The sequence below is a fragment of the Bubalus kerabau genome, chromosome 9 (genome assembly GCF_029407905.1).
Source record: "Bubalus kerabau isolate K-KA32 ecotype Philippines breed swamp buffalo chromosome 9, PCC_UOA_SB_1v2, whole genome shotgun sequence".
NCBI lineage: Eukaryota > Metazoa > Chordata > Mammalia > Artiodactyla > Bovidae > Bubalus > Bubalus kerabau.
In genome coordinates, this window is record NC_073632.1 from 58,325,842 (window position 1) to 58,435,663 (window position 109,822).

Below are 109,822 nucleotides of genomic sequence, written 5' to 3' on the forward strand. Positions count from 1 at the left end.
AGAACTGACCACAGAGAAATGGGAACAAGTGCACCCTGCAACTGAAGACTGCTGCTGCTGCTGCTGCTAAGTCGCTCCAGTCGTGTCCGACTCTGTGCGACCCCAGAGACGGCAGCCCACCAGGCTCCCCCGTCCCTGGGATTCTCCAGGCAAGAACTCCGGAGTGGGTTGCCATTTCCTTCTCCAATGTATGAAAGTGAAAAGTGAAGTTGCTCAGTCGTGTCCAACTCTTAGCGACCCCATGGACTGCAGCCCACCAGGGTCCTCTGTCCATGGGATTTTCCAGGCAAGAGTACTGGAGTGGGGTGCCATTGCCTTCTCCACAACTGAAGATTAACTGTACCTAAAACAACCAAGATGATGCTAGTCAGACCACTGATGACCAATTTGAAGATGACTATTAGAGATGACTGTGCTGTTTCTGCATGTTGCCCTCTCCCACCCCTCCCCCGCCGACTCTGCCTATAAATGCTCTCACCCTCTGCTTATCAGGGGGGAGTCGGCCTTTGGACGGATGTCTGCCACCCTCCCCCCACACAGTTGTCAGCATCTGAAATAAAGCAAACTTTCTTTTCCACCAACCTGGCCTGTTCACTGGCTTTTGAGTGGCGAGTAGCCGGAACCCCCATGCATACCTTTCGGTAACAGCTTTACAATAAAATACAATGTAACGTTATCCAGTAAACTATTTTTTTAAATAATACAGAGATAGTTAAAAAAATAGCATACTAAATTTCATTACGTAAACCCAGCAATAATGCTAACATCACATCCTACTCAACAGCAGGATCTTAAATCTTTTAAGCTATATTTTGAAGCGTGAAGTATAAAATCGTGTGAAAATGTTTTCAGGGACAAAAAAAAAACTTATAAAATATTTTACTCATTTGTTTATGCTCTTTGTGTTGGTTCCTATAAAAAGGTGCCGTGATACCACTAGTCCCTCCAGGACACCCTGGTTTCTCCCTCTTCTCCTCCTAACACCTCACCCCCACCTCACCTTCCACTTGGCTTCCATCAGATTATCTTCTCACAAGGAATATGCATTTCTCACTGTTCTAAATGCTTTTCTTGAGTCTTGATTCATTTTCTTTCCATTTCTGATTCTACTACTCCACTAACCCTTTTATCTGTGTGTCTGGTGTCCAAACTCATCAAGAATGGTGACTTAATGGGTTGGTTAGGAACCATTCAATACGGGGTTCTGTCTCTTTGGGGCAGAGTTTTCAATGCTACTTGTAAGCTAGTGTTCCAGATGATTGATACAGTGTGGTCTGGCTTCACCTGGAAGCTTGTTAGAAATGCAGAATCTCAGACATCTCCCCAGAACTCCTGAGTCAGAATTTGCATGTTAACAAGATCCCCAGTGACTCATATACATGGTAATGTTTGAGAAACAATGACCTAATTGCCCCTTTTGATCACTGTGGCAGATACCCAGATGACACGTATACAAGGTTTGGGAAGCACTGATTGAGTTGTCCCTTGTCATATTGTTATGACCAGGCTGCAGAATTACATGACAGAGGCATAGCACTGACTGTGTAAGGAACTAAGTCTACCTTTCTCAAAAGGTGATAGCGCAACAGGAAGGCATGTTTGAGGCTTTGTAGCCATCGGATTTAGACGTGGTTCAGAAGACTGAGACACAGTTGCTAAGCTGCTGCTAAGTCACTTCAGTCATGTCCGACTCTGTGCAACCCCATAGATGGCAGCCCACCAGGCTCCCCCGTCCCTGGGATTCTCCAGGCAGGAACACTGGAGTGGGGTTGCCATTTCCTTCTCCAATGCATGAAAGTGAAAAGTGAAAGGGAAGTCGCCTAGTCGTGTCCGACTCTTAGCGACCCCCTGGACTGCAGCCTACCAGGCTCCTCTGTCCATGGGATTTTCTAGGCAAGAGTACTGGAGTGGGGTGCCATTGCCTTCTCCGACTGAGACACAGACTAATGTCTTAAAGAAGAAATACCATGGACAGCGCTCGACCACTGGTCCTTGGGATGAGAGTAGGTGGTGGAAAGCCCAAATAAAAGGCAGCTGGTGTGAGACATACTGGGTTTGTCTCACGCTATCATTACTGGGCTCTGGGAATTGAAATGGTTACTTTACCTCTCTGAGCCTCAGTTTTCTCATTTGTAAAACAGGGACGCCAGTACTCATTTAATACATAGTTTTGGCAAGTTACTGAAAAATGTATCATTAGACAAATAGGTGTTCAATAAATGTTAGCCCCTTCCTCTTTTTTTTTTTTTTTTCTTTTTTGTCTTGTAATAACTTAGTAGTTAGTAAAATAGGGTCTTTGAAAAAGTAAAAATAAAAAGATGCCTATAGCTTGGAGTTAATGTCCATAGTTATGATGCCAAGGCTGTCAGAATTGGTACTGGTGGTGGGGGTGTGGAGTAAAGAGTGTGCCCACTCTCGCTGCCAAGGTCTTCATACTGTCTCATTAGCTGAAGGAGCTCTGGAAGGGGAGCTGGAGGACAGATGTGCTCAGATCAGCTCTCTATATCTTCACCCTGCAGTGCAGGGGGTGGGAGGCTGCACAGGCACTTGGGCTTGAGCCTGGGATCTGGCTTCACACAGGGGCCTCTGAGGAGCCCTTGATTGGGAATCAGTCTCCTCAGTTAACCCAGATGTGTTCACTCCCCCTCTGGGTGTTAATTATACTACCACCCTGGGGGCTGAGGCATTGCCCCTGAGACACAGTCTCCCTTCTCTCTTTGACCAGATTGCACCCCTTTGTGGTGCAGCCTTTCCATCTACAGCCCTGTCTGATTTTGCACAAAGTGCTGGCTAAGACTTGCTTCACTGCTGAGACTTTAACTCTAGCGGGTTTTCTTGTTTCTTCAAGCTTTGTTCTACATATTCATGCCAAACTTTTGCTCAACTTAGGTCTGTTGACTTCTTAGATCCTACTCTACCTTCTTTCACCTTTATTTGAGCCTGAATTCCAATACTCTTCTCTTTTCTATGCCATGAATCTAAAAGCTAATTTTAATCTGCATCAGATCATTTAAGATTATATTTTAACTTCTCTTACAGGATTTTATTTTACCTACACTTGCTTTTAGTGGCTTCCCTAGTGGCTTAGTTGGTAAAGAGTCTGCTGTAGGAGACCTGGGTTTGATCCCTGGGTCAGGAAGATCCCCTGGACAAGGAAGTGGCAACCCACTCCTTGCCTGGAGAATTTCATGGACAGAGGAGCCTGGTGGGCTACACTCCATGGGGTCACAAAGAGTGACTAATTTTCACTTTCACACCTGCTTTTAAAGACATTCACCTCAGGGAATTCCCTGGTGGTCCAGTGCTTAGGAATCCACACTTCTACTGCTGAGGGCTCAGGTTCAACCTCTGGTTGGAGAACTAAGATCCCACAACCTATGCGACTCGGCACCCCCCCCCCTCAAAAAAAAAGACATTTACTTCAGAGTAGCTCTGAAAATTTAAACCATATTTGAACCAAAGGCCAGATAATGCTCATAATTATCTGGTACTCCCAGGACCACAGCAGTGGCCAGTGGCCTCCATGAGTGGGAGTGTAGGTCTGCTGACAAGAGCAGCTGTGAGAGTGCAATGCATTCTGTGGATCTCAATATTAAATTTCATCTAGTTTCTAACTTGCTTTCCGGGCACAGGGTTTGCCAGTGTTGATTCTCTCTTTTGCCTTCCATATTCCTCCCTTCAAGGTAATTTACCCCCATCCTTGTGGCTGGACCCAGACACTCAGGCGAATAATTAGGGGGATATTAAATATTGGCCCAACATGTAAAGAGAGCAAAGGCTGAGTGCCACGTGAGAAGGACGCAGAAGAACAATGGAGAATCCCTGATGCCAGAGTTCCTTGTCCCGTCTCTGCACCAGAGCTTTTCTGTCCTGATCCCACTCCTCCCCACTCTGCTTCCTAGGCAACCAGCCTCCTGGTCCTCTCCTAGAATGTGGTCTGGTGACAACTTCTGTCTCTCCAGCAGGCCCTTGACTTCCACTCCTTGCAACCTGTTCATGAAAGGTTCCACCTCCAACCACACATTCTGCTTCTGAGAGGTCACCTAAATGGCTACCTCGGTGATCTGTTCCAGTCCTTCCTGTGCAAGTGTGCCTGGGCCCCAGCCTGGCCAGCCCCTCCCCTTTTCTGGTTGGGACTGACAACACGCCGGGATTTTATTAGCTATATGGCAGCACTCACTTGGAGAAGGCAATGGCAACCCACTCCAGTACTCTTGCGTGGAAAACCCCATGGACGGAGGAGCCTGGTAGGCTGCAGTCCATGGGGTTGCTAGGAGTCGGATTCGACTGAGCGACTTCACTTTCACTTTTCACTTTCATGCATTGGAGAAGGAAATGGCAACCCACTCCAGTGTTCTTGCCTGGGGAATACCAGGGACGGGGGATCCTAGTGGGCTGCTGTCTCTGGGGTCGCACAGAGTCGGACATGACTGAAGCGACTTAGCAGCAGCACTCACTGCCTATTCTAAGTGACTGGCGTGGTATGGGAAGTATCAACAGAAAGGGGGAGTCCCCCTTCACTCCAATCTCCCCTCCCTCATACAAAAGCTTAGATTCCTATATCCATCGTTTCATCTTAAGAGTGATAACCCCCACTACTTGAATTTTTTCAGTTCCTTTTAACAATTTTAAACTATCCATGCACTTGCTAAAATTTGTGTGTACATCCTACACTTCTATGAAGCACGACCCTGTTCTTAGCACGAATGAACTTTTAAAAATAAAGTTAAAGGCAAAAACAGTTGAACACACGCACACACACACGTTTCACAGATTTTCTGCACCAAAAAGGAAAACCACCACTCCCCCCGCCCACTGCCCCTCCCCGGGCCCACCCTGCTCCATCCCTAAGTTCCCTGATAATGATTTCCAAGGGGAAAGACTAGGACTTGGGCTGTGGCTCTCAGAGGGTAAGTCTCTCTAGGGTACACTTTTGCTGTTATTTGTTAAACCAGACATCTCTCCGGGGGCACATGGCCAAGACCCAGGTAACCGTGTACTGTGATAAGAGTGTTTTTATAAGTTCTGCAAAGACACGGCGCTTTCCCGATGGCCAGAACAATGTAATTCGCGACCTGGCCCGGGCCCTGGTCGCCGGCTCGCGCGGGGCGGTGTCTCGGGGGAGCTCCGCGCGGCCCCAGGTGAGTCCTGCGCGCGCCCCGCTCTCGCGCCCGCGGGAGGGGCTGGAGCGGAGGCGGAGGACGGGCCGCGGAGTGCGGGCGGGGGACGGAGATCCAGGCCCGACTGCAGCTTCCTCCGAGCGGAGCCGCATTTCCAGCCACCTCCGCAGCCCTGCCCTCGCGCGCCGAGCCGTTCGCGGCCGTGCCGCCTGGAGGCGCGGAGCCCGCCCGGCGCGCCCAGCCCTGCAGCTCCGGCCGGGGCGGAGGCCGCCGGACCGCGGAGATGCGGGGCGGGGGCAGGGCGCGGGGTAGGTGACTTTATCCCGCCTCTGTTTCCCTGCCCCGGGGAGCAATGACATCACGCGGCCTTCTCCCGGCGCCGACACAAAGAGCGGCGCGGAGAGGCCGCTGCGGGGGGAGCCGGCGGCCGCCGCTGCCGCCCAGGGCCCCCGGGCCCCGCCGGCCAGGCCCGCCGCCCGCGGCCCGAGCCCTCCCTCCTCTGTCGTCGCTGCCGCCTCGGTCACCGCTGCCCGCGCCGCCCGCGCCCCCAGCGCGCCGCTGAGCCCGCGCCCGGCCGCGCCGGCCCCTTCCCATGCGGGCGGCGCGGGCCCTGGGAGGGGCGCCCGCAGCCAGCCGCGCAGCATGCACTGGGGGGTTGGCTTTGCCTCGTCCAGGCCGTGCGTGGTGGATCTGAGCTGGAACCAGAGCGTCTCCTTCTTCGGCTGGTGGGCCGGGTCCGAGGAGCCCTTCTCCTTTTATGGGGACATCATCGCTTTCCCTTTGCAGGATTACGGTGGGATCATGGCAGGGCTGGGCTCCGATCCCTGGTGGAAGAAAACCCTTTACTTGACCGGGGGAGCTTTGCTGGCCGCAGCTGCGTATCTGCTCCACGAACTCCTGGTCATTAGGTGAGCCGGAGAGAGGGCCCCGCGCAGGGGCGCAGAGAGGGGCACCTGGCTAGGGCCGGGCCGGCGTGAGGGGGGACCCGTGCCGGCCCCTTGGTCACGCTGCCCAAATGCCCGAGTCCTGTCCTTCCGTTTCGCCAGAAGACAGTCCGTGGTCACCCGGCCATGAGGGGCAGTTTCGAGTTAACAGGAGAATTAACCTGGTACCGGGAGGGGAAAACACTTGAATCCCTATCGTTTGGTGCTTAAGCAAAAATTCTCTGGGTTGTTATGGAGCATACTAGTATGTTATGAAGATCCTAAGTGCAGTGTGTTTGCGACAATAGAAGTAGGCCCTGTAGAAATACTAAGTTACATTTTTATGAAACGCCCTATTTGTTTATAGATGATCATGCTGGAATATTAACCACTCCTTAAAGGTTAGTTTTTCATTGTCCCTCCCCAAGTGTCACCATCATCAAAAGGCTGAAATTGCACAAGCTCCAGAGAGCTCTGGGTCCCTGTGAGGGATGCATAGCGGAGTGTGCGATTTTGATGCAGCCTTAGCCCGGTTATCTGCTAACCTGGTTAAAGCTAAGCACCATCTTCAGGTTTAAATGCCATTGTTGTGCGAACAGTAGGGGATCTGAGGACTGAACGAGCACATGGGCGTGCACAGGAGTTGCCCAGTGCCGTAAACACTTGCATCTGCTGCCTGCCGCAGAATGTTTACAGGATTGACACGGAAATATCAGAAAATGGAGGCCCCGGCTGTTGGTACATTCAGCCCGACGCCAGATCTTTGAGTAGAATAATACCGTAGGCTCCTGGGACTAGTGGTTTGGCTAATTGGTACAATTTATGGTTAAAATTTCCATGCGTTTTAGACCTCTGTCTCTGGGAGAGGACCAGGAAGAGCAGTTTTCAGTATCTCAAAATGTCCCTCTTGGCCAGTATTTTCAAAAAAGTGAGAAAATGTGTCTGCATGCCTTTTTCCCATGGGGAATCCTACACAATAGGTTTATAAACAAAGACAGTGATAGGTGACCTTTAAGGGGCCTGCAGGGATTCCAGGAGGACGTTGTGACAGCCTAACAGGTATTTGGAAAATTTCTAGTCTTGGAGAGGGGAAATTATTTAGGTCTGGGGAAGTGTATTGGTTTGCATATTTAGCCATAATTGAGAAGTTTTACTTTAAGCTTATCATTGAATTCTCTGACTTAGCACAGTGTCTTGAATATCGTTGAACCAAATTTTAAAAAAATTACATGAATCGTTTCCCTAGATTATTTTATATACTTGCCAGTTTTAGGACTCAATTTCAAGTTAGGTTTCAAGCTATATGAAAAACGAAAACATCTGTGCAAGTAACTAAAATGTCACCCACTTGTTCTGAAATTAGATACCTGTCCAAAGCCTTTTGAGGATCCTGAACCATGTGGCCTCTCACCAGTCTTCCACTCTGAGGATGGAGTGAGGCACAGCTTCAGGGGACTGAGTCTAAAACTTGCTTAAACGACCTTGCAGAAATGGGGAGGCGGGTAGGAGAACTCAGAGTTGACCCTGGGAGCAGGCCATACCGTGGTAGGTGTGGTTGCAACTCTCAAGAGCCCTCTGCCCACTTGGATACTTATTTGAGAAAGTGTTTTTGGTCTTTGGTTTATTCACTTTTGTTTCTTGACAGATGTTTATATTGAGTAGGGAAGCCCTGTTGTAATGCAAATAATAAATAATTGCCCATTTTGAGCCCTTAGTAGCGGGCTTTGCTTAGAAGTGCTTTACCTTCCTGATTGTGTTTAGCCTCCTCCTCTGCCACTACCATTGACTGCTTGATCTCCACTTCATAGATGAGGACATTCCAGCTGAGGGAGGTTAAGCGATTTGTCTGAGAGCACGCAGTAAGAGTAGTGGGATCCAGGTTCAAATCTGAGAATGTGTGTCTCCGGCGCCCACACTGTTACCACTCTCCTAACAAGCACCGATTCGGGAGTAAGTTTTGATGGTAGAAAGAAAGGATAACTGGGGCAGTTCCCAGGGAAGACAAGCCTGTGGAAGCGACCTGAGTTTTTGACAACTGCTAAGGGCACGGAAGGGATAGGGAAAGAAGACCCAGGAAAGTGGGGCACTGAGATTCAGAGGTTACAGGATAGAGTTGATGTGAAATCCGAGTTTCAGTTGTCATTGTAGTTTAGGCAAAAACTCAGAACAGTCTGAAATACATGGGATGGAAAACCCATCTTGCAATGGCTACACTGTCTGAGTTTACTGGCAATCATAGTCTTCACCGCTGTACTTGGATTTCCTGCTGTGTTGACTTAACCATAATCTATGGGTACGTCTCCAGAGTGGGTAGTAAAGTTGACAGGTGAGAATTATTTAGGATGTTTACTTAATGAGTACCGTATAATAACTAAAGCACGTACTTTGGATTTTTCTCATATTTTTCCCATCATGGTATTTTTAAAGGAATATAGTCCCAGTCCTTTACTTTATTCTCTCCTAGTGGAAAGAGACTTGCAGTTCTCCTGAATTCAGTCCAGCATTTGGAAATGTGTTGTTTGTAAATTGTATGATACTGAAATGACTTGTTACCCACACAGCTTGTCTGCACTTTAGGCACAGGGGCTCAGCCTGCCCTAGAAAACTTAGAGAATCAGAGCAGCCCATGGGTCATGTGATCTCTGTAAACTAACAGCCCATCGACAGTACACAGAGGCATGGTCATCTGTGATACCCTTCACCGTGGGAGTAGGGCTAGTCTTGCTGCTCAACAAGTGTTCTCTTGTACAGTCCTTATCATAAGGCCACTTTATGTCTAGAGTACCTGCTCCTTTGATCTCATGTTAGAGAGTTTCCTGATGTTGAGGGAGGGCTCTGGAGCCAGACTGGGTTCAAATTCATTCTGCCTTAAGAGTAAACTTGGTTACCAAGTGTGAAATGGAAGTAATCTGTGAAGTGGGAATAAGAACACTAGCCTTCCTCACAGACGTGATTACATAAGTTAACATGTGACATGCTTAGCAGAATCAGTTAACTGTCAAATCTACAGAGTTCCGCCTTATAGTGAGCATTCGCTAAAAGTTGGCCATCATTAGTTATTATAGGCTTTCATCAGAAAGTTCCAGGCTTGAGTGGTCTGAGTCAAACTGGCTACTTTAATAAAATTAACTGGGAAATTGCCCATTTTGGTGTAGTCGAACTGCTTGTGAGTTTGGGAACTAGAGTTATTAACAATTTGATCTTAAACTGATACTCCTTGGGCAAATTACTTAACCTCTCTGAACTTCAGTTTCCTTGTCTTCTATAAAATATAAGTATGGTATAATATACTAAATTTAGGGACTTCCCTGTTGGTCCAGTGGTTAGGGCTCTGTGCTTCCAATGAAGGGGGCTTGGGTTCAGACCTTGGTCAGGGAACTAAAATCCCACATGCTGTGTGGCGTGGCCAAAATAAATTTTTTCTAAGTACTAAATTTAAGCTATAATGATATTCACTCTATGGTGTTACTGTCAGAATGAAATAATATATATAATGTACACAAAGTCATTGGCATATGCTAGTCGCATCCATTTTTATTATGATAGGGCCCAAGTTAACCATCAGAATTAGGTTGTTCTGGCCAATGGGGCAGGGAATTTTATGTTTATCTTTTCTTCTTTCAGTTCTTTAATTTTTGCCTGGCTGAATTTATATGAACTTACTCTGACTTGAATTACTTGACTGGACAAGATCAGTTAATTGTCAAATCTACAGTTTGCATTTTCTAGAAACATAGTCTAAATGGCTTCTTAACTTTAATATCTGACCTCCCAAACATCTCATCGAAATGAAAAAGTTCATTTTATAGCAAGTATTGTCAAGAGGCAGCAAATATTTTTATTCTTTTGACCAGTATTTTCAAAGTGAGTTGTTTTTAACTCTTTAAGCAGGAATGACACTCACATGCTAAACTTCTCCAAGACTGTTTTCCTGGAGATTCTGCAGGAAAGGGCATCCTTGTATAAAGCTGATATGAAGAGCCTGCCCTTGCTTGCTTGGGGAGAAGGATGTGTGGGATTAAACTGGGAACAGTGTGAGAGAACCTGAGGCTCAGGGAATGCCAAGGAGGAAGAGTGAGGTTTATCTGACTCAGAAATGGTTGGGTAGAGTGAAAGATGGAGGTTGCAAAAGTTTCCGAATATGGTGTATGAGTGGCGCTGTGTGGAATGAGATTTTGTTCCTTAAGGGGATAAGACCATATCTCTTTGAATGAGAATGAAGTCCACGGCTGGTACATAGTGTTTGGTAGCCACCAAAGGTTTACAGATATTGTCTTATTTAGTCCTCACGATGAAGGAGGCAGAATTGGTATGGTCCTCACTTTCCACCTGAGAGTGTAGACGAGGTCTCAGGTGACATAGCTAGTAGGAAGTAGGGATTGCACTTGACCCCACGTGTCCAGAAGTAGAGTCCAGCATTCCTTCTACTACATGGCGGCTGTTGAAAAGCTGTACCAAGAAAGTCCTCTTCACCCAGAGAAGTAGCCAAAGGAAAAGATAGGTGTGTGGATGAGAAAGAAGAAAGGGAAAGGCGGAGGTTCAGGGGTATATGCTGTGTGGTGAAAGTGTGGAGCCTTGAAGGGAGAGAGGAGGAGAGAGCACCCAGAGGGTAGGTTCCTGGGCACTGCGGGTGAAAGGCCAGGGGAGGGCACTAATGGTTTGGAAGAGGGATCAGCAGAGTCAAGTCTCAGGTTCCCTGCAGACTTGAGTCATGGCAGAGCAGATCTGCACTGTTCCTCTGAGGTCCTGTGGGTGAAGAGACTGCTTCAAGGTACAGACTCATAGTCGAGAACATAGGTTCTGACTACACGGTTTAATCCAGGGTCTGCCATTTACTAGCAATGGGACTTTGGGTAAGTTTATCTTCTGTGCCTCAGTTTCCTCATCTACAAAACGTAGATCATAATAGTACTGACCTCATAAGGTTATTGTGAAGATTAAATGAGATAATACCTGTGAAGCCCTTAGAACAATGCCTGATGCACAGTAAGCACAGATTACCTTTTTTTTAATCATCCAGCTTGTCCCTGGCAGGTAGATGTAGCCAGGAGAAGAGGTGGACCTATCCCAGAAAGTACACCTCCCATAGGTTACAGGTGCTAGAGAGAGGGTGACATATAGTTACTCCCCTGAGCCCATGCCGTGAGCCTGTGCCGTCATGGTAACAGCAGCCTTTGTGGGGTTCTCTTGTGTTTTGACCAAGCTTTCCCTCTCAAAGTGCTTCTGGGTGAGGTAAGGCCCTGTGACAAACAGATGTATTTATTCCTTGAGGAGCTGCAGCCTAGCAGGGACCTCTGAGGAACTAAGGGAATCACATGTATAACACACGGATTGTTCTTTTTTTCTGTTTTGGTTTTGACAGGAAACAGCAAGAGATTGACTCCAAAGATGCTATTATTTTGCATCAGTTTGCAAGACCTAACAATGGTGTCCCCAGTTTATCTCCTTTCTGTTTGAAAATGGAAACTTATTTAAGGATGGCTGACTTACCCTATCAGGTACTTCCGTGCAAATATGTTTTATCCTCGTGGCAGCAATATTGGCTGGCAAGGCAGGGTGGTGGGTGATGGGGGGAGGGGAAGTACTTACTCTCACAGTGGGGCAAGGGTTCGCTCTTGGTGCCAGAGGAAGTGGGTATGAAGCAGCGGTACCCAGTTCTTAGTAGATGCTCAGGAAACTTAGTTCCAGTCTTTTGATTTTTATATCCAGTTTAATGAGTGATCTCATTAAATCCAGAAGGGTCTGGATTTTTCTTAGGTCTCAGGCAGGGACCATGTTATTTTTCTCCTGACAAAGAGTATTCTTTGGTTAATAGTGTGGATAGGCCTGCTGGGTGGCTGTAAATAAAGGTGGGCCTGACATGGTTCTTTCCTTTAGGTTTCTATTTATTGAAAAAATTGTATTTATCTCTCATGAATCTTGAGGGCAGAGGATCCAGCAGGCCACCAAGGAGATATTTGTAGATTTTGTGAGTTTTTCGCCTGGAACTTTTCGCATTCTGTTTGGGTGACTGTCAGCGAAACGCTTGCTTATTTCAGCCGTAGAGAGGGAACGGAGGAATGAATGCATTGAAAATATACATGTTTTTCTGAGTAAGGCTGGAACTGTCTCACAGATTTGACAGGTTGTGTTTTCATTGTTGTTCAGTCATATTTTTTAAGATTCCCTTATGTTTTTCTTTTTCGCTTAATTTCTAGCCGTAGGCATCAGGAAAAAACAAACTTCAATTTTGTTATTTTTTTAAAATTTTATGGTCAAAGCAGGTAATCTTTGTGATATTAATTCCTTGGAATTAACTGACACTTTAGCTTAGTGTATGGCTACTTGTTACAAACATTGAGAATAAAGACATCTCTGAGAGTAGAGCTCTTTTTATATACTTGTTTGAGCATGTTTAATATATCATTTAGAACTGTTATATCTGTTTATTTTTTGACTGCCTCCTCTAGCAGTTTCTGGAAGGACTGAGTTAAAATATTCAAGTATATTTTTTGATTTGTCTCTTTCTTGTCATTCTGTCTATTCTGCCTTTAGGTAAGAGTATGTATATATTCAAGGTTATATTGTTTAGGGCCATATGATATGAAAGATTACATCTTTTACTGTTTTCTTTCTTTTTCTGGTATATAGCACCCATCTCTGTCCCTTATGAATTTTTTAACCTTGAGTTATGTATAATCAGATATTCAGATTGAGTCTCCAGCTTATTTGCCTGGAATATCTTTCTTCATCCTCTTTCTCTATTTTTTTTTTTTTTTGTATTTGTCTCTTGTAGGCAATGTATTAGTTATAACCAATTGGAGAGTCCTTAATTGGTGAGTTTAATCCATTTTTACTTGTAATGATTATTTTATTAGGACATATTTCTAACATCTTTAATATTTTTCTCCTCCCTCTACTTTTTTTTTTTTTTTTCATTTCCTGCTGTCTAATAGATAAAATTTTTTTTCTTGTCATTTAAAATAAATCCTATTTTTGTTCTTATGGCAGTTGCTCTTAAGATTCAAATTCATGTTTATTTATCCATACTCACTTCTTGTACATGTCAGAATCTGTGTTTGCCCTCTAATGATACAAGTCTGCTAGTAGGTTCATGTTAGTCTTGGGCTTCTTTCTTTTCAGGGCTCATTCCAGGTGTGTTGCTATTACCTCATGTTTTAATTCTGGAATTCTGGAAATCCTTTCTCTCTTTATAGGCCTTTTCTTGGCTAAGAAAACTTACCAAGTTATTTGACTAGCCTTATTTCCCATATGTCTTATCCTACAAGATTTACTTATGTTTTTCTATAAGTACTTCTTTGATGAATATTTTGAGTGAGCCTTTATGGGGCAAACCTTCAGTGGATTTGCATGCCCCAGAACATCTTTATTATGCTGCACTTTTGATACATCTTTGTCCAAAGTTCTTTCCTTTCGTGCTTTAAAAATATTACTCCATTGTCTTTTTGCATTGATGTTGCTGCTGATAAGTCTGATGTTCATCTGGTTCTCTTTCTTTCTTTTTGGAAGTTTTTAGAACTTGCATTTACACTCGACTCTTTTTTTTTTTTTAATATCTATTTATTTGGCTGCACCATGTCTTAATTGTGGCAGATGAGACCTTTGAGTTGAGGCATGTGGGATCTAGTTCCCTGACCAGTGATCGAACCCCGGCCACCTGCATTGGGAACATGGAGTCTTAGCCACTGGACCACCAGGGAAATCCTTAATCTCAACATTCTGAACTATCATCATTCTCTGGCTTGGTGTGGATTTTTATGTATTTTCTTTGGTCCTTTATGTACGCTTTTCATCTGAAGTCTTTAATCTCTTTTTAATTCTGAGAAACTATCTATGTTCTTCACGTATTTCTTTTTCTTTTTTATTTGTTTGTTTCTCCTTCTTCTTTCCTGTTCCTGATTATCCTGGAATCTGGATCCTGGAATCTCTGCTTTTATTTTCTGTTTCTCTGAACCTATCCTTTATCCTTTATTCTTTTCCTCTTCCTCCTTGGAGAATTCACTTCTCTGAGCTTCCATTGCATCCCTCTATTCTCTTCTCGTAACTATCCTACTATTTATCTCATCCATTGTGTTCAACTTTGCGTTTTTCTTCTTACTATTTCCCCTTGGTTTGTATTACAATCCCTTCCTTTATCCCTTGGAGGATATTTCTTATGCTCATTAATTAAATTAAATTGGTATTTCGCAATCATTCTGCCTTATGTTGTATATATTCGGTGTGCTGCCCTTCTCTTAGTTACTGTACCCCTTAGATGTCTAGTTAATTTGGTTTGAGATCTCCTCTTTCCAGGGACGTTAGCTTCCCTGCCCAGGACTTTGCACTGGGAAAGGTCTAAAGCTTAAGATGCAGGCTGTGTGCCTCTGAAGGAATTTAAGTAAAGTAGGGAGGTGAGCCCCAGGTATCCCCACACCACTGAGATTCCTCCAGTTTGCTGCGTTTCCTTCAGATGATCAAGGTTCAACATTAAGCTCTTACAAAGTAGTAGCATTGGGAGGGGTGGTCTTAGCAGGAAGCAGAGCAGCTGGGAGGTTAGAGAAGAAGTCCCTCAACTAGCCAAGCTTTTGGTTGCCCTGCTAATGATATTACTCCTCCAAGTCCTACCTCCCAGTGGCCTATGCTTTCTGAGCTTGTTTCTCTACAGAGAAGGCATGTGGGGTGGAGGGGGTGTGGCACTGATCTTCCTAAGGCAGGGCTGGGAGAGTTGAATGAAATGCTCAGTTTGGTCACTGGTCCTCTGGGAATATGACACTGAACCTGGATTTCAGGCTGGGAGATCTGGGAGAGCAGAACATCTTGATGCTGGAAAAGATTGAAGGCAGGAGGAGAAGGGGATGACAGAGGATAAGATGGTTGGATGGCATTACCAAGTCGATGGTCATGAGTTTGAGCAAGCTCTGGGAGTCAGTGATGGACAGGGAAGCCTGGCATGCTGCAGTCCATGGGGTCGCAGAGTCAGACATGACTGAGCAACTGAACTGAAGGTGATCCAGGTCTTAGACTCACAGAGGGTCTTTGTGAGTGGAACTGGAATGCAAGGGATGAGTCTGGACAGAGAAACAGGGAGATTATTCAGGATTTTGGAAGCCAGCAATGGAGGAGAAAATAGCAAAGACCACAGGGGTTGAATTAATGTTCAGTTGGATTTGAAAGACCCTTGTTCAGCTCGGTGTAGACAGTCAGTGCTTGAAGGTGTGTGTCACTGAGGGACTCACATTGGAGGGAGAGACTGCTCCCCAGCCGCCGCTTGCCCCTGGTCCCTCATCACTCCCCACCACATCACTGCATTTAGCTGTGACCGCTTCTGGGAATGAGGGCCCAAACCTGAGTTTTCTGCTCTGTGGCCTCTCCTGGCTTTCTATATTTCCTGTGCCCCCCATCCTTGATGAAGTCATCCTGTGGACAGCGGTGTGGCAGCTGCCAGGCTGTGTTACCTTTTCCTTCCCTGGTGGCTCAGACAGTAAAGAATCCGCCTGCAATGCAGGAGACCTGGGTTTGATCCCTGGGTCGGGAAGATCTCTTGGAGAAGGGAATGGCAACCCACTCCAGTATTCTTGCCTGGAGAATCCCATGGACAGAGGAGCCTGGTGGGCTACAGTCTATGGGATCACAAAGAGTTGGACACTAACACTTTTCTTTTAAAAGAATGAAGGTAGATGATACCATTTTTTTAAAATTATTTATTTTTGCCTGCACTGGGTCTTCACTGCTGTACACGGGTTTTCTCTTGTTGTGGCTCCTGGGCTCTAGGGAGCAGGCTCAGTAGCTGTGGTGCATGGGCTTCATTGCTCCATGGCATGTGGGATCTTCCTGGATCGAATCTGTGTCCCTTGCATTGGCAGGAAGATTCTTAACCAGTGGACCACCAGGGAAGTCCTGCCCTTTCCTTGCTTGCCTTCAAGCCCTCAAGCTCTAAGTGCTCTACCAGCAGCCTAACCACCTCTGGTCATGTTTCAGGCTTCTGCTTTTCATTAGTATAGCTGGAGCAGCTGGACACATGCCTAGCTCTGAAGCCTGGAGAAACCTTCAAGAGGGGGACTGCTTACCCCTTCTAAAATTATTATTTCCTGTTAAGTTATATTTTTTATGAAAGGAGTGATATTGGAGTGTTTCTTCTGTGAGGTCTCTATGGAAAATAAATGAAGTGAGTGTTCATCGGGGTGGGTAACAGGAAGATGGTTTTATGATTTAGAAAGGGATGCTCTGATCCCGTCTTGGGGGTGGGGGTGGGGATCCTTTGAGACCTTGTGCGTCCTCAGTGAGGGTTTGTGTTGTTGCTGGTGGTGCCTGGGAAGTACTATTTGGGCCTTTGCTTGGAGGATCAGGAGAGAGGTATTTTGTCATCAATCCAGGGAGCACTACCCTCTGCCCCTTCTTTGCCCTGTGCCTTTTAAAAAAAGATTAAAATGTCATGTTCCTAAGAGCATGACTTTATATTTGAAGCTTTTTTATTTTTTAATCGAAATGAGACAGGGATAAATATTTGATGACCATTAGTAGGAACTCACAAGGGTTTTCTTAAAAAGCCTGATGTATTAGTTGCAGTTGTTAGCTTTTTAAAATAAGAATATAAATATTGGTAGATGAATTTTTTAAACTTCATTTTGTTATAATTATAGATTCATAGGAAGTTACCAAAAAGATGTAAGGAGGTCCTGCAGATATGGTTATTTTTTTTTTCAAAATGAAAACAGCTTTACCATTTGTTTTTCTGATTACATTTGGATGACATGGCCCTTATAAGAATTTTAACAATTTCAACAAAGCATCAGTGGAAAATGAAAATCGATGATATCTTACTAGCTGGAGATTATCATCACAAATACTTCTGAGCATCTTTCCATACTTGTTTTTAGGCATACATACATATATAAAGGGCTTCCCTAGTGGCTCAGATGGTAAAGAATCTGCCTACAATGAGGGAGACCTGAGTTTGATCTCTGGGTCAGGAAGAGCCCCTGGAGAAGGGAATTGCTACCCACTTCAGTATTCTGGCTGGAGAATCCCATGGACAGAAGAGCCTGGTGGGCTACAGTCCACAGCGTCGCAAAGAGTTGGACACGACTGAGTGACTTTCACATAAAGATACCTGAATCATTTGCCAAACTGATTGTATAAGAAGCATGTATTTCACGCAATCCTTCTTTTTAAATCTGAGAAAGAAAAGAGAAGGAAATGGCTCTTTTTGAAACTCTCTGCTCTGGTTCTTAGCCCTAACTTCTAATGTTCTATTTGTTTGCTCTTTTTGTTTGTACACCACCCTCCTGCCCTATACCACCCCACCATGTTTTTGTTTTGGAAATTTTCAGAGCTACAGACAAGTTAAAAGAATAGTATATGAACATCCATATGCCCTTTCCCTAGACTCACCAATTGTTAACATGTTGCCTTCTTTCCTTTACTTCTTTTTATGTATACTTGACTTCTTTTTATGAAAAAAATTTTTAATGCAACATTTGAACATAAGCTGTAAGAATCTCAACACTTCACCCCTCCATACTTTAGGGTGCATCTTCAAAACAGAAAGACATTCTTCTACAAAACTATAGTGTGTAGTTATAAAGGGAAGTACTCAGATTTTTCCTTTCTGTGTAGGGGAAACCAATCCCTCCCTACTGTGTGTTTCTCCCCTTGAGTCTCCTTTGCGACTCACATGAAACACTTCATTTCTGACACTTCTGGCCAAACATGAGGCCCACAGCAGTCAGTCCTCCCTGACACCAGCTGGACGTTGTTATTCAGTTGCTCAGTCGTGTCCGACTCTTTGCGACTTTGCGACCCCGTGGACTGCAACACACGAGGCTTCCCTGTGCATCACCATGTCCTGGAGCTTGCTCAAATTCATGTCCATTGAGTCGGTGATGCCATCCAACTGTCTCATCCTCTGTCGACCCTGCCTTCAGCTGGACAACCTACACTTTAGTTCAATCCTGACGCTACCCAGAGGCAGCATCAGATTCTCTGGGTTAAGTCCCACAAGACTGCCCCCTGCTTTAGATGCTAGTCGCAAGCCCAGATTGTCACCTGTGCTTCTGACCAACCGACTATAGATCAGAGGTTCTAATGACCCCTCCTTAGGTTTGATTACTAGGCTAGAGCAGCTCACAGGACTCAGGGAAACACTTATGTTTACCAACTTACTGAAGGATTTGATAAAGGATACAGATGAACAGCTAAATGAAGAGGGACATGTGGGAGGGTCCTGAGTAGGAACGTCTGTTCTTGCGTATTTGGGAGTATCACCCTCCCAGTTGGATGTGCTCACCAGCCTGGAGGCTCTTCAAGCCCCATACTTAGGGGATTTTGTGGAGGCTTCCTCAAGTAGTGTGCACATGTGTGCTAAGTCATTTCAGTCATGTCTGACTCTTTGTGACCCTGTGGCCCATATGACCCTATGACCCTGTGGCCCGTATGACCCTATGACCCTGTGGCCCATATGACCCTATGACCCTGTGGCCTGTAGCCCACCAGGCTCCTCTGTCCATGGGATTCTCCAGGTAAGAATACTGGAGTGGGTTGCCATGCCCTCCTCCAGGGGATCTTCCTGACCCAGGATTGAACCCGCATCTCTTAACATCTCCTGCATTGGCAGGTGGGTTCTTTATCACTAGTGCCACCTGGGAAGTCCTCCTCAAGTATTTATGACCAGTTAATAACTCCATGTCCAACCCCTCTCTGCTCTCTGGAGGATGGGGGAGGAGGTTGAAAACGGTAAGCTTCTAATTGTGACTTGGTCTTTCTGGTGACCAGTTTATCCAGGAGCCCACTCAGAGTCACTGCCTCAGAACAAAAGGTTTTCCTCATGCTCTGAACACTTAGGGATTTATAAGGATTTTAGGAGCTCTGTGCTGGGAGCCAAGGGCAGAGACTAATGCATTTATTTCTTATTCACAATAATGGATGCATGAATTTTTTTTCAACGAGTTATATAATCCACAAAAGGTGCTCAAATTTAGCTCAAATTTACCCAGTGGGGGACCTTTCAAGATGGTTCCAGAGGTGCTGTGAATGTAATGGATATAAATTTAACTGAAAAGTTTGGGGCACTGTGGCCAGTGTAGCATGTCAAAGTTCCAAGATTGGGATTTCTCTGAAGGTTGCAAGTTCTCCATTTTGAAATGGGGATGGTGATGTCAATACTTCTGATAAAGGCACTCTGTCAAACACATTGTGTGCATTTTCTCATTTAATTTTAGCCACTGCTATTATCCTAATGGGCTGCCCAGGTGGCACTAGTGGTAAAGAACCTGCCTACTAATGCAGGAGGCATAAGAGACGTGGGTTCGATTCCTGGGTTGGGAAGATCCCCTGGAGGAGGACATGGCAACCTACTCCAGTGTTCTTGCCTGGAGAATCACATGGACAGAGGAGCCTGGTGAGCTACAGTCCATAGGGTCGCAAAGAGTCAGACACTACTGAAGCAACTTAGCGTGGCATAGCATATTATCCCAATAATATATAGATGAATCCAGGGGGATTAAGGGAGACCAGGGAGGTTCAAGGTCACACAGTGACTAAATGAGGGCACCAGAGTTTTAAACCCAAAGCCTATGGCTTTCACTGCTGTACTAATAATGTAGCATAAATGTAGATGCATTAATCTCATCTAGGACAGACTTGCAGGTGGAGACATCAGCTTGGCAAAGATGAAGAGGATTTACTTCTTCATCATTCTTCTCAAAACTACTTTCAGAAACTATTGTTGGTGGGCCAGTCAGACTCCAATTGCCTAAACAAAATTAGACCAGGAGTTCTTTAATATGTTTAAGGAAGTTAAGGAATATTAAGTATTATTTAAAAATTATATAGATTTATTTTAAAAGGAATATAACATTCAGAAAAATTGAAATTCATGGAAAAAAGATTACCGTCATCTCACACTTAGTTTTGCCAGTTACTTTTGTGTTTCTTTTTAAAAATATTTTTTTAATTCATCTAATCTTTAGATATTTTCATAGTATCTCTAAAATGTTGTCTCCTGCTTCCTGGAGTAGGAAGTGGCAACCCGATCCAGTGTTCTTGCTGGAAAATTCCATGGACAGAGAAGCCTGGTGGGCACAGTCCACGTGGTCACAAAGAGTCAGACACAAACTGAGCATAGGAATGCGCGTGTGCGCGCGTACACACACACACACACACGCCACCACAAGAGAGCATATGTACAAGTCTTTACATGGACATATGCTTTCTTTTCTCTTAGATGAACACCTAGGAGGGAAATGATTGGATTGAGTGGCAGGTGTGTACTTAACCTTTTAAGAAATAAACAAATAATTTCAAAATGGTTGTACCATTTTACATTCCCATCAGCAATGTCTGAGAGTTCAGTTTCCTGCACAGGAACCAACATTTGGCTAATAGTCTATAGTATCTGAACTATTGACTTGTATGAAGTATGAGAAGTTTGTAATAATCTGATTAATTTAAGCTGTGTAGACCACCCAAAACTGAATTCAGATTTAAAAATCAACTTTGAGGTTCACACAGTCCAAATTTACTGAGAAAAGCAATTGAATAAATACGATCATTATCACAGAATCTGCTCCATCAGTGTGGTTAAGATCTTTTTATACAGGGATCAGAAGATGTTACCCTGTCATTCTCAATGCTTATAAACTCTGTGACTCCACCCCCACCTCCCACCAACCCCGTTTTGGGATCAGAATCTCCCCTGACACACTATAAACTTCTAGTGTGGGTATAAATCAAACGGAGGTTGTCAAATGTACAGATTTCTGGCCACCTTTCCCTGGATTCTGACTCAGTGATCTGGGCGTGGGCCTAGGAATCTGCATTTTCATAGGCACTGGACTTGAATGTGTTGGGCACACTTTGTTATATCCCGCTGTTATAATTTCTGGGACCACTTGTTTGCAATATAGTGGTATCATGATAAGCATTTTCAAGTGTAAGGTACTGTTCCAAGTGAGGTTTCTGATCGGTAGCCCAATCAGTATATGCCTCCTTTATTTTCACTTTCTGCATTTTTGGATTGTTTATACATTATAATTAGACTGACTCTGACCAGGATGAAAATGATTTCAGCTCTCATCTTCCTTTCTGCTCTTTAAAAAAACAAACAAACCAGTAAGCCAGAACAGTAAGGGCTTCCCTGGTGGCTCAGATGGTAAAGAATCTGCCTGCAATGTGGGAGACCTGGGCTCGATCCCTGGGTTGGGAAGATCCCCTGGAGAAGGGCATGGCAACCCACTTCAGTATTCTGGCCTGGAGAATCACCATGGACAGAGGACCCGGCAGGCTACAGTCCACAGGGTCGCAAAGAGTCAGACACAACTGAACGACTAAGCGCACACAAGCCAGAACCCATGATAAAATGTATGGGAGTATAGTAATATTTTCATGTGAGATAAGCCTTTTTTCCCCCAGATTAACTGTTTATCCCCTTAAGAGTTTTTATTCTGATTTCATTCACTTGAATAGTGCAGTCACTATCAAATATACTGTTGGAATATTTGTTTCTGTTAACCATACAGTGAAGTTTAAATAAAACTTTGCTTTTCTCTTTACAATTTACTCTGCTTAGAATTATTTTGGTGGAAAACTCTCTGCTCAAGGGAAAATGCCTTGGATTGAATATAATCATGAAAAAGTTTCCGGGACAGAATTCATAATTGACTTTCTGGAAGAGAAACTTGGAGTGAATTTAAACAAAAACCTTGGTCCTCATGAAAGAGCCATCTCCAGGGCAGTGACTAAGATGGTGGAGGAGCATTTCTACTGGTGAGTCCCCCCAGGGGCCTGGGTGGGTGTCTAGGGCACGTCCCCATCATGTGAAGCAAGCCAGTGGTTTCACGTTTCAGCTCCCCCGCCCCCCACCCCCCCAACTGCTGCACCTTTTCCAAAGTGTTCTACATTCTGACCGACTTAGGGGTCAAACTATGACTGTTAAGTCTCTAGGTATCTAGAGCAGAATTGACATTTTCTGTTGAGGCCCAGCTAGGACATATGTTAGGCTATTTGAACTACATTTGTCTGTGGCAACTACTTAATTCTGCGATTTTAGCGCAAAAGCAGCCATAGATGATACACACATGAATAAGCATCACTGTGTTTAAATAAAACAACAAAAGCACTGACATTTGAATTTCATTTAATATAAAATACTGTTCTTTTGATTTTTTCCCCCCTCAACCATTTACAAATATGAAAACTTCTTAGCCCATGAGGGAGATAGACTGGGCTTTTTACAAATACAAACTCCTGAATTAATGTTGCATCAGGTACTCAAAGGAGGGAACAGAAGACTAAGGCAGATAGAAGTCTCAGGTGAAATAAATTATGCAAGCTTTGGCAGAGTACTGTCAGTTTTCCCTGTATGACAAGAGCTTCTCCCTGATCCAGAAGTAAAGCTTACTACTGTTTTCTGAGTACCTTTGCCTTGGTTGGCTGACTCCTAGCTTGTACTTTATCCTGATTGGCTGACTCCTAGCTTCCATATTCCCTGAGTTTGAAGCATTGCAGACACTGTGTGGGTCAGGTGCCCCTGTTTTGCAGGTTACCACCTGCTGTGACATTGCATGAGTTAGGCAGACTTGGTTCTTCTTGCTTTACAATCTCATTGAAATGTGGGTGGTTTTTTTTTTTTTTCCGTTTATCTTCTAGAGTTTTAGCCTTTCTGTACACTCCAATAGGTAAGAAATATTTTTTCCCTGATTTCTGCACTTCATCTTGTTCTAAAGATTTAATAAAGAATTGCTGAGTCCACTTTTTTGGGGCATTAATTGTTACTACTAGGTCATTGCTCGCTGAGTAGCTTTCACCTCTTCCACGGAGACTTACAGTCAATGTGGGGTTGACTAGAAAGTTCTTTGCCTTCACATTCCTATTTCATACATTCAGCTCTTTCTAAATGGAAAACTTGCCTCTTGAATTTTGTGACCTTCTGCTTTTTTTCTTTTTCTTTTTCCGCTTTCAGTTCTTGCCCACTTTATTCCAGGACTGACCTGAAGCATCACTTTCTTCTCTTTCTCACTGCATAGATGAAGGTGGTGGGAGGAAGGAGAGAGTCAGGCAGAGAGGAGGCAGGGCTGCAGATCAGTATGGGAATGATCACAGACTCAGTGTGGTCTGTTCCTTATAATACTTATGGAGAACTGCTTGTCCTTCCCTCTCAAAGAGTGCAGGGGTTACAGGGTGGACCAAAATGCATGAGTGCAGGTGATACGCTTAGCCTCACACAAAAGCCCTTGGGGGACAGAGTCGTCTCACTTGCTCGCCTGGGGTCGCAGGTCCTGCTCTGCAGTGATCAGGAAAATGAAGAACCAGCATAGGGCCACCCAGGATCTCTGTGCCTTCTCTTGCTAAGCCGCCACCCCCCACCCCTAAGTGCTACTTCATTTGATGGATGGGCCATTAATATGGAGAGCTAGCACTTTTTCAGCTGCCTGAAAAGCTGAAAGCCTTACAGTTAAGTTGGTACTTTTGCGACACTCTGATTTCTGTGTGTGCTATGTGTGCGTGCATAAAATTTATGTTCGGCTTAGAAAGACTTTGATCCAGCAAGATTTCCAAGTACCACCTGTCACTGCTTCTTGCTCTGGGTGTTAGTGACGTGTTATATATGTTTACTTCCTGATAGAAGTTCATCTTCTGTTCTTCCCTTCTCTTCTTTTCCTACTGATGTGATGAGGGGGCAGGGTGTGGTGGGCAGGGTTGGGAGGGAGCCTTGGGAGGTGGTACTCCAGTGGGTGAGAATCTTAATTTTACAGATCACAAACCCCCAAGTGCTTGGGAAGTTGCAAAGGTCATATGTAGATTCTTCTCTTTTTAATTAAAAAATAGTAATTTTAAATTAGTACTTAAAAATTTTTTTTATTCTTTTGGCTGTGCTGGGTCTTCATTGCTGTGTGGGTTTTTCTCTAGTTGCTGGGGGGGCTACTCTCTAGCTGCAGTGTGTGGGCTTCTCGTTGTGGTGGCATCTCTTGTTGCGGCACATGGGCTCTAAGTTGCCAGGGCTTCAGAAGGTGCAGCATGAGGGCTCAGTAGTTGCAGTTCCCAGGCTCCAGAGCATAGGCTCAATAATTGTGGCACATGGGCTTAACTGCTCTGTGGCATGTGGGATCTTCCCGGATCAAGAATCAAACCCGTGTCTCCTGCACCTGCAGGTGGACTCTTTACCACCGAGCCACCAGGAGAGCTCTTAATTAGTATTTTTAAATTAAAATACAAATAGCTTACTTTTGGGGGTTAGCTACTGTTTCTCATTTGTGTCTCCTCAAGCGTTTATTTGAGAAATGAATAGTGAAGGTGGGAGGTCAAGTCTTGATTGTGATACAAATATCCAGTGACCTTTCAAAAAAAAAAATCCTAGTTCCTCCAATTTCTTTTAGTCTTCAGTAGCAGAAGGAAAAACAAACTTTCTCTGTTTCTTTAACTTTCCAAACCTTTAGCTAACTTATTGCTTTGGGGAGATCCTGAACAGTCTTTCTTGAGAGCTCTAAATCCCAACACCCACCCCCTTTACCCGGCACAATCCATGGTAAGAAAGTGCATGCCTGTGGAAACTGGGGGCCAGCATAGGGAACTGACCACAGTATGTAGGAAAATATTACAAGTATGAGCTTTCCATGAGAGCTTGTTGAATTTTGATCATCGATGAGCTCTAAGGTTGTGTTTATACTTACAGAAGTGTAAGAGGGAGAATTAATTATTGGACTCAATTGATTCAGTTATCTGGAGTTTTCAGATATGTCTGTCTTGCTCTGAAACTTTGAAAATACTCTACTTCAGATATGGTTTTCTGAAAAACAAAGGCTCCTGATATTATATAATGAAAACATTATCTAACATCATATAATTCTGAAGCTCTGAATCAGGTCTGTACAAAAAGCACACTCAGCTATAAAGTGGTTTTTTCTTGCGCTTGAAATCTGTACAATTATATCCCACTTGCATTATAAATACTATTATTGAAGATGAAGGAGACAGGTTTTTTATCCCCTTTATTTCACTGGATGCTAAAGTTAAATGCAGGGAAGCCAGAATAAAGCAAAGTCTGAGAGACTTGGGGTCACATCACTGGAATGAAATTGTTTTGGTAACAGATGCTATAGTAGCTTCTAGGTGACATACTGTCCCCTTGTGGACACTACTGAGTGTTGTGTGTGTGTGTGTGTGTGTGTGTGTTAGAAGCTCAGTTGTGTCCGACTCTTTGTGACCCCATGGACTGTAGCCCGCCAGGCTCCACTGTTCATGGAATTCTCCAGGCAAGAGTACTGGAGTGGGTTGCCATTTCCTTCTCCAGGGAATCTTCCTAACCCAGGCAATGAACCTGGGTCTCCCATATTGCGGGCAGATTCTTTACTTTCTGAGTCACCAGGAGTGTCTTAAGCTCTTTTAATCTCAATTGTCAAACTCCCTATAGTCATAACAATTTCACCCATAAAAATATAGATGTTAGAAAAGAGGATTCAAATCACTTCTAGGTTGGCTATAATTGAATTTTTTTTTTGATGAGGACTATTTTTTAAAGTCTTTATTGAATTTTTTGCAATATTGTTTCTGTTTTATGTTTTGTTTTTTCCTCCCCTTGAGGCATGTGGCATCTTTGTTCCCTGACCAGTGATCAAACCTGCACCCCCTGAATTGGAAGGTCAAGTTTGAACCACTAGACCGCCAAGGAAGTCCCATTTTTTAAAATTTTGAGCTTGGCTTTTGGTGAGTTGGAGAGATGGGATGCTTTAATAAAAGGACTTACCTGAGATTTTCTCTAAAAGCCAGGAGACTCTCTCTCCTTGATTACAACTCGATTGAAATGGTCCCCTATCCTTTCTTTTTTGTATCCCTCCCCCCAGTTTTAGATGTAGTGAGGGCTCCGTTCAGAGAGGCATTTCTAATACTGTGAAAGGTGGTGAAATTGCAGAAGCATATCATATGCTCCTGCACTCTAGAGCATCTAGACTACAAGTGAAAGGTGGCAAGGAGGTAGTAGCATGACCAGGAAAAGGGCATTCTCATGGTTGGAAAGGCCACATGCTAAGATTCATTCAGCAGACAGTAGGTTTGCACTTTCTTCCATATGTGCTAATAGTCATTTCGGCCACAGCCCAGGCTTCATGGGAGGTTATAATGAGAGATATCCTTATTAAAGCATCAGAGATCTTCTTTCCTTCCTAGCTTCTTTAAAAATGTCTCAGCTGGGTTTACTCTTCAGTTCTAAGATCATTGATAGTGGGGGAAAAAAACAAGCCTCTTTGACGTCATTTTGTAGGAAAGACCAGATATATCAGTTGTGATATATAAAACAAAATGAGTATCAACTTCCTGACAGAGGCTCTCAGAATGAGAAATTATTTTAATTGCTCAGCCTGGCCCAGTTTCCAAATTGGCCCTCACCATCCTCTCTGGTTTATAATTCACAATTCCCTGAGTAGTGGCCTCTTCCCAGCAGAGAGTGAAGAGACAGATCCCAGAAGGAGAAAGGGGGCAGCCCTTTCTTCCTCAGTCTCCACAGGCCTCTCTCATTGCATTTTCCTGCATAAATATTGTCAGCCTTTAGAAACACTACTTTGCAGCAGCTGGCTCAGAACTTTCCATTCAGTCAACATTCAGTTCATCCTTTCAGCAGAGTTCCAGGATGAATGACCACTAGGTGCTGGATGTCAGGGAAGACAAGGTGCCTGTCCTCAGCTGGCTCACAGGGGAGGGCGCCATCCAGCCTGCATAGCCAGGCAGCGCTGGGCAAGAGTCTGAAGAGCACCTGCTGGAGCGATGTGATGCAGGCTTCTGGAGGAGATGATGTCAAACAGGATCTAGAGCCAGTCAGAGTGGTAGGGGAAGGGATCGGCTGAGAGCGTAAGATGAGGATGTCAGGGGGAGGGGGCAGCAGTCTGCAAAAGTCTAGAGGCAAGAAGGAGGCAGTCGGGGAGGCATGCATAATTCCATGGGGAAACAGTGCCATTTTGGGGTCAGGCTGTGGCGGGGAGGTTGGGATGGGGGAGGCTGAGGTGCCAGGTGAAGCAGCTATGGGGAGCAAATGCATGACTCCGAGAAGCAGTGTGATACCATGGGATTTGTGTTTTAGGAAGCTTTTTGTGGCTGACTAGGGGAAAATGGATTTCTAGAAGTCCTTAAGGGGCCGTTGGGAGACCTGTGAGGAGGCCACCGTCCTCAGGGTTGGGCAGTGCTGCAGCCTGAATGATAGTGTCAGTCGAATTGGTGACAAAGCCACAGGGTGACTGGCTATCAGGAGGGAGGAGTGGGGAGCGGTGAAGAGGACCTCCTGGGATTCCTTCTGGTTTCCGTGCAGAGTGGCAGATTTGCGAGGAAGAAAGAGGGTGAATCCAACTTTGGAAATGTTGGTTTGAGTGCCTGAGGCTCCCTCAGTGTATCTGTGGATCTCAGGACAGAGGTCTTGTGGGCTGTGATATGGAGTTAGGAGTCCTCACTTTGAAATCATGAATGTGAAACATAGAAACAGCCCACGAATGAGGTGTAAGAAGGTAGAAGTGATAAAGATAAAAGTCTTGGCAACATGTAAGAGATCAGAGGAAAGTGGTAGAGACGTAAGCCAAGAGAGAATTCTAAGAAAGAGGCTGATAGTGTTGGATGCTGCAAAGAGTTCAAGGAAGATAAAGATGAAAAGAAAATGTATTTGAACTTTGCAACAAGAAGGGATTGTTGACTTGGACAAGAGTGGTTTCGGTGGAGTGGTGGGTACGGAAGTCCCTTTCATGTGGAGATGTTCAGGAAGCTTTCATGTGGGAGGGTGTGGACTTGTGGTTGTCAGGATATGGCAGCATGTTTGAGGGATGTCTTTGATCTGTAGAAATTGACTTAGGGACCCTTGAAGCGCGCATTTTCATTGACATTGCATTTTATACCCACTTCACAGGACTTGGCCATAGAAGAGCCTGCCTGGCCCTCATTTGCTTCTCTTCCCTGATACTGGTCTACAGTTTTGGGCACAGGGAGTGAAAGAGAGGAAGGAAAACGAGAGCAGGGTGGGGAAGAGAAGGAAAGAAAGCCAAAAGCTGAGGTTACTTTCAGCTGCCACATTCTGAATCAACTCAGTGTTTCTCCTGTGCCCTGCATCTAACCTGCTAATGCAGGTGGAGAGCCTTACACCATAGCCTGGGGCTGGGGATGGTGTGTGTTTCTCTTCCCTGCTCAGCTGTGTGGCCCAGACAACAGCCGCTTCGTCTGTCCCTATGGCTCTTCTAACTCATTAGTGTTCCCAGACTCTCTTCCCACTGCTGCACCCTCATCTTCTGCTCATGCTCTCATTTCCTGCTCTCAGAGGAGACCGAGTTCATGGGGCGGAAGCTTGGGACCTCCTTGCAGCCCCTTCTCCATCTCACAGAGAGTGGTGTCCCTACTTCTCTCCATGCTGGCCCTTCCAGCCTGGCCCTCTAGTCTTCTCACTTGCCTTTGAACTAGGCTTCCCCCCAAACCACTCCTTATCCTAGAAACTTTCTTAGGCAACCTCAGCTCCTCTTGCATCTTTGAAACTGCCACCGCCATGCCCCTGCCTGTAGAACCTAAACCTTCGGGATCCTCCCTTGCAGGTTTTATGGAACTTTCAAATGCAACAGGTTAACTCATCTTTCATCACCTAAATCTGTCCACTATGTGTGTGCCAGGACTGGTTACCATCCACGCCAACCATCAGCCTGGGAGATCGTGTCCTCTATCATTTCTCTACTTCCGGTCCTTTCCTCACCTTGCCACACATCGGATTATGTGTCTTATCTGCTTAAAACCTTTTGGTGGTTAAACTTGGCTTTCAAAATAAGTCTTAGTCCCTTTTTAGCAGGTGCATCTTGACCCAGTTCTTGCCCATCCTTCTGGCTCCAGCCCTTCCAGGCTCCCTCAGGCATCCCAGGCCCCACCTGCCCATCCTGAAGTTCTTGCTGTTCATGGAGCAGCTGGGACACTTCATGCACACGCCTCTGCCTCTGGTCTACCTGGTGAACTGCTGCTCATTCTTCTAGATCAGTTGTGCTTGTGATCAAACCCATGTGATTTGCCTACAAACAATGAATTCTTTTTCATACCAATCTATCTGTTTAGAGCCACCCCAGTCCTCATTTTTACACTTTAGATGCTTCCTGGATGCTATTATTACCTGGTCATGCTTAACTTAGGGTAATTTAGTTTTATTTTCAGATCACTGACTACTTCCAGAATAATCAAGGATGGAATTGGCCTTTGTACTGTGAATTTAAGTCTATTGCTAGAATCAAAGTGCTGATTAGTGGAATATGAAAAGTGACACCCTAATTATTGCAGGTATAAAAAGAAGAACAACTAGAAAAACATTTTATTTGCACATTTATAAAAAAATGCGAGAATAAATGAAATCTTTTATATCAGAAGTTTTATTGACTCTCTATATACTAAGTAGTTACCATTTCAGTGTACTTTTTCCTCTTTTCAGTCAAAATTTCTTGCCTCCTCAATACGTTATTTTGAGATCCTTACTAAAAGAGGTGCACAAATCTTTCTAATGAGATTTGTAAGCATCTTTTAAAAAGCTAATAAAAAAGAGTTATAGTTTTGGAATAGAGTATGTTGAAATTGGTTGTGAGACTTTTTAGTGAAAATCAGGAAGACTTTAAAAATTAGAGAAATCTGTTTTTTCCCCCTTATTTTCATACTTTAAAGAATAGAACTGCATAAAATGATCAAAATATCAGGATCTTATTTTCTGCTTTTGTTTCTTTTTCTTGAGATAGAAAGTAGCTACAATTAGCTATCACCCCTTGCGTTCTCTCTGTAAAAAGTATTTTCACTCCTCTGATATTTTCCAAGTGACCATTGCTGCTGTATCAACCAGCAGTGGGAGATGACTCCAGTACAGCTTTTATTGCTCACTGTGAGGAAGAGCTAAAATATCTCTTTTAATTTTTAACGCCCACAGCTCTGTTTTTCTTAGCCTCCAGTAGGAAAACCTTTTAATTTCTATCGACCAACACTAGGAACCATAAAAACAGTCTGGTGATCACCCCAGGTTCAGAGAACAAAATCAGCAAAGGCCTGAGTATTGCAGTCAGCACACCACACAAGCAGCTGTTAACCACTTAGCTGTGCACACAGATCACACAGGAGCTTCTGGACTTTCTGCCGCAACCATCACCTAGTTGGGAAGAGTGATCCAACAAGTTCCTTTGGTATTTCTATACTCGCTAGGGTCCTGGAGAACAAACTGAAGCAGAGAGCTGCCTTTCTGGAGAATGAATCATTTGTATATGATTTATAATTTATATAGTTCATAGTAAACATGGACAGCTATAACTATTCCGTGAAAGTGAAAGTGTTAGTCGCTCAGTTGTGTCTGACTTTTTTTGTAACCCCATGGACTGTAGCCCACAGAGGAGGCTCCTCCTCTGTCCATGGAATTCTCCAGGCAAGAATACTGGAATGGGTAGCCATTCCCTTCTCCAGGGGATCTTCCCAACCCAGAATCAAACCCGGGTCTCCTGCATTGCAGGCAGATTCTTTACCATCTGAGCCACCAGAGATTCTGTCAAAAAGGCAAAAAGATTTCTTTTTGGAAAAAAATCCTTTTATATCATGAAATATAAAATGTATACACAAAGAGTACAAAACAAAAAATGTGCAGCTTAATCAACATAGAGCATAAAAAAAATGAAATAATGCCATTTGCAGGAACATGGATGGACCTAGAGATTATCATACTAAGTAAAGTAAGCCAGACAAAGACAAATATCATATGATATTGTTTATATATGAAATCTAAAATAATGATACAAATGAATTTATTTACAAAGCAGAAATGGACTCACAAACATAGAAAACAAACTTATGATTACCATAGGTGGGAGGGGGACAAATTAGAAGTTTGGGATAAAAATATATATACTACTATATGTAAAATAGATAATCAACAAGGGCCTACTGTATAGCACAGGGAATTACATTCAATATCTTATAATTACCTATAATGGAAGAGAATGTAAAAGAGAATATAAATATGTGTGTATATATACGTGTGTGTCTGAATCACTTTGCTGTACACCTGAAACTAGCACAATATTGTAGATCAATTATATTTCAATAAAAATGAAAAACACAGAACAGGCTTGTGTAACCATCACTTTGATCAAAAAAGAATGAAACCAGCACCCCAGTCACTGCCACCTCCTTCCCATTGCTAATCCACCCACATAGGTACTCACTGTCCTTTTAAAACCCTTTTAAAGTGGGTTTCTACTTGTTTTCTGTGGGGCTGCCTGAGAGAGAGCATAAGCACGGCCTTGGGGGGTTGGGGGTCTCCGGGCAGGTTCAGAGGAGGTTTGGTGGATAGTAGCATGGCAAGCTATCTGACCCTAAGTCCAGGCATGGACTTGAGTCTATTGTAGTATCTGCCATGCAGACTGCTCTTTGTCAAAGCTGCCTTGATTCAGTCCTCTAGCATGTGCTGAATTCCCAACCCCTCACTGGAAATTGACTCTGTGGACCTGCTATGTATCTAACACACAGTAGTAACTTCTTTCCACGCAATTCCAGGACCTTAGCTTATTGCCAGTGGGTGGACAATCTCAATGAGACCCGGAAGATGCTCTCTCTTAGTGGTGGCGGTCCCTTCAGTAACCTGCTGAGGTGGGTCGTGTGCCACATAACGAAAGGAATCGTGAAACGCGAGATGCATGGCCACGGCATTGGCCGCTTCTCCGAGGAGGAGATTTACATGCTGATGGAGAAGGACATGCGGTCTTTAGCAGGGCTTCTGGGTAACGTACCACACCTTCTATTCTGTATTTTCTATCCTTACTTTTTGCATGATTAGTAAAGCACTGCTAGTTTACTGCTTTAAAGCTTTATTTTGGTTGATTTCTTTGCTTCTACATGTAGGTTGCAGTCCCACCTTTTAACCAAGTCCCCTAATTTTCAGGAACATGTGTCTGTCTTCTGAATCACTAGAGGGTGAGTGTTTCTAGTGTGGTGAAGCTCCTGGGTGAAGAGAACATAGAACGTAGCCTAGCATTACTAACTGGCTGTAAGTGATGGTATTTCTGAATGTGTTGTGAGCCAAGGAGGAATTTGAGTAAGGAAGCGCTTCTATTTATAAATGGGTCAGGGTGAAAGGCTATTTATAGACACGTCTGCTCAGAAGATTCGACTGGGTACTGTTGACCTCCAGCTAAATGCCAACCCAGCCCGAGAGAATGAGAAAATTTGACATTTTCTCACGTCTTTCATTTCTCTTTATAATCTGAGTCCTCTTCTTATTAGCACGTTTGAGCTCTTCTGATTTTGTATTTACTGCACCCAGTGGGTTTAACTGCACTTGGGAAGCCTCTCAAAGAGAAGCACCGAGGGGCCTCTCTCCATGGGTGCATGATGATGCTCAGTCGAGTGACCCACCTTTGCTCACCTGGTCGGCTGTGGCTGGGCTGATGTGACATTGTCCTGAGTGAGGCTTGAGCCTTAGCTCTGACAGTTCACAAACGGATCATTTGAATTCAACTTCGATGTGTGAAATAATGGCCTCTCCTGGGAACAGTTCGTGTATATGGAACCAAGGTCATAGGTCCTAGTCCTTCAGAGCTGCTGATTTTGTCCAGCAACTGTGGTTTTCCTTGGGCCTCCCTGGGTACCCTCATCTCTATTCTGGAGCACATTAAGTACCTCCTCCAGGAAGTGGAGTTTCGGATTTGTTTTGTTCAAACCTACCTGGTACCCAGGAACTGGGGGGTGTTCTGTCACCTATGCAGAGTGACCCACTCTGACTAGCTCCTTCCTGCTCCTCGCTGCAGATGCTTACTGGACCTGGAGTCCTCCCTGGAACCTGCAGAGGGAGATCCCAGCAGCACACCCAGCTCTTGGCCAGCTTTGTTGTGGGGGCAACAGCAAGGGTGGGTGGGCCTTGATGTGCTGGGTTCCTGCTCTAAACAGACACTCCGAAGCCCCGCCTGGCTTGGAGGTTGATGCTGTCTGGACCTGCTGGTGCTTCGTCTCCCTGGGCCCAGGTGGGCCTGCCTGATGTAGGTATGAGTGGAATTTGCCTCCAGTTTGTCTCGTTCCTTTGGAAACTCAGTGCTGGACTCTGGGCCACACAGAAGCCAGTGCAGAGAGGACCATTTCTTCTCAGCAGTGGCTCCATCTGCTCCTGGCTTCTTTCCCAGTTTTCACGTAGGGAGCCCCAGAAAGCCAGGAGTTGAGCTTCCAAAGTGAAGATAGTTCATCTCTAATGGTTTAACAGTGCTGGTTCCTTTACCAGAGTCGGGTGATCATCTCCCTTCTAGAGCATTTTTGGTTGGGGAACTTGGGATCAGGGTGGTAGTCATAGGATAACACCAGTGTCTCTTCCATGTTTGATTTCTCCCCACTGCTGGTGAGATGGGAGGCAGTTGCATCACTGATTGCTAGGCTGGGTCCCTGGCAAGTATCACAATGGCATTCTGAGTCCAGATGAGTTTCTAGGATGAGAAACTGAGTGGGTTATTTGAAAAGCTAAAGTTTGCTAGAGTTCTATTCTGAATGGGGGTCCAGGGAGCAGTCTGGTTTTGAATTCTATCATAAGAGAAGCACATTTTCTGTGTCTAGGGAAGAAAGGCTCTCTGGCTGAGCATCATAATTTTCTTACTAAATGAGGCAGAAAGCATCTACTTTTCCCTTCACCCAGGATATAGCTTACCTATAATATCCAGCTGTTTTATGATGTTGCTCTTGGAGGCTGAGGGCAGCATGGACTATGGAGTCTCATCATTGAAATCAGTTTCCTGGGCTTTGTGAGTTGAAGTCATACTCGTCTTTAGGAGGCTGGCTTCCAACAAGGAGATGTGTTAAAACTCCAAGCTGAAGTGCACAAGTACTTGAGGAGAAAAGGTCTTTTTCTTTTTTAGGAGCTGCTATTGAAAGAGCCCTGCTTCCCTGCTGGCTCAGTAGTAAAGAATGTTCCTGCCAATGCAGAAGATGCGAGTTTGATCCCTGATTCAGAAAAATCCTCTGGAGAAGGAAATGGCTAGCCACTCCAGTTATTTTTGCCTGGGAAATCCCATGGACAGAGGAGCCTGGCTGACTACAGTCCATGGCATTGTGAAAGAGTCAGACAGGACTTAGCAACTAAACAATAACAACAACAATGGAAAGAGTCAAATAATAAAGTGGAATTTGTAAATGAAAGTGAGAAAAACAAGCTGGTTTCCAGCCAACTGTATTAGGCTAAAGTGAAAGTGAAATGCACATTTCCCTCCTGGTCCGAGGCTTTATTGATTCATGAAAATGGCTCGGGGCATCTTTACTTTTCAGAGTCCTTGTTGCCATTGGGTTGGCACATGTCAAAAAGTCAGATCTATTGGTTATTTAAATAAACATCAGTGTGTAATCTTGGCTATTTAATAAAGAGTAATGGGATGTAATTCTTTGGAAGGAATGATGCTAAAGCTGAAACTCCAGTACTTTGGCCACCTCATGCGAAGAGTTGACTCATTGGAAAAGACTCTGATGCTGGGAGGGATTGGGGGCAGGAGGAGAAGGGGACGGCAGAGGATGAGATGGCTGGATGGCATCACCGACTCAATGGACATGAGTCTGAGTGAATTCTGGGAGTTGGTGATGGACAGGGAGGCCTGGCGTGCTGCGATTCATGGGGTCGCAAAGAGTCGGACAGGACTGAGCAACTGAACTGAACTGAATGGGATGTAAAGTAGTTCTTCTTTCAAAGGAAAGAAGCAAAATGAGTCACTTGCCATGTGTATGCTTCATGTCACTCTTATCAGCATGTAGAGTTACAATGTGGTATAGTTTTTCAGAACGATTGTATTTTGCTGTTGAACTAAAAAATAAAATCATTTAAAATTTGTTTATTTTTCAATTTGTAAATAACTTTGTTTTTCAAATATGTAGATATTCAACTGATCACTTAGTTCTTAGATAAATATATGTGAAAGTGAAAGTTGCTCAGTTATGTCCGACTCTTTGTGACCCCATGGACTGTAGTCTGTGGAATTCTTCAGGCCAGAATACTGGAATGGGTAGCCTTTCCCTTCTCCAGGGGATCTTCCCAACCCAGGGATCAAACCCAGGTCTCCTGCATTGCAGGTGGATTCTTTACCAGCTGAGCCACAAGGGAAGCCCAAGAATACTGGAGTAGGTAGCCTATCCCTTCTCTGGCAGATCTTCCCAACCCAGGAATCGAACTGGGGTCTCCTGCATTGCAAGTGAATTCTTTACCAACTGGGCTATCAGGGAAGCCCATAAATAATATATAGAAGATTAATAATATATAGGGTTTGTGACTAGTAACAGAAAAATCTCTAACTCTTTTTTTAACCTGAAATACCTTTGGGGTCCCATCTGTCCAGACTGAAAAGGCTTGCTATGGAGCAGAAGTGGTGATGCAGTGTATTAATTTTGTATCCTGCAACTTCACCGAATTTATTGATGAGCTCTAGTAGTTTTCTGGTGGCATCTCTAGGATTTTCCACATATAGTATCATGTCATCTGCAAACAGTGACAGTTTTACTTCTTCCCTTCCAGTTTGGATTCCTTTTATTTCTTTTTCTTCTTTGATTGCTGTGGCTAGGACTTCCAATACTCTGTTGAGTAAAAATGGTAAGAGTGGTCATCCTTGCCTTTTTCCTGATCTTAGGGGAAATGCTTTCAGCTTTTCACTGTTGTGTATGATGTTAGCAATGCGTTTGTCACATATGGACTTTATTATAAGAGAACTGGTCTTAGAGTGTTGGGACTGCAGAGCAGGAAGCTGGGCTGGGTAAGAAATAGATTGGGGTGAGGATCTTGTAGCTGCAGTACAAGAACTTCCCTCTTTGGGGAATGTGCCTTAGGTTGTTGCCAGACTGCAGTTTTATAGTCCTTATTTTGTGGTTCTCAAGCGCCTGATTGCAATATGAAGCTTTTGGAAAGCAGCTTTTGTCAGGTGGACCGGAACTAAGGAAAGGTGAAGCGGTAGCTCCTCGAGTGTGGGCGTTGGGGGTGGATGAAGCTGGACCGAGTTTCTTCTCATATCTCTGACTGCCCCTCAAGTTCAGGCTGGGGAAACAGTCCGCAGGATGGGGGTGTAGGTGGTAGTTCATACTGTTATGAAGGGGTCTTCAGGGAACCGTGCATTTATCTGATGGTAATGAAGCAGCACAGATGACTGAACTCTAGTGTTTCTTTGCTTTTGATTGGACCTTCATAGACCCTGCATAGTGACACAGCACTTATGGGAAAAGCAAGTGCATAGTTGGCAAATAGAGTTGGTTTGGGAGACATAATCATATAGGGGATAGAATAATAAGAATACAATTTCAGTTATGAGGCTCAGCTGGGCACTGTTGGTGGGCAATAGATACCTGCTGGATGAATGAAGGAGAAAAATGAATGAATGTCTGGAGACGTTTAGCAGCCAGCCAATGAGGCACTCCAGGATCTGTGGATCTGAGGGTACTTTCTGAGCAAAATTTGAAATTTGTGAATGCTTTTAAGAGGCAGGATCAGAAATAAGCCTGGGCTCTCTAGGTGGAAACTGAAAAATCCTATGAAAGAATGTTCTTTTTAAAAAAATATATACATTTAGTTTATTTTAATTGGAGCCACGGCTGGAGACCTTACATGGGAGACTGTACTTGGAATGATTGGAATGCAGACAGAAGGGTAATGCCTTTGACTCAGGACTGTATGAGTCGGACTGTAGGAGTGTAGCTGCCTTCAGCTCTTTGTACGGGACTGTGAATGAGTTGGGAATATTTATTGATTTATTTTCGACTGCGCTGGGTCTTCCTTGCTGTGCATGGGCTTTCTCTAGTTGTGGCAAGTGGGAGCTACTCTTGATCACAATGCACGGGCATCTCACAGCAGTGGCTTCTCTTATGGGGCACAGGCTCTAGAGTACAGGGTCTTCCATAATTGTGGTGCAGAAGCTCAGTTGCTCCTCAGTGTGTGGAATCTTCCTTCACTGGCAGGCAGATTCTTTACTGCTGAGCCCCCAGCGAAACCAGATCCTCCTGATTTCTGCATCTGCAGTTCAGCCAAGCCTGGATCCTGTAGTACTATGTTTAGGACACGTGATTACCTGAATCTGTGGATGTGGAACCTGTGGATATGGAGGGCTGACTGAGGAACTTACTTGAGCATCTGCGGATTTTGGTATATGTGGGAATCCTGGAACTGATATCCTAAGGGACGACTGTAATTACTAGATAATTAAGCCTTTCAGGGTTTTTCCTAAAAAAAAAAAAAATTACGAGAATTTTTATCTATAAAGAGGATTATAATGCTGAGACATTGATTATGATTATTAATAGTATGGATTTTTTTTGTCCAGAGTGCTTGGTTTTTGTTTGATATGGTAACAGGAAGCTTAAGTTACTAGGCGCTCACCACTCTCTTTTTCTTCATCCTTATCTACCCCCTTATATTGTCAGCTTTCCCTTCTCTTAGGGCAGCTAAAGGTTTAAGCGTGACAGAACACGTATAAATTGGCTTATCCTTAGGTGGCTACTTATGGATCGTTTGTAAGTAATTTGCATTTTTCTCCAGAAAGAATGATGCATTTCATCCGTTCTCTTTGATCACAGGCATACCCAATGAAATTGTTATTACTGCAAAGGGTGCTCTAAAGAGCTGAGCAGAGAGCTGTAATGTCAGGAGACTGAGGATTGTGGTTTGCAAGAGAGCTCAGAACATTTAAAGGATTTTTTTTTTCAAGGATGCAAACTTAAGTGACAGCAAGGATAAAATCAACTCTCAACTCATAATTTGCTTCTACATAAAAAGTTGAATTGAAATCTAAATTAAGTGAGAAGGTCAAAAGAGAGCATTTCAAGATTTTTAAACAACTAAAGACTAACAGGAAAATGACCTGAACATTATTTTTGTATCAATTATGCACTGGCTGCTATGCTAGGCTCTTGGGAAACAAAGATGAATAATAATGGTATAAGAGTGTCCACTTTCAGGAAGCTTATAGTATATTGGAGCTCATGTTTCTAGGCTGACAATATCCTAGGATGTGAAAAATTTCCCCATGTGATCTTAGAATTCTGACTGTACTCTTTCAGAAATGAGGAGGCTAGGAAAAATGTCAGAAGATGGAGATAGGAAATCATCCTTGTTTCCAAAAGGGGGAGAGAGAAAGTAGGTTCTCATAATGAAATAAAACACTAGAATGAATTATTGAATAGATGGCTGGTTTTCTTGAAGGACTATTATTGGTTCATTGTGAATGTCATATCAAAAAGTGATTGCAGTTGTCCCTCTGTGTCCACTGGGAATTGGTTCCGGGACCTGCTGTTAATACCAAAATCTGTGGATGCTCAAGCCCCATTGTTGGGTCTTTGTATCTGTGGGTTTCACATCAGCAAATTCAACCAGCCTAGGATCATATATGTGAACAGTGTATTTATTGAAAAAAAATCTGCATACAAGTGGACCTGCAGCAGTTAAAATTCATGTTGTTCAGGATCAGCTGTTTATTTTTCTTGACTTGCTGGGCCTACTGATTGGATAGACAATCTCTTGATTTCTTCAAGAAATTGGAGACCATCTCTCATTATATGCTTGTGGAAGATGGCTCATTTTCAAAGGTGGCTTCATGGATGCCTATTGTACCACCAAGGTTTCTTGAGTGGTTTGTTGTGGGGGAGAGTGATCCCTTGATGGCTGGATTCTTTCTACCCTTTCTTCACTTAGATCAGCTCCTCCGTTACCTCTCTGTGTATTGGGAATCTGTTTCATTTTGTTTGATAGAGAACTTCCCCTACCAAAGAAAAAAGTTGGAAACCCCCTGGATTAATTGGTGGTGGATATGCGCTTGGTTGAGTATCTGTGTCCTCACAACACCCATTAATGGACTGGTATCCCTGAATCTCCAGGGACACTGCTCTTGTCTTTTCTCATAGATCTATTGACAACTTCAAAGACAAACTTAATGGTTTTTAAATGACTCCGGGTGGAAGGATAACTAAAAATTGGATGGAAAAATCAGGAATCAAAGCTGTCAACCATAACAAGAAGAAACCCAGTAGGGATAAATGTCAAATTCTATACTTAGGACCTCAAATTGAATTGCACTAATACAGGGTGGGGAGAGATAAATGATAAAAGATACGAGGATTTTAGTTGACTTCAATCTCAATATGTCACCAGCATGATGGACTTCCAAAGAAGCTAATAAAAACGTAGCCTGTTTAAACAAAGCATAATGTCTTGGATTAAGTTGTTTCCTCAAGGAAGCCTTTCTGGAACTTTCTCCCAGACTGTGTCAGGAAAACCTGTTCCCTGCTCCCAGGCCCCGGGTACTTTCTCCCCCAGAGCACTTCCTGTACTATCTCTGAATGGTAGGCTTGACTGTCTCCTCAGCTGGACTGGGTCCCAGGCCTGGTGGATATGTTTCTGTCTCTAGAGCCCGAACAAGGCCCTGGCATATATGAAGCTTTCAGCAAGTGTTTGTTGAACAAAGGATGCGATACTCAGTTCCGAGGTCCATCTTTAAAAAGAATGTGGCCAAACCTGGGTGCATCCAGAGAAGGGTGATTAGGAAGGTGGTTAGTCTCAAGATAATTTCCTGTGAGGAAGAAAGTGAGCATGGATAGTCTGGAGAAGTGCAGATATAAGGGTCATAAACTAGTTTTTTTCAGTTATTTAAAGAGGGTGCCTTAGGTGTTACTGCAGGTGATGGGCATGTTTGGGCAGAGGAAAGGAGGGCAGAGGGGGACTGGGGTGTGTATGAGGTGAAATGACAACAGATGGCAGCTCAGGTGTGACAGCACAGTAGAACAGACCCATTGAAAGTTAGAAGGGCTTGTGACAGGGAGGCCTGGTGGGCCACAGTCCATAGGGTTGCAAAGAGTCGGGCATGACTGAAGCGACACAGCACGCGTGCACGCGCACATCTTGTCATGTGGTCAGAGCCGCTGTTTTTTATTTGCTCCAAGAGGGTGAGGACCACCATCCAGACAGCTGGGGAGTCTTTTCACAGGCAATATGAAGCTTAACTAGAAATTGTCGTGGGGATCCTTTCAGTTCTGATGGTTTGATAATTTTGTATTCATTCTCTAGAGAAAAGAGCAGAGGCGGGTTTCCATGTTATGAGACGAGGTAGATTTATTCACTCGTGTTCTGGTTCATCTCTTGGATTGAGATTTATGTTTGGGCTGCCACTCATGACTTCCAAAAGCAGGGTGCTTTAAATGATCTGCATTTACTCTGTGCCCCTTGTTTTTAAATCTACTTTTTGAACAAGGTTGATTTCCGATAAACCTCTCTTCTAACCTTCTACTTCTTTTGAAGTGATTTTTACTCCAAGGCTTTTGGACAGTAGCAAAATTGGTTTTTGTTTTTTAAGAGAGCTTGGGAATAGGCTGTTTTAATAGCTGCTCATCCTACCCTGTTTAATTGCATCATGTAAGCTGCACTGCCTTCTCATGAGGCGTTCAGGCCGAGGCTGGGAGCCTAGCTGGCACGCAGCAGCCACACGCCATGCCTCCCAGTGAAAGTGGCAGGGCAGAGTCTTCACAACTGGCAGCAGAAAAAGATGAGAAACATTAGGTTATATCTATGTACATATTAGCATATTTAGCATATGTTGAGTAACTGAACAGAGGGCAGAGGAGGAGAACAAAGACAGGAGTAATTATGCCTGTCAATCTAGCTCGAAAGAGAAAACCCACAGATAAAGAAGAATATAATAGACACTATAAGGTATGTTCTGGAACCTCAAAGCAGTGTTTCCTAATGTAGATTCTAAGCCCTTTGCAAATTACAGGGGCCTGTCTAGGACAGTGGTTCTCAGCCCTCATTGTTTATTAGGATCAGGGCTGGGAAAGGTATTTTTAAAATCCAGGAGGTGATTCAAATATGTTTGTCATTTACTATAGGGCAGAGAGAAGGGCGGGTGTGTGTTCTGGGAACGGGCCACATGAGGGAGCTGTGTCTTGGTTAGGGTGACCCTGGTTGGGTCTGTCTGCATGGGCCTTGGCCTACTCCTTCCTTCTTTCCATGTCACAGACCTACTATGCAGACTTCAAGGGTTTTTTTGTGTGTGTGTGAATAAATTTTAGACAGTATTTTTAACAGCATCCTGAAGATGTTGTAGTCTTACAGCACCCGTGGGAGTTAGTTATTTCACAGATGAGAAAGCCCAACGGGAGTCAGAGAGGCTAGGGAGCCAGTCTTGGGCTGTGCAGCTAGCTAATGAAAATGCATTTCTGCTTCAGGACAACTTCTGTATGTGTGCATTGGTGGCTTGTTAAAGTCACCTGTAAGAATAGTAATAATTTGACTTGGAAACCATACATTTTATTTTTACCTGGATTGATGGGGTTCCTGTGAATACTTAAGCTTTGTACAGATTGATACTGGAATCTGCTCTGACTGAAGGGAAGTGATCCATGTACTCTGAAAGATCTTTACATATTGTTGAGTAACTAAATTGCTGCAGCTTCTAATGGAGAGGGCCATTAGCTCCAGTCCTCAGAGAGCAGCAGCTCTTCTCTTCAGGCATCACATCCATTCCAGGCTTCCAGAAGGAGGGAGCAATGGGGGCCTGGGGGGCCTGGCCACCTTCAATAGCCAGGGATTGATTGGTGGGGCCAGGCCCTGCTCTGGTTAAAATCTTTATGCCCTTACGGGGACTGGGCAGTTGCGGCCTTGAGTTGTGGCTGATTTCTTTTCTGGTTTCATTGTTGCTATCTCAGTTGGTAAAAATGTGTTGATTATTAATGAAATAAAAAAGTTACTTAGCAGATTAAAATGAAATGCTAATCAGTGCTGAATTCTTAGAACCTTTATGGCTTATTTAGCGGCACAAATTGGTTGATGTCATTCTGACAGAAGCAGTCTGGTTTTTGCTTCATCCTGGGGGTCTTCTAATTGTTTCTTCCCTGAGAAAAGTCACTTTATGTTTCAATGTAGTATGTGTGTGTATCCAACTTTCTGCACCCCCGTAGACTGTAGCCTGCCAGGCTCCTCTGTCCATGGAATTTTCCAGGCAAGAATACTGGAGCGGGTTGCCATTTCCTATTCCAGGGGATCTTCCTGACCCAGGGATTGAACCTGTGTTTCTTGCATCTCCTGCATTGGCAGGCAGATTCTTTACCACTAGCGCCACATGGCAGGCCCATGTATTTAAATGTTTCGGATTCCAATTCCTGAATGATTAAAAGAAAAGAAAAATATTCACAAGATAATGCCATGCAGACAGTAAATCTTTAAATCCCACTCCATACTGAATATTTTATAATAACCTATAAGCCTATAAGGGGCAAAAAAAAAAAAATATATATATATATATATATATATATATTTAACACTTTGCTGTAGACCTGCTGGGGTCCTGCCTTCTTTCCGATTTCACTTCTTTTTTTTTTTACTTTATGTTTTTATTGAAGGATAATCACTTTACAGAATTTTGTTGTTTTCTGTCAAACCTCAACATGAAACAGCCATAGGTATACATATATCCCCTCCCTTTTGAACCTCCCTCCCATCTCCTTCCCCATCCCACCACTCTAGATTGATACAGAGCCCCTGTTTCCTGAGCCACACAGCAAATTCCCCTTGGCTATCTATTTTGCATATGGTAATATAAGTTTCCATGTTACTCTTTCCATACATCTCACCCTCTCCTCCCCTCTCCCCATGTCCGTAAGTCTATTCTCCAATTTCATTTCTTAAACTTTGCCCACTCTGTGAAAACAACACTTGTCTTCTCTCTACTTCACAAACACACCATGCTTACCCTGACCTTGTGATACTTCTCTTAGCTGTTTTCCCTGACTAGAATTCCCTTCTCCGGATTTGGGCACCACTAGATCCTTCTTGACATTCATGTCTCTGGGTAACTAGCACCTCCACAGAGAGGCCTTCCTTGACCACCAGTCTAACCTAACTGTCAGTCACCTTCTATCACATCACCTTACTTTAATTCTCTGCATTGCACATATCACTGGCTTTCTTATTTATTGATTGATTTGTTTATCATCTCTCCATGGGATGTAGACTCCATGAGAGCAGTGACCTTGTCTGTTCTGTTAGTCACACAATCCCAAGTACCCAGAGCTGTGTCTTGCATATAATCAAAATAATATTAAGAGCTGACATTTATGGAACATTTCCAGTGTGCTTAGGCAAATAGTAATACAATACATAGTACTCACCCTCATATGGTAATATGTATATACTTTTATAATAATATACATGTGTATTTGAAAGAAAGTAAAAGTCTCTCAGTTGTGTACAACTCTTTGTGACTCCATGGACTGACTGTACAGTCCATGGAATTCTCCAGTCCAGAATACTGGAGTGGATAGCCTTTCCCTTCTCCAGGGGATCTTCCCAACCCAGGGAATGAACTAGGATCTATCTCGTTGAAGGTGGATTCTTTACCAACTGAGCCACAGGGAAGCCCCACATGTGTATATACATTAATTATATAATATACAACATAATAAAACATAAAATATATTATACATATGATGTATGCATGATATGTAAAACACACAGAGAAGTAGAATAATATTTAATAGTCCAAATAATAGCTTTATAACCATCACCTCTATTTAATAATGTTTTGTCATACTTACCTCAACTATTTTTTCTTGATGTGGAAATGTTTTAAAGTTACAGATATCATAACATTTAACCTGTAAACACTTTTAAATGCTGTGCTTATATTTTTCTTCTGTGGTCGTCAGCCTCCAAGATGCCCCAGTGATCCTTGCCTCCCAGGATTCATCCTCTCGGGTAATCCCCTTCCCTTGAGCACAGGCTGAACTTACTGCTTTGCTTCTGACAAACAGAATATGGCAGAAGCAATGGGATGTCCCTTCTAAGATTAGGTTTTAAGAAAAATGGTAGCTTCTGTCTTGCACAGCTTCTCTCTCCTGCCCTTGGTCTTTCACTTGCTCTGATGGAAGTCTCCACCACTGTGAGCAGCGCGGTGCAGAGGCCCACGTGGCAGGGAACACATGGCCAGGATCCTGCAGTGCTATAGAGTCCTGTTAACAGCCTTATGGGTGAGTTGGGAAGCGTCTTCCCCCTGTCAAGCCTTGAGATAACTGCAGGCTGGCTGACATCTTTTTTTTCCCCTAATATTTGGGATTTTTTGTTTCAATTTATTTTTTTTTATTGAAGTACAGTTGATTTACAGAATTGTGTTAATTTCTTCTGTATAACATTGTGACTCAGTTATATATATATACACATTCCTTTTTGTATTCTTTTCCATTATAATGTATCCCAGGATATTGAATATAGTTGCCTGTGCTATACAGTCGGATCTTGTTGCTTATGCATTCTATTTGTAATAGTTTCCATCTACTAACCTCAAAATCGCAGTCCACCCCTTCCCCACCTCTCCTCCCCCTTGACAACCACAAGTCTCTTGGCTGTATCTGTGAGTCTGTTTCTGTTTCGTGTGTGTGTGTGTGTGTTAGTTGCTCAGTCGTGTCCGACTCTTTGTGACCCTGTTGACTGTAGCTTGCCAGTCTTCTCTGTCTATGGAATTCTCTAGGCAAGAATACTGGAGTGGGTTGCCATTCCCTTCTCCAGGAGATCTTCCTGACCCAGTATCGAACCTAGGTATCCCACATTAGAGGCAGATTTTTTTTCTTTTTTTTTTTTTTACTGTCTGAGCCACCAGGGAAGCCCCTATAGATGAGTTCATTTGTGACGTATTTTAGATTCCACATGTAAGTGATATTGTATGGTCTTTGTCTTTCTCTTTCTGACTTGCTTCACCTAGTGTGATAATTCTAGTTGCATCCCTGGCTGACTTCTTCATTGCAGCCTGTGAAAGACCCTGAGCCAGAGGCACCCAGTGAAAGCTGCCTGGATTCTTGACTCACAGAAACTGTGAGGTAATAAATATTTGGCCTTTTAAGCTGCTAAATTTTTGAGGAAATTTGTTATGTATGTAGCCATCAATAAAAAACGCACCTACATAGCCCCAATCCCATTAATCCCAGTAGGAGTCTCTTTGAGCACTGCTGAACCGTGAAGGGTACAGCTGGGTCAAGAGTAAAGAGTGCTTATCCTGCTGTGATGGGCAACAGGCATCAAATCTCTGTTGCCTTAGGTTATGTGGATAAAAGATTTTACATCTTTTGGAAGTGGAATCTTATCTTTCAGTCTCTTCAGAGACACTTATTACCACTCATTCTGGTTTTAGCAGTGTTCTTGTCTTGGCTGTGAATAAACCCGGATTTCTTCCGAGATTATAGAGCTTGACTCACAGGAGGTTTCTGTCTCTGGATTCAGTGATCTTTGAGAAAGTGGTGTGCATTGGAGAGACAGTTCTGTGGGACATTCTTTTTTTTTTTTTTACTGAGTAAGTAATTTTATTGATATTTTCCCTTATCTTCTTTTTTTTTTAATTTTATTTTATTTTTAAACTTTACATAATTGCATTATTTTTGCCAAATATCAAAATGAATCCGCCACAGGTATACATGTGTTCCCCATCCTGAACCCTCCTCCCTCCTCCCTCCCCATTCCATCCCTCTGGGTCATCCCAGTGCACTGGCCCCAAGCATCCAGTATCATGCATCGAACCTGGACTGGCGACTCGTTTCATACATGATATTTTACATGTTTCAATGCCATTCTCCCAAATTTTCCCACCCTCTCCCTCTCTCTCAGAGCCCATAAGACTGTTCTATACATCAGTGTCTCTTTTGCTGTCTCGTACACAGGGTTATTGTTACCATCTTTCTAAATTCCATATATATGCGTTAGTATACTGTATTGGTGTTTTTCTTTCTGGCTTACTTCACTCTGTATAATAGGCTCCAGTTTCATCCACCTCATTAGAACTGATTCAAATGTATTCTTTTTAATGGCTGAGTAATACTCCATTGTGTATATGTACCACAGCTTTCTTATCCATTCATCTGCTGATGGACATCTCGGTTGCTTCCATGTCCTGGCTATTATAAACAGTGCTGTGATGAACATTGGGGTACACGTGTCTCTTTCCCTTCTGGTTTCCTCAGTGTGTATGCCCAGCAGTGGGATTGCTGGATCATAAGGCAGTTCTATTTCCAGTTTTTTAAGGAATCTCCACACTGTTCTCCATAGTGGCTGTACTAGTTTGCATTCCCACCAACAGTGTAAGAGGGTTCCCTTTTCTCCACACCCTCTCCAGCATTTATTGCTTGTAGACTTTTGGATCGCAGCCATTCTGACTGGTGTGAAATGGTACCTCATAGTGGTTTTGATTTGCATTTCTCTGATAATGAGTGATGTTGAGCATCTTTTCATGTGTTTGTTAGCCATCTGTATGTCTTCTTTGGAGAAATGTCTATTTAGTTCTTTGGCCCGTTTTTTGATTGGGTCATTTATTTTTCTGGAGTTGAGCTGTAGGAGTTGCTTGTATATTCTCGAGATTAGTTGTTTGTCAGTTGCTTCATTTGCTATTATCTTTTCCCATTCTGAAGGCTGTCTTTTCACCTTGCTAATAGTTTCCTTTGATGTGCAGAAGCTTTTAATTTTAATTAGGTCCCATTTGTTTATTTTTGCTTTTATTTCCAATATTCTGGGAGGTGGGTCATAGAGGATCCTGCTGTGATGTATGTCAGAGAGTGTTTTGCCTATGTTCTCCTCTAGGAGTTTTATAGTTTCTGGTCTTACGTTTAGATCTTTAATCCATTTTGAGTTTATTTTTGTGTATGGTGTTAGAAAGTGTTCTAGTTTCATTCTTTTACAAGTGGTTGACCAGATTTCCCAGCACCACTTGTTAAAGAGATTGTCTTTAATCCATTGTATATTCTTGCCTCCTTTGTCAAAGATAAGGTGTGCATATGTGCGTGGATTTATCTCTGGGCTTTCTATTTTGTTCCATTGATCTATATTTCTGTCTTTGTGCCAGTACCATACTGTCTTGATAACTGTGGCTTTGTAATAGAGCCTGAAGTCAGGTAGGTTGATTCCTCCAGTTCCTTTCTTCTTTCTCAAGATCGCTTTGGCTATTCGAGGTTTTTTGTATTTCCATACAAATTGTGAAATTATTTGTTCTAGCTCTGTGAAGAATGCTGTTGGTAGCTTGATAGGATTGCATTGAATCTATAGATTGCTTGGGTAGTATACTCATTTTCACTATATCTGTGGGACATTCTTAACCATCTAATGGTCAGGATACATGGACAAGAGGGTTCAGTAGGGGAGTAATAGATCTCCCACAGGGTAGGAGCTAAAGACTGAGTCCTATGCTTGAAAACACACAGCACACAGAATTCTGATGTGATACCCAGCATACTCATGGGTATATCATCTGAGAAGGAATCAGATTCCTTTTTTTTTTTTTTTTTTTTTTGCCATTCCCAGACCAGGGATTGAACCCAGACCCCAGCAGTGAAAACACTGAGTCCTAATATTGGACTGCCAGGGAATTCCTCAGAAAGATGAGGTCGATAGCAGTTTGATTTCATCTCAAGGGACCTGTGCCTTTTGTGCGAGTCAGGTCTACCACTCTGGCCAGATGCTAAACAGTTCTGGTGGTTAAAGATTTTCACCAATTTTTGGTGATTGCTCTGATGTTTGAGTGAAGAAGGAAATGGCAATGCATTCCAGTATTCTTACCTGGGAAATCCCTTGGATAGAGGAGTCTGGCTGGCTATAGTCCATGGAGTTGCAAAGAGTTGGACACGGGTTAGCAACTAAACAAATGTTTGAGAATGATTGAAGATCCTGGATTCCAGCTAAGGTGAAACCTGGGGTCCATACCATGAAGAAAAATCCTCCAGGAATGTGGAGTCTGCTTGCAGGAGCCTGATGGCCAAACACAAAACCTGCCATTAGAACCTGCTTCTGTTCAACTTTCTTAGAAGAAGGATAAGTTCCTTACAACAGGATTTGATTTTAAACTTCAACATGACATTGAATTCAGTCTGATGTGTTATTTTATTAACTAAATCATATTTGAGGGCAACCAGATAGTCTTTATTGAATAAAGAGAACAGCTGCCTCCTCTGTTGCCCAAATACAGAACAGCCAGGACAGAAATGAAATTAAGGAGAAAGCCTCTTGGGAAGTGATTTGACTTGGGGTGCTCTATATTCTTTACCCTTAGAAGGTGTAGTTGGGAAAGTGAAACTGGGGTGATACATAGAGCTTTTATACTCCTCAAATCGCACTATTTCAGTTAAATGTCTAATCAGACCCCAAACCAGCAATATTGCAGCAACTTCAAGAAGAGAGATAAATAAGAAGGCCGATCATCAGTGAGTCAGTAACGCTGCGTCATTGTTAGAGATGTCAGCTGTGGTTCTTGAAAACTTCCAGAAGCTGCTGTTTAGTGATATTAAATTATAATAATAAGTGAAGCTAATCAGGTATTTGCCTCCTCCTGGGAAATGTTTTCCTACTCTAGATCTCCCATATATGAATTTTTTCTACAACTGCTGCAATTCCTTTGTCCCACTTCCTTAAAATTACAGTGTATGTGCATGAAGGCTTTGAGTGTGGAGGTCAGAAGGTGTTCAGACACATTAATAGGAGGACTGAAGTTCAGAAGAGCGAGTGCAATCCTGTCCTTATAGTGGAGAATGTATGTGCATCCTTGTTTGATCCACAGAAAATTTTAAGAGCAGGGACATTGACAAAGAGAAAATCGGGAGGAAGAGGTGAGATGGCAATTAGGGAAGGGGTCAAGATAATGCATGTGCACTGAAAAAAATTCTCTTGTATGTTCCTCTAGGGAATTTTGTAGAAGATTATAGGAGTATCTAGTTGCCTTCCAGAATGCAATCTGAGGAGTGATTAAATTTAGGGGCTTCTTCTGGTGCCCGCCCCCCCCTCCCCCACCACCTTAATTTTTTCCCAGAGTGTAAGCCAATTGGTGCATTGCCATCTATGGGGTCACACAGAGTCGGACATGACTGAAGCGACTTAGCAGCAGCAGCAGCAGTAAATGTCAGAATGTTGTAAAAGTTAATGATTTTAATTCTGATATTTACCCATAAGGACTGTTAATAATCTCTTATATAAGATAGTACCCGCTGCAGTTGAAAGAATCACACATTCAGTGATTTTAGAGTATGCTGGGAATATGAACAAGAGCTTTTTAAGAAGTGGCCTGTCCTATTGTTTCTGACAAAGAGAAGTCTGACAAGAGTGTAAGAGAGACTAGAACATAGATTTCCTGCTGCTTTGCCCTCTGGGAGAGTCTCATGCAGAAAAAGAACTTCAAGTGTGTGTTCTTTGAAGGTTGGAAGGTTATTGGGATCTGTGCCATCCTTGGGGAAGGTACTCAAAATTTTCTTTCTCCATAGTCCTTGAAGTCTTAGTTAATTGAGAGAGGGACAGTTAGAAAAGGAATGATATCGACATTGACTTCATTGGAATTATCTGCTTATAAATCGTGTTGGTGCTCAAGTATAGGGAACACTAAGTAGGTGAAACATATAATTATCATTTATTCTTAGACTAATAGAAAAATGAGTGCTTGAAAGTCTTTTGACTATTAATCTTTAATTTCTCTCTAGAACAATATTTTCCTGCATAGCCAGTCTTTTTTGCCACTTACAGCACTTGGAAATTTAGCTAAATGGCAGAAATGGAGCTGATAGTGGCCAGTAAAAGCTGGGAACAGAATTAGTAAGGGAGTAAGTAGATGTAATTCTGTGTTCATTTCTGTAGCTGCTTCCCAAACACTCTGCTCACTATCCTACAGTGATACGTGTGAAAACAAATCATCAGTTTTTACCTAGAAGCATGTTAGTGGAGATTTAATTTTCCTAGGAGTGAGTGCTGTGCAGTTGTTGTTTAATGTCTAAGTCATGTTTGACTCTTTGCAACTCCATGGACTGTAGCCTGCCAGAATCTTCTGTTCTTGGTATTTCCTAGACAAGAATACTGGAGTGGGTTGCCATTTCCTTCTCCAGGGGATCTTCCCAACTCAGGAATCAAATATGCATCTCTTGCATCTCCAGCATTGGCAGATGGATTCTTTACCACTGAGCTACCAGAGAAGCCCGGCCATGTAGAGTAAATATGGCCATAAATACTTTGTGTGCTTCCAGAGGAAAGATCTGGAATCAATGGTAGATGTCCTGAGGAGACATATTTTGTCTCAGTATAAGGAACTGACTAACCATAAAATTGCCTGCCTTGCCCAGGAAATGATGGATAGGTTCCTGGAGGGCTTGGGTGTGGGAACTGTCTGGTCAGAAAGTGGGTGAAGGGCTTTCTATACTGGGAGGAAAGTTGGAGTGTTCTGCCCACAAATAGTACTTGTTCTATTATTGGTGATGAGTATAAAATAATTGCATATGTTAGAATAGCACCTTCTAGTTTGCAAAATGCTTTCACATTTTTACGTTTTAAAATCCTTACAGGAGTTCTCTATGCTAAGAAAGGACAGAGATCAAGCATACTTAAATCTAGTTGCTGTTGTTTTTGTTTAGTTATTCAGTCGTGTCCAACTCTTTTGTGACCCCACAGACTGTAGCCCGCCAGGCTCCTCTGTCCTCATGGGATTACTCAGGCAAGAATGCTGAAGTGAGTTGTCATTTCTACCTCCAGTGGAGATCTTCCAGACCCAGGGATCTAACCTATTGGCAGGTGTTGGCAGGTGGATTCTTTAGCACTAAGCCACTAGGGATAAAGGTGGTTAATACTTAAGGCTATCAGCACCTTATTTGATGATTTCTACTATGATAGATATCAGATGGACAGAAAAGTAAAAGAGGGTTACCTGCCCTCAAGGAGATTAAACACTACTTGAGGAGATAGGACACACACATAAATAAGACTATGAGATGACATATGTGAATTACCTAATGATTGATTTAGGTGAGTGTTTCCCAAAGTGTGGTTCCTGGACCAGCAGCCTTAGCACTACCTGAGCTCTTGTTAGAAAGGCAGAGTCTTGAGTCCCACCCATACCTACTGAATCCGAAACCTGGGGATTCGTGGGAGATAAATCAGTATTTTTAAAAAGCCCTCCAGAGGATTATGATGCATGCTTGAGTTTAAGAACACTGATATACTCTAGTCTAGACCAGCACTTCTCAAACTTCAGTGTACATGAGAATCATCTGGAACAGCACTGTTCAAAGTGTGGTCCGAGAATTGCTGGCTCTCTAAGAATCACTGACCCGAAAGCTTGTTAAAACACAGATTCTCTCCCAGTCTCACTCTCAGTCGTTTTGATTCAATAGGTAGCATTTGTGATGCTGATGCAGCTGGTCCCAAACTGCTCTTTGAGCAGCCCTGCTCTAAGCAGGTATGCCTCTGGGGGTTGGCAGAGGAGAGTTGCTGGAGCACTGGACAGAGCAGGTAACCTTTCTGGAGTGGAGGAGGGAGCATGTGATCTGAGCCTTAAGGAAGTGTTGAGTTAGGCCAGTGGAGGTTATCTGAGGAAGGATGAGATGGGAGGTGGTGATGGGAGTACTGTCAACTGCTTCTGTGCATCTCTACACATGAAAATGAAGCTCGAGTTGCCTCCTCACCCAAGCCTTCTCCCTCAGTGCCCTTCAGAAGGGCCCTTAATGTTCTATTTTTGCTGAAACCCTCCAGTAGTGAGAACTGGGCCCACTTGGGGAAGCCTGGGGATGCTATAGACTTGAGACTTTGACTTGGCCTTTTCATCTCGAACCAGAATCTAATCTAAATTCAGTCTTTTTCTTAAAAATACTTCCTGCTAAGCTCAAAAGACCAAATTTGGAACAATTTGAGCAACATAAGGAATAATGAGAGTACTGGATTACTCTTTACTGGAGTAAAAGAAATATCGACAAGTGCATGCTTATATAAATAAATAATTGAATATGTCAGTAAAAGGAGGATGAAAGGAATAGTAGTATTTGAATCAATACATGTAGAAGTAATAGAGAAATAGAAAATCCTGATTAGGCAAACTCCACAGTATTTCGTTGTTTCATTTGATGTCTACTGATGGATGCTAAAATTAGTGGGCCAAAGTTTGAGGAGAAACAGGATAGTGATACAGTCTCAAAGTTTCTCCCCCAAGGTTATTAACTGCAAAAGGAAAACTAGTGACATTACAGGGAAGAAACCTTATGGATACTACCTTTACCACGTGGTCATGGTTAATATCCCCAGTGATAAGACGTATGGACATTATGGACCTCCTGATATGATGCTCTGAGAAGGGGTATTGGGGGTCTCCAGAGAAATAAACCAATAGGAGATACAGATCTAGATATCTGGATCTATCAATGTCTGTTTCTCTCATATAATAAATTTATATGGGTTCATACAATTATGAGGCTGACAGATACCAAGATCTGCAGAGGGGGTTGGCAAGCTGGAGACCAAGGAGGGCTGATGGTGTAGTTCCAGTCAGAACTGGCTCAAGACCCTGGAAAAGCCAGTGTTTCCATTTAAGTCTGAAGTCAGCAAAGGCCTCTGTCCTAGTTGAGAGGCAATTAGGCAGTAGGAATTTTCTCTTCCTCCGGGAAGAGTCCGCCCTCTTGTCATATGAAGGCCTTCAACTAACTGGAGGAGGCCCACCTGCACTAGGGAGAGTGTTCTACTTTACTCAGCCTATCACTTAAATGTTAATCTTGCCCTGCTGCTGCTGCTGCTAAGTCGCTCCAGTCATGTCTGACTCTGTGTGACCCCATAAATGGCAGCCCACCAGGCTCCCCCGTCCCTGGGATTCTCCAGGCAAGAACACTGGAGTGGGTTGCCATTTCCTTCTCCAATGCATGAAAGTGAAAAGTGAAAGTGAAGTCACTCAGTCGTGTCTGACTCTTTGCGACCCCATGGACTGCAGCCCACCAGGCTCCTCCATCCATGGTATTTTCCAGGCAAGAGTACTGGAGTGGGGTGCCATTGCCTAAATACCAGAATAATGTTTGACCACATCACTTAGCCCCCCATGCTGTAGTCAGGTTGACATATGAAATAACCATCACAGGAGCATTTGTAAATATGGATGACTACTCTAATGATTAATCACCTTGGACAAACCCAAGTTGATGACCATTTTGCAAAATAGCTCATCAGTATTCTTTAAAAATGTCAAGGTTATGAAAGACAAGGAGGGACTTCCCTGGTGGTCCAGTGGTTAAACCTCTGTGCTCACTATATGGGGTTCAATCCCTGGTCAGGGAACTACGATCTTGCAGGGCATGGCTGTGTGGTGGGGTAGGTGGGGGCGGGGGGTGACAAGGAAAGACTGAGGAACTAGGGCAACCTGACAACTACATGCAATGTGGGATCCTGAGGCAGAGAAGAACATTAGTTGAAAAACCACTAAAATTTTAACGAAGGGTACAGCACTGTTAATTGAATTATATTGATGTTAATTTCTTAGTTTTGGTAAATGTACTGAGGGACTTCCCTGGTGGTTCAGTGGTAAAAAATCTGCCAGCAAGGCTGGAGATGCAGGCAGGAGACATGGATTTGATCCTTGGGTTGGGAAGATCCCCTGGAGAAAGGAAATGGCAACTCACTCCAGTATTCTTGCCTGGAGAATCCCAATCCATGGGATTGCAAAAGGGTCCAACACGACTGGGCGACTAAACAACGACAGCAACAATAAATGTACTGTGGTTACCTAGTTCAGTTCAGATCAGTCACTCAGTCATGTTGACTCTTGGCGGCCCCATGGACCACAGCACACCAGGCCTCCCTGTCCATCACCAACTCCTGGAGTTTACTCAAGCTCATCTCCATTGAGTCAGTGATGCCATCCAACCATCTCATCCTCTGTCATCCCCTTCTCCTCCTGCCCTCAATCTTCCCCAGCATCAGGGTCTTTTCCAATTAGTTACTTCTTTGTATCAGGTGGCCAAAGTATTGGAGTTTCAGCTTCAACATCAGTCCTTCCAATGAATACTCAGGACTGATCTCCTTTAGGATGGGCTGGTTGGATCTCCTTGCAGTCCCAGGGACTCTCAAGAGTCTTCTCCAACACCACATTTCAAAAGCATCAATTCTTTGGTGCTCAGCTTTCTTTATAGTCCAACTCTCATATCCATACATGACCACTGGAAAAACCATAGCCTTGACAAGATGGACCTTTGTTGGCAAAGTAATGTCTCTGCTTTTTAATATGCTGTCTATGTTGGTCATAACTTTCCTTCCAAGGAGTAAGTGTCTTTTAAAATTTCATGGTTTAGCCACCATCTACAGTGATTTTGGAGCCCCCCCAAAATAAAGTCTGACACTGTTTCTCCATCTATTTGACATCAAGTGATGGGGCCAGATGCCATGATGTTAATTTCCTGAATGTTGAGCTTTAAGCCAACTTTTTCACTCTCCTCTTTCACTTTTATCAAGAGGCTCTTTAGTTCTTCTTCACTTTCTGCCATAAGGGTGGTGTCATCTGCATATCTGAGGTTATTGCTATTTCTCCCGGCAATCTTGATTCCAGCTTGTGCTTCCTCCAGCCCAGCGTTTCTCATAATGTACTCTGCATATAAGTTAAATAAGCAGGGTGACAATATACAGCCTTGACGTACTCCTTTTCCTATTTGGCACTAGTCTGTTGTTCCATGTCCACTTCTAACTGTTGCTTCCTGACCTGCGTACAGATTTCTCAAGAGGCAGGTCAGGTGGTCGGGTATTCTTATCTCTTTCAGAATTTTCTACAGTTTATTGTGATCCACACAGTCAAAGGCTTTGGCATAGTCAATAAAGCAGATGTTTTTCTGGAACTCTCTTGCTTTTTCGATGGTTACCTAAGCTGTTCATATTAGCAGAAGCTAGTTGAAGGGTATACAGAAACTGCTATTTTTGTAACTTTTCTATAAGTCTAAAATTAACTAAAAAATTAATTAGGAAAGTTTTTTTTAAAAAAGTTTCCTGCCATTGGGTACTCTGAGGACTTCTTAATAACAGAGTATTTTTATAATCTTTAAATTTATAACTGTAGTGTGTGTGTGTATACATATATAATTGTGTGTCTACCATGAATGCTAAATTCTATACATTTTTTGAGGGAGGGGGCAAGTACCTTTAAAAACCCTTAGACTTTTCTTCCTTTCTCCTTCTATATTCTGTATTCCCTCCTGATTAAAAGCATCCTTTTGTAAACATTCACGGCTTAGCCCTCCTGCTGTTCCTTGGGGTCTTTATCTCATAGATGAAGCTTTCTGTGGCAGCTTGTACAGAGCAGAGAGTATTAGGCTGGGAGTCAGGAGACTGGGTGCTGGCATTTTTAGTCTGTTTCTGTTGTTATTAATAACTCAGGGTCCTTCTAGCTATAATGTTCTGAGCCAAAAAGCAAATTTGGGCTGAACGCTATATGTATTAGTTGATGTATGGATTCAAATGATTATATTTATGGTTATTATTTTTCTTTTTTTTTATCAAGGTCTTATGTGCTCTATTTTTAGGTTTCCTAAGTTTTTATAAAACTCATGTACATTTTTTCCTCTTGCTCCCCCACGTTTTTGGAGTCTATAACAGACTTCACATTGTACTCTAGCATTTCCCTTAGACTCTTTCCTTTTAGCAGTTTAAGGAAATCAACGTTTCTGGGGAGCCAGGAAGCCATTGTAGCTCTCCTTTAACCTGTTTTCTTCCCTTTGAATCTGGGTTGTATGTGTAAAAGTGAAATTTGAAAGAGAGCTGTCTGACTGAAAGCTTCCATTGCCATGAGAGGGCTTTGAAAGAAGGCTTGTGCTGGAAAGATGAGTATAGTTTATGAGATGGAGAGAAGTAGGGGGCACATACGGGTTTTGGGAGGGCAAGGAGATGTGTGGGTGCAGCATGAGCAGAGGTGTAGCAGTGGGAAGCATGAAGTGGGCTGGTGAACGGGGCTGTCCCAGGCCTGCTGGGTTAAAGAAGGGTGAGGGGCAAAGCCGGAATGTGGGTGGGAGCAGAATGTGATGAGTCTTGGACTACAGGTTGAGTTTGGACTGTATTTCATAGCCCATTTCATAAATCATTAAAAGTTGTGAAAGGCAGTGTCACTATGAAAAGAATGTCCTAGAGATTTAGCTTTGGGTGAGATATGGAATAGACTGGAAAAACAGAAGGGCTCTTATCATGAGTGCTGGTATTTGATGAGTTACCCAGATTTGGTGCTAAATGCTTTACATGTGTTATGAAATTTAATCCCCACAGTGGTCCTAGGAAATACCTTTAATATCATCTCATTTTCCAGATGGGAGAACCGAGGCTTGGAGAGGTTGATTAATGAGCAGGCTTTCATAGTGAATAACAGTGGGACCAGGATGTGAAGGAGGATGGATCCATTTCCTCCTGGGCCGCCTTTTTATCCTGAAGTTTTAAAGCTTCTCTTTATGTTTGTTTCCTGTTGGTGCTCAGTGATGAGAACCTTGCCAAGACCATGGAGACATCATACAGAGCCTTGCCTCCTCCAAACTTCCTAAGTAGCTTAGGGTTCTGGTTCTCCCCAAGGAAATGTATTAATTTAATAAAGTAAGTGCCGAGGCTGGCTGTGCTTGACTTGAGATGGTTTAAGCAAATGTCCAGATGTTCTTAAGCATTTCAAGTTTTAACAACTGGAGTTGGAGACAAGGAGGTGCCTCTGGGGTTCTGGGGGTGATCAGTTCTCCCTTTTCTCCATGAACCCCCTCCCTCATCTGCTTACCTTGGTATATTCCCAGTTACTTCCCTGCTGTGCTATCATATCAGTTGATATATCACAGAATTGTTTGTTTTACCTTTGTTTCTAGTTTTTGGTAAAAGAAGGTGCATGCATTTGGTTTTGCAAAGCTTCTGATGCTCTGTTAAGCAGATGTATGATGGACAATGCTGAATGCCATTGTGACTTAGCAGGACAGCAAGGGCCAGCCAGTGACCTCTCTCTTTCTCTGCTGTAGGTGACAAGAAGTACATGATGGGGCCCAAGCTCTCCACCCTCGATGCTACTGTCTTTGGACACTTGGCCCAGGCAATGTGGACCTTACCTGGGACGAGACCTGAACGGCTGATTAAAGGCAAGCCCTATGAAGCTCTCAGGTTTGGGGAGTTGCTGGGGGCCGGGGGTGGGGGCAGCACAGTGGAGACTTCTGGGCCCAAGCCTGTGAGCTTGGCTGTGCTTTGTGGAGACACCAGGCTGTGGTGTCCGGGGCCAAGGTTGGTTTTCTGTGTCAGGATCGGTAGAGGCAGAGGAGGAGAGATGGGGCTTCTCACCTGTCATCCTGCACAAACCATGTTCCTAGCAAAGCTGACACAAGTCCTGCCACGTTCTACACAAGGGCTTTTCTTCCAGCAGCCTACCTAGTGGATTTAATACTTGTCACCGAAACAGGACTTAAATTCCTCTAGTGTGCTTGTTTTGTCAGTCTGCCTTAATTTCATTTGGTTGGTGGTGGCTTTCCAGTTTCTGGTTTATCCAGCGCTGCGGCACCTGAGGTTGGGTGGTCGTGATGGACTCACTGCCTATCTCGCATGCTCCTTTTGAGTACAGACTGGTCTCAGATAGTTCACATGTGGATATAGGTATATAGGATTCTGTGTCATAAGTTCAAAACATCCCCTTCAATTCTAGTTGGGTGTCTGTAGATCATACCTGGAGAGTAGTAGAGCTGGAAAATTCAAGAACTTTGTGGGAAAATGAGGAAAAAATGTCAACAGATTCTTTGTAAGTCTGGTGCTATGTGAGATATTATTATTGATATTATATGTACGTTTTGACCAAAGAAATACAATCTTGTATCTTTGTTGTGTGATCTTGATGTAGGCCTGTGAGAATTATAATTCTAAACTGGTGGAATAAAAGTGGGCTGAATGGGGCCAGAGCTAGAGGATGAACATATGTGTGGGGGTAGGGATGGGGATGGTTGCCAGGGGTCAAGTTCTTGTTGGCAGTGGGGCAGGGAAAGTCAACTCAACCTGGGTTGATGTTAAGGGACCAGATCGTCATGTGTGTTAGTTTGTGTGTGTGTTAGAGTGGAGTATTGGAATATGCATGGCTGCTGGGGCCTCTGAAAGGCTTCTTCTGCATGGATGAATGGAAACCACTTTGAGTCATCTCTGGTTTGAAACAGTACCTAAGCAGTACCTGGTGCTGGGAATGTGGGGATCAAGGTTCTATATTTTGGTTTGGGGAAGGGGAATGACAGAAGTTAATCAGGGCTTTGCTAGCTCAATCAGTAGAGCATGGGACTCTTAATTACAGGGTCATGCGGTCAAGCCCCATGTTGGGTGGTTACTCTTCAATATTTGGGCTTCCCTGGTGGTTCAGACAGTAAAGAATCTGCCTGCAATGCAGGAGACCTGGGTTCAATCCCTGGGTTGGGAAGATTCCCTGCAGAAGAGAATGGTAACCCACTTCAGTAGTCTTGCCTGGAGATTCTGATAGCTTATGGTGAATGGTACTGCCAGATTTGTGGTCTCTGAAGGAGAAGATTTAACTCTGGGACCAAAGACAACCTCAGTTACTCAAAGTTTTGTCAGTTCAGTTCAGTCGCCCAGTTGTGTCTGACTCCTTGCGACCCCATGAATTGCAGCATGCCAGGCCTCCCTGTCCATCACCAACTCCCGGAGTTCACTCAGACTCATGTCCATCGAGTCAGTGATGCCATCCAGCCATCTCATCCTCTGTCGTCCCCGTCTCCTCCTGCCCCCAATCCCTCCCAGCATCAGAGTCTTTTCCAATGAGTCAACTCTTCGCATCAGGTGGCCCAAGTATTGGAGTTTCAGCTTTACCGTCATTCCTTCCAAAGAAATCCCAGGGCTGATCTCCTTCAGAATGGACTGGTTGGATCTCCTTGCAGTCCAAGGGACTCTCAAGAGTCTTCTCCAACACCACAGTTCAAAGGCATCAATTCTTCTGCACTCAGCCTTCTTCACAGTCCAACTCTCACATCCATACATGACCACAGGAAAAACCATAGCCTCGACTAGATGGACCTTTGTTGGCAAAGTAATGTCTCTGCTTTTGAATATGCTATCTAGGTTAGTCATAACTTTCCTTCCGAGGGGTAAGCGTCTTTTAATTTCATGGCTGCAGTCACCATCTGCAGTGATTTTGGAGCCCAAAAAATAAAGTCTGACACTGTTTCCACTGTTTCCCTTTATTAAAGTAACGGGGACAGAGAAAGCTTCCAACAAGAGGCACTGGAAGGGGTCAGAAGAGTACCTGCCTCACAGATTTAAGTGAGGCCTTATATATTTCTCCAGAGAAGACAATGGCAGCCCACTCCAGTACTCTTGCCTGGAAAATCCCATGGGTGGAGGAGCCTGGTAGGCTGCAGTCCATGGGGTCGCTGAGAGTCAAACACAACTGAGTGACTTCACTTTCACTTTTCACTTTCATGCATTGGAGAAGGGAATGGCAACCCACTCCAGTGTTCTTGCCTGGAGAATCTCAGGGATGGGGGAGCCTGATGGGCTGCTGTCTCTGGGGTCACCAGAGTCAAACATGACTGAAGTGACTTAGCAGCATATACTTCTCAACTAACTGCTAAGAATAGATAAAAAGGATACCTCAAGATTGTAAGTTCCCCCAGACACTTTCCCAAGGCATACATCCTGAGATAACTTTGGCACAAGATTAGCCAGGGAGAACAGTTCCAGCAATGTCTCTGGATGAGATATACTGTTGCTGTTAATTAGTGATACAAGTCTTGAGAAACAGATTCCCAGCCAAGATCTGTTACAATTACAATCATTAACATAGAGTTTAAGAAAAGCATTTCCATGAGTAAGATGTTCTGTGTGATCATTAGCTACTATACCTAAAGAAAGGCCAGTTCTCAGGTAAGATACATTGTTGCATAAGGCTCAAGGAAAGCATGAGCAGGGAATGTTCACATCCTCCTTAAAGGGCTTTGGACTGCCTGCCCAAGCTTTAATTCTTTTATTCCTCTCTTTTTCTTTTAGGAGAATATGGTTGCCAGGGAAAGGGGTGGAGAAATCTTTTGGTAACTTCTTCCTGCTAGTAAGGGGCACAGACCCTAAGTTGTTGAGGCAACATACTCTCCTTACCCTCATATTGAGGGTCTCTGATTCAGGGGCCCTGAGTCATAGCTAGAGGAGGCAGTAAAAACTAGAAGCATGAACAATCATTAGTAACTTAAATGTCTCAAGCTGCTTAGATACAAAATTCATTATACAGTTACAGATATAAGGAGCAAAGAGCAAGAATAAAATGATTACGATTATTACTTTCAAGATAGTTTACCACTAAGGAGAGCTTCTAAATCAAGATTGTATCTGTGAGAAGAGTGGAACATCAGGGGAGTCCATTTTGAAGAGTGACCAGAATCTCTGCATCACTGTTACTTTGGGAAGCTGTTGTATCCTTTAGAAAGAACAAACTAGACAAGTAGATTAAAAGGCAGAGATTAAATATCAGTAAAAGAATTACTGTAATCAGCAGCCCAAGCAAGAGTCAAAGAATCAGGTTACATTTGGTCTAGATAGAGTCAACACTTGGGCTGCCCTATTTATAAGAATGGAGCCATTTGGCATGTTCATATAGATTTTCAATGTAGGTATCCCAGACCCAGTTAGAAGTAGTTGGAAGAATGACAACCTGAATCTTAACAGACAAAATAAATGTTACCATTTCTTTTTAGAAGAATGAGTCTGAACCCCAACATAGACAGCTATTTTAGGGAGACTTGTAGCCGCTGGATCATTGAAAAAGCAAGAGGGTTCTAGAAAAACATCTATTTCTGCTTTATTGACTATGCCAAAGCCTTTGACTGTGTGGATCACAATAAACTGTGGAAAATTCTGAAAGAGATGGGAATACCAGACCACCTGACCTGCCTCTTGAGAAACCTATATGCAGTTTAGGAAGCAACAGTTAGAACTGGACATGGAACAACAGACTGGTTCCAAATAGGAAAAGGAGTACATCAAGGCTGTATATTGTCACCCTGCTTATTTAACTTATATGCAGAATACATCATGAGAAATGCAGGGCTGGAAGAAGCACAAGCTGGAATCAAGATTGCCAGAAGAAATATCAATAACTTCCAATATGCAGATGACACCACCCTTATGACAGAAAGTGAAGAAGAAAGAAATGATGAAAGTGAAAGAAGAGGGTGAAAAAGTTGGCTTAAAGCTCAACATTTAGAAAACTAAGATCATGGCATCTGGTCCCATCACTTCATGGCAAATAGATGGAGAAACAGGGGAAACAGTGTCAGACTTTATTTTTTTGGGCTCCAAAATTGCTGCAGATGGTGACTGGAGCCATGAAATTAAAAGACACTTACTCCTTGGTAGGAAAGTTATGACCAACCTAGACAGTATATTAAAAAGCAGAGACATTACTTCGCCAACAAAGGTCCATCTAGTCAAGGCTATGGTTTTTCCAGTGGTCATGTATGGATGTGAGAGTTGGACTGTGAAGAAAACTGAGCGCCGAAGAATTGTTGCTTTTGAACTGTGGTGTTGGAGAAGACTCTTGAGAGTCCCTTGGATGGCAAGGAGATCCAACCAGTCCATTCTAAAGGAGATCAGACCTGGGTGTTCATTGGAAAGACTGATGCTGAGGCTGAAACTCCAATACTTTGGCCACCTCATGCAAAGAGTTGACTCATTGAAAAAGACCCTGATGCTGGGAGGGATTGGGGGTGGGAGGACAAGGGGACGACAGAGGATGAGATGGCTGGATGGCATCACCAACTCGATGGACATGAGTTTGGGTGAACTCCGGGAGTTGGTAATGGACAGGGAGGCCTGGCATGCTGCGATTCATGGGGCCGCAAAGAGTCAGACATGACTGAGTGACTGAACTGACTGATAGCCAGGTAGCCAGTTGTCTAAGTTTGTCCAAGTAGGCTTTAGCCTCTTATTGTGGTATTAACATATTAGCCAAAGAAGTTGTCACCACTGACAATTTCAGCATTTTTTTAGGTATGAGAAGATGCAAGAATTTGGGTTCAAGAAAATCTTTACCTGAAAATATCTAACTGTCCAAAGGCCTGTTTTGTCCATTTTTCCAGAGCACAGAGTGAGTGCCTAATTTCTGATTTCCACCCTGAATTCCATTCAGGAGATGTTGAAGGTCAACAGCTGTAGTGTCCATGATTTAATCTTTGTAGATGCCTATGGCAAGCGCCAGTTTCCAGTTGCAGGGCCCCTTTATGGCCCTGAGTTTGACCATAGTTTGGGGGGCATTTCATGACCACTTTGTCCCACAGTACTGGGAAGGCTCATTCCCAGATCTGTCGAAGATTTCACCGATGGGCCACTCAACGTGGTGTTACTGGATTAGGCCCTGTGAGTAGCAAAAGTCTCTAGACCTCACCTGTCTCACTAGTTTCTTGGTCCAGGAAAACATTCCTTCTTGTTGCTTCTTCTCATATACAGAGTCACACCATTATAACTATGGGTTTCATATGGAACTGTGACTCAGTCACACACTTGATAATGTAAGGGACAATACCTCTTGAAACAGGCAATATAGAAAGCAATATAGTTAGCAGTAATAGTAAAATCATAAGTAAGAACTTAAGTCAAGAACTTCCACTAGGTATAGCCCAGTGACATCTCCAGGAGGAGATGACTTAGTTTATTAAATGACTACAGCCTGTTGTTAATCCCCTGGTTGCATATCCTGGAGCATTTGATCATTATTCAAAGACTATCTACTGAGATAAGCTTTAGAGATAAGCTCAGAGTGTCCTTTTTAGAAACTTAATTAAACCTCTTAGCAATGTAACATAACCGCAGGGAACTATCTCAGAAGTGAGTTTTAGTAAATACAGACCTTAATTAACAAAACTAGAACTTAATATTTAGGGAAACATAATAGATGCTGTAGGCTTGACATCAGTTTGGTGGATTTTTTCTTTTAGAGCTCCCCAGTATACTTTGAGATTTCTGTATATATCCAGAAACAGTCTTTTTTTACCTTGATGAGGCTGTTCAGAACCCAAGTGTCTCCAGTTTCTTGAGGGACAAGGCAGAGAGAAAAGAAAGATGTTTTAATTTTACCCACAGGTGTAAATCACTAAATTGTTTTAAACCATCAGTAACTTAAAGAGAGAGCTTCTTTATATCTGAAAACAAAGATTAGAAGCCAGTAATATGTCAGACAAAAAGTCATAAAAATTGTAGTCATATTTAGCAGTCTATTCAATCTCATGTAACCTAGCCTTTGTTCTGTCATCCTTGCCCGACGACTGAGGACGTCAGTGAAAATGATAGTCTCCAAGAAGCTTGTGAAGTTTCTTGCCAATGTCTGTACTACCTGTCCAGCAAAGTGGGTGCCCCAGTCACTGGAGATTGTAGAAAACATATTTTAGGCATTTGTTCTCCATTGTGAGATACTAACCCTGAAGCCAGGAAAGGCTTTATCTTATCAAATAAAAGTGAGGTTTGTCGGGGAGCTAGGAAAAGCCAAGTGGCTGTCTTGGATTTCCCATAACCCCAACTATTTAGTTTCTAGCCATTGTTTATCTGTTTTAAGTTTCCCGCTGCTGCTGCTGCTAAGTCGCTTCAGTCATGTCTGACTGTGTGCGACCCCATAGACCGCAGCCCACCAGGCTCCCCCGTCCCTGGGATTCTCCAGGCAAGAACACTGGAGTGGGTTGCCATTTCCTTCTCCATAAGTTCCCTGATGAGGGGTTAATTTTTGTAGAAGCAGAATGAGCTTTGTCTATGTGTGCCATAGTCTGTCATCAAAGGCCACATTCAAAGAAAACTTTGTTCTTTTAATAGGAAGAGAAAACCAAATTCCAGATTGGTACCAGCTTTTATTCACTGTGAAACAATAGTTATTCACTTAGTCAAAGTAACAATAAAATGTTTCAAAGACAGTTTAATGTCTTAAGAAGCTTGCATCATGCACAAAACTCTCTTCCCCTTGCCACAAGCCTTTTTTATACTTCTGTGTGGTTATTTTATTTGCCCATTCAGAGAACAGCCACCTTTAAGTTCAGATTTACTTCCTTTCCCTTAAAAGAATGTAATTCCATTCCTTATTCCTTGTTGTTGAAAACACACATCCTACTTTCTTTCAGCAACCATGACCTGTACTTTATATCATCATTTTGTAGAATGGTAAATATAAATCACCCAAAGCTATATCATTTGCAAAAGTATCTTCACAATGTCTGTGTTAATTAGATCAATAAACAAACATCAATACTAGGTATCAATTCAATAGTGAATATTTATCAGTTCACACAAGCCTGAAACTCATTTTAGTTTAATTTTCTTGAATTTAGAATTGTTTGATTCATAAGCACTTTTCTTTGGGCCAATTAAATAGAGCTCACCGACCAATTAGCCTTTAGCAATGTTGTCCAAGGACGGAGACACACACTGGGACCCACATATCTGGACAGACAGAAACCTCACAGTTTTCTGCTTGAAACTTAAAATGTCTATTGGCCTTTTTTTCCTTTGGCCTGAAGTTCTACCGATTTGCTCATGGCTGGAGTCCCAGATGGAATGGGCTGTGTATCTCAAGGACATGATAAGAGGTAACTTCAGAGTTTTTTCCCAGGCATGTTTTTTGTTTCTCAGGCAGGGTTGGAGCTCCAAAAAAAAAGTATTTTAATAAACCAGCTTTTTCCTAATTGCACAAGCAAAAAAAACTGGTTTTGCAATTTCAAAAAGATTTCATTTTAACCAGTGTTCTCCAGAGTCTAAAGAATATCATGGCCATTCAGTATCAAAAATGTCATCTCTCTTTTTTGTAGTCATAGTTTCATAGCTAAAATTTAAACCAGAGAGTGTTCAAATTGGCTTTGATGACAGGGGTAGCCTGATTGAGAAGGTGTTGTCCCAGCAGGGATTGTCTCTCTGGGAAGGTGAGGGCTTTTCTTAAAGTAAAGAAAGCCTGTTTAGAAGGGGCTTTTTAGGCTCTGGGGATCAAACTTATCCCAGTTTTTCAAGATACAATTCAAAGGGGTGGTTCTGGAACTGTTAGCTCCCATCTGTAAGAGAGAAAAAAGTGGCACCCAGTGCCGTGGCTTTTTTCTACCAGAGGCATCCCTCCCTGCTCTAGATGGGAGTGGAGACAGGTCTTCCACCTAAGCTTCCTTCCCTGGCCGAGTTAACCTGTCCTTACCAGCGCGGGCATCCCACTGTCGTCCATCCCAGTTCTACCACCAAGGAGGGGTGGAGATGTGCCAGGGGTAGACCTGATGGCATCCCAGATTGATGTCCAGTTCCTCGCCATTAAAACCTTTGCCTGATTTCTGCTCCTCCTCTGAGGTCACCTGAGGTAGAGCAGAGCCTTCAAGAATGTCTCCCAAGTTAAGACCACTAGGGGAAACACCCATCTTCCGTGTGCCTGTGCACACTCCTGAGCACATTCCTGACCGCAGTAGAAGCAGTAAGTTATAAAGGGCCGAACAGAAAAGCCAAGATGTCCCTTCTGAGAGCTTCCATATCCGCCTATGTGGTAACAAAGGAGGTGATGGAGGGCTGGCCTGCTAGGAAAAGAATAATCTTTCATGTTCATGGAGTGTCAAGGTCAACCTTTCTATTCCTGTCCAGCAGATTGTACAAAAAGAATATCTAAAGAGTTGAAATAAGGATCACTGGAGGGCTTTCTTTGGTCCACAAAGAGCTTGCATTACCAAGGGAATAAGCCTGCTGCGTTTCCAATCTGCCCAAATCTGGGGTTCCCTGATCTGAGTCCTCAGGAATCTCATGTTCACCAGTAATGCATCCATCCATATAGTCCGGAGGAATGGCCATAACAAGAACTCACCTCTGGGTCTCTGGGGTCAGGAAGGTGATTTTCAGTCTGAGAGATGTCCCTGGAGCTAGAGCTCCACTTAGCTCCCTAATGTGTTCCTGCCTGCAGTGTCCTGTTGGAATGATGGTCTGGCTAGAAAAACTCATTAACAGCATGGATTGTAAGTCTTCTCACAGTCTACAATCCAGCACACTAGGTTAGTACCTTGACTTCCTCAAGCAGTTATGAAAGCAATCAGAGAGACCAGGAAAGGCTGACCAGGGAAAAGAAGTTCGGTCCATACTCTTCATCCATTTTTGACCACTCCCCTCGTGAGGACATTGGTTCTTGACACTGGCAGGTCAGTATAAACCCCGACAGGCATACTGCCATATGAGGATCACCATGGAACCGTGGAGCAGGACACAGCTCTTGCTTCTTGCACATTCACGCAGACAGGCACACTGAGTTAGGAAAGTAGAAACTTTACATTAAAAGAGCAAAAGAGTCCCAGCTCTGAACGTTCTTATTTTGTCTTGAAGATCCCGGATGAAACCCCAAGATGATAGCTTACAGTGAACGGTGTTGCCAGATTCATGGTCTCTGAAGGAGAAGATTTAAGTCTGGGACCAAAGACAGTCTCAGTCACTTAGAGCTTTGCGTAGATTTTGTTAAAGTAACGGGAATAGAGAAAGCTTCCAGCAAGAGGCACAGGGAGTGGGTAGGAGAGTACCCACCTCACTAGTTTAAGCAGAGTCTTATATACTTCTCAACTAGCTGCTGAGAATAGATAAAAAGAATACCTCAAGGTTGTAAGAGTTCCACCAGACCCTTTCCCAAGGCATACATCCTGCTATAACTTTGGCACAAGATTAGCCAGAGAGCTCCTGCAATGTCTCTGGGTGAGATACACTGTTGCTGTGTAATCAGAGGTACAAGTCTTGAGAAACAGGTTTCCAGGCAAGATTTGTTATAATCATTAACATAGAGTCTGCTGCTGCTGCTGCTAAGTCGCTTCAGTCGTGTCTGGCTCTGTGCGACCCCATAGATGGCGGCCCACCAGGCTCCCCCGTCCCTGGGATTCTCCAGGCAAGAACACTGGAGTGGGTTGCCATTTCCTTCTCCAATACATGAAAGGGAAAAGTGAAAGTGAAGTCGCTCAGTCGTGTCCGACTCTTCGCGACCCCATGGTCTGCAGCCTATCAGGCTCCTCCGTCCATGGGATTTTCCAGGCAAGAGTACTGGAGTAGGGTGCCATTGCCTTCTCCAACATAGAGTCTAAGAAAAGCATTTCCATGAGTAAGACATTGTGCTGTGATTATTAGTTGGGATCTAAAGAAAGGCCAGTTCTCAGGTAAGATACATTGTTGCATAAGGCTCAAGGAAGGCATGAGCAGAGAATGTTCACCTCCTCCTTTTAGGGCCTTGGACTGCCTGCCTAAGCTTAGCTCTTTCAATTCCATGGGCAGAGGAGCCTGGTGGGCAACAGTCCATGGGGCTGCAAAGAGTTGGACATGACTGAAAAACTAAGGCTTTTCACTTTACATACCCTGGCTGAGGGACTGGGGGTGTACATGAGATCACCAGTGAATAACATATATGATACTCTTAATTAATGCTGGATGGATGGATGGGACCAAGCAAGGAAGATCATACAAGAAACTGAGGCAGGTGAGCAGTCATGTGTGGTAGTCACAGGTGGGTGGGTAGGGAGGACGGTGAAGGCTGTAACTGTGTGTGTGTGTGTACTCATGTGTATGTCCAGAGGTTCAGACCAGGCTAATGGCAGCAGGAGTATGCTCCAGATTGGTGGGGATAGGACTTCAGATAACATATTACCAGGCTTAGTTGGAAGGAATCAGGCATTTGTTGAAGGTCTTCTGAAACTACCACTGAATGGGGGTAAGGACAGTATGGGCTTATATTTAATTTCCTAGATAATCAGCATAAAGATATTCCTTGTCTTGTGTTGGGAATTATCTAAATTGAATATTCAATTCATGAATTGACTATCAGATTGGTGATGCTTGTAGCACTTAAAATAGTTTCCCTTTAATGTAATCAGATTTTCCATGGTGGTCTAAAAGATACTGATTACTTTTAGTTCATTTAGGGGTGTGTTTTGTATATATTCTCTCTTCCTGTTACTTCCTATTCTCTCCTTCCATTTCCCTGCACACCTGTGAATACAAACACACATTTACTCACATAGTTCTGTACATACTCACTTATTCACACACTTATACTTTTACCCAAGTGCGTACACATACCCTGTACACATACAGTCACATGCCCTATGCACACAGGCACTACATTTGGCGCTTGAACAACACAAGTTTGAATTGCACGGGTCACTTATACGTGAATATTTTTCAATAGTAATGACTATAGTGCTACACCATCCATGGTTGGTTGAATCCATGAATGTGGAGGAACCTTGGATACAGAGGACTGACTATAAGTTCTATGTGAATTAACCCCCACTTTGTTCAAGGGTCAAATGTATGAGGTCATCTGTTATTTTAGAAGGATTTAGGTATCCAATATCAGTAAACTCTTAGATTGTACAGAATCCCTTCTTAAGGAAATGAGGCATCTTTTACTGATTTATTTATGACTTGGCACTTTCCTCTGTTACTTCCTGGAGGGACTTGAGGCATTTAGTATTCTTTTTAAAGAAATGATTGGTGGTTTTGGAGAATTGATTTTTGAGTCTCACTTGGAGATGCACACACTGGGAGAATCTGATGCCATCATCTGCAGGGCATTGTTGGCACATAGTTGCAGGCACTTTGATTCTTAAAACAAGTTAGTAGCTTCCAGCTCTCCTTGGGGACTGGAGGAGCACAAGTCATTCAAGTCCACAGTGACTCTTTAAAAGTCATTTCAGTCATTATTCCAGGCCCCTTCTAAGCCTTTGATCAGAGCTGCTAGTGCCGGCAAGCTACTAATCTGGTCTCAGCTTCTTTCTCTGCCTTTGCTTTTTCTGTGGTGGAGACTTTCCCAAGAAGTAACAAGAGGAAGGAGAAGTAGAAACAAACCACCGGGAGCCTGAATAGTGGAGACCTGGCTCATACCCAGGCATGCAAGTGGCTTGGATCTGGAAATTTTCTGCTGTAGCTTTGGGACAGCCAGGGCGACATTGTCCTTGCCACCTGTGTGAGGGCGTGTGTATAAATATTAGCTTTTTGGGAGTTCCATGGTGGTCCAGTGGTTAAGACTCCATGCTTCCATTTCAGGGGGCAAGGGTTGGATCCCTAGTCAGGGAATTAAGATTTTGCATACCTCATGGTGCAGTCAAAAGTTTAAAAAAATTAGCTTTTTGATCCTAGATATTATTTACAATATCTAGTTACACAAACTACTCCAGGAAACATCCAGAATAGTGGGCAGTTTTCCTTAATTTCGGTGAGTATGAGGACAGACTTTGAACATTCGACAATTCTTAAAATATATATAATATGTTTGTGTATGATGTGAAATATTTCCTGACTGGAAAAATTTAGAAAAGATAGAGATTTTTTTAAAAAGATTATTAATAACTTGTGACCCTAACACCCACAGAGAGCTTCTGTTAATATTGTAGTATGTTTCTTCATCTTTTATCAACTACATGTATGCATATATGTTTCAAAATTGAGATCATGTTGAAATAGTTATATCCTGCAGTTTGCAGTTTTTGATTAACTGTATTATGGCCATTTCCTTTGTCATTAAATATTCTTCAAAACAATGTAGTCATTGCAAAATATCCTATCCTATAGCTACACTGTAATTTATGCGATTAATCTTTTTCTGGACTTGTGAGTGGTTTGTTTTATTTTTTCTTTAGTTTTGGCTGCACTAAGTCTTTGTTGCTACATGCCAGCTTCTCTGCTTTCAGTGGTCAGGCTTCTCATTGCAGTGGTTTCTCCTGTTGCAGAGCACGGGCTCGAGCGTGTGCAGGCTTTATTGGTTGTGGCTCAAGGGCTCCAGAGCACAGTCTCAGTAGCTGTGGCGCACAGACTTAGGTGCCCCAGGCATGTGGGATTTTCCTGGGCCAGGGACCGAACCCATGTCCCCTGCACTGGCAGGTGGATTCTTTACCACTGGACTACTGGGAACGTCTCTTGCTGGTGATTTTAAATAATTTTTACTAACATTCTATAGTGAATATTGTGTATTTATTGTATACATACATATATATATATGCTTACCTCTGGTTGTTTACTTAAGCTAAATTTCTAGTTGGGGAATCACTGTCTCAAAGGGTGCAAACTCTTGGTCTACACAGCTAAATTGCTTTCTAGAAGGACTGTTTCAATTTATATTCTCATCAGCAGTGTCTGGAAGTACCTCAAATGGAATGGAATTGCTGTATCATATGGTAGTTTTATTTTTAATTTTTGAGTAACCTCCACGTTGTTTTTCATAGTGGGGGCACCGATTTACATTCCCAATAGCAGTGAATGAGGGTTCCTTTTTCTCCACATGCTCACCTATACTTGTTATTTCTTATCTTTTTCAACAACCCTTTTAATGTGGAGTCACATTTGATATTTTGATCTGAGTATCCTTCCTAGACAATTGCATGTGGATGGCCCTCTTTAACACAGGCGTGGAACATGGAGAGCCTGGAAAGTAAAACAGCAAAAGGGAAAGGGTTTTGCCACTCCACTGCTCACCCTGGGAAGCCAGATCAAAATCAAGGAACCTAATGCTATTTTTCTGAATTTGTAAGAAACACAACCCTCCATTGTTTTTGTTGTTCGGTTGCGACCCCATGGGCTGCAGCACACCAGGCCTCCCTGTCCCTCACCATCTCCTGGAGTTTGCTCAAACTCATGTTCATTGAGTTGGTGATGCCATCCAACCATCTCATCCTCTGTCGTTCCCTTCTCCTCCTCCCTTCGATCTTGCCCAGCATCAGGGTCTTTTCCAATGAGTCAGTTCTTTGAATCAGGTTGTCACAGTGTTGGAATTTCAGCTTCACCATCAGTCCTTCCAGTGAATATTCAGGATTGATTTCCTTTAGGAATTTACTGCTTTGATCTCCTTGCTGTCCAAGGTGGAGCTCTCAAGAATCTTCTCGAACACCACAGTTCGAAGGCATCAATTCTTCGGTGCTCAGCCTTTTTTATTGTCCAGTTCTCACATCCATACATGACTACTGGAGAAATCATAGCTTTGACTAGATGGACCTTTGTGTTTTAAGAAAAACCCTGTTCAGCAGATTTTCTATCAATAATTATTTATTGTACTTGGATGTATTCTTCACTTATTTTTTGATAGATTATAAGATAGAAAAAATGCTGGAATCCTTGAAAAACATGCACGTATATACTCACCCCATACTCTTACTGTTCTCTATTTGGAGGTGTTTAGGAAGAGGTCGTGGGGGAATTTGGGTCTTGGGAAAGGGTTGGCTTGAGTGACCTTTGCTAGTGTTTGTATTTTTATATCTGTGAATTAGCTTCAGGGAGACTGGGAAAGGGGGTGGGGTGTCCTCATTGCCACGTTCAAGTTTGATAAGAACTTTTCTAAAGAGGAAATGTTCAGTGCCCTTGCTGCTTGTGTGACACAGGGTTAAAGGAAGCAACCACGGGCATAGCTGGCACCCCGCAGGAGCATGGAGCAGGGAGGTGCTGAGTGAACACCTTGAAAACAGAGTGTGTGCGGGCGCCAGCCCCGTTTTCTAGATATTGGCTGGTTAAGGGTCCAAGGCTGCAGCGGTGCTGGGAGGAGCTGGAGTGATACAGGAAAATGAAATGAGTCACTTTTTCCAAAGAGTGGGGAATATTTCCATTAGCGAAACTTCAAGAGAAAAGTTCTTTATCCTGTCTGGGAGTGTCCTTGGGGTGAAGGGCCATTTGTTTTTCTGATAAATAACCTCTCCAGTTTTCTGAAAATATTAATAACCACTCATTAGTCATTTTACTAATTTATTTTATTGGATTTTTAAAAAGTAATTGGATTTTTAAAAAGTAATACACAATTGTCACAATAAGTTGAATTAGGCAGGTGTGTTTTAAAAGATTTATCATCTCCTCACCTATATTGTGTGTGTGTGCTAAGATCGCTTCAGTCATGTCTGACTCTGTGCAACCCCATGGACTATAGCCCATGCCCTCCTTCAGGGGATTTTCTCCACCTAAGGATCGAACTCATGTCTCATGTCTCATGTCTCCTGCATTGGCAGGCAGATTCTCAACCATTAGCGCCACCTTCCTATAGAATATTGTGCAGCTATTAAAAAGATATAGTATTCTATTTAGTGAAAAGATTATAATGTGTATAGTGCAATTCCACTGTTTAATTTTAAAATAATAAAATAAAAAAGACAGTTATATACAGGTATGTAAATTTGTGTATGAAAAATAAAGGCACAAATGTCCAAAATCACTCCCATAGAAAACCAAGATTAGGGATTTGAAGTGAACCCTTCTGTACTTTTTATTTTTCACATACGAATTTACATACATATATATAGCTGTTTTTATATTATTTTAAAACCAAATGGAATTATGTTATACATATTACTTTATAATTTTTTTTTGCTAAATAGAATATTTATTGTTTTAATAGCTGTACAATATTCTATAGGATTGATATAACAAATATCAGTCAGTCCTTATTGGATATTCAGGCTGTTTCCATCTTTGTTTTCTTTCTCTTCTTTTCATTAACATAATACTACATTCAACATCCATGTGCATCTGTCTTTACATACTGATGCTTTTATTTTAGTAGAAACTGAAAGTGAAACGTGAAGTCGCTCAGTCGTGTCCGACTCTTTGCAACCCCATGGCCTGCAACCTTCCAGGCTCCTCTGTCCATGGGATTTTCCAGGCAAGAATAGAATAGAGTACTAAAAGCAGAGTCCTGAGCCAACACACAAGTGCATTTAAAATTTCTATAGGTAACATCACATTACTTTCCTGAAAAGCTTTTAACAATTTATACTTCCACCAACCATGTTGTATAATGTCTGACTCTCCACATTGGACGGTATCAGGCTTTAATTCTTACTAGCCTGATAGGTGACATTATCTGTTTGTTGAGTACTCTTTGAGAAAAAAACCTCCTGTTTTAAAAAATTATTTCACAAAGTTTACATCTTCAGTATAGGCATTTATGTTAACATGAGCATATCACACACCCACTACACACATAACCTGTTTATACTGCTGACTTTTTTCATTCTTTTTGGCTGGTAGCATGTTGAGTGGATCTGCTGGTAGAGGGTCTATGCATTAGAAGGGATTGGCAAATCCAGATAAAGGGAGAATTGAAGTGTAAATTTTCACTCTTTGCTTCACTCTTTTTATCAGGGCCAGGATATGAGGATGGGCATGTGAACTCCCAGTCCTTGCTTATCAAAGCAGACCGTTTCTTAACGGCATGATAGAATGATCTCTTCTTCATGACAACCCATTGTCTTTGAGTGACAACACCTGTCCTCTCATAATTCTTGAGACTCTAGAAAGAATTACTGAAAAATAATCTGTGACAGGTAGTTGGAAGCTATGAATTCCCAGGCCAGGTTGTCAACTCATCAGGAGAGAGGCAAGGTCAAGTCTTGGTGAAGGGCATGGAGTCTGGGGACTGCTTTTGTTTGAATCCTGGCTCTGCCACTGTCTAGCTGTGTGACTTTAGGCAAGTTAATTAATTTCTTTGTTGATTCAGTTTTCCTATCATAAATGCAGATAGTAATAGCTCCTCTCTCATAGGATTGGTGCCAGGACTAGGGATGGGAGTTAATATGAATTCAATAGTAAATAAAGCACTTCAAGTAGTGCCCGGTACACAGTAAGGCCTATATACATGTTTGCTATTTTTATTATTATTAATTTTTATTGTTCCTGATTGAAAAAGTTCTAATGACACATATTCATGAAGGGGGGGGCAACTCTCTTGGATGAAAGGTAAGGAAAAGGGCTGTAGAGAGGATAGCCACAGAAGGCGTGCAGACAGTCATTTATCATGTGGATCCTGTGCACTTTGTACCTAGGTTCTGGCTTTCTGGGAATGGACTTGACTGAGGCAAAGAGGGTGGTCCCCAGCTGTGAAGTGACCCCAGTTCATCTCTGATATCCTCCACCCCAGTGGCCCGTTGCTGCTGCTTCCTCATCTTAGTATCTAATTTTTGGTCACCAGCAATACCGGATAAAGCATTTTCACAACTGCTTCCCCAAGGGAGATAATAGGTGAAAATTTTGCATGTGTCTTCCCAAAAGGAGCAGTGATGTGGGCTTCTCGGTTTCTGGCTCCTGAGCTCATAGATCTTCAAGTTGGGGGAAATCAGAATGGACTCATAGAAGCGTGAGTCGAACTATTTTGATCTGAGAAGACCGAACATGGTGAACCATGTACAAATCCAATAGTTTACAGGATCCATGAGGTAGGGGCATTTGCCTTATGTTTTGTAGGGGATGGGTTTATTTAAGCAGAATAGCAATCAAAGTTTTGAAAAACTTTAGTGGGAAAATGTTTATAATGTTACAGGAAGTGACAACTAATGATAATAATGACAATACATAAATTGAAAAAATACTGAAAGAAACACACCAAAATGTTAATTGTCATTACCTTGGATTGGTGTGATTATTGATGCTTTTGTTTTCTTCTTTATGTGTGTGTGTGTGTGTGTGTGTGTGTGTGTGTATTATATATATTTATACCATTTCTATATACAGACTTAGGATTTTCCAAAATGAATATATATTATTTTCTTTGATAGAAAATGAGATAGAGTAGTTACAGACTGTAACCGATAAAGCTATTAATATAGATACAGCCTAAATGGCTGTAATAGAGAGCTGAAATAAAATGAAACTGTGGTACATCTATATAATGAAGTAGAATACAATTATCAAGGTGGTCATAGAGTAAAATTAAAAGGTTTTCATCATATGTTGTTAAGTGAAAAAAGTAGCATGGGAAACTAGGAAAAGCTCACGGGCAGTAGGGAAGACCCAGCACAGCCAAAAATAAATAAATAAAAATTTTTTAAAAAGTAGCATAGGAAACAATATATAGTAAATGCTACATTGCAAATGTAAATATATGTAAATATATATATGTAAAAAGTGAAAGTCGCTCACTCATGTCTGACTCTTTGTGACCCCATGGACTATAGAGTCCATGGAATTCTCCAGGCCAGAATACTGGAGTTGGGTAGCTTTTCCCTTCTCCAGGGTATCTTCCCAACCCAGGTCTCCTGCACTGCAGGCAGATTCTTTACAAGCTAAGCCACAGGGGAAGCCCAAATGTATATATAAATAAACATAAATTTCAAGAACAGCATAAATGAAAATGTTATGACAATGGGATTATTGGTAATTCTTTTATTTTTTGCTTACCTGTATTTTCTAATTTTCTGAAATAAAACATGGATTACCTACACAGTAAGTGAGTGTTTATATAATTAAAAAAAATAAACATCCAAAGACTATTCTTAGGGCAATAAAATCCTGTATGAGTTAGTGACAAATCATATGCTTATTGAGCAGTTGTTGCCATCTGGTGGCTCAAAAGCAAAAACTCACTCTCTTTCTGCAGTTTGCATTTGGAATTAGGAAATGAAAGCCAAATACTGTGTCATGTTTCAGACGAATGCCTGGATAATTTTAGCAAGTTAATGAAAGTGTTCCTTTGATTCACAGTAAAAAGAAGTAACCTGGTGACCAAGCAAGAACCCGATCATGGGTGTAGTGTTGAATTTTACTTAAAAAATTAAACAATCTCTGTTTTACTAAATGTGTTTGCAGGCATGTTCATCCATAAAGACAGTTCTGAGTTATCTATTTTATGGATGATTCAGGGCAAAATTTCCTTCCTAACCTATTTTTTTTTTCAACTACTTGGCACAGCAGCCTGTAACAACACTACAAATATTTGTGGAATGAATGATCACTTCTGGCTGACTTAATCCAACTAACAGTTGGTGTGTTTTCATGGACTATAAATTAATTTAGAGATGAACCAGCTGAAGCACTAGTTTTCTTGACATGCAAACATAAAATAATAAAATGTTTCACAAAGCCAAACAATGGGTAGTTTAGCTGCCATTTTGAATCAGCTACCCTGCTCACTCCTCACCATCCTAGGACTCACCCCTGAATTTCATCCAGCCCACTCACTGAATTTATTTTTTCCCACTCACCTTTCTTCTGTGTATAAAATCTAAACATTTGAAACAGTGCCTCTGTGGAAAAGCATTGTTCATGCCTACCCTACACTGTTCTTCTGAGTTGCCCAGAAGGCCAAGTGGCTGGTAGATGGTTGCTTCTGAGAACTAACCCTTGCTTTCCTTACCACCCTGCAGGTGAGCTGATCAATCTCGCTATGTACTGTGAGAGGATAAGAAGAAAATTCTGGCCTGAGTGGCACCACGATGATGACAACACCATCTATGAGTCAGAGGAGAGCAGTGAGGGGAGCAAAACACACACGCCCCTGCTGGATTTCAGCTTTTACTCAAGGACAGAGACCTTTGAAGACGAGGGAGCAGAGAACAGTTTTTCCAGAACCCCAGACACAGATTTCACGGGACACTCGCTCTTTGACTCTGATGTGGACATGGATGACTACACAGACCATGAACAGTGCAAGTGACGGGCAGCCTCGCTGACCCTCCTCTGTTGGAGCTGCCACTCCCTGGGGTCAGTCCAGTTTCCCAGGCAGAAATCCATTGATCTGGGAGGAGATCTTCGTGCTTGGCACAGTTCTCACAAGCTAACTGGAGTAGAGCAGCCTTATTTCTTTTTTGTACAAACAAGACACAGAACCATTCCTATGGCTCCATTTAAAACAGAGGCAAAAAATTAAAAAAAGTCAGCATGGTTCCTGAAATCCATTTTTTGTTTTCATTAGAAAACTAACATTGTGTGGTAGAGCAGTGCAAGAGCGGGTTGTCCACAGACTGCTTATACGTTGATCCCCTGCAACCTGAGGGCTTACATGTGAGATGGATCCTGGAACATCCTTCATCCAGTAGGATTCAAAGTCATGAGTGATGTCATCAGAAGGAATGCAGGAGATAAATGTTCTTTGGTGGCCACTTGTATTTTCTGTGTGTATATTGTATGTTGAAATATAAGTCAAATAAAATCCATAGATATTCAGTGAACACCTACTATGTGCAGAGCACTGTGCTAGGTGCTAGCCAGTATTGGTTTTATCCTAAGCCCTGCCAGTGACTAGCTGTGTGATTTTGGGCAAGTCCCTTAATTCTTGTGTGCCTCATTTCCCCCACCTGTAAAGTGGGGGTGACAATAGTCTCCACCTACCTACCTCACAGGGGTGTTGTGAGGATTCATGTGGTAACATTTGGCGCTTTCAACCTCTAGGAAGAGGTGTGACATAAACACATTTTATTCTTTAATGTGCTTCGTGCGTGTGAAGATCGGCGGGCGGAGGAATTCCACATTCAGGCAACAGCAGCCACGGTCACTCGCCCAAGCCGAGCCGATGGAATACACACCAAGGCACAGTTAGGACGCACTCATCATCCTCTTTGTGGTCTTGCTTGAGTTGAAACCTTTCGTTGAAAGAACCTTGGAAATATTTTTACAGATCATCAACAGCTACAAACAGTCTTCAACTCTACTGTATATTTGCAGAGACGTCTCTTTTGTTGCCTGAACTCACACTGGAAAGCTGTCCTTTGTTGATTCCGGAGTGTTAAGTTGCCTATGTTTAGTTTACCTGGAGGGTATAAAGCTCAGGAATAAGATCTATTTAATAGAAGTGAAGGGGAAAGGATTTGATTTTTTTTTTTAAGCAGAAGCTCGCCAACTTGTAATGTGTTTTTTGAAAACAAACTTTGCAAGATGTACTGAAAAGATGAAACAGGAAGAGGATCGTTGTAAATGGTAGCAAAGCACTTTGTGCCGTGTAGACTCTATGCAGTTTTTATTAATGCAACTTTTCTGGTCTTCTCGGCCCTTGTCCACTGAGGGGAAGTCAATGCTGAGGAGAATCTTAATGTTTCTTAAGGATGTCCCCTCCCCTTCCTGTCCTCTCTTTCCCTCCCCATAGAGCACCTGAACTCTTGGGGTTACAGTGTTGACTAAGGCAATCTATCTCTGAAGACATGGTTTTGGTTGACTTAGAACATTTTCCAGTGAAATATGGGGTGAAGATCCTAGGGCGATGGCTGTGAATTTGGGCTTCTGACCACAACTGCCTGGGGAAGGGCTATTCCTAATGGGGTTAAAAAGGAACTTCTTAAAAGACAGCAACTTCTGAGAAGTTCATATACTTTATTTGAAAAAGACTCTGAATATAGTTTTGGCAAAACAGTCCTAGAATGCTGTGGATTCACAAAGATGTAATGGGAGAGAGTTTTTGAGGTGATTTACCATTTAAGCAATGTATAACTGGGAAGAAGTGCTGAAACACTCTAAGCTAAAGATTTTTATTCCACATAAAACTCAGTTGTTAGTATCTTATCAAACCCTTCATCTTTGAGGGGACTGTTTGCTGTCTAATGAGAATGTGTTGGAAGATATATGAATGGATAAGCCTATCTTGTTTCCAGTATCATTTCCAGGATTACCCACCTCTTATCTCTCTTGCAAATGCATTCCAAGACCAACTGGTGGTAGTTCTGTGTGACAGGGAAAGTCCTGGCCTGAAAATGTGAATGGAGTCGACAGACTCTGGATCTAGCTCTGCTAAGACTGAGTTGCCCTTTCCCCACCTTCAAAGTGGTGTTTGAAATTTTGTCTATAATTTATTCTTCCTGTATAGCACAAAGTATACTGTATCTTCATGCCAAGAAGGTTTAAGTTATGAGTATGTGGGGTCACAGATATTTTTTATTGTGTATTACTTGGAGGGCACATCCATGGAGAACCAACATTAAATATGTGAAACCTTCATTCATTCTCTCCAGGTGCCTCCCACGGGGGCTGAGTCCTGGGTACTGCCCGACCCCTCATGCTTGGGTACTCAGCATTTTGTAGGTATAACTTGATTAGGAACCCCAGAATATACCCAGGTTTTACTTTCCCAAAGTGGGTTATGGAAAAATAATGACTAAGACAAAACCCACAGTGGTGTGGGCGACTTATGCAGTCTTGATTAGGTGGGCTTTAATTTTATATGTTTCGTTCTTAGGCTGCCCAGATTGAACTGTTCTCCTATTTGATGAACAGGTGCTACTTATAAGAAAAATAACAAGAAGTTAGGGGATGTTTTGGTCATCTGACTCTCTTGTTCAAGTTCTGTATTTCTTTTTTATTGGAAGATAAGGAAGTGTGATCTTTAATGCTAAGAGATGCTTTTGGATGGCCAGAAGACCTGTGGGCTACCTGTTCTTTTTAACCTTTCATTGTAAAATTAAATTCTGTCTTTTTCTCTACTTCCCTTTGCCCCACCCCACCCTCATCTCCACTTCTCTGGATGAAGGAGCAGCCGAATTATACTTTGCCTTGCATATGTCAGAGTAGATAACAAGGATGATTTAAATTTATGCAGAGATAAACCGTATTGCCAGAGGGTCCCATTTCTTTTATAACATCATCATTTGTGAATATTAATGCTACCAAGGTGATGGGCTGCCCAGCTGACTGATCACAGACTTAGAACAAATGGACTTGAACTAGAACTTGAGTCTCATCCTCACATGAGCCCTACTTGTGTGTACTGGGGTATGAGGATATGTGTTTGTGAAACAACTAGGGTTCAAGGAAAGGAGGTGTTAAGGATTGTAGCTGTGGGAGTCTTGCCCAGATTACTCGAGAGAAAGTATAGACTCATAGACATGGATAGCTGGGTGGTGGATTTGCTCTGGAAAGCCATATTTATTTGAAGGGCAGGCCCAGAACTGAGGTCTTTCACCTTGCCTTACAGAGTTCTTGCCATTACATCACCTTGACTTGGATTATTTTTAAAACCACCTCCCTGAGAACTCACTCCATGTTTGTAGAACCAGCTCATCCCAGCCTCTCAGAGAGTGCTCGAAATCTTTCAGTCTTGTCCCCTGTATCTCTTCACCCGGGTCAGTTCAAGGGATCTTTGTTTGGTATCTACTCTGTACAAAGTGCTGCTTGTGATCTGTGAATGTCACCAAGATGGACATTTAAGTTACCAAGACCCTTGTTCTTGGATTAGGTCTTTTAAGGAGTCCATGCCCATATGATCTCTCACTGGGTATTTAGTTACTCAGTGATGAGTTGATAGCCCTTACCCTAAGCCTGGCCCTGGAATGCACACTGGATATAGAGTGGTGAACAGATGTGGCACCCTGGTTTTAGGTATTCTCTTTTGCCTAAGCTTCTGTGATAATCTCTTTTACGTGCATCGCCACTTCCCTGATCCATTCTACCCATCATCTTAGATTAATATTTCTCAAAACCCCCATAGGGCACTGTATTGCTCTAGGATGAGGTATTCCTTTGGGCCTGGTGTCCACACATTTTTATTCATCTTGTTTGCCAGGGCTCCTCCATGTAAGCCATCCAGTGCATCCAGGCTGGTCCATTTGCCGTTGCCTAGACATGCCTCACGTGCTCTGCTCTGTGCCTCCATTCATGCCAGCCCCTCTCCTGAAATGCCTGCCCTTCCTCTCCTTTGGCTCACACACCTCACATGGCCCAACCTTGTCAGTTCTGCAGGAAGAGGTCTCAGCTTATTGTAATCCTCGCTTCCTCTAGAAACACAGCTCCCATCACTTCCTTCCCTGAAGGCTGCATGGGGGGTGGATTCCTTCCACCAAGGAAGCCCAATATCTTTCTAGGGGAAGAGGGTCATACCCTAGAAAGATATTGGGCTTCCTTGGTGGCTCAGCAGTAAAGAGTCTTCCTGCAATGCAGGAGACCCAGGAGATGTGGATTCAATCCCTGGCTTGGGAAGATCCCCCGGAGGAGGAAATGGCAGCCCACTCCAGTATTCTTGCTGGGAAAGTTGCATGGACAGAGGAACCTGGTGGGCTAGAGTCCATGAGTTTGCAAAGAGTTGGATACAACTGAGCACACACACAGTGGTTTTTTAATCTTTGTGTCTCTATTGATAATCTAATGCAAGTCCTATGCCCTAGTCCCAGAAAAATATGGAGATATATGAAATTTTGCATATAAGTTCAGGAGATGTAGAAATGTCTTGAAATTACCTGTGGATTCCTTAGGGGGTTCATGGACCACAGCTGAAGAACCCTTGTTTGAAAAACAGCCTTTAAAATTTACTGCTGTTAGTGTTCATTCTTGCTTGATTTTATCCCAGCCAGACAGGAGACAAATTAGAATGGGAGGTGCAAGCACAAGTAATCTGTATCGTTATCCACATGGAGAGTGCTCTGTGACAGGGAAGGAAGAAGAGGCGCCTCACACTGATTGAGAAAATATCCTTTTTCTGACAAGTTTGGCATTTTGAAAGTGAAAGGATTTTGTTGTCATGATCATTGTCATCTACCTTCTGACCACCCAAAATGTTGATTTTGCAAAATCAGTTCAGGGACAGGGGCTTCACTTCAGCCCTGAAACGCACCACTTCTGCATGGATAAGCTGACTGGTCTGTGGCTTAAGGTGGGAGAGAAGAAGCTGGATTTTTCCTTATAGGAATAAGTTCTGCACAATCAGGTTTTTCTGCATTAATTAATTAATTGAACAATTGTTGAGTGTATTTTCAATAAAAGGATGGTGCCTTTTGTTGATAGGAAACAACTCAGGCTTTTCCTCCTCTTCTTTTTCTTTCCCTTCTCCTTCTTCATCTCCCCCATCCTCTCCCTCTTTCCTCTCCTCCTCTTCCTCTTTTTTTTTTTTTAAACGGGTGAGACTATTTTCATTGCTCCTGACTATTACCCAGGATTCTTTGTTCTCCTGTCTATGCAGTGCTATTTAAGAAGAACAAGGACTGATGAAAGTACATTCAATGACAAATATTTCTTGAGTCTAAATGCGGAACTCTGGCAACCCATTTCTAACAGGTCCAGGATCTATTGCCTGTGACTGTGGCATGCTTGACTTTTATTCATTTACTTTTGATGGTCTGGATGCAATTTGCAAAATTCAAAAGGACCCATTGGTGTGTGAGCAGGAGGATCCTCTGGACGGCAGAACCCTTGCTAATACCAGGAGTAAATGCTAATGGATGTGGGATTTTCTTCATTTTTTTTAGGTTTTTAGTCCCTGACTTTAAAGAATATCTTAAAGGTAATTAAGGCACTTTAATCTTTAAGATAACTGGAACCAGCAACACATTGGCCTTGCCCCTTAAAGAAGGTTACAGAGAATACTGAAAACAGTGTAAAAGGAAGCAACTCACTGTTTTGGGGCTGACAGTATGACCTCCTTAACCATTCTGGCTCTGGCCAAACAGGGACTTTGTCCCCAGACCAAAGCTCTCTGAAACTTCTGCTGCTGGCTAGACTATTTGGATGCTCAAATGTCAAGTGGATTATTGCCCCTAATTATCAAATTTGTAGACAAATAAAGGGGACCATTGCAATAATAAAACAGCTTATGAATATGGTCCAGCCAGCACCAACACTCTTGACCATTTCCATGGGGAAACAAGTTATCTAGAGCCAAACATTGGTACAGTACTTAGGTGTTCCATACACAAAGAATTTCAGCAATTAACTTGATTACTGTTATAATGTTCTTCTTAAATATTTTTCAGCTGCTCTTGTCCCTAATTACAGCTTTAAATATTTTCAAACAATTCACTAGCTATAGAGCGATATATATTTATGATGCTATTTCATTTTATGAAAAGTAGTATTACTAAAAGTGACTAATTCACCTCCCATCCCCCATTGGCAAGCATCTTTCCCCTCCCTATTTTTTTACTTTTAGCTCTAGAATAGAGTAACTTTGATTGATTAGTATAATTTAGACCTTCTTTAGTATTAAAAAAAAGTTACCCCATGGGTTTGAAAACAGTAGGATTTAGCTCCTAAATTGTTAAGTTAATCAGCAGTGGCTAAACAGATAGCAGAGGGAATGTGATATAATTCGAGGCTAGAAAGGAGTAATGCTTTGGGTAGTTACTACCTCCCTCCCTTAAAAAATACTACAATCTATAGACTGTTCTCTTTAATAGTTGTTCAGAATTGGAAGTCTTCTCTCATACTTGTTTCTATCCCCTAATAAGAGATCATGTTTGGCTTATTAAAATATCAACCGTGTCCAGATGATTGTATTTTTATCTTTAACAAATTATATCTGATTTTTTTTGCAGCAATAAGACTAGAGATAATGTTCAAATTTTGGAGGGAATCTCTGCTTCAGTAGGAGCAACATGTTTGTGTGACTCCTGTCAAAATGACTTTACCTAAAGTAAGCAGTCTCGTGGGATCGTGCTTATCAGAAACATGTGTTTTTCCCAGCAATCTGTATCCTGCTGAGTGTCTGACAACTCCACCCTTGATGAGGGTGATGTTCCCCTGAAGGTGGTGGTTGAAAAGATGAGGATCCAAGTCCTTCCTCTGGTGGTGGTTGAATTTCACTGAGTGGGAGGAGAAAAGGAAAGATGAACAGATACAGGGCTTCAAGCAATTGTGTGGTGTGGCTGTGTTAGAGAAGTGTCAGGCACGTTGAGAGTGTTCTGAATGGTGGCATCTTACTAAAGCAATCTGAAGGACTACGGGTTTAAATGAAAGACAAGTGCAATCTGTAGGGAAGGACTGTTGTGGTTATTCCAGTGGCCAGTGCAGCAAGCCCTGGAGTAACCTTGATCTTTGTCCTGGTTTCTGGCTTGTTCTCATCCCACCTGAGTCTGAGCCTGGGAACTGGAGGAGTGGCCCTGGTGTGTTCACTCCTTTGATTCTGGAACTTCCTTCTTGTCTCTCAAAAGTGTTTGTGACATAGAATTTCCATTTTCTAATATAAAAAATGTACAAGAGTATATTTGTATATTTGTTGTATAGAAGACCCTTAAATGTTTGGAGACACCCACCTCATCTCTATGTAGGCAGTGGTCTCCAAACCTCTGCGCTCATTGACCTCATCAGTAAGACTTTCTAAGCATGCCCCGCAAGGTATTTATTTAAACACACACACACACACACACACACACACTGCTCCAATGATTTGTTATGTACATTAAAAACCATAGCAAACATAGAAATTTACAGGGAATAGTCTACTCGATAGAGTTTAGAGTATGGGGCAAGAAGGACTTAAAGATAGCACGTAGAAGGCAGCAGTTGGTTAGAGAGTGTGTCTATATTGTTGGTGGGCAAGTAGATGTAAAATAGGCATGGAAGCATGATTTTAGATCAAGGTTATTCATTCTTAAGAGCCATTTTTGGCTAGAAGAAAAGAGTGAATAATTAGATGTTACCTTTATAAGAACTCTTTTAAATTCTGTTTTGGGGACCACTTGATATAGTACATCTCTTAAATTCCTGAAAGTTTCCTCAGTACACTGATTTAAGCAAAACAAGAAAGGAGGGAGGGAAAAACCTCAATTATGCAAATGCTGACTCTCATGCCTGAGAATTTCTGAATCTGAAAAGCACGTTTTGATAATTCCTGGTAATCATCACCTCACTGATTATTTGTCTTTCTTCTATTTGTTTATTACCCCGTGTCTCCAAATGTGTGGGAGATGTACAGATTTATTTTCAGATACCTGAGATAGGAGGGACCAATGTTGGTATAATTTGAACCTACATTTCAGCTGCTTGGGGGCTGATGGGTGGACACTGCCCGGAAACAATGACTTGCACCCTCTGTTTGGCAAACACAGTGGATAGCATCTTGCTGAACGAGGGCCTTGATATGGAGGCGGCATTCCAGTGTTTACTTCTGGACCTATGAGTTCCTTTAGCACAGTTATTGTTAGTAGTTTATAAAGCCATATTTAAACTTGTACACTTGATTGTAAGATAGATTTGAATTGTGCACTATGTTGATTACTGTATATAAATGTGGAGATTCTGTATATTTGGTCTCATTGCTGTATGTATTTGATGTGTAAATGATAACTAATGGATATGAAATAGCTGGCTGTGAATGTCTTTATTCCAGTTTGCTTCTCTTTTGCAAATTTGAATGTTTAAACTTTACACCCATGGGGAAAATCTGAGATATTTTTTGCATCTAATATACTGTTAAGTGGTGGTCTCTTAGATGGTTGGGAGAATATTTTAGTTTTAAGGCTCATGTATAATTAGAAGGGAGGTAATGAATTTTTTAGGCGTGTGACTTTCTGATAGAATTTTAAATGAATGTTTTTTAAGTAGAAAAACAGGTCTCTGGATTATGCGGTCTTTCCTCTCTTGCCCTTGTTTCGTGCCCAGTGTGCCCGTTCAGAGCTGTCAGGACTGATGTCCACTGGCAGAGAGGAGAGAAGGAGATGCAGAGAGGGGAACACGTGTGAAGACTGTCCCTGTGGCTGCTGGCCTGGTGGGTAGACCAAGTCCTCTCTGGATAAGTAAACACGCCTCAGTTGGTTTTCCCAGCTGTTCAGGGAAGTAATTCTGATTCCCATTTTATAGATGAGAAAAGAAGCTTGAAGTGGTAGATTAGGTAATGTGGCTAAGAGACGCTCAAGTCAAATATTGGGGTCAGAGATTCACAGTGAGGTTTTGGAAACACAAATCTTACTTTCACACACATGCCTGGCAAGGAACTGCGAAGGAGAGGTGGGCCTGTGGGCATTTCAGAATGGGTGGAGGCCTTCAGAATGTTTAAAATCTATTCTACGAATTTGAGCAACTATTATTCAAATGTTAGCTTTTTACCTGTTAGAGCAAATTACAACAAGGTAGCATTCAATATCTCAAACTTGGGAGTTCCCTGGTGGTCAAGTGTTTAGGATTTTGGGCTTTCATTGCTGTGGCCCCAGTTCAACACTGGTCAGGGAACTGAGATCCCCAAAGTCACGCAGCATGGCTAAAATCACCCCCCACCCCTAAACAAAACAAAACAGGAAAAAACCCAAACCCCACAAAATCCCAAACTCTTCAAACCGTGGGACTATTAGGTAAATAACGAGAGAACCCCCCCTTTCCACATTCAGAGATAATAATTTGCTTTTTATCATTTAGATCCCCTTTCTCTGGTAACCTGTAAAGCCTGACTATTCAGCCTTTATTATTTATTGTCTGTGTTATTAGTAACATAGACCTCCACTGGAAATGCTCTGGGGCAAATCTACAACTATTTCAACTTAAGTGGGTTCAAACCCTTCTAGAACCTGTGTGGGGGTCCTGGACTCAGGCTTGGTGTCTGTCCCTTCAGGGAAGCTTTGTGCTCCTTGCTTTTAGAATGAAGGGGGTGGTTTGCCTTTCCAAAACACTTTGCTCCCAGAAGTGTTAAGAGAAATATTTTGCAACCAGTTGTATCGAGTATTCCATGATGCCGTTTTTCACATTTTCGTCTTTTTCCTTCACGGGGGAGATGGCACAGTCGGTCTCCTTGTTCTCTCGGGGGCGGCCTGTGTGGTTTGCAGATGGTGCCACTGTCGGCACCTTCTAAACACTGCCCAGCCAGGTTGGTGCTCACTGGCCACAGAATTTCCTTTTAGTGGTAAAGAATTCTCCTGCCGATGCAGGAGATGTGTGTTCGATCGATCCCCAACTCAGGAAGATCCCCTGGAGGAGGGCATGGCAACCGGCTCCAGTGTTCTTGCCTGGGAAATTCCATGGACAGAGGAGCCTGGCGGGCTACTGTCCATGGGGTCGCAATGTGTTGGACACGACTGAGTGACTGAGCATGCATGGGTACAGGCAAGGTTAAAGTAGCTTGTCCTTTGGATGAAAGGGAACTTTGGAAAACAAAGAGGAAAGAGAACCCACCTCCTTCATTATGGTAACGTCTGCATTGCTGCCCTGTGTGCCTAGTGGTACCTGGTCTATTTGCCTGATGGTGTTCTTGTGGTGAAGACTTGGGGGTCATCTCCAGGTGAGGGATGGGCAGGATTGGAGTTCCCCTCCCTGGACTGTTTGGTCTGGGGCGAGCTCATTGGGTCACTTGTGCTCCACACAGATCGGAAAACCCTGATTAAAACAGCATCCTAGGCAGCCTTGGAAGGGAGGGGACTTGAGGGAAGGGCTGAGTGTGGGAGGGAGCAGCCCCAGGCCTCTTCCCAACCCTACTGTGCCAAGGGTGTATTGTGGGGAAGCCTGGTGCTGCTTTTCCACTCTCACAAGCCTCCTCCAGCCTTAGCTGGTGCATTTCAAGGAAAATAGCAGAAATTCTAAAGACTACTCCGGGGTGTCAATAGTCTTGATTTGATAGTGGCACAAAAATGGGAAGTAGGGTAAGTGGGGAGAAAGGACCCGGGGGCCAACTGTTTGGAAAGTCATCCCTTTGCAGGTGAGGAGAGTTTCTGAGCTGGGGACTAATGTAAGGAATGAGTATTTAGATGAGATTCACTGATGACAGCCTGCATGCAGCACTGGTCAGAGAGCAGCTGGACCTGATCTCAGTGGCTTGGAGTGAAGTCAGAGGTGGGACATGAGGACAGGGATGGGACATGGGGAGAAGGGAGAGCAGCCACCGTGCACAAGGAGAACCCGAGACTCCCGGCAGTGGGGAGCCCGGGAGGGGGTGGGCTGGGGGGAGATGGTGCAGGCGGCGGTAATGCTGGAGACTGTGGCCTGCTGCTGCCAGTGCAGAGAAAGGGGAGGAGGGGGGACCGATACGGGGCCAGAGCGGTGCTTGATTTTAGCCGCCCTGAATTTGAGGAACCAGTCTCTACTGGACTGGAGCCTGTGAAGGGGTAGAAGTGAAGCCACCTCCCTGAAGGGATTGCTGAAGCAAATGGGCTGGTGAGATAATAAAAAATTATTGGCACCTTGTATTTGCATAATGTACATCTTTAAGGCATGGTTAGAGTCAGTAACACTGAGACCACATCACTTAGTGTCTTCATTTACAAAATGAGGCTTCTTACAGGTTAATCTTTTAGATAGCTTCTGGCTCAAACTTCCTTTTATCCTTCCCTGAGGCTGAAAGCCACTCCTCTGGCAACACCGACTCCACCTCCTGCTCTGCTGATTCTTACAGTGCTGAAAGGAGGAGTTAGTTGACCAAATCAACTAGTAATAGCTAATTAATTAATATTAACTATAGTGATATAATAATGAAGCATTATACACAATTATTGTGTTATATATATTTTAATATTACTGATAGCTAATTAATTATTAGTACCATATTAATTGGACTTCCCAGGTGGCACACTAGTGGTAAACAGTCCACCTGTAATGCAGGAGACGCAAGAGACATGGGTTCGATCCCTGGGTTGGGAAGATCCCCTGGAGAAGGAAATGGCAACCCACTCCAGTATTCTTGCCTGGAAAATTCCATGGATGGAGGAGCCTGGCAGGCTACAGACCATGGGGCTGCAAAGAGTCAGACATGACTGAGAACATACACACCATGTTACTCTGTGCCAAGCACTGTGTTCTTAGCAACCTCCTTCTGTTTATCATTTAATCCTCACCATAGCCCTGTGAGGTTTTATCATTCCTCATAATCACCCTCATCACCACACCTTGCCATCAGCATCATTGGTTTACAGATCAGGAAACTGAGAGAGAAGTTAAGTAACTTACTCCAATCTCTGTCAGATGATCAGCAGAGCTGCAGTGAGTCTGAGAGTTCAGCTTTTACACTACTGTCTAACACAACCTTAATACCACTGAAGAGATAAAGGAGGCAGAGGTATTATAGACAGGCTAAAATGGAACAAGCATATCTGTGTTGCTCAGAGGCATCATGCCAGCTGCTTGGAGTCAGATGGTGGGGGCTGATTGGGTGTTTGTACCTATGTCTTAGCATCAGGGAAATAAACCCCCTTTTCCCTAAAAGGAGCTTTTCCCTGTAAGCAGAGCCTGCGAAACTGCTTAGACAGAGCCCCAAGGATGGAGTACTCAGGGAACCCCTCCCCCAAAAGCTTGTGGTTGTATCTTCCTTAAACACTTGTGTTACTTTTTCTTTGCTGTTGACTCCCCAGGCATGGGCCATGGAATGTCTCTCGGCCATGGAATGTCTGATTTCTTGTGTTGGATAGCTTTAAGGGTTTAAAGCCTGCAGCAACTGGAGGCCTCCAGGGGAGAGGCACAAGGCAGCTCTCCGCATGGTACGGTGCACATAGTAAATGATCAATAAAGGTTGGTTACAGGAATGGACGGATTCTCAGGTAAAAGACAAATCAAATTGCAAAGAAATATCCAAAGTTTAAGATTTGACAAGACATACTGTGCCAAGGCAGCCCATAAATTACTCATAGAACAAACCACAGGTGACTGAAATACGGGGTAGTAATTTCTGGAGGCTCAAGTGGCTTATGCAGTCCTCAGGATCCCTTGATGGAATTATAGCCCCATAATTCAAACAGCTCCCATTTCCTTGACACACACACACCACACATCTGAATCCCAAATCCTGCCCGTGGTTGGCACTGTCTTCATCTCCACCCTTGCACTCTTATGTTGCCCAATAAATTCTCTTGTTAGAGCCTCTGGTGTTAGGCACATTCGCCTACTCTTTGTCCTGTAGTGTTGCTATGTATTATAGGATATTAACTTATTAAGGAGACTGCATACATGAAAACTCTGTGTATGGCTTTATTTGGGGGTTTTGGAAGTTAATTCCTTTTAGCTCTGGTTTTGCATCCTATAAGAACTAGAGCGCAGTTAGAGATGCTTTCTTTGGATTCAGCCTGAACTCTGTGCCTAAAGCTAGAGGCAGAAATTCCTAGTAGGGAGGAGTTGTCTTCCTCTTTTTTTTCTCCTCATGCTCTAACTCTTTCTCTGTATTAGGAATTTGAATTCGTAGTAATATGGAATTATTCTTAGCCCTATTTCCTGTATCATTTTGTGAATATGCAACTAGTAGCTTAAAAGTAGACATGTCAGATACAGTCATAAATGACCTTTTTTTAATTATAACTTCCCCTGCAAAGCTGCTCTGTAGGGCTAGTTTTCTCCCTAATGTTGGATGAAATTTTAGGCAAGTCTCATCATTTATCTGCTCACTATTAGATGATTGAAAGATAGGGATCCCTTTAGTCCCTCAAGACAGTTGCAGTGTTGAACTTATGGTTACCAGGGGGAAGGTTTGGGGGAGGGATAGTTAGGGAGTTTGGGATTGACAGGTATACTCTGCTATATTTAAAATGGATGACCGACAAGGACCTACTATATAGTACAGGGAACTCCGCTCAACATTTTGTAACAACCTAATTGGGTAAAGAATTTGAAAAGAATAGATACATGTATGTATATAACTGAATCACTTTGTTGTACATTTGAAACTAACACAACTTTTTTGGTCATCTTTACTCCAATATAAAACAGGAAGTAAAAAATAAAAATGAACACGTGTATACCCATGGCAGATTCATGTTGATGTATGGCAAAACCAATACAATATTGTAAAGTAATTAGCCTCCAATTAAAATAAATAAATTTATATTAAAAAAAAAACCACAAGCAGACAAAAACCAGTTGTTGTCCAGTTGCTCAGTCATGTCCGACTCTTTGAAACCCCGTGGACTGCAGCATGCCAGGCTCTTCTGTCCTTTTTGTCCAGTTTTCTGTCCAATTATGGTTCTGATATTAATATGTAGAGTTAAGGGCAATAATACAGATTCTGAATTGTATTCAACACTGAAGCTGCTCCTCTGTTTTGCATTTGTCGCCATCAGAAGAAGGGCGAGTTTCTTTTATTATCTTTCTTCTGTCAGCTTCCTCTCCCTGCCTCCTTCTTTCCCACTCCACAGGTATTGGCTAGCCTCAGCTTCTGAGGCCACTAGGGATGAATCCGAGAAAGGCGGAGGAGTTTAGGGGGACATGTCTAACTCAGCTGCTGCCAAAATGGTTGCCGGTATTTGCAGATGTTTGAAGATGATTCTCATGCGCACTTTCCCGGGCCATTTGGAGACCTCCCTAGTACCAGGAAATCTTCTACCTGGAAGTTCCCAGGATACAGGCGAATGCTTCTCTGGCTGATCACTTATGATTCTGTTGTTGTCCCCTGGTTGGACTTCTAGCACTCTTCCAAAAGTCCTTGTAAGCAAAGTCTCTTATTTATTTATTTTAAAAAATATTTATTTATTTGGCTGTGCTGAGTCTTGGTTGTAGCACTTGGGGATCTTTAGTTGCAGCAAGTGAACTCTAGTTACACCATGGGGGATTCCTGTTCAGGGATCGAACTTGGTTCTGCCAGGGAAGACCCAGCAAAGTCTGTTTTAGATGGTACGTTATCTGTGTCTCTCTTTGTGCTAAAATGTAGACCTCTCCAGCAAAATGTCCAGCTCTCCACCAAGCCCCACTGGCTCACTGAGCCTGAGGCAACTGGAAATTTCCCCTACCTCTCATTTCTCCTTTTATGTCTAAGACCCCACTACAGAGTGGGATTAGTTGATGCTGACTGTCTCGGGGCCTCAGTGGAAGGTGAGGAAGCGATCCCGTAAAATGTAGCATATACCTGTGCTTGGGAACCAAAGGATATTTTAAGGTGAGTTTGATGGTCCTGAGTCTGTGAATGTCCTTCACTGTTCTTAAGTGGGCAGTATTCTGGCGTCTCTTCTCAGGCTGGTTATGGGAGGCTCTTATCACAAGGACTTTGCTCCAAGCATCCTCAGCTTTTCTGTTCCTTCTCCTGGGCTACTGCTTCTTCCTTTATCATTGCAAAATAAGAGAATGAAAAATGCTCCCTTAGTTCTACTAAACTGGCTATCTCCCCCTCTATTTTGTCTCTGAAGTGAGATTCTGAGAAACTCTGAAGTTGTCCCCTTGGTATGTAGGGATATTTCCAAATGTACTCCCCACTCCCCACACACACCATTTTTAGTAACCTAGAATGAAGCTGACACACACATATGAAAAATCAACCATATAATTAATCTACATTCATTGCTCGTCTGTGCTCTGTTTTCTGCTGGTGATTTGGAGGGACTAAATAAGACTGATTTTAAATATGGGAATATAAAATTATATGACTGTGAAAAGTCATCTGGCAAGTGGGTAAGAGGACTGTCAAGGGGCCTGGAGATGGACTCATAAGAGCCTTGGCCTTATGGAAAGCAAGTGGACTTTGGTGGGAAAGATTAGTTAATAAAGTTTCTCGTCTAAAGCCAAAACTGAAGGGTAAATTGGTTATATAGGGGATTATTCCCAAATAATGATTCAGGGAAGTTATAATGATTTTTGTTTTTATTATGCCTATGTATACGATTTAGGGTTAATCTAAGATGTATGAAAAATAGAAATCCATGCTTTTCAAGTCCAGGTGTTAGGTGCTGTTGTCCCCTCAGCACACTATTGCCCCCTGGTGTCAGCATGTGTAAGTTGCAGGGGCAGTTAGTAACCAAGAATAAAAACCCATCTTAAGTGCTGATTTTTTTTTTAAGTGAAAACTTTTTGACATGTTAAAATTATAAATGATGAATTATAATAATAGAATGAATGGAAAATATTATAAGCACATATGAATTCCCAGTAAGTGAAGCCAGCCTGGGCAAGAGTGATCATTGATGGCTGTGAGGAAAATGTGGACTTGAGCTTCTTCTGGATGAATAGCTAGGAGTGAGGCACAAAACAGTGGGAGGGGTGTTCCATTAGATTGTGGGTCTTCCCAAGAAGTGCTCTATTTTATGATCCTTTCACTCTCACATCTAGCACAGAACCGGGCACATCATGTGTAACCATGCTGCTAAGTCACTTCAGTTGTGTCGGACTCTGTGCGACCCCATAGACGGCAGCCCACCAGGCTCCCCCATCCCTGGGATTCTCCAGGCAAGAACACTGGAGTGGGTTGCCATTTCCTTCTCCAATGCATGAAAGTGAAAGTGAAGTTGCTCAGTCGTGTCCGAATCTTAGCGACCCCCTGGACTGCAGCCCACCAGGCTCCTCTGTCCATGGGATTTTCCAGGCAAGAGTACTGGAGTGGGGTGCCATTGCCTTCTCCGTGTATAACCATAAATGTTTGCTAATGCTTGCTAATAATGAACAGTGTGTATGTTGGAAATAGTAAGCAGACTGGTTAAAAGTGGAAAGGTCCTGTTTTCAGTAAGCGGCAAATGATAGATCTGTGAAACTCCATAACACACGGCAGGTGCCAAGAAGTGGACCTTGGACTTTGAGTGGGATGCAGCGAGGACTTCTGAATGGAAGGCTCATAAGATGATACAGGAAGATGGGTCCAGCAGCAGCGGGCATTAGAAGGGAGGAGCAGGACATTCTGTACATGTGTTCTTTCCTTTCTGTTCACATTGTTGTTCTCAACTGAAGTCTTTTTTTGCTCTTGCTCAAACATCTCTGGTGACTTTCCCCTTTTACACAAGAGTCTCAACTTTCAGCCTGCTTGCCAAGCACTTCCAACACAGATGTCCCTAGCTATCAGAAAGTATGAAAACTCTCCTGAGCTGAAATGATGTAAAGTGAAGAAGCAATTACCCTAGGACACATCTTGATAATGAATGCACAAAGCAAACTGAGATAAAGCCCAGATACTCACAGACAGTTCAAAGTGGTGGTGGCTTGAGGCTGTGATGCTGAGTGTAGTTCCCAGAGAGGAACCTGGGGGAACCGCTCTCCCTGCCTCTGTAACAGCTTACTGAAAAACAACCACTTTTCTTTTCTCCCTTTTTTTTTGTAAAAGTGAAAACCCTTTTTGGATTTCTTTTGGTTAGTGGAAACAGGTACTAATGTAGGTCTTTCTTAAAAGTGAAATCACACAAAGCAGACTTTCAAAAAGTGGGGGATACCTGTATTTTGTTCCTAACAGCTTCATTTTCCTCTTCTATGTGAAGTTCCTCCTATGAACTCCATCCTTTATCCAGACAGATGATTCATTCAAAATTGTGTCAAACCCTTGGCCACTTCCATGCATTGACTCCTGGGATTTTCATCGTTTGCTTATCCATGCCATGATTCCATGCATAATGCCCATGTCACGTTCATCCTTCTCTGCAAGTCTTCCTGCCTTCAGAAATGGCCCTTTCTTCTTAATTTCTGAAGCAATCCTTGTTCATCTGTTCACTGATCACCTAGCGTGTGCTTACATGCTCTCCTAGACACCTCTTGCTGTATACCATATCCCCCTTTCTAGATTATAAACTTTCAGAAATGACACCTGAGTTCTTGTGTTTTGTAAAAATTCCTCTGAGGCTTCAGTAAATGTATGTTGTCCAATATGGGGATAGTGGAAATAGAGAGGAAGAGACAGAAACATGAATGATTTTGAAAGAAGAATTCACAGAGTTTTGTGATTACTGACTTATCTAAATCTTTCGTGGGGACTTATTTTTATTTGTGTGCTGTTCAAACTCTTGGAACCTATTATCATAGGTTCCATATACATCCATACTCCTGTGCAAAGAAATTCTTCCTTTTATTTGTCCTAAATTGCCCTTTATACTGATGATCCTATTTAAAGCATAAGGGTCTATATGCCTTTTAAAGGTTAGGGCACTGTTTAGCCAGATGCCCAAATATTTATATACGGAGACCTACAGGAGTGTTGTCTGATTAATACCTGTCTTCTTGGGAAAGCTCTGAATAATGTCAACATGAACTACATTATTCCTGCTAAAAATTCATCCATTTAGTTTAACTTGCATGTAACGACACCTGAAAGTCAGGAGCTGTTTGCTGAGCGCTGTTGCAATACTGTTGTAGCTCATTCATAACCAATGGTGATGAAGTACCCTCAGCATACCAAATGGGAGTCTCAGCATAAATTGGAAATTTAGGGGCTCCTGGAAACCTTTAATATGTGATGAATATAAAAGGAAAATGCATCGTGTCTCAGAGAGATCCTTGTTTGGGAAAAAAAGACGCCTTTAGTAATAAAATTGAATTGGGTGTTAAAACTATGGTATTAACCACATGGTTTATGTTAATGCCAGTTGAAATTTATCAAGATAGCTGAACAATAAAGAAGGTGGAGATGGGACTATTAAATAGAGCTGGGAGGGGCTGGGTAAGGCAGAACCTCTCCATTGTCATTTCGTCTTTCTCTTTCCTGTTTTTTGATTTCTTCTTTTCTCTCCTGTTACATGACTCTCCATGCTTTTCCTCCCCTCCTGAAAGCTTTTATTTCTCTTCCTCTTTCATCAGCTTCTCCTCTTTCCCCTCACTGCAGCGTCCTTTCCCCGCTCCCACTTCTTTCCTGCTCTCTGGGAGTCTACCCTCCCTCCACCTCAAATGACCTGTTGCCCCTCTGTTGTAAATGATAGAGGTTTGCAATGAGAGGGGCCTTGAGACCATCTAATTTAGTTTTCTCTTACAGGTGAGGCTGAAGAGCTCAAGGGAAGTTAAGTTACTTGTCACCCGGATAGCGAGTGATAGGGTCTGCACAAGAGACACCACATCTGAGTGTTGAAAGGGACTGGAGTGTCATCCATGTCACCCTTCTAGCCAGTGGAGAAGCATCTGCTGAAATGTGTGGGCATATTTAGCCCGTTTGTGAATATTTCCAGGAAGAGTAGCTTACTTCTTGTTAGGTACCTTATTATATTGTTGGGAAATTCTGATAGAAAGCCATTGTTTTAGATTAAATTCTACCTCTCTTTAATTTTCTTTCCCTATTCCTACTTCTGTCTACTAGAATTACAACAGAGGCTTTCTTTCATGTGTTTGCTCTTCAAATATTTGATGAAGCAATTGGACTTTCTTAATCCTGTCCTTCCCAAACCAAACATTCCCAATTCTGTTAACGGTTCCTGGTGTCACATGGCTTACACATTTCTCGTCATTATAGAGCCCTTTCCTTGACCATCCTGATATGATGACAACAGATTTAGACACAATACTTCAGCTAGTATTTAATCCATGTCTCAGACTACAGAGTCATTATTACGTGTAGTAATAATAATCATTATTATCATGATTTGGGAGCTTTATTAGTGCTCATCATGTTGGGCTCATATAGTCTTAGGTAAGTCTGAGATTAGATTCAGCTGAAATCCTCAGGTCTCTTCCATTTACACTGCTGAGAAATCAGAGCTTTCCAGCTCCTCTTTTCTGATTATGTAGATGAGTATAGTGTTACTTTAGGTCTTAATTTCTACTCCTATAAAATTCGATCATGTTGGTTTTGTACCCTTTCCTAGTACAGACTCCTTCTAGGTTGGTAGCTTTCAGTCGTATTCTTGCACCTACAGTGGACTGACAGCTTCCAGCTGGTGAACAGCTTTGATCAGTGTGTAAATTCACTTTAACTATAACTGAATAAAGTGTCCGTAGGTTATAGGGATACCTGCCAGAGAGAGCATTAAGTGACAGAGTTCTGTTACAGAATGGAATGGAGGACACTTTGGCTTGTATCGGTTAAAGTTCATTTGATTACAAGCAATAGAAATCGATTGGAAGAACCCTTGTATCTCACAAAGCTAAAGGAAGAATGGGACAGCTAAACCCCAGAATAGGCAATTCTACAGTAAGTGTTCAGGATGTTTTCCAGAAGTGGTGACTCTCAGAGTTCTGTTACAGAATGGAATGGAGGACACTTTGGCTTGTATCGGTTAAAGTTCATTTGATTACAAGCAATAGAAATCGATTGGAAGAACCCTTGTATCTCACAAAGCTAAAGGAAGAATGGGACAGCTAAACCCCAGAATAGGCAATTCTACAGTAAGTGTTCAGGATGTTTTCCAGAAGTGGTGACTCTCAGTTTCTGGGTCTTTCTATACTACCTTTCAGAATTCATGGTGAAAAATATCTGACTGCTCCAACTGGGGCGCACTGAGGTCTCTGGAGCAGTCTTTCTTTCTAACCCCTTGCCCTGGCCCCATTGTCTCATTCAGCTCTGTGACACGTAGCCAGAGGTACAAAATTTTGTTACATATATACAGAGCCAACACGAGCCAACTCCTGTGTCCTGACTTCCTAGTGAAGGGGAAATATTATAAGTTATTCTCCCAATGATGCCTGCTAGAGGCATAGCAAAGTATAAAGACAGTGCCAAAGGAAGAGAGTGTGCTTACTGGGACAGGAGAATGTAGCCTTTTTACTGTATAAGATAGCAAGGTCAAGGCAGTAAAGAGATCTTCTTTTTTTTTTTTTTTTGACAAAATATTGCACTTTATATCAAAGTATAAAATAGTTATATATCTGAAAAATATGTGTAGGCAATTTATATAGAAAAATGCAAAACACCGATGAGAAAGTAAAGCAGACTTAAACTACAGAGAGATAACCATGTGCACAGAGAGAACACTCAACATTAAAATGCCAGTTATCAATGCAATGTCAATCAAATCCCAGTAAGCCCTCTTTTATAAGTTAATAGTATATGTTTTATATATATATGTATAGTTATAATTTTACCATATTATAATACGATAATTAAAGATATTTATAAATTTTTCCTAAATAAGCTTTCCTTATTTATGCTGCTTCTAGTGATTTTTTTTTTAATTTTATTTTATTTTTAAACTTTACATAACTGTATTAGTTTTGCCAAATATCAAAATGAATCCACCACAGGTATACATGTGTTCCCCATCCTGAACCCTCCTCCCTCCTCCCTCCCCATTCCATCCCTCTGGGTCGTCCCAGTGCACCAGCCCCAAGCATCCAGTCTTAAATAGCTGCACAATGCTGAAGAGCAACCACAGAGACAGTGAGAGGTTTAAAGACACTGCAAAATGTAGCTATACTGTAGGAGTGATTCTGCCATAGTTTTGCTGACCTCATTTGCTCATCAGATAGTCCTCAAATACTTATTAGGTGCTTACCACATGCAAGCCATCATCATAGGGGCTTAAAACCACAATAAATAAGCTGGATAATTTTCCCCTGATGGGGCTTATATTTTAGTGAGTACTTGGGCACACAATCAATAAGGAAACAAATGAACAAGAAAGATAACTTCAGACGATGATAAGTGTTATAAAGAACATAGAAGGGAGCAGCGTGAAGGAGAATGTCAGGAGTGGGCCAGGTGCATCGCCAGGGAAAGGCTTTCTCAGCTGATGCTTGAGCTGAGCCCTGAACATCTCAGGAGACTGTGCATGTTAATTTGGGAGACCTAGAGATATCTGACTTGCTTTGTGTTATTTTGAGTTTTTTTTTTTTTTTTTTTTTTTTTTTTAGCACTTTTAGCTATCCTGAATAATTCTAGTATTTGAAAGTTAATTATAAACACAAGACCAAGAGCCCAGCCCTACGTAGACTGACCCCTGACTTGTCTATAAGAATCTGGTGACTTGACTCCTGAGGTAATAGTCCTTGGAGTTATCCAGCTTGGTGTGAATGAGGGGAGAATAAAGAGAGGTTTAGATTTAGTTTCCAGAAGCTTCGTAATGAAGAAGGGGGCATTCTGATCCCCCAGTTTCACCAGCCTGTATTTCTACCATTTTCCCATTGGCTACCTGCTTAGATGTAGGCCCTGGATGAACTCAGATAGTTCTTAGGAATAACCAGACCCAAAGCTTCATTTGATAAATGAGAAAGCAGAGAGTTTTAGACCCTTGCCTAAGATCACACAGCTAGTGAGGATGGAACCAAGGATTTGACTCTGAGTTTCCTGTTTTCCAGTTCAATTCTTTTTCTCCAGAACATCCTAACCCTGAAGATAGAGGAGCTGTTTTTTTTTTTTTTTGAGAACTGTATTTCAAACTAGGGTGGGATCAGAGCTCACATTTATTTTTTAAAATAATTATTTCATAAAATTTCCAAAGATACAATGACTATTCTATAATAATAATGACTATTACTAAATAATAAAATATTACATCTTAGTAAAATATATTATTGAGCATAATTAATATCACACATATTTAATAAAGAAATAAACAGCTATGGAATTACTTATAAGAGGCCAACGAACCTCCTAGTTGTGGGATGGGGAAAAGTATATCTTGGAGAACTGCAGGGAGGAGGTGATATTTAACCTGGATTTGAAGAATTAGGAGCAATTCACAGGTAGTGAGGGTGGAAAGTACAGGGAAGACATTCCAGGGAGATCAGCAGAAGTGGTGGGCTAGAGGGCCAAATAATGGGATGTTTGGAGGAGAGGCCAGAGAAAATGGTAAGAAGGTGGACGGGACCCGGTTGTAAAGGGCCTTATTTGCTTTGCCAAAGATTTTCAACAATATCCTATAGAAAAGTACTGTTCAAGGGCCCCTTCTGTGGTCTTGGAAATGTTTGACATTTCTATTGTCCAATTTCTATTGAACACTTGAAATGTGGTTGATACAATGGAGGTACTTTAATTTTAATGCATTAAAATGTAAATTTAATAGACACAGGTGGTCAGTGGCTACCATATTGGACAGTTCAACTCTACAACATGTGGGGGCTTCAGAGATGCCAGGTAAGTGAGTAGTGCAGTCAAACGTATGTCTAGTGATTCCTCCATTTGAAGAATCGTGACTATGAAGCTGAATCTATGTAATGCTATGACAGTCAATCAAGTAGGAAAAAATAAATTCATGGATCAATTTTTGCACAGACCAGCCTCAGAATGAAAACAACAGCTATCCTGGGATGGAGAATGCTCATGAAACAGGCTTTTCTAACATGAATTCTCCTGGGATCCGAATGCATGCTGCTTTAAAACCACGACTCCAGGAGTGCTATCAGTAGCCTTTGTATCATGAGACACCAATAAAGAAATAATAGCAAATAAAATACTGTTTTATTAAGTCTCTCCTCTTTCCTTAGATTATTAGACAGTGCTGCTGCATTTCTATAACGTTTCTAAAATTTCATGTATATATTAAGAATGCAATAATTAAAAAAAAATCCATTCTGGTTCATTTATGTGTCGCTAGTTAAGTTACAGATGATGAGTTGGCTAACAGGGACATCAGTCTTTTGTTAGCACAGGGTACTCCCCAGAGAGACAGCAACTTCAACACACGTTTTGGATGTATTCCAAATTAGGGAGGATATCTTTCAACAATTCTAAAAACACAAACAATTTTTTAAGCTTGTGATGGGCTAAGGCCTCCTTTGGCCCAGTGGGGCTGGGACTAGGGGGCTGTGGTGGGTACAACACTTGCTCCCCAACCAGGCTGCCTTTGGTGGGATTGACCTCGCTTCCAGCTCCTTGGAGCCAGGTTTGGTTTCACTGTTGATTTAGTCCAGGATTTTGTAATGGGCCTCAACTGCTGACCTCAGTTGTTGAGAAGATGCAACCATCAGGACTGGTCCTGGAATTACTTGCCTTCTTGGTTCTTCCCCATCTCCCATCACCCTGCTGGCCAGGGTTAGGCCAAGAGCCCTGATCCAGACTGTAGCACAGGAAAATGATAAAAACTATAAGCCAGACCTTTTATTCTTTGTCCTCCTTGCCCTTTTCCTCCAAGGCTAAAGGCACACTCAGACTTCCCTTAAGTACACTGATCATTGGCCAGAACTAGACCGATTTCCAGACATACATGGGATGGTCAGGAACAAGCAGAGGTGCAGTGTTTCCAGGTCCGTTGCAGAAGGGAGCAGAGCTTTTGGACACCAACTCTATGTTCCTCCTTTTGCTTGGGTATTATCTTGAAAACCAGCGGGACAGGATACCAAGTCGGCCACAAGAGGGCAGCAAATGATTTCTGTTCTAGCTTTGTTTCTTTTCCACAGAGCTGCTATTTAGTCAAGAAATAAAAATTTGATGTTGATGAGAGGAATGGGACCTGGGGCTCATTTCCCTTCGCAGCTTTTGCACATTTTCCCGGGTATCCTTGTTAGTGCAGCTTATCGCTGGAGTGTGGCAAGTTCTGGCTGGCGGTCCCCCAGCCCAGGCACGCAGCATGGGAGGCCTGCGGGGTGGGGCCTTCTCTCCGCTCAGCTCTCGAGGTCAGGGTTTATCCCCAAGGAAAGGAACATTACAGCCCTGCCTTTAGTAGAGTATTTATACATTGTCTTGTTTCAACTTCCCTTCTTCTGAAAGATCCCTCAGATTTGGATAATTTTTGGACCAAGTTATTAGATGCTGCTCAGTTCCCAATTTACCTACACAGGAGACTGAAGGCAGAGGTGATGCCTGGAGGGCAGAGATCTTTGCCTCACTGGTCATGGAGAGGATTGCTGCTTTGTTGGTCATGAGGTGTGATCATTCTTGTGTTCCCACCTCTGTGTCTGTGAGGTGCAGACCAGGCCTAGGCTGACTCGTGAGAGTGGCCCTAACCTGGCATCATTTGATTACCTCCTTCTCTATGTCCTTCTCTCATGGGAGGAGCTTTTTATACTCTCCAAATTCAAATCAACAAATATTTATTAAGCACCTCTGGTGCTGAGTCACTGAGTAGATGCTGAAATGGCTATCAAATGGCACTAATAATAACAACGTATTTATTAAGTATGTATGCTCAGCTCACTTCATGAATGTCCTAAACAACACTAGGAGGCAAGTATTATTCCCAGTTTGCAGATAAAGAAGTTGAGGCTTGGAGAAGTGAAGCAGTTTGTCACTTAGCTGGTCAAGGGGAGGAACAGAAAGTTGAACCCAGGCTTGGCTGACTCCAGGACCCTAAGTACACTGCTATATTGGTTTTCTTCTTAGAAAGACCTGCACACTCAAAGACCTTATAATTTACTGCGGTGGGTTTATAGACTTGGGTCTACATCAGAAATCACCCAGGGAACTTTTAAAAATCCCAATGCCAGGGTCTTATCCCAGGCCAGTTAAAGCTCTCTCTCTCTCTCTCTCTCTCTGTGTGTGTGTGTGTGTCTGGGAGAGGGTGTAGTGCCAGCACTTAAAAAATCTCCCCCAGGTGATTTCCCTGTGCAACCTGATTTGAGAAGCCCTCCTTTTGTGGAGGGGAAATGATGGGTGATATAAAGGCCAGGGACCAAAATGAAGAACAGAGTATATTTGTTTTTGTTGAGATTGCCTGTCTGTGTTCCTGCAAAGACGGGTACCTGTGTCTAAAAGGAGCTCCTGGCTAGTAATAGTTATAATAACTAACATTGCTTTGAGTACTTGTTCCTTTTGAGGCAGTTTTTAAATTTTTACCTTTATTAACTCTTTTCATTCTCACGAAAGCCTATTCAGGAAGTCCTACCTTTTCATCAGGTCTAAGAGGGTTCCAAGATGGCATCATCATGGTATGTGCACTAAGAAATAAAGAAAAACACCACCAATTCATTTTAAGTCACCATAAATGATGATCGTTTCTTTCAGAGATGTTAAAATGTGAGAAAACATGCATCTTAAAATTAATGGATTGTGTTTTTTTTAAAGTGTATTTTTACTTATAGTTGAAGAAACAGAGGCACAGAAATCTTCAGTAAGGTGTCCAAGGTTTCTCGGGTAGGAAGCGCTGTAAGCATTTACCATGTCATCAGTATTCTTCCTAGACATCATTTCCCTCATTTTGGCCACACTGCATAGCAAGTGGGATCCTAGCTCCTTGACTAGGGATCGAACTGGTGCCCCCAGTAGTGGAAGCTCAGAGTCCTGACCACTGGACTGCAAGGGCTGTCTCTTCCAAGACATAATTTTTAATGGTGACAGTGAGTTTCATATACATAAACCCTAATTACTTTAATTATACCTCTAATTTTAGTTAATCATATCTCAATGTAAGTTTTTATATGTCTTTTCCCGGGCTTGGTCAACCCCTCTTTGGGTACTATTTTACATATAATAATAATTCAGTTAAATTGTCCCCACTTGTATGAGATAGATGCTGGGACATTGCAGGCCTCCTGTAGAACTTTCTGGTTTTCAGCCCATTGGGTCGCGGATTGGCTGGTTTCATCTGCTGGCTTCTGATTGGTCCTCCTCTCTGGACTCTGGAGGAAAGTTTGTTGTCATGTTTGCTCGTCTCTCGGTCAGTCCTTTGTGCCTTTGAAGAGCTCACGATGGAGCTGCTGTGGGGCTGAATGACAAGACAGAGTTGAGCTCTTCCCGTGTGGACTGTATCTCCTGGAGGACAGGCCAGTGTCTTGGCTCCGTTTGTAGCCTTAGTGCCTGGTACGGGGTACACAAACAATAGACTTGTTTCAGTTGAGCTACAGATAAAATAAAGGAGACTGGGCTCACCTAGGCCAGGTCAGATAATGGAAGCACAGGAGACAAAATAAAAGTACCGTCTTCCTACACGCAGCCTCGTATTTGGGGGGTGGGGGGTGGTCAGAGAACAATAAGGGAGAGACTTGAGGCTGAAATCAGGAGAAAAGCTTTAGGAATGTCAGTCAAAACAGGGAGGATTCAGAAGGTCCAAGTGGGTGGAGGAATAGAAAGAATGCAATGCAGAATAGGATTTTCAGACGTTTATGTGTGAGGAAAATCATGTGGAGGGAAGTCTTGATAAGAGGCAAATTCTTAATTAGTAGTCTGGATGGACTCTGAGAGTCTGTGTTCTTGACAACAGCCCAGGTATTGCTGATGTTGTCTTGTCTAAGGAAGATCAAGTGGAAAGGAGAAAAATGAGAAAAGTTTTCAGGATGAAGAAAAGTAGGTAAAGCTTGGAGGTGATGCCGAAGGGCATTGCTAAAGGAGTCCTCTTCTCTGGACAGCTCTTACCCCAGGAATATTTCTCTGGCAGGACTAATAAAGACAGTGACCTTCCAGAAGGCAGGTGTGTGGGAAGGAATGGAGGCAACTATCTCGGGTTTTTGTCTATTTATTTTGTGCAATTTCAGCAAGTTGAGTTCAGATATTTTCTTAAACATTTCTTGCTTCACACTGCCCACCACCCCCCTAGGCGTACTGGGATTCCATTTTTCTAGCATTTCCTGTAAAATGGTTTCAGAGATTCCTTTTTGGGGAAATAGGGAATTTGCTAATTTTGAAACCGCTTTGATATTGTGGACAGATGCCATGAGAGCCCCAAATTCATTTGAAGATGAAAATGATGTTTGAAGACCTCAGATGGTCAACAAAGATGAGAAATAGTTGAAAAACATATCTAAAGACCATTTGCCATTTAAGGATATTATTTATTTTCATTTTTCTTATCCACTAAGACTTTCATTTTGCCAGTTCAATATGGTAAACATTTTAAGTCATGTGGGGTCACTTTTACTTTTAAGAATATGCTTCTAGGCTCCCAATAAAGTCCTGTTCATCCTAAGAGAACTCCATACTGACTGATTAAAGGGGAGATTGTACCCAGGAAAGCACTGGCTTCCCCTGTAGCTTCATGGAGTTCAGTGTCTCTATTCCCTCAGAGATAGACAAGTCCAGAACCCCCATTCCTTCCATGGTGAGAGCTGTAATAAACTGTAACGAGAAGTGGACTCCGCTGCAGATTTATGATTCCCAACCACCTCCCAGTGACTATTCGGATAGACAATATCTCCTCTTATCCCTTCTGACATATGACATCCCTTCTATCATAACTTGGGAGATAGCTGTCAGGGACCAAGTAAATGGTAACACTGGAATTCAGTTGGTGATTTTTTACATCAGAGTAGTGATTTCAGGTGTATACTCCCAAGCTCTATGACGTGCAGGCTCATGTCTTTCCTGTAGAAGAACTGTTGATTTGTAACACTCATTTTCCAGATAATTGTTTTCTTTGGTCTTGTGTTGCTGCAAACCACTCCCTAGAAAGCTACTATTGTATTTTCTTCTTTTCAAGTGGTCCAGTTTAGAGAAGGAAATGTGTTTCAGATTCTTATCCAAAGCCTATGCAAACCATTTCAGTTTAGAAAATTGGTCTGTAAATCTTAACAGGGCTTGGGATTTTCTCGGACACTTATGTGGTTTCAGGTGGATCAAAAATGGATGCAGTCTGCCCTGAGGACTACAGCATGGCTGTCTGAAGCCAGCCTGTAACTGCAATAATGGGCAGTGTTATGAATGGGAAAAGAGAGGTAACCAGATGTTTTGCAATCTGAAGAGAACGTCTGTTTTATTTCCAGTTTAGCTTGAAGTTCAGTCCTCTCCAAAGGCAAAGCTTGTCCTCTGGGGCTCACCTCACCTTGATGAGAACAGTTTGCCTGCTCTCCAGGGGTGCGAGCTGATGGCAGCCAGATTGGAGCGATGCTGCAACTGCCTTGTCTGGTGAGGTTGAGCTGTGTGTGGTACTTGTGGTAAACAGTGACAGAGGAGGTAACAATGGTGTGCAGGTTACTGGTGTGCCTGGCTTGTCAGGGGAGAAAACAGTGTGATACCTGTCGACATGTACTGTATGCCTGCTGCATGCTGGGCTCTGCACATTCATTGTATCATCTAACTCTCTCAGCAGCTATGTGAGGTAGGTATTGTCATTCCCTTTTCCCTGTAGAGGTAACCACAGTTTGGGGAAGAGCGATTTTCAACTTTCTGCCAGGATGACACGGAAGAGTCCTGCCTCCCCAACCCTGCTTTACCCTTTAGGGAATTCAGGAAGGGCAAGAAAAGGAGGACCGTATTAGTGGTTCAAGCTAGGACAAGCTCTCAAAGGGAAGTGGAGGTGAATGGAATAAAGCTGCTCTGTTTTGAGTCTCTAGGCTCTGACACACATGAGCATTTTTCCCGCCATGGGAAGAAGACAAGAGCAGTCCAGCCAAATTCTTTGAAATATCATGGAGGGTCTGCATGGAGGAGGGGGTCTTTGGGGTGGGATCTCCTCACATCATTGCTGGCACTAAGGAAGCTGTGGTGTGAAGATCCAGGAGTCTTTCATTAGTGTGAGGGGTGCTCTCCTGTTCTTTAAAATCAGCCTGGTGGCTGTCTTCTTATTAACATTCAGATTTCAGATTTTTTTTTTTTCCACTTTTCTTAGCACAGGGAGCCAGACTTTTGCAAAAGTACTTCCTTTCCTCTGTTAGAGCCACATGGCCCCCAGGGGTGAGGATGCTGCCACATGGCGCTTCACAGAGCTGTGGGATGAGGTCCCCCAGACCCTGGTTCTCGAAAGTCGAGTCTCTGCAGTGGAATCCTCCATTGCGGCTCTGGTTTACAGGGCATCTTGTCTCTCTTCTTTGAAACCGGGGTTGTTTGCTAAGCAAAGGCAGCACAATCACATCTTGCTGATGCTCCCAGCAAACATCAGTAGCAAATGATCCTCTTAAGCAAGTGCGCATGGCTGGAGGCAATGCTGGGGGCTAAGTATATGCAATGGACTCAGACCCAAACAACTGTTCTGTCTCAATGCCACTTCATCAGAGGATCCCTTCAGAATACAGATGTGGAGACGGCACCTCAGAACCGTAGGCAGAGGGAGTGGGAGAAGGGGCTTCTCTCCACATGAACAAACGGCTGTATCCTAGGGCACTGGGTCCATGACCTCAGCTCCTCTGCTTTGTCCTTCTGGCTGGATAGAGGCTCAGCCACTGAGGCCGACCTGGATGAGGGCATCACAGGACTGGACCTGGGCTGGAACGTGAAGTGCCTTCTGCACACTTTGGCCCTTTGATTGCAGCAAGTGGCATTCCTATGAGTCCAAATGGACCATTTCCCATCCATTTTATTAAGTGGCAGAAGTCCCTGCTACTTGAATGAATGGTCTTCTTTTTGATTTTGGAAGAGAAAATCCTTGGCTATTTTTCACATCATCACTGCTCAGTCTTAGCATTCCTGTCATCAGTTTATTCTAAATAGAAGGAATTCCATTTTCTGATGGGAACCTGGGACAGGGCTCTTTGCACAGAAAGGAAGTCAGGGAATGTTGGTGGCTGGTGGTGCTGGTATTACCAGGTTACTAGTGTAACAGGCAATGGCACCCCACTCCAGCACTCTTGCCTGGAAAATCCCATGGACGGAGGAGCTTGGTGGGCTGCAGTCCACGAGGTTGCGAAGAGTCAGACACGACTGAGTGACTTCACTTTCACTTTTCACTTTCATGCATTGGAGAAGGAAATGGCAACCCACTCCGGTGTTCTTGCCTGGAGAATCCCAGGGACGGGGAGCCTGGTGGGCTGCTGTCTATGGGGTCACACAGAGTTGGACACGACTGAAGCGACTTGGCAGCAGTGTGACAGGGGCATGTAGAAGTGGGACTGCATGAGCTTTCAAGCTCTCAGCCACAGTGCTGTTTGTCTGTAGGGTGGATGTGCTTTCAGATGACTGTTGGAAAGGCCCTGGGATTTGATGTTTGTATTTTTTTCTGGACCTCCATCTCAGTGCTTTCCTTTTTTTGTTTGGTAGGGTTCTGTTTGCTTCCTAGGCTGTCTGATTTCCAGCCACTGTCTCCTCTCCCCAAGGCTGGATCTTCCTAAACACATTTTTAGGCTCAGCCCTGGGAATTCATTTGCAGGCAAGAGGGATTTAAGGAGTTTCAGATTTGAACATCAAGTGGCTATTGGTGCTGGTACAGCCTTCATCTCATGCCCTGATTCTAATAACTGAAGTTATGGGCCAGTCCTGAGACATCATCTCACCCTGTGCCTTACATCTGAGAACTGAGCTCTGTCTAGCTCTCAGGACCTAATTGTTCTTGCTTCCACTGGAGAGTTCAGTTTTTGTATTATTTGCCTGTTATAAATGATTGTTTCAACGGTCTTCCATATATTTTGCTTTCTCCAGGATGGAGATTCTGCCCTTATTAGATTCCTCTCCATTCTCTCTCCCTGAATACCTTCTATCTGTAGAAGGATCTCTCTCATGCTGCCTGCCTGTCAAGGCTGCTGGGGGTTCTCCTGGGTCCCTTATATTCCCTGATGAACTGTCTTTTTAGGTAGCATGCTATCTCTTTTTGGACTCCAAGTCTGAATGCCCATTCATCCACCCATCCACCCTCCTGTCCACCCTTTCATGAACTCATCTATTTACTCACCAACCCATCTACCCATTCAGCCACCCGCCCATCCATCCATCTATCCATCTGTGCATCCAGGAGTACCTGCTGTGTGTCAGCCATCGTGTTCTCTGACTGTACCCTTTAGAGATGATGCTGCACCTGTCAGGCTGTGTTTCCTGCCAGTGCTGATAACTAGATCTCTCATTTGACTCCACTGAGTGGGTCCAGGTGTGGTCATCTTCCTTGTTATCAGTCCCTTCCAGCTACTCTGTCCAGTTGTACTTTACTGAAATTCTCATTTGCCCTCATATGACAGAGATTTCAAATCAGTTTTTATTCTTTCTTTTATGATTCTGATCACTGTTATGAAAAAAATACATAGTTTCACCTTTTTAATCCAATTACTATTAACTCCATAGTATTCCTTGAACTTTATTAAAACTCAGGGTCTGGTCAGAGTAAATATAATTCTAGTGGTTTAGATATGCTCACCTTCTTTGTAAGTTATACAATTTGTTCATATTAATTCCGCTCCTACTTTTATCAGGATAAATTTTGATGTGTCCTTTTGAGAAATTTTGTATCATTTTGTTAAAATCTCTCATTTTTAATACACTAATGGAAAACACAGAAAAAGCAAGGTGAAAAAGAATAGATATCTTGTACAACTCAGGCAACCTCAGAGAGGGAAAAGGCTAGGGAGAAAGCCATCCCATGCTTTTTTCAGATTCCTCAATGGAGTCAGCTTTGCAAATGAATTGTTTAAAGCTGTTTCCTTTGAAGTGACAGATTTGTTCTGCAAAACAGTAAAGTGGTAGAAATGAGTCAAAAAATTAAGAGGACATTATAAAATTATTAGGTTTAAGGGAATATGAAAAACATTTAATAGTTTGAAAATATGGTGCAGGAAAATACTTTTTAGCTTAAAAGTTAGTGGCATAGATCATAAGTGAGTCCAAAGGCAGGTGCTAAATGCAAATTAAGCGCGAAACTCAGTGAGTGGGTAGAATACAGGAATATCCCAGGGAGAGGAGATTGGTCCTTTTGGAGGAAGACTGTTGGAATCTGAGTGACATTCTCAGGAAGGTCAGAGGCTTCAGGGTTGGGTGGAGATATTTAAAGACAAGCAGAGCCCACTGGAGTCCTGGACACTTTCATTTACACTTCCAGACAGTGTGTTCTGAACGGGCACTTGAATACTACCTCTGGGCAAATTCCTTAGATGTGGTGGCTGAAAGCCAGTCCTATTATTTCCACAGTCCTTCTCACTCTTAACCTTATAACAATTCACTTGATTCCCAAATGAAATGTTGCTCGCCCGTCTGTCTTTGATCTGGCGTGTCAGCGTCACATCAGATTGCGTCACCTGCTCTCTTCTCTCATTGCTATATCGTCTTACTCCGTTCCTTCTGAGCTGCATGTCCCTTCACATTTGGATGATTATGTTTGAAAATGCTGCCTCGACATTTTCCCTATTGTATCGTGTATCTCGTGCTCCCACTCTCTGTTGGAAATGAGAATGCACAGTTAAAAGAAACCCAAACATTTCAGTTAACAAGATAGGATGAAAACCTCCCGATGTGTACCATGCATTTGAGTACATCTGATGAGAACACCCTTAAAAAAAAGCACTCTTTTGTGTGTATGTGTTTTTTTTTTTTAAAGCATTGCATAGAATTCACTTAAAGTAGTTAAAAGTTTAGCAAACTCTAAATTCCAACCAGACCAAACAAGCTCTGGTTGGTTCATTTTCTCTTGCATCTTTAGCAAATTGAGACCTACCTGCTGAGTTATTTGGTTCTCCCTGCTCTTTATTACAGCCTGGTTCATATTATTTATTATAGAATAGTATTATAGTATGTTATATGTTACTTAAATGTGATTACAATCATCTGGACCCTCATCAAGTTTATAATTATGATAGGCCTTACTTATTAAGCACTTCCTATAGGGAGTAGTTCGAGAAGGCAATGGCACGCCACTCCAGTACTCTTGCCTGGAAAATCCCATGGGTGGAGGAGCCTGGTGGGCTGCAGTCCATGGGGTTGCTAAGAGTTGGACATGACTGAGCGACTTCACTTTCACTTTTCACTTTTCACTTTCATGCACTTGAGAAGGAAATGGCAACCCACTCCGGAGTTCTTGCTTGGAGAATCCCAGGGATGGGGGAGCCTGGTGGGCTGCTGTCTATGGGGTCGCCCAGAGTCGGACACGACTGAAGTGACTTAGCAGCAGCAGCAGCAGCATAGGAAGTAGTGGTTTTCAAACATGAGTATTCCTATTCTAGGGTGTACCTAGGATCACCTAGGGAGCCCTTAAAAATCTCAAAGCTCAGGTCACACCTCCAGATCAACTAAAAGTGGGACCCAGTCATCAGTATTTTTAAAACTTTCTTGACAAGGTGTAGCCATGTTTGAGAACCAGTGATGTAAAACCTTGCTACTCAAAGCGTGGTCTGTATGCCCACACCACTGGTGACACTGGAGAGCTTGTTAGAAATCTCTCCTCAGACTTAGTGAATCTCAATCTATATTTTTTCAGGATCTGAAGATGCTTCCTTATGCACTTTAATATTTGGGTACCACTGATAGACACAGAAGGGCAACTCTACTAAGTATTTTAAGGCCATTCATTTGCAAATAATTTATTATGTTGCCATAATACACTAGGCACCGGACAAGGCTTAAATTCATCACTGGAAAAGTGGTTCTTGAGCACTATTTTATAAGGAAATTGAGGCTTGGCCAGATTAAGTATCTCAGAAGACACTCAGCCAGAATTTGAATCCTGGCCTCTGTT

At 42.8% G+C, this 109,822-nt stretch overlaps 1 protein-coding gene across 2 annotated transcripts; it reads left to right on the forward strand.

Moving 5' to 3' along the window:
• The first annotated feature begins 5,457 nt into the window (after nt 1–5,457).
• On the forward strand, nt 5,458–84,449 carry FAXC (failed axon connections homolog, metaxin like GST domain containing). Of its 2 annotated transcripts, none has more exons than XM_055535420.1 (6): nt 5,458–6,028; nt 11,406–11,541; nt 21,588–21,784; nt 31,535–31,758; nt 32,785–33,012; nt 51,134–51,251. In XM_055535420.1, the coding sequence occupies exons 1-5, from the start codon at nt 5,763–5,765 to the stop codon at nt 33,009–33,011; spliced, it is 1,050 nt and encodes a 349-aa protein (XP_055391395.1). In that variant the 5' UTR covers nt 5,458–5,762; the 3' UTR covers nt 33,012; nt 51,134–51,251. The 2 variants fall into 2 exon arrangements, with proteins under 2 accessions (XP_055391395.1, XP_055391394.1); XM_055535419.1 differs by lacking the exons at nt 32,785–33,012; nt 51,134–51,251 and adding exons at nt 56,738–56,854; nt 75,824–84,449 and having other exon boundaries at nt 5,481–6,028.
• The last annotated feature ends 25,373 nt before the right edge of the window (nt 84,450–109,822 follow it).

What these genes read in the sequence shown, in the direction of transcription:
- FAXC (XM_055535419.1), top strand. Translation starts at nt 5,763, where the DNA reads ATGCACTGGGGGGTTGGCTTTGCCTCGTCCAGGCCGTGCGTGGTGGAT. An exon ending in GTGGAGGAGCATTTCTACTG is followed by an intron (nt 21,785 to 31,534) that starts GTGAGTCCCCCC and finishes ACGCAATTCCAG; the next exon opens with GACCTTAGCTTATTGCCAGT. An exon ending in GTCTTTAGCAGGGCTTCTGG is followed by an intron (nt 31,759 to 56,737) that starts GTAACGTACCAC and finishes TCTCTGCTGTAG; the next exon opens with GTGACAAGAAGTACATGATG.